The sequence below is a fragment of the Natator depressus genome, chromosome 7 (assembly GCF_965152275.1).
Source record: "Natator depressus isolate rNatDep1 chromosome 7, rNatDep2.hap1, whole genome shotgun sequence".
NCBI lineage: Eukaryota > Metazoa > Chordata > Testudines > Cheloniidae > Natator > Natator depressus.
In genome coordinates this window covers 73743515-73887693 of record NC_134240.1, presented here as the reverse complement: position 1 = coordinate 73887693, position 144179 = coordinate 73743515, and the positions used below count along the sequence as shown (strand labels likewise).

At 41.4% G+C, this 144179-nt stretch overlaps 1 long non-coding RNA gene across 1 annotated transcript; it reads right to left on the bottom strand.

The window, feature by feature from the left end:
• Window positions 1-56959: 56959 nt before the first annotated feature.
• Window positions 56960-118001, bottom strand: LOC141991622 (uncharacterized). The gene is made up of 9 exons (XR_012640407.1): window positions 117834-118001; window positions 82016-82254; window positions 76087-76246; window positions 75652-75875; window positions 74278-74352; window positions 73424-73541; window positions 61338-61449; window positions 59057-59128; window positions 56960-57696 (listed from the first exon to the last, which is right to left on the bottom strand). It is a non-coding gene; the product is annotated as an uncharacterized LOC141991622 (long non-coding RNA).
• Window positions 118002-144179: the final 26178 nt, after the last annotated feature.

The following is a 144179-nucleotide window of genomic DNA, read 5'->3' as shown; positions in this document are numbered from 1 at the left end:
TACTGTTCTGGATCCAGGGAAGTGTTGTTAGAGCTTTTTGCAGAGTAGCACAAGTGGAAGCAGAGTGCAAACGCTGTGTGCGGTATCTAACATGCTGACCAGTTGGATTTGCTTTCAAGGAAACTATATACCATCAAGTTGACTGTGCAAGGGAGCATAAGACCCAAATCTTTATATGTTTTTGTGGGGTTAATTCAAGCCATAATGACCCCTCCTTCCTTCTACTTCAAATCCTGTGAGGGAACACAAGTATAGAATTTATATTTCAGCTCTGTGCAAATGTCGTTTATAAGGTCTGGTCAAGGAAAATGTTTTGCTTCTTGGAACACTGCCAGTATTTTGTATCAATCCAGTAATGCTCTTAGTTCTGTAGCCTGAATCAGAGTGCTGAAATGCTGGGGTTTTTTCCACAATTTTCTGACATTTAAGTAACTGCAAGGGCAGCAACAAAAACAAAACTGTTGAATACATTGGTTGCATCGCTGAGCGTGCAATTCTGTTCTCTTTGACGTGCAGCTGACTCACAGCAGCTTAGGTTTTTTCCTTTCCTCCAAAAATGAATTTTCATGCTTGGGGATGTGTGTGTAATTGTGGCCTCATTCACTATTGCACAGAGCATACTTTCCCAAAACAATGAACTGTTTAGAAACCTTGCAGAATTAGGTTTTTTGGGGGCTTTGAGTATATTTGGGAAGCTGTTATATTTGAGGAGCTGCTATTCTCTGTAACAAATTCAGACTGAGTACCCAGCTTTGGGTGTTCTCGGCTGCTGGCTATCCAATTTACACAAAGTTATCTGTCCTTTTAAATGTTAGTGTTACAGTATTTGAGCCAAATTATGCCCTTGATTTAGTGCTGGCTTCACTCAATTGACTTCACTCAGGTTACTCCAGATTTACACCAGCATAACTGAGAGCAGAATTTGTCTCTTTTCTGCTCAGACAAAATTGCTTGTGTTATTTGGCTTGATGACTATAACCTCCTCCTCTCTGATTTCCTTGGTTCTCATGTCAGTCCCCTAAAATCTTTCCACTGTCCCACAGCCAAAACCATCTTCCTTGCTCACCGCTCCATCTATGTAACCCCCATCCGTGTACTGGCTTCAGATCTCTTTCTGCTCCTTCAAAGTTCTGTACAGCTTTGCTCCTGTTTATCTCTCAGCTCTCATACCCTGTCGTCCCACACTAATACCTTAGTTTCTGCTAACTCAGCCACAGGGGAGAAGGAGGTGGGGTAGGGATGACCTAGCCCGTGTCTTTGCAGACCTCATCTCTTCTTCCCCCTCCATCCCCGCCCATGTGGCTGGAAGCAGTTTGTCTCTTCCTGCCCACAGAGTGTCGAAAGGCAGCTAACACCTCCAGGCTGCTGCTGGCCACCAACATAACCTAGCTGCCTCTGGCTACAGCACGGACAGGAAGGGGTTAAGCCCTAAGGATGCATTGTGCACCAGGGCCCAGGGAACTGGACTTTGCAGAGGGTTCAGCAAACCCAGCCAGAGAGGTGGCTCAGCAGGGTGGGTGCCTAGGGGATGGAGCAGCCCTGCGCTTCCTGGGGGCAGGACCCAGGGTGGGGTAGGGGGCAGATGAAGAGGGTGCTAAGCCCCTGCCCCAAGGGCTGCTGTGGAGCCTGCAGGTTTGGAGAATGAACAGGCTGGAAATCCCCCCGCCTGCCACTCCAAAGCTTAGCTGAGGGGCAGAGAGGTTTCCCCATGCCAGTACTCTGAGGGGCTTTGGCACATACAGGGCTCTGCTCCTTCTGGGCAGTGGTCCCAGGCCAGAGGGTCTTGGGTTTTCCCGGAGTGTCGGCCCAGCTAGAGGCAGTGCCAGTGGGGGAAGGAAGGACCCTGCCTGCCAGGCTGTTGGTGAGCTGAGCTCTCTGACCAGGGGCTGGTTCTCCGCACAGTGCTGGGAGTGCGACGCGCCCTGCCAGGGGGGATATGGAGGAGCAGCATGGCTGGGGAGTGAAGGAGCAAAGCAGGGAGAGGACGCCCAGAGAGGGGGTATGTAAAGGGCGGATGGGTGGGCAGCAGAGGCGACACATAACTGTCCGTCCTGGCACCTGACTGCACTTACCAACCACCTCAGCTCACAGCGCGCAGCCAGTGCTGGCTGGAAACGGGACGGGGCTCTGCCGGCTGAGAGCTGTCACGCAGCAGGGGCTGTGCTGATGGACCAGCAGGGGGCGCAGTGGGCCCCACGTGCTGCATCTTCACCCGACCACTAGCCTTACACACTCATACCTATCATTGGCCACTGGACTCCCCACTCACTGCTGGTGGGCGGGCGACTGGTAAGCAGGGATCCGGCCAGCAGCAGGACCCGCCAGTAATGATGAGAAGGAGACAGAAAATACAGGACAATTTGCCCGTTTTTAAGAAAAAGTTGGAACACCTGCAGGCAGGCTTAAATGCGGGACTGTCCCTTTAAAAATGGGACGTCTGGTCACCCTATGGGTCAGATTTCCATTGCTGGAAATTCTATGTAATTAAGTATGCAATCAGGTCCCCAAACAGGAAGAAACGAAATAAAGGAACTCATGTAATGAAGAGGCAACAAGAATTCGAGTTGGGCAAGCCTTTCCTAATGAAACTCCAGACAACATGAAATTCATTTGGTGTTTGGGTTTCTTTACCAGCCTAAACTGTCCAGGATTATAGAAGTTTGCAATAGGAAAGTGCTGATAAATCTGATAAATCTAATTTGCTGACAGAAAACAGGAGACAAAATGAAGTCCTGGAGCTTCTATTCTCCCCCAAGGTTGCTTTCTGCAGCTCTTACCTGCCTTAGCAGGCTGTTCTAAGCACTACTTGGCTGGAGTCATTTCTTACACCTGTTAAGTCTGCTCTCTTTCCATCCAAACCAATTCAAATAAAGTCTTATTAGCCCACAGTTACCCTCTTATCAAGTCCTTCCCCTGCCAGTCCTTTCCCAGCTATAGTCTTACTCCCAGAACTCTCTGTTAAAACCAACTCACTCATAGCAGCCTCAGCTTCTGCTACATACCCCTTCCCCCACTGCACCATCCTAAATAAATAACCAGTTGGTTACTGAGGATTTTTTCTTTAAATAACTGGTTTTGGACATCCTCTGTCTGCTCAGTTCTGAACAGACACAGAGTACTTTGTAACGGATACCAATGAATGATGCTGGAGGTGCATCATTAATAAAGGAACTCATGTAATGAAGAGGCAACAAGAATTTGAGTTGGGCAAGCCTTTCCTAATGAAACTCCAAACAACATGAAATTCATTTGGTGCTTGGGTTTCTTTACCAGCCTAAACTGTCCAGGATTATAGAAGTTTGCAATAGGAAAGTGCTGATAAATCTGATAAATCTAATTTGCTGACAGAAAACAGGAGACAAAATGAAGTCCTGGAGCTTCTATTCTCCCCCAAGGCTCCTTTCTGCAGCTCTTACCTGCCTTAGCAGGCTGTTCTAAGCAGTACTTGGCTGGAGTCAGTTTCAGATGAAACTGTCTCTGAGTTCAATCTCCTATCTCCGTGGAATCCCCCCTCCTCTAATGGGCCTGATGTATTCCTCCACATAACCTTTCCCTGGGAGTAAGGCTGTCATGAGGGAGTTGAAAATCCTCTCTCTAATGACTTCAGGGAGCAGCTAGCTAGTGTCTACCTACCTTCCCTCATATACTGTTGTGTCCATCACCACCCAAGGGGTGCCAAGAAAGTCCACTTCCTCAGTTTTGTATCTGTGGGGAGCTGCCCAATAGGCCTGTTCTATTCCACACCTAACACTTTATCAGCATTTCAAGAGAGCAGTTACCCCGCTCATCCACACTGCGCCACACCATGGGCTTTCCCAAGGTCACACAGGAAGTTTGTAATAGAGTAAAGAACTGAATCCTGCTCTCCCAAGTCTCAGCCTCAGGCCCTCAACATGGAGCTAGTCTTCTCCTGAAGAGAGCTATAGGTAAGATGAAGAGTTGTTCAGACACCATAGTAGTATAAAAACCTGAACAGAACACACTCAATCAAGCCTCCAGGTTATTATTACATCCTTTCTTTTCACTTTCTAATTCATGCTTTCACATTTTTCCTTGTTTACGTGATACTACAAGAAACTTCTTACGTTTGTAAATAAGGAGGAAAGGGGTGCTGGTGCTTTTTTGCTGAGAAAAATGCTCCATAGCCCAGCTGCTGTGAGCTCCTGCATGAGCCCGTCTCAGCTCAGGGCCAGGTGCCCAGGCTACTAGAAGTGTTTTTGCCAGATTGGTAAGCAAACCACTGACTGATTTTAAAGAGCCGTGTACACACATCACAGGCAGGGTAATTGGCTCTCTTCCTACTGTTGCTGCCCAGGACTGTTAGCAAGCAGTTGTGTGACACAAGTCCAGCCTACACTCCTGATGGATCTGTCCCTGTTCTGCAGTGTCAAATAAAACTAAAAAGCTGAGAACTATCATGTTCACTGAATGTACTCCTTTAACTTTAAAGGATTTCTTCAGCTTCCACTATGGTAACACTGTGATAGGATTGCTTCTCTTTAATAGAGTCTTTCCATATTCCCCATTGTATTTATTTATGCTGCTAGATGCTAGAAAATAGCCGCTCCTCCTCCCTGCTGATTTTGTACTGGCATTTGTCACACCCTGTTTCCTCTCCCTTCTCTTCCCCCACTCCTGGAGTGGAACAGAAGCCTAACTAGCTCCTTTTAGTTTACTTCCCTATTTGTGCACCTCCAGCATCATTCATTGGTGTCCGTTACAAAGTACTCTGTGTCTGTTCAGAACTGAGCAGACAGAGGATGTCCAAAACCAGTTATTTAAAGAAAAAATCCTCAGTAACCAACTGGTTATTTATTTAGGATGGTGCATTGGGGGAAGGGGTATGTAGCAGAAGCTGAGGCTGCTATGAGTGAGTTGGTTTTAACAGAGAGTTCTGGGAGTAAGACTATCGCTGGGAAAGGACTGGCAGGGAAAGGACTTGATAAGAGGGTAACTGTGGGCTAATAAGACTTTATTTGAATTGGTTTGGATGGAAAGAGAGCAGACTTAACAGGTGTAAGAAATGACTCCAGCCAAGTAGTGCTTAGAACAGCCTGCTAAGGCAGTAAGAGCTGCAGAAAGCAGCCTTGGGGGAGAATAGAAGCTCCAGGACTTCATTTTGTCTCCTGTTTTCTGTCAGCAAATTAGACACTGGGGGAAGAAGAGGCATTATTGGACAAAAAAGCCTGTGTGAAGTTAAGGTGTCCCTTGGAGGGGGAAAATGAGGTGAGGGGCTGCTTAGGAGTGGTGATTTGTTCTCAAGGCCCATAGTGATTTTAAAGGTCTTGTAGTCCAGGTATGGACTGAGAATTCTTGACTGTATCCCTAGAGTGGACATGTGCTTTCCGTAGCCCCAGAAACAGTCTCTAATCTATCTGAAAAATATCTTCTTTCATAAAAGAACTGGCTCATATAAGGAATATATATAAATGACCCCCCAAACAAAGCAGAATAGAAGACATTGTCTCGTGTCAGCCATTGCAGCATGGACCGTATATATGATTCCAGAGAATATACTACATTCCTTGGCTTTTCTTGGAGTTGAGGGCAGCACTGTGTACATGCCCTGCTGTTTCTCTTCTTCAGAGCTCTGGCTTGGCATATACACTTAATGAATACATGTGAATTCAGCTTCATGCGGCCTGATCAGTTTCCCTGGGACTGACTGGGTCACTGAAGGGAAAGTTTCAAGTGGTGTTTGCTCTAGTAACAGTTTAGGGATGATAACTTATGGTAAGGTACTTACTAGAGCTGCTAGAGATTCAGAGTAGTTCACTAGTGAGATCTCTCTAATGCAGTGGAGGGAGTGGAAAAACTGCCAGGAGTGTAGATCCATATATCATACCCCTAACCTGTGCAGTCAGTCTGGAGTATTTTGTACAACATGTATTAGGGTTTCTTGGTGAATAGCATGTGTGAGAAAACTGTGAGCAGAAACTGATTAGTTCTGGCACCCGTACAACGAATGCAGCATCATTTATGCCACAAGCTGTATCCCTCAGAGTGTGTACTTAGAATGCATTCTCTTAGGTTTCTTTTTCAGCCTCACAGCCCATGCTTTTCCTTCTCTGAGGAATGGAGGGGATCAAAATGGGGTAGAAAATAAGCATACACCTGAATCTATCAAAAAGGCTGAATGAAGCCAGTGCAGCATATTCCCCTCCCGTTCGCTGAAGCCCAACTACATCTGAAGTATTCTGCATTTGTCTGGAGCAGACATTGTGTAGCATTTTACACCTGCAACTCATTGGAAAACTGCCTGCTTGTTAATGCTGTTCTTGCTACATTAAATCCCATCTTTTTGCTTGCTTTGCATCTTTTCATTTAATGGACAAGAGGATTTTGTTCAGGCAAGGGCTGAGGATCCAATGGCATAATAGCTCTGGGCTGCATCATGTAGGGGCTAGGAAATTGCGCAAGGACCTCAGGGTCTGCAGAGTTTGCCCACACACCCTAAGGCTCTGTGGGGTTGAGACTGCATCCTCCTGTTTTCCCTTTAAGTGTTCAAATCCCTCCCCTTTAAAGAAGATAATTCAGCTGAAACTCCATAAGACTAAGGCCAAAATTTTCTAAATTGGCCACTAGTGTGGGGTACTTAATTTTAGAAACTTTACTCTTGCCTTTCAGAAGTAGAAAGAAAGCCAAAGCTTAAGCTCTCAGCATCCCTTAAAGTCAGTCTTTGTGTTTAAAGTTGGGCGCCCAACTATTGAGGCATCCAGAGTCAGTGGCTGTTTTTCAACATTTGTGGTCTAAAGCTGTTGGGCCACCATTAACCCAATAGCTATAGGGCCAGCTACTGGTAAATGGTGAGTTCTATTGACTTCAATGATGCTATGCCAGTTTACACCAGCTGAGGATCTGGTCCCTATTGTCTTGAGTCATTCCCTGTTGCATGTATTGTGTATTTGTGCAGTGGGGGACTACAGTTCCCCAGGTTAATAGTCTGTGAACAATTCTTTTGAATATACCCTAAATTTCTCTGGCATTGCATGGATGTAACAGAGAGCAGCGTTTGACTTATGCACAGACACCCCCCTACTTTCTTAGAGGAGTCCACTTCTGATTGACATTTTGGGGATTGCCCAGAAAGGGGTTTTGTCATTGCCGGTCTGGTAATCCTGGGGTGCACTAATGCTGTGCTGCTATAGCTCAGGTCCCTGACACCAGTAGCCTGCCCACAAGCACAAGGTCTCACCCTGGCTTCCACCAGCCTAGTTACTCCTTGCAGTGTGACACCAACAGCCCTTCCAGTCCTGAGTCTCCCCAAATCAATATTCCCTGAGTTACTAACTACCAGACACTCTGCTTCCCCTCCCCTCACCTCTGGGTTTGTCACTCCTGAAGGTATGAAACCAGCCCCTCTGCCCAGCTACCAGCTTACTTTGATGCACACACTTCACATAGTTTGCACACCAGAGACTTGCTTGGGTCTTATTTAATAAAAATCACACATTCAAAGATGAAATAGTTAGGGTGAGAGCAAACATATACAAGTCACACAGAAAATAAACATAACAATGCACCCTCAAGATTTACACTTCCATATTAGACAAAATCCCTCTTCTAATACAAGTTACCTATTGCCTTTGAGAGGTTTCCCAGCATACCCCCTAGCCATAGAAAGGACCCAGTGTTTCATGGACAGTTTTCTGTCTCAGTTTCTGGGTGCTCTTCAGTGTCTGAAGTTTTTTTTTTTCTGGAGTCACTATACATATTCAACACAGAGAAAATTCCCTTCTTTCTTTGTTTTCCAAGATTGGGGTTTTCTTTTCAGTTTCAACTTCTTTCAGTATTTTCCCATTAACTTTAATGGCCCGTCATTTGTCTTTTCCTGGGTTGTACAATGCCAGGTGCTTTGAGCAAGTCTGATTAGGTTGGAGAGGCAGTTCATCCCTGCCTGACTGTCCACCTCCCTGCTGTGAGGTGGAGCTGAATATTGCAGCACAAAATATGAGCACAGTTCATATATATATATATATATATATATATATACACACATACACATACACACACACACTCACACACATATTTACAGTCTGTATACAGATCTCATAGAGGCTATCAAATTCAGAACATAAGCTTTCATAAAAGACCTTACTTGTCATTTTTATACTACAATAACACAGTTTTCAGTCTGATTCAAGTGATCATTTGGGGTTCAACCCCCCTTTTCTTCCCTGGGGGTGTCTAGACCCTGACTGTCACAATTTCCCCTCTGGATCACTTCCAGAGGTTCCACTTACATTGAAAGAGACTCCTCAGCAGCAGTCATTCCCAGCACTGTGGGTCTAATTCAAGATTCTGAGAGTCATCCTACTGACTAAACTGGGGTTGGATCAGGTCCTTGGAGAGCTGCATGAGATCAGCCAAACACAAGTGCTTTAGAATGTTGGGAAACACCAGATGCTGGTTGGCTAATGATGAGGTAATGATCATATTTATTATTATGCACATTTTCTTCATGGTAGGAGAGTTCTCTTTGAAGGACTTATTAGCAAATCAGCCCTGTAGGAGACTTCATTGCTGCTACAAGTGCCATTTACTCACATTTCCACCAGCTGTTGAAACTGCTCTGCTTCCACTGTGTTTGAAACAGGTTTTTGCAGCATTGACACCGGCTCAGCAGTTGGTGCAAGTGGAAGGGAGCCACTCAGCAGCAGCTGGGAAGGGCACTCCAACAGCCCAGAACTAACATGTTATCAGATTCTGAGCTCAGTGATCCAGAAAAGCACTGTAATTTTGAGGATAAATGCGCACAGTCTGGAGACCTTGAGTAGAGGTGTAGTCCTTATGTCCTTTATGGAACGTACATCATATAGTTACTTTCCAGTGTTGTCTTAGACAACTTTGTCTCAGTAAATAATACTGCAAATATTGACGTATTGTTATTTCATGATAATACAATTGACAGATCCCAGACACCAGGCTTTTGAGCACAACTGCTCTGTATACTGATGGAAGGGGTGCCTGGTGTCACAGATTAGGTTAGCAAAGATGGAGATCTCATCCAATATCAGATACCACCACTTGCTTTTCTTTTATTGACTCCTTCAGCAGAATATCTGGCCACAGTATACAAACATAAAAAGCTATTTTCCAATCTTAAAATTAACCCACAAATAATAATGGATTCTTTTAACATGGAACTAAAACTCCTTTTCTGTCTGCCTTAGTATAGATGTACCACTGGATATATTGTTTTTCTGTCATGACAGGCAACACTGCTTGTTTACCATGACTCTAACAGGAAGTCATGCATATGATGAAGTTTTGAAAGTTTTGGTTTTTTCCCCCCCTACCACAGCATGGACCAGTTGTCATAAATAAATAAAGTGCATATCTGGAATTCTGAATGTGTTTTAGTCTTTCAGCATTGGGACAGCTGTCATGAATTGGTCAGTTTTAGGCCTGTCGATCTCTGTGAAAGACTGATTTTATAACAAACTCTCACCTCCAGCAAATCCATCAGAGAGCCAGACTTGTATGCATGGGAGAGAATATTTTTAAGTCTCACCAAGAAAGTTTCTCAGGACAGAAAGGTAAGTTTGAGCAGGCAGAAAGCTGTCATTTTGTCTCAAAAAGTATTTTTCATTGAAAATTTGGTGAAGGTTCTCTGCAGCAATGACAACTCATATGAGGCAGGGTAATTCACAGTTGACCGATTAGAGAGCATTTCACTGTGAACCATTAGTTGCTGGATGGAATGGCAAAACACTGCTCTTTACCAAATCTGCAAATGAAAAAAAAATCAATCTTCATGAGTGAATATTTTCAAAGCAAAAATGGCTCATCTGTTGCTTGGTGTCCCTGACATAAATGGTATCATGTTAGAAAATGGCCTTGGAGGACTGAATTAATATGTTGCTGACCATGATTCTAAGGTCAGTGTACATAAAGACAAGTTATATTTAGAATCATGTCAGCTAGTCTTTGTAAAACTTAAGTTGCAGTAAACTGAAATTTGATCAACAATTTCATAACTTTAGCCTTCCCTGACGAATAATCCTGGCATTAATAAGGATTCCTCGTACCCAAGCCAAGAGTTTAGCCTGTCTATACAGGGATAAAAGGCCTGCAGCACAGCCTTGGCTGGCCTGGGTCAGCTGACTCGGGCTGTGGGGCTAAAAATCACTCTGTAGATATTCAAGCTCAGACTCCATCCTGAGACCCTCGCCCCTCACAGGGTCTATGCAACCCAAGTGTCTACACAGAGATTTTTCAGCCTTGGAGCTGGAGAACCACAAGCCTGAGTAAGCTGACTGGGCCAGCCATGGGTTTTTTATCCCTGTGTAGACACACCCTGAGTCCTTAAATAAAGATGACTAGTCAATGAGTGAAACTTCAAGGATAGACTCTTATATACTGCTTTTCCTCAGTAGATCTCAAAGCACTTCATAATCTTTAATGTAATTATTCTCACAACAGCTTTCTGTGAGGTACAGAAGTGCTATTATTTCCATTTTACAGTGTGGGGGACTGAGGCACACAAAGGCTAAGTGGCTTGCCCAAGGTCACACAAAGTATGTGACAGTGCAGGGAACTGAATGCAGGTCTCCCAAGTCCTAGGTTAGTTCCCTAAGCACTGGACCATCCTTCCTCTAGAAGACTTTGTCCTTTAGGAGTCAGTATTTTATTAATACCCCAACACATGTTAGCAAGCCCAGCTGTTGCTGGAGGTGCCATCTTTTAAATAAGAAGTAAAATTGAGGTCCTGTTCACTTGTGATAATTAAACATACCTTGATACTTTTTGCAAGACCCAACATCTTGGTCAAAAGCCAGTATGGGTAGTTATGTTATATAGCCATAACAATTGCCATGAAATATGGTATTCATTTTCTGTCCTAAACTATTGCACCAAACGGTTGCCATATTTCTTCCTAGTAGGACTCCATTTTGACAGTGGATGAAGTGATCTGTGTGTGTGTGTGTGTGTGTGTGTGTGTGTGTGTGGATGAAGTGATCTGTGTGTGTGTGTGTGTGTGTGTGTGTGTGTGTGTGAGAGAGAGAATGCCCTGTCCCACTCAAAATTCAGCAATTTTGAAATTTGTTTTTGTCATACTTTCAGATAAAAAGTTGAAATTTTTTATGGAAAAGAAAGTAAAATAAAAAATTTCAGAAAGATCAAAACATTTTTTTCAACATCTCCAACCCCTCAGACAGAGACAAACACCTATAAGATCTCTATCAAGCATTCTTACAACTACAATACCCACCTGCGGAAGTGAAGAAACAGATTGATAGAGCCAGAAGAGTTCCCAGAAGTCACCTACTACAGGACAGGCCTAACAAAGAAAATAACAGAACACCACTAGCCGTCACCTTCAGCCCCCAACTAAAACCCCTCCAATGCATTATTAAGGATCTACAACCTATCCTGAAGGATGACCCAACACTCTCACAAATCTTGGGAGACAGGCCAGTCCTTGCCTACAGACAGCCCCCCAACCTGAAGCAAATACTCACCAGCAACCACATACCACACAGCAGAACCACTAACCCAGGAACCTATCCTTGCAACAAAGCCCGTTGCCAACTGTGCCCACATATCTATTCAGGGGACACAATCACAGGGCCTAATAACATCAGCCACACTATCAGAGGCTCATTCACCTGCACATCCACCAATGTGATATATGCCATCATGTGCCAGCAATGCCCCTCTGCCATGTACATTGGTCAAACTGGACAGTCTCTACGTAAAACAATAAATGGACACAAATCAGATGTCAAGAATTATAACATTCATAACCCAGTCGGAGAACACTTCAATCTCTCTGGTCACGCGATTACAGACATGGAAGTTGCAATATTACAACAAAAAAACTTCAAAACCAGACTCCAGCGAGAGACTGTTGAATTGGAATTCATTTGCAAATTGGATACAATTAACTTAGGCTTGAATAGAGACTGGGAGTGGCTAAGTCATTATGCAAGGTAACCTATTTCCCCTTGTTTTTTCCTAACCACCCCCCCCCCAGACGTTCTTGTTAAACCCTGGATTTGTGCTGGAAATGGCCCACCTTGATTATCATACACATTGTAAGGAAAGTGATCACTTTAGATAAGCTATTACCAGCAGGAGAGTGGGTTTGTGTGTGTGGGGGGGGAGAAAACCTGGATTTGTGCTGGAAATGGCCCAACTCAATTATCATACACATTGTAAGGAGAGTGATCACTTTAGATAAGCTATTACCAGCAGGAGAGTGGGGTGGGGGAGAGAAAACCTTTTGTAGTAGTAAACACCCATTTTTTCATGCTTTGTGTGTATAAAAAGATCTTCTACACTTTCCACAGTATGCATCCGATGAAGTGAGCTGTAGCTCACGAAAGCTTATGCTCAAATAAATTGGTTAGTCTCCAAGATGCCACAAGTACTCCTTTTCTTTTTGCAAATACAGACTAACACGGCTGTTACTCTGAAAAAAAGTTTCAGCATTTCTGAATCACCACATTTCTTTTTTATTTCTCAAAACATTTCATTTCAGCTTGGTTCAATAGTAATCTGTGTCTTCCTGAGCTGCTGTAGTGCTTCATGAGAGTTGTAGTCCCTATACCTTATGACCCCACTCTTGTAATGGGTCAGGCTCCTCATCTGAACTACGTCTATAAATCCTGATTTAAACTTAATGCAGAAAATATTTCATTACAAAAAAAAAAAGAAAAAAAAAGGGCAGATATTGATGACTTGCTCAAGAAAATTTCCTATTTGCCATGAGCAAGGAGATTTTTTCAAGTCTTATATTGTAGAATCATATGAACTCAAACTGGAATTATTTATCCAAAACCAACTCAGCCCAAGCTTTCTGTTTGTGTTGAAGGACAAGGGCATAGAAGTGGATCCTGATTTGAAACATCCGTATTTTGATTTTACAAAATAAAAACCACTGTAGATTTGGACCTTCTCTAAAATAGATAGGCTATGCGAGGCTTTCAGATCCTTCAGGGTGAAATCTTCTTTATGAATGTAAGAGAGAGTTGAAAAAAATTCAACCCATTGACATGATTTTGTGTGGGCCTTGTTGATTAAAACACAAAAGCTTTTGAGACAGTCAGAAATGTTTTATTTCCTCTTCTCCCCCCCCACCCCCAGTAGCCAAACATTTGTGTTCTACTCCCAGTGAAACTGAGGTCCAGCAAAGAGCATTACAATGAGCAGTCCTTGAAATGACCGCAGCATAACTCAGACATCATATATATGAGTATTAAACACTTGCCATGATGTTGGCAATGGTAGCAAAGGATAGAAAAAAAAAGACCAAATAAAGCCTTAACAGTATTTCCAATATGAGCTTGTAAGGAAAAGTCAAAGGAACTAATCACAAACTAACTGATAAATATGGCTGTGATGCAAGTTTCTGATCTACACCAAATGCAGAGTGGAAGTTGATAGTTCTGCTAAGCCAAGAAACAGACATGATGCTTCAAATTCTCACTGTGCCCCAGCATTCCTCTTTATTTTATTTATCTGAGAAGTGAGTGTGTGTATTTATGACATTAGAAGCGTTCAACCTAAGAAAGAGTCCTTGGAGATTGCTGAGCGAATCCTGGGGTATGGCGTCTTGCACACACTGCAACAATAATTCAAAGAACAGTAAGACTTAAAATAGCAAGAGATTAACTGCACTACATCAAAGTATCCCCTTCTGTTATGACTCTTGTCGCTGATGTTTAAAATCCAGTTTATTGGAGACTGTGACGGGACAGTAGGTTAGCAGCACACACTAGCTTCTGACTCATGCTGGAAGAGCTTGGAAAACCCAGCAGGCTTGAGTATTTAAAAAAGAAAGAATTCACAGTGCTTGAACAAAATTAACTGAATTTAATAAATTATTAGAAAATGAGCAATATAATGAAGGTAGCCAGAAAAACAAAGTAGCATGCTATTTATATTCTAAACCTTAACTTTTACACATCCTGATATTTTACAACTTAATCTGCGCGATCTGGAAGCCTGATCAAGTATTCCTTATACATTCATGAACCTAAGTTCAAATTTCAAATACAGTTCAATTTAACCATGTTTGTTGTTTATGAACATTCATGTGAGCAGATTTTTATTTGCATCAATAGTGGGGGAATGGCTGTTCATATTAATCCCTCTAGTAACAGGTGAAGAAAGTTTATTTGTGCCTGAACAAGTCTTTTAGTTATGTTACTCATGACTCAGTCAATCAGTCTCTCATTTAGAAAGTTGCAGTTGTACAGTCAGAGGGCACAAACAATGCTCTGTGATCTAGAGGACCAATCACATGACATGAATAAAGAATGGTTAGGCAAAATGAACAGCTTCTGAATAATCCGCAGGTTTAAAATTGTTTGTCTGCACTATCTGTCAAATGGTTATGAACAGTGATAACGTCTGTAGGACTCAGTCAGTTGGGAAGTGATTCTTGAACAGTAGAAAGGGTTAACCTCCCTATTTGAAGTGAAGAATTCTACCAGGTCTCTTGTACATCTTTCCATGCCCCAGTTTCCTCAGCTGAATTGCTTTTATTAAAACTTTAACTGGGGACATATATACTCCTAAAGGACTCTGTAAAAGAGGAAATGTTAACAAGGAGGTGGTGAGGGGACACAAAAGGTGGTAAGGCATAAGTAGCTCAACAGAAGTAAAGCAGCATTGATAATTAATGGCTATATAATCTGAGAATAAACTAAGCAATATCTTTGTCTCCCTGATCCTCCTCTAGGCAAGGTATTTCTGCTCCCTTTCTAAAATGAATTGCCCCTTTCAGACAGATACATGACATACATATGAAGAGACATCTCGGCCTATGCTAGCCCCAAACTACATTGGTCTTTTTTTTTTTTTCCGCTGCCATATCAAATTGCAAACTGATATCTAGTTTACTGCCTTCTATCACCTCTTCATCTCTTTCAGTATTATTGCTTCCCAGGTTTCTTCCCCATTCAGATTATTTTCCCCTAGAAGTGCCAGCTGGCATGCTTCCAAGTTAAGTCTCATTTTGAGATTTCCTGACAGCCACAAAAAACAATGAAGTTCGGGGCCACCTAATGAGAACACTCTCACACAGGGGAAGGTAGAAGTGCCCTGGAATATTACATTCAGCTGCTACCAGAAAGATATTAACAAACTAGAGGGAGAAGACAAAATATGATCAAGGGACTTGAAGGACTGACTGATGAGGGAAGATTAGAAGAGTTTAGTATATATATAACTTGATTTAAAAATTGACTTAAGTTCTCTCCTACAAGGCACTAAGCATTCTGGCACTGATGCAGAAAATCACTTCAGTGGTTGCCTAAATTTAAGCATGTGAGAAATTCCATTGAATTTTATGCCACCTTCGCACCAATCAATGGGATTAGCCATATGTGCTTAAATGCCTTGCCAGAGTGTTAAGAAACTTTCTGGATCAGGCCCTAAAGAGGGGAAGTAATACGAGATTACAAATAGTTAAAAGGCTGTAAAAGAAAGAGAGGAATATGTAAGTGTGGTACCTGGCAGTGTAACCAGAATTAACAGTAAGAATTTATGTCTGGGAAAAATGATGGTGAATGTCTCGAACAGGATCCCGGGAGCTGAAATTTTCTAGGGTATGGGATAGCCCCCCAAATATCCCTAGTACATCTTAAAGTTGATTTAATCTAGCAGCACTTGGAGTGGGATCCAGCTGTTAAGGAGTTAAGCAAGGACAAAACCAGTTCAATACATTGTAGCACTCTCAGCCAGACCAACCCAATTTCTAAATCATTTAAGCACAATGTGATCCAATTTGTGTTCAAGGCAGAGATCAAATCTAGCATTAGGCAAGTCATTTAAAAATCTTAGGTAGTACAGTCTCTATGCTGTTAAGAACTCTAAAGCCAGTTTGTGACTCCTTACGGAGATTGCAGTTAAATACTTACATGCTATAAGTGAGACAAATGCTGCTGCTCCTTCAAGTATTGGAGTTAGTCATGGCCGATGAAATGGGCCTAAAATTGCTTCTGATGACTGGATCCAATAATGTTGGGCTTTTTTCTTCGCTAGTAAAAATAGTCATTTTCAAAATCAAAACTTGCTGTTAAGGAAAAAGTGACAATTCTGACCTAAACATGAGTAATTTGGAGAATACACTATTTTTAGTAATTCAGTGGGAAATGGATTAAGTTTGCTAGTTCTGGACTTTAGTGAAAGTGCTCTGTGCAGCACTAACTTGTTAGGGGCATAAATCCACACATCAATATTGCAAAACTGAATTGTTTCAGTGGATGTCTAAGCAGAGCAGTCGCCTGTATCTTGTACTACACAGGTCTTGGAGTAATTGGTTGCACGTTTCCATATTCCATTTCCCCCTCACTAATGGTGCTGCTATGTATACAGTAGTGCTGAGCACCACCTCTTCCCCAGCGCAACATCTCATTTCTTCAATGGGTTTTTTCTAGCCATCTTCATTGTCACTTATGACTCACATTTTGCTTATGGCTGGATGGCGATATATGTGTTACACTGAACAGCTCATTGTGGGTCAGATTTTACTCCACTGCTCTACCAACGGGGGCAGGAGGAGGAAAAGAAGGCATAAGAAAGTCCTTTCCCATCTCACTGGTGGGGACGAAGGAGGGGGAAGGTTTGACTGGAGGATGGCCAATTCTTGGGAGGAGAGTAGAGAGCTTGTGCTCAGACTTACTAGAACCCAGCCCCTCCTAGTGCCTCAAAGGGCATGTGGGAGTGTGCCCGAGGGGACAGCTTCTCTGTCTGCCACTGAACAGCCAAAGGGGAAATAGGGCAGCTGATTGGCTCCCATGGCCTCCGTCATCTCAGGTTAAAGCCTCCCCAGGCACCTGGCAGCTATCTTGCTACTATTGTTGCCCCATCCTCCCTCCATCTAGTTGATGTGCATCAATCTGTGTTTTCAGGATGCCGTAGGTCTGACCAATTTTTGGGATCATGAAGCAAGTTTTTACCAGTGGGCGAAATTGCCAGGGCTCTGGAGGGTTTTTCACCTTCCTTGCAGCATTGTGGAGCACAGCTTAGGTTAAAAGGAGCAGGAATAGGAATTGAAGTGTTAGGAAGTAATACAGGAAGGTTTAGAGTCATTGCAACTTGCAGTTTGTGTTCAGAATGTATAAAACCTAAAAGGTCCTGCTCCCAGAGACTTGGGGTATGATGGGTGGATCTTTTCCCATAAGGAGCAGTGGGGGCCTGAAATCTTTGCAGACTGAGGTCTGTGGATTCTGAAGACTCAGATATGAGCTGAGGTCCTAGGGGTAAGCTGAAGAAGTTCTACCCTGAGATTTTGGTTATACAATGGGAGCCCTGTAACACCACACTTGACTCAATTAAATATCTGCTATGTGAGGGGATGGGAAGATAGTGCCCTTCCCCATTGGTAAGTTAATAAAGTCACACCTTGCTGCTTAAATACATCCCTGCATTTGTCTTTCATCCGCTTGTGTGTTCTAATCAAGCCTCCCTTGCCACTGTTCAGCAGCTGGCTCAGGTTCAGTCCCTGTGCTTCCTGTAGTGCAGTAACTGTGCCCTCTGAGCACTCGCAAAAGGCAGGAGAGAGAAGGCAACGCCATGCCCCACCTTCCCTCTCCTCTGCGCACAGTAGAGATAGCTAGACACACAGGGAATAAGCTTCAGTCCTTGAAGGGGTAGAAAAGGGGACACACCCACCTTGGCAGGATTCTGCCTCCCTTGGCTCTCCACTCTGCTCCAATGCAAGCCCAGACTTCTAAGACATGGTTAAGTCCTTTGGAAGTGGGCTTATGTGGGTCATACTCCTACCCATACACTTTTATTACAAAGGGGAACATATTGGCCTAAGTCAATTTTAATGATAGTGAAAGGAACTTGAATGACAGCTCTTGACGCTGCAGTCATGTATTCATCTACACCACAGGCATTCCTCAGGCAGAAGTTGTGTGAGCTTCCCCCAGTCACATTTTACCACCCTCACTTTGAAAATGGAAAGCTTCATTTCCTGACACTCGCTCAGAAGACCAGTGACACTACAGAAGGAGCTCCCTCAACCACACTTTGTTAAGCAAAGGCTCAATAGGACAGACGATGCTCTAGTGAGACCATGTGACTCGATATTTCTACAAAATGCACCTTGGTACATTTGCCAATATATCATGATTATGAATCATTAAAACTACACATCAGTTTCAAAAGCTATGAACAAAGTACATTTGGGGATCAATTAGCCTTTAAAAAATAATGATTGTATATCTTCACTTACTTGCTAATTTGCAGAATTCAGTAATTCACAATGTGTTCCAGTCATTAGTGCAAACTATGTTTGAGATACAATTTGAATATATTCCTTCTTCCAAAATCCTTTTGAGGATGGTAAAAAAATGATTGAACTTCCTGTTACATGATTTGTTCATTAATCTGTTACAGCAACCCTCTTATGCTTTAAATTAGTGCTTTGGGTTTGTGATTTCTGCTGTATGTTGTGCTCATCGAGGTGTAATTGTATCTTCATTAAATAAAGAAAATGTGTTATTTTAAAATGTTACAACATTAAAGGAGATGTTTTCCCAGATTGTTTTCCCTTCTAACAAAGGATTTGCCATCACCACTCATTTTGGCCAGGAAAAAAAAATATGGATAGATAGATAGATAGATATAAACCCAAATTCCTATTTTTGTGGGACCCACCAAATGGTTTGTAGTCTCTGAAGATTCTCCAACTGTAAGCTATGGTAACAAAATGCTTAGAGCATTGCTGCCAGCATCAGTTATTCTTGTGCACAAATTAACAGGTCTTGGCATGAGAAGATACTACATATAAAGTGAACCTGTTGTTAGACCAAAGTAGCAAGGTTAATTTCAGTTCCATTGGAAAACAAAGAAGAGGGTGTGGGGGAAGAAATCAATGTTTGCCAAATAGATACAATCAAAACAAAATAAAATAAAATGCCTCCGCTTCTAATAGAAGCTTGCAAATAATGAAGAGAAAAGAAACTAAAGGAACAAAATAAGTTAGTGTCCTGTTAACAAGGAAAATAAAATATCAGAAATCCTCAGCATGTTCCTGGACATCAATATTGCAGGAGCCAGGCATAATGGAACAAAAGTACTTGTTTAGCTTGTGTTACAGGGCTTTGCTTTTGTGTAACTGCTGTGTAAACCACAAGACAGGGTTTTAAACAAGAATAATGTTAATAAAGTGAGAGTCTATCGGTTTAATTCAAGACATAAACTTTAGAAATACTCTGGAAAGTCAGCAGCAAGGGAAAGAAAACCAATTCAGGCTGCTGCTGTTCCTGAATTTGTTGTATTGTAAGTGTTGTTGGCAGCTTGAGATCTGAGTCCCAGCACAGTGGGAGAGGCTACAAATTAAACCTGCAGGGTTTAGGATGCAAAATTTCTGTTCCGTGCTCAGCAGAGTAACTGAATACTTCAACTAAGCAATGGAACTGACACAATGCTGCCAATTCCCGCGTTTTGCCGTGTCCTTCTTATTTTATTTATCTACTAAATTAATGGCTGTATTTACAACATCTGAAGTGCTCAGCTAAGAGATTGCTGAGTGATTCCTGAGGAATGGCAGCTCACACACATCTCAACTTTAATTCACAGGAAATAAGGCATAAAATAACAGCAGATTAACTGCATAACATTAAAGTATCTGCTTCTGTTATGTCGGTTCTCACTGATGTCTGATATCTGGCATATTTGGCACTAGTGCAATCAGCTAATACGCTAGCTCCTCATTCTTGTTGGATGAGCTTGGGAACAGCTCAAGTAGTTGCGTAAACTTTTAAATTTGCCAGGCTTGTGAACCTATAGGGCAAATGTAATTAAATGCAGTAACAGCGTGGAAGTGGAAGAAAATGAGGATAACAAGAAAATACATAAAAATATATATCCTTTATATGCATAAGAATGGCTCTACTGGGTCCAACCAAAGGTCCATCTAGCCCAGTACCTTGTATTCCAGTACCAAATGCTTCAGAGGAAATGAACAGAACAGGGCAATTACCTAGTAATCCATCCCGTCATCCGGTCCCAGCTTCTGGCAGTCAGAGGTTTAGGGATATACAGAGCATGGAGTTGAATCCCTGACCATCTTGGCTAATAGCCACTCATGGATCTATCTTTCATGAATGTATCTAATTCTTTCTTAATCCCAGTTATAGTTTTGGCCTCACAAGATCCCATGGCAATGAGTTCCACAGGTTGACTGTGCGTTATGTGAAAAAGTACTTCCTTATGTTTGTTTCAAATCTGCAGCCTGTTAATTTCATTGGGTGAGCCCTAATTCTTACATTATGTGAAGGGATAAATAACACTTCCTTATTCACTTTCTCCACATCATTAGTGATTTTATAGCCCTGTATTATATCCACCCCATGAACTTGTTCACTGAAGTCCATATCCTTCAAAGACTTACACAGATGTTTACCTTTACTCAAACAAGTAATACCATTGACCTCAGTAGGCCTACTCATGTTAGTGAAGTTATGTATGTGTGTAAGGCCTTGTCTACTCTATGGGTGTTACAGTGGCACACCTTTGGCTCCATAGCTGTGCTGCGGTAGCTCTGCTAGAACATTACCAGTGATAATGGTTGGAATTAGACTGTTCTGTCTGATACCACCTGCTGCAAGTTCTGCACATTCTGTTGACTCTTCCCCTATGCCCTCAGTCTTATTCATTTAACACAGTGGTTTGGCCAGTAAAATTAAGACAAGGAACATTGGCCATTTCTTTAATGGTGTTTGAAATGTATGGCACCCATGAGTATAATGCTGCTAGACAGCATCTGAGAGTGGTTATGTCAGAGTTCTCACCATGTCATTACAAGTAGCCTTAGACAAAAAAGAAACTCTAATGCATCAGACATCGATTTTTTGACTGTTTGTATTATCATATGCCAATAATCTCAGATGTTTTGAAACTCTATTGCCAGGGATTATGGATATAAACCAGAGGTGGACAAACTATGGCCCGTGGGTCATATCCGGCCTGCGGGACCCGCCTCCCTGAGCTCCTGGCCCGGGAGGCTCGCCCTGGCCCTTCCCCACTGTCCCTCCTCCCTCGCAGCCTCAGCGCACCGTGCCGCTGGCACAACGCACTGGGGGGCCAGGCAGTGCAGTTGCAGAGCCGTGGCCTGACCTGATGCTCTGGCCCACGCGGCTGTAGCACTGCCAGTCACCGGTGCTCCAGGCAGCGTGGTCAGGGAGCGGGGGGAGATGGGGGTTGATAGAGGGCAGGGGAGTTGGGGGTGGTGGTCAGGGTGCGGGGGTGTGGATAGGGGTTGGGGCGGTCAGAGGGCAGGGAACGGGGGTTGGATGGGGCAGGAGTTCTGGGGGGGCAATCAGGAAGGAGGGGGGGTTGGATGGGGTGGTGGGGGGCAGTCAGGGGCAGAGGTTCTAGGGGCGGTCAGGGGACAGGGAGAAGGGGTGGTTGGATGGGGCAGGGGTCCCAGGTGGCAAGTCAAGAATGAGAGGGGGGGCTTGGATGGGGTGGCAGGGAGAAGTCAGGGGTGGGGGGTCCAGGGGTGGTCAGGGGACAGGGAGCAGGGGGTGGTGGATGGGGTAGGAGTCCTGGGGGAGCTGTCAGGGGACGGGCGGGGGGGTTGGAGGGGCAGGAGTGCCAGGGGAGCTGTCAGGAGGCAAGAAGTGGGTGGAGGGGGTTATCAGATAGGAGGCAGAGGCCAGGCCATGCCTGGCTGTTTCGGGAGACACAGACTCCCCTAACCAGCCCTCCATACAATTTTGGAACCCCTATGTGGCCCTCAGGCCAAAAAGTTTGCCTGCCCCTGATATAGACCCACTCATCCAAAGCTTCAGGTCCATCCTCTTTCTCAGTGGATCTTTGTCTCTCTGACTCTTCCCCAATTTTCCTTCCAAATAAACAGCCTAGTCAGGCTCTGTTTACTTGCAAGCCTTCCTGTGGTCCTGTGAGTCAGGCCAGGGAGAATGGAGGCTTGGGGTCTCACAGGACGTGGGACCATACCACCTGGTACTGGAATCCATCTTAAACCTGATGCTTTTCCATTTAGAAGGAGGGGTGGGGACCCAGAGAGATACAACATTCCCGCCTTGTGACAAAGCTATAAAAGGGGGTCGAACAGAACAAAGGGGGCTGCCAGTCATGAGAAATCCCTGAGTTACCACCTGAGCTGGAACTAACAAGGACTGTACCAGGGGAAAGGATGGGCCCAAACTAGGAAGGAGTCTAGTCTGTGAAAGAAGCTTATTGGAACATCTCTGAGGGTGAGATATTACCTGAATCAGTTTCTTAATGTATTAGGCTTAGCCTTGCGTGTTTTGTTTTATTTTGCTTGGTAACTTACTTTGTTCTCTCTGTTATTACTTGAAACCACTTAAATCCTTCTTTATATACTTAATCAAATCTTAATGAACCTAGAGTAAGTGATCAATACCTGGGGGAGCAAACAGCTATGCATATCTCTCTATCGGTGTTATAGAGGGTGGACAATTTATACAGCTTTATACAGAGTAAAACGGATTTATTTGGGGTTTGGATCCCATTGGAAACTGTGTATCTCGGTGCTGGAGACAGGAATACTTGCTGAGCTGTTTTCAGTTAAGTCTGCAGCTTTGGGGGTGTGGTTCAGACTCTGGGTCTGTCTTGCAGCAGGGTCAATAAGACAGGTCTGGCTCAACAAGACAGGGTTTTGGAGTCCCAGGCTGGCAGGGAAAACGGACTCAGAGGTAGTTTCAGCACATCAGGTGACAGTCCCAGGGGGGTCTCTGTGACACACCCCAACAGTTTTCTTCTGTGCACTTTCTCTGTTTTCAGATATAATAAAAAGAAATAAAAAATTCCACTGAGAACAGGAATTTCAAATCACTTATTTTACTGCTGTGTTAGGTTTATAGAACTCTAATCACTGACTCATATAAAGATTGGCATAAGGAAACACAATTTAAAGGGATAAAAACTCTCAGGATTTCAGACACTTAGGAGAAAAATCTTACAAAAGACCCTTGGGATATGTAAGCTGTTGAGGCATTGGTGGCCTACCTATGAGTGGAGTGGGACCTTGCCTGGTGGTTGTGGTGACAATTCAGGTAATGACAAGCACAGATCCGGGGATCAGGCACCAGTCCAAGGGAGAAGCCAAAGTCAGAATCAACAGGGCCATGCCAAAGGTCAGAATCAGAGTCAGAAATCAAAGTCTAAGCTGAAGGATAAGCTGGAGTCAGGGAAGTAGCCAAGAGTCAGAGCAAGGAGTCAGAAACCAGAATGGAGGGGAAGGCTGGGGCTGGAGCAGGGCTTGGAGCAAGAAGTGGAAGGGAGAAAAGGATAAGTGCAGCTGCAGGCATAGTAAGCATTTAGCAGCCACTGTGTCTGGAAACTTGAGAAACATTCAGTGAAACAAGCCAATGGCAATTCTCTTCTCTCTCCAGTGACAGTTATTAACTCTGATTTTGAGCAACTTTTATTCAGGTCCCATTGGGGAAGTGCTTCCTTGTCCTTAGAATTAACCAAAGATTGCTTCATTACAATTCCTTAGACTCACGGGTTTTCTGACTTACAGTAGTTATTCTCCCATTAGCTACTACAGGTGGCTTGACTTTTAACTCTTTCTCTCCTTGCCTGTACTCACAAGAAAAATGGGCATATTAAGACCTGTGATGAAGAATGAGAGAAGAACAATCTGCCCATGAACTTTGAAATATTTGTTCATTAGAAGGCCTAATTCTGCCACCATTCATGCATGGGAGAAAGTACCACTCAACAAGAGATGGCAGATTTGGGCCATAAAGGAGTGTTCAGTTTACTTTAGTTTTGCTTTTCATTGAGGTCTCGAGGACAATGGTTTCAGGTCTTACATCCTCTTTTTTCCCCTGAGCTCTATATTGTACCCATGAACAAACAAAACAAAACAAAAAGAGAAGGAAAGTAATAAATGGATAGGCAAGATGTTGAGATTTACAGGGGCACAGGATGCTAGCCATAAAGGGAGACTGAAGCACAAGTATACTGTGAATCTGCATTAGAACAGCTAACGCTCTTCTGACAGTACCATTTTAGAGCTGTTCCAGCGCACTGGTTACCTTTAAGGAACTCTCCTCCTCTCTGCTGAACTTTCTTACAAACTATTAGACCTACAAAACAGAAGGTAATGGATGGGAACTAATTTAATGTGAGGTGTAGAGAGTGTTGAGTGAAGCTGTTCTGACTGCATCACCACTTTCCTGGTTGTCCCAAGATACCAAGTTTTGTTTGAACTTCATACCTATTATCAATTCAAATTGCTGTGACAACATATCAAGTCAATCTGGGATATACTGAATGTTGAGTTCTGTTACCTTAAGTATCCCCAAAGAGTTGCATAGGAATCTCAAATTTTATTATTCCGTTCTGGGTCACCCAATTTAGCTGGATGGCAGCAATGTATTGCCAATGCCATGTGGGATTTCTAAACATGATTAGTGCTTTTTCCTCACTCCTCTTCAAATTATCACTTCTACTAAAATGAAGAATTCTTCCATAATATTGGGCTGGTTTCTGTTCTCACACTTCACCAGTATTACACCCAAAGCAAGTGAGAAAAGAATCAGGCCATTATTTGTAGTGAATAAGCCATTAAACACCTCTAGTCTTTGCTCATAACTCAACCAGAACTTGTTTTTCCTGTGTCTCCATTTCCTCAGTCTCTTACAACAAGAAAATCATAGACTCATAGGACTGGAAGGGACGTCAAGAGGTCACCTATTCCAGTGCCCTGCACTCATGGCAGGAATAAGTATTATCTAGACCAAATGCTGAAATACAGCATGAGATGCTTATTTTGTTGCATTTCTGGTCCATCAGGAAGCAGAAAATATTGAAAACTCTGCAAATTTCTATAGCTACGTAATGTATCAATTGATTAACCAAGGTTCACTGTGTGATTCTGCAAATGGAAAGTGGGAGGGCAAAGGAAGAGAGAGTCTTTTATAATTTTAATCAGTTTATTTTTTAATGATAAGATTATGCTGTTAGGAGGGTAAAGGTGGGTTTAGAGAACCCTGATCCTAGGACTAGTTTGTGAGTGGTTTTCCAAAGTATTACAGTTATTTTATAGCTATTGGTTAATCTTTTAACTAATGAAGAGGTGAGATGAAAGTTGAACTTGTTAGCACAATGCCGCCCTTTCTAGGATGTATGTTTTGCAGTTATTTATCGCAGTGGGTGAGCATTTAGGAAAGTGTGCGTCTTAATTGTAATACTAGTTTGTTTGGATCCAGTGATACAAAATAAACCAGTCATACAATGAAAATTGTAAGCACAAACCCTTCTCTGGATAACTTCATGCAGTACATAGCAGTAATGCTGGCAGTACAACACTTTTTAGAAGGAATGAGCTGTATGCTGATATTCAATATACAATCATCTCCAGCAAACTGCAGAGACTGTAGTCCTTATCCAGCAAGACACTTATGGATGTGCATAACTTAAATCGCCTGAGTAATCCCATTGACTTTAGTGGGACTACTCATGTGCTTAAAGTTAAGCACAGGTGTAAAGGCTATACTGGACTGGGTCTCATGTGAAAAGCAAAACAGTCTCCCTGACCTGTTCCCAGTTCACACCATTCCCCTATACAGATTCCATTCTCTGCAAAAGGCCTGCCTTTGGATATAGGAACAGGGGGATATGGAGGAAGCTGAATGCCTTCCAATTGGAAAGTGGAGATCCCGACACAAAGGGATATCCTCCATGCTCAGCTCCAATGTGATGTGATCCTCCCTTCAGTTAAGGCCACCATGCTCTCCTGCAGCTTCCTCTTCCCTTTAGAGCTCCAGTAGGTTGATGTGCTCTCCCACAGGACTCCTCCTTGTCCAGGATTCCCAATTCTCTCCTTTGTCTCCTGGGTCCTCATCATATTCCTAGACATCAGATTTGCAACACATTCCATTTTATATGTACTCTTAGGATTACTTTTCATTCATTTTCTCTTAGAGTGTATTGCGTAGTGCATTGCTTCTGTAAGGTAGTGTTCTCACCTCCTATAACACCTCCTTGTGTCAGGGTACAATGCTGCAAGAGGTTCTTGTCTACACCACCTCCTGCTGGCCACCTCTGCAGATGTGGAGATGTGGGGGCTTGGAGAGGCCTGCCAGAGGTCACAGAGAGAAGCAAAGATGAAATAGAACATGCAGAGATGAGCGGCTCAGATACACATCTCAACTTTGGGTGCTTAGCCATACAAAAAAATCCAAATGTTTTCAATTCCATCCATTAACTATGTTTGAACTCAGTTCTCCATGGATGAACAGCTAACTGTTTTGTGTAAATAAATACCCTTTAATATATATATTTGAAAGTCCTCATTTTTCAAAGGGAGAATATTGCCTGCATTGACTCAAACAGGAAAGTGGGGTTGAAGGAACTAAAAATAACAAGCATTCTTGTTTTCTGAAGTTTTGGAAGGAACAGACAAGGAGACGTTATTTGGCTTTCACGAACAGCAGGTGCTGGTTCTGATTGTAGCTTGTAGGGAGAGGAAAAGAAAGGAAGGGAAAGGTCATTTATATTTTTAACCACAGACAGGGGAAAGTTTTTGGCAGTAATCAGAGGTACTAGGGCTGCTGAAATAGAGCTGGCTTTTGTTTTATTATTTTTCTGATGGAGAAGTTTAGAAAGATCATGGAGAAGAACATGAAATATGCACCAGGCTTTGCTTTTTACTAGCTCTGCATGTATCACCCAGATTCTCCAAACCTGAGGTCTGAATGATATTTTCAGTGCAGCGAATGCAGCCCTGAGGGGTGTATAGTCTGGGAAACGTCACTTAGAGACCAATATTTGTTCAGTTTGCATACCAAAGCAAGCTATTTCTTGACAGCCCCCTGTGACTCTGAGGCAAACAGGTATTAATGTAAATGAAGATAATTTATTTGTTGTTCTCCAACCCTTATATCCCTCCAACACTTACATTGGTACATACCACTGAAGGAATGAAGGTAGCTTGCTGGTTATCTCTTTAAAACATCACTCTAAGCAATCTAAAATATGGGAGGGGGGGTATTAATTTGTGGCTAGAATGCAGCCATACTACGTTAACTGATTCTTAACTTCAGTACAGAACTTTTTTCAATCATACTGACAATAAGAAGAAACCTGTTTTAAAAAGATAAATGGAAAGATAAACATAATGTAATTTATTGTGTAAGCTCCACAGGACAAACACTTTGTCTTCTTATATGGTTTTAAAGCATCATAAACACCAATGGGGCAATAAGAGTAATATTCAGAGTATTACTGCTAATTAATGCATGCAACAGGTTAAAAGCTTTAGGATTATGTATGGTGTCCTATTGGTTACATCACATTATTGGAAAACAGGAAGGTCCTGGCTTTTAATTCAGTCTGAGCCACTCCTTTATTGTGGGGACTTGGGGAAATCTCTTGGTCCTATTTTGCCTTTTCATGCCAAGAGTTACTTGGAGATAGAATTCTGGACTCGGTAATTGTGATAAATGAAGTGTGGGAGTGGGGGGCGGGAGGGAGGGAAAGGTAGCTCCCTTTGATGGACACTCAGCCAGCCAGTTAGCTGTAAAATCCCTCCTGGTAGCTGTTCTCTACTTGCTTTACCTGTAAAGGTTTAACAAGCCCACAGGTAAAAGAAAAGGAGTGGGCATCTGACCAAAAGATCCAATGGGAAGGCTAGAACTTTTTAAAATGGGAAAGAAACTTTCCCTTTGTCTGTTGTTCTCTGGAGAAGGAGAAGTAATGCTATAAGCAGGAATGCTGTGTAAGGCTTGAACCAGGTATAAAAATTCATTTTCCACACCTAGACAAAATTACTGGATAGGGCATGTTTAAATAGATGCGATTAGGTTTTTTTTTTATTTTTATTTTGGCTTGTGGATCTCCTCTGTGCTAACCCCAGATGCTTTTTTTTTTGCTTGTAACCTTTAAGCTGAACGTTAAGAAAACTATCTTAAGGCTTAATATTTGTAATTGTTTTTTTTAAGATCTAGCAAAAAGCCTAAGTTCCAAATGTATTTCATTTCTTTTTGCTTTTAATAAATTTTACCTTTTGCAAGAACAGGATTGGATTTTTGTGTCCCTAAGAGGTTTGTGCATATGTTGTTTAATTAGCTGGTGGCAACAGCTAATTTCCTTTATTTTCTTTTCTCAGCTCTTCCCTGGAGGGGGGTGAAAGGGCTTGAGGGTACCGCACAGGGAGGAATTCCCAAGTGCTCCTTCCTGGGTTCAAAGGGGTTTTTTTGCATTTGGGTGCTGGCAGCGTTTACCAAGCCAAGGTCAGAGAAAAGCTGTAACCTTGGGAGCGTAATACAAGCCTTGAGTGGCAAGTATTAAATTTTAAAATCCTTGCGGCCTCCACCTTCTGCACTCGAAGTGCCAGAGTGGGGATTCAGCCTTGACAGTAATGGACTAGTACTTTTTGGTCTGAAGAAGGCAGAAACAGTAACCAGCAGGTCAGAACCAATATCATTGTCAACTAGGTGTGCTTGAGAGCATCACTTCCAGTCTGTAGTACAAAGGGAACATAGTAATGTGCTGACCCCCTAAACATGTCTCTGCCAAGAGTCATTGCTTCCACTCAGTAAGGAAACTTTGATGTGATGGCAGAAGTGCTCAGCATACAGGAAATAACTAAAAGGTTTATTAGGGCAGGATGCTGGATTGCAGCTTGTCCATTATGCAGATCTTGCCTTACTTCCCAGCAGAACTTGGCAATTGCAAATCAGGGAACTGAGCACATAACTTTTGAACATCAGATTTATGAAGTCCTCCAGGCTTGCATCTGTTTATTATCTTGTTTCTCCAAATGTCATTTAGAAATTATTGGATCTGGAACTTCTTGTAATTATACACCATGGGGGCTGGTGAGGGGAAACAATAAATCTATTGTGGTCTTTTTGTTTCAAGAAATATTTGCTTGCTGCTTATTTTATTTAGCATTTAAAACTGTAAAGTGTTCTGAGACTATAGTGGGAGATATTGCATACAAGCATAACAGATAAATACATAATGTATTGCCTTGTATTATATATAAAATCCTGGAAATGCTCTGCCTTGGTTCAGCTTTTTGTTTTGTTTTTAACCTTATAATTATTTACATCTTGATTCTTAACTTCATTGATACTCTCCTCCTTTTAGAACAGAACTTGAGTTCATTGCACATTGGATTTAGTTACCATGGTTACTGAATGCAGTTAGGAGAGTGCTATTTCTTATCTGTGCAGCTTTGGGGAAGTTAAATTGGACATATTATAACCTGAAAGAAATATATTAAAAGATAGACAGTTGAGGCTATGGTGTGTTGGTTTGCAGCGCTGTGTCTTGAATCACAACTATCTTCTGAGAGATTATAATAACTACCTACCTACATTCATGCATCAGACCTGGTCTTGAAAACAAGGCATTAATAGTTAACATTCTTTCTAAATAGCAGACCTGGAAGTGGGTAGGTTCATTGGAATAAGATAATCTCTACATGGATTTATGCTTCTAGACCCACACTATTATGAGACAACATACAAAATGCACCTTCTTTATCTAGCCCCTGTGAAACTGAAATGTTCTTATCCAAAACATACTGGAGTTCACTTCAGTGGGACTTCCAGTTTATGTCAGGGCTGAAGTCATACCACACCAAGACACTAAAAGAAAAATGATCCACCCCAGCAGCAGGTGAAGCAGTCAGGACAGTAGAAGAAGCAAGCCTAGCTCCCAAGATGTCCAGATATGCCATCAAATTCAGGATGCATAGTGATCTCTTGCTGCTGCTGACACAAAATCTTCTAGCCCTCCTCCAGAATCTGCAAGAAGCTCCCCTTCTCCCCCTCCTTCCTGCCGTTCCTCCTGCAGCTCTTCCCAATTCTTTCCCATCAGATCCTTGCTCTCTGCAGCCCAGTGTGCAACCCCACTTGGCAACAGCAGCTCCCAACTGTGTATAGCATCTTCCATTTGGCAATCAAGTGCAGCAAGGACCTTTCTACCACCTGTTCTTGTGACACTCCGTTCCTCACTCATTGGTGCTTTCCACCTGTCTAAGTACCAGTTGCTCGAAGGGCTAATTATTCGCAGCCTTTCCACATGAACACACACACAAAAAGCAACCATCTGGCCATAGGGTCATGTGATCCTGTGCAGCAGAAAGACAGGGAGTGTGTCTCTGGGCAATAATTGCTGCAACCTATTATCTGGGCCCAATGCAGTCACCTTGCTCCATGCCCTTTGGACACACCAGAACATCTCTGAGCAAGAGAACTTTCTGCTAGTGATGCAGAACCCTGGCCTCCTCTCCTCCTCGATGCTGCTCCCAATCAAACAATTTTATCTTTGATTTTGTTTTTCTCTTTTGGAAAATCACTTCCTTTTCTTCCCTCACTCTCTCCCTACCTGCTGCCATCCTTCCTCCCAAGCCCCTAGTGAGAAGCTGGGATAGCCACACAAGCAGGCAAAGTCCCTGCTCACACAGATGCTCAGAAAAATGAATACAAACGTTTGCCATCATGGTGAGCTGAGTTTGCCTTAAAATTGGACTGCATGTTCAGGAACATTTCTTTTCACTGTTTGTACTCTTCAGCCTGCTCTAAGATCACTCTTCGCATAAGACCAGACCCAATGCCCACAGCTAGGATGTTTCCATTAACTTCAATCAGCACAGGCTCAAGCCCCTAGTCTATGAGAGAAAAAAATATGCACAAAACAAGGGCCTAATCATAGTTGCCGATCTCCAGCTGATTTGAAGAATTTCAATAGGACCATCAGCAGGACTATGGTGATTTCAATTTGGCCCCCTATGAAAAAAGAAAACTGTTGCCATTTTGCTTAATTCACTTACAGTTTTAACTGGATGTAAAATATGGGCCTGTACTTAAGATACCAAAGTCTTTTTTTGGTAACACCCTCCACAAATAGTTTAGTGCTTCCTCCTGCTTTAGGGTCAAGTTTTTCGTTTTGTTTTTTTTAGTAGGTACAAATAGTGAAACCTGTATGAGGCCATATTTACAGGCAACCTGATGTTGTATGATACTTGCCCAATATATCCCCATATGTACACTAATGAGTACAGTTCTGCTCCACCTTTATTAGACAATCATCTCCATCGGTCTCCTGAATAATAATTTAATCCCCCTGTACTGTATAAATGTCATTTTACATATATATCACAAAATCTTTTGGGAATTATTTTCTTCTGAAATTGTTGTGTATTTTTTTGCCATTTTAACTGGGATACAAAAGCTAATATTTTTACAAGCAAACTCTTTTAAAGCTAATTTAGGTTTTTCTGGAGAATAAAGAATGATGCAAGCTCCAGTTGCTCTGATGTTGAAATTAATAGTTCAAAAAAACAATAGCCAAGGGCCAGATTACCGTATGTGCTGAACACCTTCTATGAAGTGCTGAGTGACCTTAACTTCTGTTGACTTCGTTGCTGTAGTGAGTTTAGAGCTGGTCAAAGAAAATTCTGTAATATTTTTTCAACTACAAATTACGTTTTTGTCAAAATCAAAATTTCCATAAAACTGTATTGGAGTCGGGGGCTTGACCCCCTCTCCCCATCTGAAACTGTTATTGTTTTGTTTTTTCAGTTGGCAAAACCCCAAAAAACTTTAAACCAAAAAATTCTAGTATTTTTTATTTTGTTTTCTTTTCAACCTGAATACTTTTGAAGAAAAATGTTGATGAAAACAAAATTTCCCATTTTCATCACATTTTTTTTGAGAAGGGAACAAAAATACATTTCCCATACAGCTTCCATTGTCTTTGTTTTCTCTTTACTGAATCGTTACCTTTTCCAGAACTCTTCTCATGTGTAAATACAGCCACCATTTTGTTCTCAGAATTGCTGCAGCTTGTACAGAGGAAATAATACATTTTGTTCTCCTAGAGACTTTGGACCTGCATTGTACCTTGTGTAGTCATTTGCACCTCTGGATATAAAACTCTTTTGAATAAAAAATGATAGCATTTTACGCCTACTTTACGCAAGTGTAAATGTGTACACTGCAGGGCAGTGGAAAATCAGACCCAATATTTGTTCTTTCCTGTTGTTTTCTTTCACCTAGTAATAACAGGCATTTAGATTGAAAGTACATTACATGGCTGTTCTTTGTATATGGGAACACATAGGAAAAGCGGGTTCTAAGCATCATACAAGGATCAGGCCCTGATTTTGCGGTAGTGCAAGCAAATGTTCTCAAGCCAGGCAAGAGGGTATTTAAGTCTGCAGCTTGGGCAAACCATCTGTCACCTTGATAATGGCATGTAGGGCCATGTCTTCAATGTAACAGAAACAACATGATTCTGTACTTTGATTTTGATGCTTTGGGGAGTGACGGTATTTGTGGTGAAGCTGATTCTCTCTATCTTTTCTTGCTCTTCTTTTTCTTTGGCATAAACAAGCAACTTGTTTGTTTTCCAGGTTGTCTCTGAGACTTGGCAAAATATGAGAAATTTGGACATGTGCAAAACTAATTCCACTTCCCCCTAAAACCCGAGCAATTATATACCTTTCACTTTATTGCCCATTGTTTCAGGTTTATTGCCATGTACAGTTGAGAGACAGCTCCTAAACCATTGAAACATTCATGCTATAATATCCTCACTGCAGTTTGGCGTTGGAAGAAAAACATGGTATTGCAGCAGCTTCTTCTTTAGCACATAATGACTTAGCTTTGGGCATGGACCACAAGTTTTTCACTGATGCAGCTCATACTGATCTGTCAAGGGCTTGGGATCCATCCCTGTGCCTTAATTATATCAGTTTGACAGGGGTTAATGAGAATGCATAGTGTTAGTTAACTGGTTTTCAGCAATATTTAGCATGAAATATCTAAATGGTTTATAACACTAGTTTCTGTGTTTTACAGGTTTCAGAGTAGCAGCCGTGTTAGTCTGTATTCGCAAAAAGAAAAGGAGTACTTGTGGCACCTTAGAGACTAACACATTTATTTGAGCATAAGCTTCATCGCATCCGATGAAGTGAGCTGTAGCTCACGAAAGCTCATGCTCAAATACATTGGTTAGTCTCTATGGTGCCACAAGTACTCCTTTTCTTTTTGTGTTTTACAGAGCACCTTAGTGAAAGGAATACCTCCGAGCTCAAAAGCAAGCCCTGGTCAGTTCCCTTATAAAACAGATACTAGGGTATCTTACAACAATAATCTGTAACACTGCAGTATAAGTCTCCCTCAGCTGACATTTCTGGGACCATGACAGTAGAATACTCTCACATTTTTGTAAGGATTTTCTAGGTGAATTAATGATGTAGGAAAAATACATAGGAGTGAAGAGGGAAGCTCAGTAGTGGGGTTGGTTAGTATAAAAACTGGGAGAATGCAGTAGAAAATGTCTTGTATAAGCATTTTAGTGGTTATCCACAAGACACTTTCACTAGCTTTGTATCCCCTTTTCTCATATTTTCTGTGAATATTCTGGCAAATATCTTCCTGTTTGTTTCTGTATCCAGTTCATACTCCATGCCCTCCCTTTCAAGGGTCTGTGCAGGGCCACCTTTGTCTACATCTTAGTGCGCATTTCCTCCAATACCTTCCCTCATGCACAGAAAACTCTTCAGAAGGTAATGCAGCATTCAGTGGGGAAGGGTGAAGATTGGGTTCAGCTGGAACCAGTCATTCCAACCTGTGCCCCTTGGACCCAGAACTGTGCAGATGGTGCCCCACTCATGGGGTAAGAGAAATGTTCCCCCATGGCTTGGGAGAAAGAGGCCTGCCTGCCAAGCCAGAGAAACTCTCAAGCCAGCAGACCAGTCACAGAAACAACCTCAGCAGGAAGTCATCAGACTGCTAACCATAGTTTTCACACTGGGAGTTCTCTCCCCAGTGCTGATTGGCTATTTGCTCCAACCCCCTCATTCACATTGTCTTCAGCACATCCTCACTCGATTTGCCCTTCATACCCTTCTCCTTCCTACCTTGCCTTGTCCTCCTTCCCCTCCTCCCTTCTCTATCCTCTCCTATCCTTGATCTTTCCATTTAGTTAGTCCTCTCCCAACAGAATCTCACCCAAAATATTAAACACAAAGCAAGCCAACAAATCTAATTTAAAAATGGCTTTAGGATGACATTTGGCACCATCACTCTGCATGTGTGTTCTGTGCCTTACCCCTGCTCTTTGTTTCTTTTGTCTATTTAGATTGTAAGTTCATCAGGGCAGGCTCTGTCTCTTACTCCTTGTTTTTTAGTGCCTAGCACATTGGGGTTCCATATTCAGCTGATCCCTAGGCACTATAAACATTCTAAATAATAATAATAATTATTAATAATTAACAACTTGACTCTGCCATCTCTTCTCACCTGACTGAATCTTCTGTCTCGTTCTCCACATTTCATAGAAGCAGCCGTGTTAGTCTGTATTTGCAGAAAGAAAAGGAGTACTTGTGGCACCTTAGAGACTAAGCAATTTATTTGAGCATAAGCTTTCATGAGCTACAGCTTACTTCATCGGATGCATCCGATGAAGCGAGCTGTAGCTCACGAAAGCTTATGCTCAAATAAATTGCTTAGTCTCTAAGGTGCCACAAGTACTCCTTTTCGTTCTCCACATTGTTCTTCCTCTTCTGATTCATCCAGATAGTGCTCAATGAAGAATGTGCTCATTGCGAAGCTTAAATTTTTAATGAAATAAGCTGAGTGGGATATTTCAAATATATGTAATGAACATTGCTCAGGATAGGCTTTGTCTACACAACTTCAAATCAGATACAGTTTGGTCTTTAACCCAGTGCTGTACATTGGCTCCTACTACACCTTTTTGTGCATGTACCCAGTGATAAATATGGCCTGGGTGGCTGGGTAATTGTGGCTACCCACTTTCATGTGTCAGTCAACAAGTTATATATAGTGTCATAAATTTGCATGCTTTCCAGAATGTAGATAACACAAGTTCCTTGCTCCAAAGAACGGCATTTATCTGTATATAGGATCTATCACTAGCACAGTTAGGGCCTTCTGGAAGCAACAAGGAACTTTTAAGTATGTGTGAACGTTATGGGTGGGATTTAAAAAGCATTTTACATTGGCCTAACTCTGCTCTGGTTAAAATATTGACTGCTATAGGAGTAGACTTAGGTTAACACTGAGCACTTTTGAAAATCCCACTCTTGATCTCACATTCCAAGGGTCTTTTATTCGATTATGCACTCATAACCATTATTCGAATAACCACATGAGCCAATGTATTTTGTGGAAAGCATGATCACGCAGACATTTTACAGATCAAGAGCCAGATTTTTCTCTTGGTGAAAACTGGTGTGGGTCTGCGGAGGTCAGTAGAGCAGTGCAGCGACTCTGCCCCATTTGCTTACCTTAAGGCATCATTTCAGCATCACAGATAGTATTCCAGATAGTTAAACGTTTGATGTGGATAAGTTAACATTGCTGTGGGAACTTAAATTTTTATTTTTTCCTCGTTTCTGAGTATTTAAGGATGAGAATTATTTAATGTTTCTTTATTGGGGCTTTGGGGGTGCATGTATTTCTGCTCTCCTCCATTCTGCATGAAAAACATGGGCAGTACAAGTGTGTTAAATGTCATTGTAGATTGCATATTAGAAAAAAGGCATCGGTACAACAATACAGTATTTCTGGTCTAAAGTCTATATACCTGTCATTAGAAAACAGCAGCCTTTGAAATGTATTGTCATGGAAATATCCCAAGAACACTATTTTTTGTTTGTGTGTCTTCAGTCGGTCAACAGCGCTGGACACAATTATTGACAAATCTTGGGGAAAGCAGCTGTTGGCAATGAAGACAATAATGGGACTGATGCAGTTCTTTAGCTATTTCCCAGGATCTGCAAACAGAAATCCTGCTAATACTCTGAATTTCCCATGATAAATTTGGAGGGCAACAGGGGTATTGCAAAACATATGTTCATAGAGCATGGCCTACAAAAATCCATTCTACCTTCCCGTGGGCAAGACTCCCTCTACATCTTTTATAATGGTTTAAACAACAAATGATCCGTTTTAAGGACTCTACACTGTCTTAGATCCTCTTAGTTTGAGGATCATAGATAGCTTCAGACACCCTTTTTTATTTGGTTTGTTTTTTTGTTATTGAGGAATTGAATGGAACCAAGAATGCTTCAGCCTGTTCGTTCGAACGCAGAATAAACGAGTTCTCACATTTGCTAAATATTCATATTTATTTTTTGTGTTAAATGCCATGTGAAACCGTGCTTAGATTAAGTGCATAGCATGTGGCAAGTGTTAACACAAATGTAACCCACATTACCGCCATGTGAGTCTTTGTTCCCCCCTATGGGCTGGTCTATATAATAGGTTAAGCCCAAATTCAAAAATGCTATTAAGCGTATGCTTAACTTTCAGTACTTTCTTAACCTATCCTTAACTGCTGAATTGGGGCCTTCGTGAGTCTGCTACATGACCTTAATGCCATCTAATGAACTTAATAAAGATCAAAGAGTCGATGCTCATGTTTTTAGTGTGAGATGTCCTGTTGATGATGTCTGGCTGGCAATGGTGACACAAACAACCACTAGGAAGCAAATTAAGCAACTGAATGAAAGGAGGTATTTGAGAAACAACTTGTTTGTCATTACATATTGAGCTCTCTATTTCTCTATTGTAATTGACCTCCATAGCTGATAGCCAATAAATCTGGTCAACATTTTCTGAAATTTCTGTTATCTTTGTTTTTTTGTGTTTTGACCAGCTTTAGAACTAGTTGAATTTTTTGATGATTAAATATCCACATTTATCCACAGAAATTTCTACCTTTATATATAGAATATATATACTGATTTTTCATCTAGATCTAATGAGACTATTTATAAAATAAATGCCACTGTCTTCATTGCTATCACAGTTCCAAGGTACTTCTGACCTCTCTCTCAGTCCCTCCGTGGGCAGCCATCCAAATGATAGGCCCGTCTCCTTTATGTTTCCCTGTTTCAGAAACCCGCTTACCAACCATGTTACCTCAGCAGATTCAGCTGGGTTTGGTTCTGCTATGGACTTCCCTCTGGGAGCTGTGAATAGAAGGAACAGTGAACAGCTGTGAACAGTGACACAGAACAGTCTCTTCAAAACAAAATATCATCTATCTATCCATAGGAACAAAGAAATCTGAGAGAAAAGGGTATAAACAAAAAAAGGTATATCTAGACAGCTGGTGGCAGAAAGCCTCCAAACCCAAGGTAAACTTAGATAAAATTAGCTATGTAGATATTGTGGCTTGGACTGGAGCTCAGGCTCTGAAGCCTACTCCCCTTCCTGGGCTTCAGAGCCCAAACTCCAGTCCGAATAGTAACTTAAAAGCACCGTCTACACGCTAATTTTAGCTTGTTGCCAGTGGCTGTGTAGAGATACCCATTAGGTCTACACACATTGTCTTAGCAAAGAATTTTCTTCAAGATTTAGATAAACCCAATTTAGCTCTGGTATCCCTAACTCTCTGAGGACCAAGTTATAGTCTGCTTCTCTGCAGACCCTATCTCTGTGTCTAAGGGCTGCCCTTCCAACAGTTCTCAAGTCCTTTGTTCTCAGTTCCTGTCTATAGCACCCCTAGGGTTACATGCTGTGATCTCCCCCCTCTCTGAGACTCCTGATCCCTCCCTGGTGGAGGTAAACTTCAAAGGAATTAACACCTGCATTGTCCATTTGAGTACAGGTGAGGTACTGTTCTTGATTATGAATGTGTGGAGAGCTCCAGCAGAAATTAACCCTTAGTATTCCATAGAGCCAGCCACATGACAATAATCAACTAAGCAGAGGTATACATCATTGTTATAAAAATAATACAGATATTTCCCACATTTTTCACAGGTGGTTTTTTCTTTTTTCTAGTAAGGAATGAAGACACGTGTGAATTGCAGAAATACACGAAATTGCTAGTGTAATAAACTCTCTTCTATCTTTCTTTGCCTTTCAGAACTGAGATGGTAAAGTCCAGGTTGACTTCTGCAGCTGCTAAGTGAGATTTCAGTGCTTACTGGCTTATCTGTGTGATCTATCCCTAATCTGTTGCATGATTTGGTTTTGATATTGTCCATCAGACTAAATCCACACATGCAATCAGCACTTAAAACTTAATTGGTGCCAAATACATTACAGATTTACAGGTAGTGTTGATTCATGTTAATTCTGTTAATGTGAATTCATGTTAATATTAGGGAAGTGGTTATTAAGAGTGGAAAATTAATAATGCCTGGTAGCAGGGCTACACTAAATAAACAGTCAGCTGAGCTGCCTCTCCAGTAGAGAGCTAAATCTGGTATGGGTTACTGAAACTTAATTCCTGAGGTCTGAGAAAATGAAATCACTTGGTTTAGTAATATAGACAAGCTGTGTATTTTATAGGCATGGTGCATAGAGAAGCAGACTGTATTTGCTTACATGAATTTAGTGCTGTAAAAAGGTCCATAACTGACAACATTGGTAAGTAAAGACTTATATCTACTATTTGAAGACTAAAGCACTTTTCACCGTGAGTTATGATAGGACAAACTAGCTCTTAAGGGGAAAGATAAAATGTGCAAGTATTACATTATGGACAAGCTTTTTTACTCTAAGCCCCCACTTCCAGTGTCCAAATGTAGTTATTGAATATTTAATCTCTACATTAAGTGGTGTATTCAATAAAAGTGCAATGATAGCAAAAACCCTGAGTGAATCCGATTGAACATGCAGATAATAGCACCTTGTCTTCTTTTATTGTCAAGTACCCCACCTGCACTGCAACACAACAGACACACACTAGATTTAGGATTGCAGACACACTGGGAAGTAGTGCTCCTGCCCTGACTTGGACAGCACTGCCTCCTCTTGGGTCCCTTTCAGAGAATTCTTTGTAACTTTTGAGTACATATCTGACATACCTGACAGTAAGTATTTCCACTGGGGAATGACCTTTCCTTGTTGTCAGGCGGGAGTGATTTGGTGCCTTTATGCTCTAGAGACTCCAGTGGGAAAAGTACATTTCAGAAAAGAGAAAGTAGGATGCTTTTCTGTAGTTATGGCTGCCATTCATGGTAGAGGGGACTCGTTTGGTAGTTTAGGTGGGGGTGGAGACAGCTTGTTGGCATAATTCTGAATACAGTGGTCTCTAGAATACATCTAAACTTTTAATGAAATATAAACATTCAAGACCTGAATCTTATTTATAATAAGGGCATATATTTACACCCATGTTAAGGCTCCTTTATACTGCCAGACTGGTGAATGGGGATCTTAGTGTAAATGAGAATCTGGCCGCACAAAGCATTTTACTGTATATATACAGAAGTACGTTACTAAACATGATTATAGGTGTGGTTGGCACCTCTAGTTAAAGTTGCCAGACACTTCCCACTATGAGACTCTTTTTTTCAGTTGCTTATAATTTTTCTAAACTTTACCTGTTTGGGATGAAATCTTCCATGTTGGGTTTCTGCCTGAACTGGAAGTTTTTATTTGAAAATATCAGCCGAAAATGCTTAGCTGTTTCTGAGAATTAGGGAAGGGGAAAATATGTTGTTTTGTTTTAAAAAAAAAACCTCTGGAGCTCTTTTCTTTTAAATGCTTTGGTGATCCCATGTTACATAGTAACTTAATACACAGTGATCCCAATCTGTAAACACATCTTGCGAAACTCCCATGAAACTCAATGGCACCAACCATAGTCAATGGACTTCCTGATCTTTTCACCTGAACTTTATCATTCTTTTTCCCAACCCAAAGGACTTCTTTCTTAACATTTCTTAACATTGTTCTGAGCTATTTTTCAGTTACCCAAGCCTACAATTCTTTCCATCCTTTTGGAAAATCTTCAGGGACTATATATTGCACTCGGATAACTCAGAAATAGATTCTTTTAAAACTTCAAACTCACCATGAACTTGGTCCTCAAAGAGGACAAGTAGCTTTGATATATTTGAAGAACTTTGTCTCCGAAACAGCAAAGTTTGTGTTTGAGAACCTCACACTGTGCATATGCCGTGGCTGGCTTTCCAAAATATTATTAACAACATATTCATGCAGAGCTCTGGTATTCATGTATATAGATATGTGTATCCACCTGTGTGAAATAAACACATGGGGCATTTCTTTGAATTGCATGTTGCTGACTCAAAAAATAATGCCTGAATCTTTGGTCATTATATCCTGGTGCTGGGTTTTTGTTTTGTTTTGTTTTGTTTTTCAGTCCAGGAAGCAGCAGATGACGCTGTTCTAGATCTGATGCCAAATCTTCATCTGATCCACTAATGTCAATGAAGCTACAGTGATTTACCAAATAAGGAGCTGACTCTTTGTCTTTCCATGAAGTACAGTAAGTTAGAGAGAGAGAGAGATTGGTGATTAACAAAAGGGGGAAAACAGAGCACTTTTCAAAATGTTTTCAATTTACATCTGGATTTCAAGAAACTTACGAACAGCTCATTCTTGGTTGATGGGAAATAATATCAGTCAATCTTTTTACAGTGAACTTTACTTCATTTTGATACTGTTCTTTTAGCAATCCCACTACTTAAAATGTAGAAGCTACTTTGGTATTTTTCTCACAGGTTGAGAGAGTTATATTGATACATTTGAATTGCAATAAGTGATAAGAAGATTCAAGGGAAGTTTACAGTGATGGAAAAGAATCACCCCAAATAAATGAAAGTTAAAAAGGAACAGAACTGCCTACAGATGTACAGAAGTGCAAATGAAGGTTAGAAACAGAAACTTTCGTGCCTGCAAACACATCATCACCTAATCACAGACCATTCTCCTCTGCCAGGGGAACTAGTGATCAGATAAGAGAACCTAATCACAGGTTTCAGAGTAGCAGCTGTGTTAGTCTGTATTCGCAAAAAGAAAAGGAGGACTTGTGGCACCTTAGAGACTAACACATTTATTTGAGCATAAGCTTTTGTGAGCTAGAGCTCACTTCATCGGATGCCAATGGCTGCAAAAAAGTGGGGCATGCACCCCTAGTGGGGTGAAGTGCCAGCCCTGCAGGGAGGGGTAGGGGAAAGAGCAGAACTCCAGTGAGCAGCAATGCCAGCCACACGGGCGGCAGGCAGCGTATGGGTGAGCAGCGACGCCAGCCGCAAGGGGTGCAGGCAGGATTTGGGTGAGCAGCAACCCCAGCCCTGCGCAGGGCTCAGACAAGAGGCAGGGCTCAGGCCAGTGGCTTGGGACAGCCCCCCACATAGGGAGGGGAGAGGGGGCAGGGCATGGGCCAGCCCCATGCGCAGAGAGATGGGGGGACAGGACTGAGGCGAGCTGTTCAGGCCAGGCCCCGGGGTGGTAGGTGGAGCGCCTGGCTCTGCCCCTTCTGCCCGGGCCCTCCCCACAGCCGGAGTCCCAAGACCCCCTGCCCCCCCCCCCCGTCCGGAGAGCCCTCTTGGCTGCAGGAGCCCTGGCTGGCCCAAGGCCCTAGCCCCCCATCCCCCTACACACACACACGTGCCCGGAGGATCCACGGGCCAGCTGCAGCCTGGAGCACCCCCCACCTCGGCTGGAGGAGCCTCAAGCTGGCTGAAACCCTGAGGAGGCCAAAGCTGAGCCACGCCTCCCCCTCCTTGGACCCAACCCGCCCAGGGGAAAAGTGTCTGTTAAAAGACGCTTTTGATATGCCCCATGCAGGTTCCAGGGCAGCTGAGAAGGCCTTATGTCCCTCCTCAGCTGCCCTGGAACCTGCATAATAAAGCAAAACCTTCACTGCCAAACCCTGCAACCCAGGGTCTGGCGGCCATGGCCATGGCAGCGCCGGGGGAGACAGAGCCTCCCCCAACCTATTATACCTGCCGCCCATGCCAGCCCCGTTCAGGGTCCCATTTTCCCTTTGGGTAATATGGTCACCCTACCTATGCAGTTTAAGAAGTTTTGTATTTCAGGAAACCCAGTTTTCCCACTGTTGAACCCTGTTATGAGCCTATAGTTAAAGTTCAGGTTTGATGGATTCAGCCCCATTAGGACAGGTTCAAGCTGATTTGTCAAAACAGGACTAGGACTCAAAATCTGACGCAGTACCTGTCTCCTCATTCTTGCTGAGGAACACTACATGAAAATGTGTGGCAAAAATGTGACTAATCATGTATCCATTGAAAAAAACTACTGTGTCAATTGAATTCATATTTACCCATCTAAATAGTCATATTTTGAAAGTGCTGAGATTACAGAAGCTCCCAATGACCATAATGGGAGCTGTTGGGTGCCACACACTTTCACAAATGTCTTATTTAGGTGCTGAAATATGGATTTAAGAGCCTAACTGAAATGTTCTAGTATGCAGTTTCCTCAGCCTGGAGATACAGTCCATAAAGAGCACAAGTTCTGTTGGGATGTGCATTGGGATATGTAGCTTCGATGTGCCATACCTTCCTATTAAAAACAGGAGTGACCACAATAATCTATGCTGCATGCAAACTTGGGGCAGACCTCTGATACCTGACCAGTTAGTGTACCAATGTGTCCCATGTGTAGATGAACACTGTGTGTCTTTGTGCTATACTGAGGACTGTAGGATGTAGTGCTCTCTGGTCCTTAATTTATCTGCAAAACCAGAATGTTAATACATTTGGAAGGGAACAAGAAAATGTTTCATCTGTAATTTACACACTATAGGGGGAGATTCTCATAGGTTCCTGTTGCTTAGGCACTCACAAGAATGCTCATTTATTGCACAGAGTAAGGTGCTTATGTCAGGAAAAACCTTTTCAAATGCTATAAGATGAAAAAAATCAAATGAGCATCCATACGAAATTCACACAGCGTAGACATCCATCACTTTACTCAGACACCCAAATTGGGTCTCTTTTCCTGTGTATTTAGGGAAAATATTACTTAAGCAAGTTTCTGAGTGAGGAGCCATTTTTCTCACTGCAGACATCTTTGTGTCTGTATTTCAATGGGTTCTTTCTTTCTCTCTTTTTTAATGTTCAACAAATAAAATAATGAAGATAGTTCTCATGATGAAATGTGTCCTTTTACAATCTTTATATTTGTAGGATATTTTTCTGTTTATAAAGGATGGCAGAATCAAATGTCACATGCTAACCATTTGAATAAGAAATACTTAAAAGTACATCCTTCCTTTGGAAGATTTTTTTAGGTCAGAGATTGACATGTATAACCAAACAGAAAACCCATGCAAGCCCAATTTTATGGGGTAATAGCCTTTGGACTGGAAAGCCTTTGGGCTCAAGCAATTCTTTGACAGCACAAACCATTCTGGCAGGAATTCTAGCATGATTTACCTGTTACAGATAGGACACTTGTTCAGGGGGCAGAAAGATCAGCTTGAGATTGATTAGTCTGGGTTTTAGTGAACAAGTGACAATGACCATATGAAGAGAGCAGGGACCATCATACACGAACAGTAAGTAAAAACCCCAAACAGTTTAATGGAGCAGGTCATTGCCTGCTATGTTGGTGAGCCTCTAATGCTTGTACCCAGCAATAGAGGCTTGTTTATTCCTACTTTGAAGTGGCCTGAGGAAGTGAAGGATGGTCTTGTGACTAAGGCATGGGCATGTGACTCAGAATGGGTTCAGTATCTGATTCTGTTACAAACTTCCCATGTGACTTTGGACAGCCATTTAGGCCGGGATTTTCAAAAGAGCCTGTGGGAATCAGGTGCCACAGCTGACTGAAATAGAATGGGCGATGCATGCATAACTCCCTTAGATGACTTTAAAAATCCTAGCCTTATGCTTCAATTCACCAGCTGTAACACAGGCATAATACTCCTTCCTTCTCTCCCTTCTTTTCTCCATGAAGATTGTAAACTCTTTGGGGCAGGGCATGTATTCGTACAGTGCTTGGTACAATGGGGCCCTGATCTCAGTGCCATTGTAATATAAATAAGAACAAAACATGCATCATGAGTGGTTCCTTCTAATACATATGATTCTATAACTGCTTGCACACAGTTTGTTGCCTTCTCAAAGACTTCTTTCCAGCAGGGGATAAAAGTCCAGTTGGCTGCAGTCAGAGAAGACAAAAGGTACTTAGAGACCTGAGTTATAATGACAATGATAGGCAGAAGGAATGCTCCAAGCCTGAGCCACTCATGTGAGCAGAATGATCCATTTTCACAGAAGAGATGCAATCAATGCATTTTAATGGAAATGAAATTCCATGCCAGCTGGTGATCCAAAATTCTGACAAAAAAAATGAACTATAATGAACCGTGCAATCCTCTTAATTTAGTTAGTTTACATAATTACATTTCTACCTCCTACTCAGTGCAATAATTGCATGGATGCCCCGTCTTGAAAAAACATCTTTATGTCTTAATGGAGAGGTTTAAATTATGTTGACCCACCATGGAATGAAATGTTAATAACAGTGATCAATAATGCCCCTTCGGTTCATGTTTGTTTTTATTTAAAGAACAACCTTTGTTGCAGTGTTTGCCACAGTAATTTGGATCTACAGTAATTGATGCTTTCTTGTGCAGCTAAGAAGGAATGTTTCTGATTTGGCAGGTTAGGGCAACCCAGGACTTCCTTTTCTTTTTCATCTCTGTTTGTAGAAACAACAAGCAACCCCCTGGTGCTTTACAAATACTTCACTGGTAGCAAGTTAGATTTGCAAAATAATAGCTTGAGGCCAGCAATCTGATAAAAGGGCCAGATCCTGTGTTGCTGTAAATCAGTGTAGATCCAATGAAGTCAATTTTCTATATGTGTGCCTATCTGTTCATCCATTTATCTAGGTACTTATGCAGCCTCCATCACCTGTAGGGATGCCAGAACGCCAACAACAGCCTCTGAGGAGCTCAAGGTCATAAGGTCACCCCCCACACACACACACACTACAAGCAAAATCTTGTTCTACTGTTGTATGTGTGTTTATTTCAGGCTATCTCAGAGAGGTGATTAAAATCTAAATGTTAAAAGGCTCTTATGCACCACCAGACATAATGTGCTCTGTAGGAAATGTAATTGTACGTCTTCTTGAACCACTCTGTATATTCCATTGGTACTGTTTCCTTTAAAAACAATAAAACCCACTCTACCCTAGCAAAAGAAGCCTGACACCGGGGTCCCACAGGCCTTGCATGCAGTAAATTAGTCTACTTGTATAATCTATAAATGGAAGAGTTTTTATTGTTTCAAGGTACTGAAAAACTAACCACTAATAATGGAATTACAAAAATAAGATCTTGAGTTCAGTTCCCAGGAGGGTTCTTCTGTGACATTGTTTTTCTTTATTATCTCAACATCCTGTGAAGTTATTGGACTTATCGTTCTGACAGAAGTCTCAAGAAAATCTTGCTAACATTGAGCCAGCTTCAGGGATAAGGCCAGGCTGCCATAATTCCTGTCAAATCACCTTCATCTAAGTGCCGCTGACTTCAGTTCCACTAAAGCTTTTTCACTCCTTCGTTTCCTGAACAATAGGTTTCTCAGTTGTCCCCTTTGGCATTCAGAGGTCATTTTGACTCCATCTCTTTTGGCTTTCAGGACCAGATGAGAGCTGTGGTTTTGAGGCTTGTTGTAGTGATTAAAGGAATTACTTAAAGACATTCCCTGCTCGGTTTGTTCAATAGCTTCTTGAGTCATCTGTGCAGTTAGACAGACAGAGAAGCTCTGTCCAGGCTATCCACCTATGCCAGCTGATGGAAGCCCCTAAATTTAAGGTACTGCATTGTGGGATACAGTTAGGAAGCCTGGTTAAATTGTTGCACCTGCAGTGCAGTGCAGGTGGCTTTCTGTCTGCACTGGGGTGGCAGTGGGGCTGTGGATTAGATTTGCAGCTGTTGAGGAGGCTGTGGAGAAAGATTCATCACCTTTTTGGCTCAAGAGAGATATTCACCAGTGCATAGTCCGCTTTCAACTATTCACTAAATGAATATTTTGGAACTACAAGCTACTGCCTCTGGGACAAAGCTGCTTATCTCTTGGATGGTCCTTCTTTGATCTATTTGGTCTATTTGGCTTTAGTTATTGTCCAAGTTGTATGTATCAACAGTTTCATTCATTGTTCCACAAAGGATGGTAGTGATGCTGTATCTATATGTTTGTGGTTCCATCCAGAGACATTTTTAGTATGTTTTGAATGATGAAGCTGAAATACAAAAGCTGGATATGCTCATAGAGGCTTACTTGAAATTTTAGTTTCAGAAGACAGAAACACTTTTAGAAAGCAGTGGGTAAAGGCCGCTTTACATCACAAGAACAGTGCAAAGTGGGCAGTGCAAAACTGATTTTTATGGTATTTTGGAATTTCTCAGGATGAAAAACAATATTATGTGTGATCATTATTAGAAGATGTGACTTCAGGGTTGGAAAACAATTGCTTTGAGATTTTGAAAGAAAAACCACTTTTATGTAACACTTCAGTGGTATTGATGAGAGTTTGAGTGAAACTACAAGGGAATATTAGAGTAACACTATTGTGTGTGATTATCATAATGTCACTCTGAAATGTCAGTGGAATCATTTTAAAGGAATCATCTCTTCAAAACCCAAACTAAATCTCTAGGATACTAAAAAGATGGCAAAATATACAGATGGCTGAAAAATCAAAGGCATGCATCAGTCACTCCTATCTCTAGTTACATAGCATCACTTTTTTGAACTTCAGACCAGTATAAAACTTATTATAGACACTTGGAACCACATTCCCCAGTATACTCCAGCTGCACTGCACTGCTCCATAAACAAATCAGCCATAATCCTAATTTAATTGTTTAGCTGTGCCCGATTTAATAGCTGCTTTGTATCCTCTGAATCAAAAAAGCTGTAGTTTATTTATGAATCTGACTTTATCAGCAAAATTTATCCTGGCATTGGTAGGTACAATTCCATTTAAATTAATAGATTTGTATATGCCCTAGAGTAAGTGTCCTTGGTGCTAAACACAGTAGCAGGATTCTCAACAGAGTATAATTTTTGCAAGATTCATACCTATTTTAGACAAACAATCTCCTGATTATACCATATCCTTTTACTGCAGAAGTTGTTGATCTTTGCAGAAAATGACTGAAATTTAGAAACAGTAAGGGCTACTATTTTAGAAGTGACAGGGAAAGATGCACTAGCAGGCAGGTTTACTCTTATGTGGTACATAATTGCTCTGTAGCTATTTTTAATACAGTCAGGGTTGAAAGAAATCACAAGGACAACACAGAAAGGCTGTTATTTGAAAAGCCATCTAGAACTGCAGAGTTAGAGAAGGGAAAGGAAGAGGCTTTCTATACACCTGGGGTAGCTTTTTAGGCAGGAGAGCCAAAAATCCACTGGCAGGGACAGGGGTGCTGGGCAGAGTGCAGAGCTGTGCTGTGCTGCTAAAGATTCACATTGGGGATGATGGCGGGGGGGGGGGAAGCTAATCTGTTTGCACTCCAGCAAATGCAGCATCATGTGACTCTCAGTGGCTCTCTCTCATACACCAAGGAGGTCAATAGGAAGGGAGCCTGTGAGGCAATTATGCAACTACTTGGGGACAGGACCAGCTAAGTGGATGCTGTTGAGAACCACACTGGAATGTAAAGGACTGGGTGAGCAGGCTCTGACTGCCCCTTGCCAGGGTAGAAGAGAAATGAATGGAACCAACCTATAGCTACTCCACCAGCAGAAGAAGGCGGCAACTTGTGCTAGTGGATGATGGGTGTGCCAACCCTACTGGTTTCCAGCATGGCTCTTTAGCAGCCACCAGTTCTGTCTCTCGCAGTGCTCTCTGCATCATTGAAAGGGCCCTACCAAATTCACAGTCTGTTTTGGTAAATTTCACAGTCATAGGATTTAAAAAAAAAAAAATAATAAAATCATAAATTTCATGATTTCAGCTATTTAAATCTGTATAGCATAGGGTAAAAGCACGCAAAAGACCAGATTTCACAGAGGGAGACCAGGTTTCATGGCTTGTGATGTGCTTTTCATGGCCGTGATTTGGTAGTGCCCTCTCATTCACCTTCGACACTCAGCAGGTGGGGGAGCATAGGCCCTGTGCTATATTAGTGGGGTGGAGCGAGGTGAGGTTGGGACCATAACCCTACTCTTTGCTGCTGGGCTGGTTCAGCAAAAAGGGGCTTGCTGAGCCCCAAGAGGAATTCAAGCTGATGGAAAGAAATTTCCGCTGCTTCCCACTAATATAGCCAATGGCTTAATGTTAGTCTGGCCAGTAGTTTATCAACTCCAGGCCATGCACCAAACTGGACTCACTTTTGTTGCCTGCAAATCAGATAGTTGAAGGCCTAAATGAGCTAAGTGATATCATCTGTGTCTGCAATTATTTAGACCAGCAGGTTTTTGTGGGCCCAAAAGGGGAGATTTGGGACAAGGCCTTTTAAAACGTAGGCAGTGATATGTCCCTGCCTCCACTTACATTTTGGGCCTTTCAAATGAATGATCCTGTGCTATTGATATTCCAAATGGTGAATTGAATATAACCTCAAATAATGAAGAAATGGAATCTGAGAGAGGTGCTGTTGTAATATATTGACTTTTAATATATTGCCCTCCAGAGGAAAAAATATATCAGGCCCTGCATGTATGCTGGTTCCCTTTGCCGGATGAGCTAGTTTCACTTTTCTTAGCTCGCTGTGTTTCTAGAGTTAAGGTCAGGAGTTCTGCTGCTGATTATGCATGCAGTTAGCTGTTGCTCATGGTTTCCATGCTGTCATGGATCATTACACCAGCCCTTCAGTTAAATTCTATAGTTCTCAGATTTCATCTTGTCTATTATGACAAGTTTTCAGAGTAGTAAGGCATTCGCTTTATTTTACGCTTGAGAGAATTTTTTTTCAGTTTTTAGTGTTGGCCTGAATCAAGTGAAAATTATCGTTACTCACCATTTCATTGCTTCCATGGCAAGCAGTCTAGGCCCAGCTCTAGTTACATTGGATTCAAATACATCTATTTTGTTCTTTGTACACTGTGCATGGAGCATGGGGAGAAGTAGCTGATGCAAAAGAGCTTGGCGGTCTAAGAATCCATTCTTCCAGCCAGGGACAGACAAGGACAGAGTAGGGTAATTCAGGGCCCTACACACAGGTCTCCTAGGTCTCTGTCACCATGCTGTGGCCCTCTATGCATTTGGGCTGGTGGTGGCTGAGAAGGTTAGGAGCTGACCAGCACTCCCTTTGGGGAACGCTAGGGCCTCCTCCCACTACTGACCCTGGCTTCAGTGAGTGTGTCTGGAAGGGAGGGATGCAGGTGAGAAGGGGAGGACTTGGCCTCATCCATCTGAGTAGAGGACTCTATGGGTACATCTACAGTCAAACTGATGGTGTAATTTCCAGCTCAGGAAGACATATGCACACAAGCTTTGATAGAGAGCTAGTGTGCTAAAAATAGAAGGGTAGCTGTCATGGTGTGGGCAGTGGGAGGGCTTAGCCACCCGAGTAAGTACCTAGGGTCCCAGGCATGCTTGCACTCAGGCAGCTAGCCCATACCACCATGGCTGAAGTTCCATTTTTACTGTGCTAGCATGCATGCAGCTAACCAAACTGGAAATTACACCCCCAGCTCAAGCATAAACCTGCCCTTTGTGTGGGGGCCACTGCCATGACAGCAAGGTCCTCACATGCAGAGACCTTTTCTGGGATGGTGTCAGCAGGTTTGGAGCTCAGAATGGGACAGTTCACACATCTTAGAGCTATTGTTTCAGGCTGTGTGCAGACATCACTGCATCAGTAGTTATACTTCACTCACATTGTCAAGCTTTTCTTTGTAGCAATATGCATTAGAAACATTATTAAGATTTTAAATGAAATCTGCTATTCTGACATGATCACATGACTCCAGGAGCTGGAATCTAGGTCCAGGCTTATGGTGTTGATGCTTTAATAGAGCCCTGGAAATAGAAGTTTGGGTTAGACAAGCTATGTGAGTAACAGACAAATCACTCTGACTTCACCAAGACCTAATGGATAATTGATTCAACTGCATAATGATAACTGATGTCAAAATACGAACAGCATTTCATTATCCAGAAATGAAGCAAAGATGGTCGAGCACGTGAGCTGCATCCCTCTGATCTATCAGCCACAGTAAACTATTATTTTGGACTTCTTCTGACATCAGAGAAGCTGAACAAATATGTTTCTAAATGATGCACAAAAGCTTTACAATGCATCACATAAAAAAATTATTCCTGTTATATAGGTGCGCTAATTATTTTTTCTCACATAGGTTTATTTACCTTCCAAAGTAACTAAACAATAACAAGTAGCGAGAACACACTAGAAAAATTCTATGAGAAGGGAGTGTTTATGCTGAGCCAATGGATTCGATTTAAGGAACAGGCAACTAATCCCTGCAAGAATGTGGTTATAATTTTGGAAAATCACAAGTACATTTGAATTAAAATGCACATGTTATCTGAATTATTATCATCTATTATATGTATTATGGTAGCCTCTAGAGCCTCCTTTGCTCTATGCTCTGTACAAATAATAAGAGAGATCCCCTGCTCTGAATATCTCATTGATTACATAGACAAGACAGATAAAAGCTGGGAGCTAAGAAGTATTAGTGTGTCCATTTTCAGATGTGCAGCTTGTCCAAAGTCTCTAAGGAAATGTGAGGCGGAGCTGGGAATTGAATGCAGGTCTCCTGAGTAAGGCTGGTCAACATTTTTCCACTGAATGTTTTTCATTGGAAAGTTGAATTTCCTAGTTTAAAAACAAAACAACGCACAAAAAATTCTCCTTTCCATGTTAACTTTGATACGGTATCAAAACAAAACAAAATGAATGCCCAACCCCCCAGCATTTTCATAAGAAGTATTTCAGGTTTTGGACACACAATATTTTGGTTTCTGTTATTTCATCAAAAAAATCACCATTTTCATGGGAAAATAAAACATAACGTTGAATTTTTTTAACAAATGCCCCCCCCTTGCAATTTTCTGATTAGTTCTACTCCGAAGTCCCACTCCATTTCTTTAGCCACCAGCCCATCCGTACACTCTCTGAATGCAACCACAGCTGCTCCTACAAGTATGTGCATCCAAAGATTTTCATAATTCATTTCCTGACCAGTGTAATCTATGACATGATAATGATTCTCTGTGGATGCCTTGCACATACTGTCCAGACAATGACTTGCCTGTGATTTTTATTTTAAAAATCTAGATTGGCTTTTCTTGTGAGATGCATATTTCACTGAGGAAAATCTTTAAGTTCCAGTGGGTTTTAATAGCCATCTCTGTCACCTGACCTGGAATCATTTTCAGTTACAGTTACAGAATAATGGGTTTACTGTGTTGGGTGGAGGAAACACACTGGGCTCAATTCTTTCTTCCAGATTAGCTCCACATGGCATGTGATAGGGTGAGCTGGGAGCGGCAAGTGTGGTTTTATGCCATCTTTGTGCTTTCTGCATTCTGAGCCTAGCAGCCAGTCTGGTTCCCGTTACATGTTCAAGCTACTGGAGGGCTGCTCTAACTTCCATGTGGTTGCCCATGGCACCAAGAGACCATTCCAGCAGCTAGGACTAGACATGTGCAGGAGTGGCCTGGCTGAGCACTTTCCTTGCCCCATACCCATGTGAGAAGGTAGCAGTGGGCAACTATGCCAGCTTTACACCATTCAGAAGAATTGGAAGAATTCCTGGAGAGCCAGGTAAACTGACTTTATAGCCTGTGTGCACTGGTGAAGTGGCACAACAGGGGCCATATTACATCTGAGAAATGGGCCAACAGTGTCCTGGAACAGTTTAAGACACAAGCTGTCTGGATTTATGCTCAGATATAGCTGATTTCTGTAGCTTTGGGAGTTGTAAACTGTGCTCGGCTTTTGCTGTCAAATATCCCTGTTTAAAACCATATTCTTTAGGAACTGTACATGCTGTAAATAAAACCTGAGTAGGACAAATCGTTCAGTGTCGGGTCCATTCATTTCTCCCTCATCAAGGGAATAACTCACACCTGGAGAGGCTGGAGTCCAAAACTGCATGGCTCCTCAGAGGTTGTAACAAATAGGGGAATACATGACAAGTTCCAAGATAGAGGACTACACGCTCTCTCGCAAGTATTGCTCTGGTAGTATACATGAACTGTTCTCCGGGAACTAGAAGCTTCACTGCAACCTTGAAAGAGATGAGCAATGCTCTTATTCTTAAAAATGGCCTGCAAAGGGGAATGTTTGTTCTTTTATTATTAATTGTTATTATTATTTTATTTTATTGTGGTATATAAAATCACCTCGCAAGGGTTGTGTGTGTTTGTTTTTTAAATGAACTTGATTTTTATATTAGAAATGTAGGGCTTTTCTAGGCTGGAAGACACTATGGTCATTAGATAAACTTGTGCAAAGGTGGCATCCAAAGAGCTAAGAGGGTGAAACTTCTATTCTATTCTGTATCCTTTCTCATACTGCTGCTATCATCATAGCATTTGGCACCTTCCAGTAGTGCATTAAGCAATGTGACTAAAATCTGTGGAAAGTGAACAACTGAGTGGAGAAGGGATTTTTAGTGATACAGTTCAAAGTTCTTTGGGTTTTATTTGTTTGTTTTTTGTTAGTAGCTATTAAAATGTAAATGACCACTGAACTTTTTGGAGAAAGGAAACCTCTGTCAAAGATTCAACACCGCTGGAGTTAAGGGGTTTGGGCTCACGATAAACATCCCTGCAGCCTCCTAGGAGTTTTTCAGTTAAAGCAGAAATGATCAGACTTGACATTCCTGAGATTTCTAAGTTTAAAAAAAAAAGTAGAAAAATTTTTAAAACAAAATTCAGTCCTTTATATATCATTAAGAAGCAAAAAAAGGGCACAAGTCCAAATAGTTAGACTATCCTGTGCAAGTTAGCTTTAAATAGCTTAGAAGTTTATCTAACTGTGGGGATTATGCTTTCATTACCTCAATTAACACAGTGATTGGTTGCACAAAACACTACAGCTGGCACTGCTTATAAGAACATATGTTTAAGAGCACACCATTTCTCCAGGCATTGATTTTAGTCAGGGATTGTTTCGCTGCTTATAACAAAATGAAAACTGCAAATATCCATCTTTAGGCTATTTTTGGAGTATCATCCACAATGTTCTTTTGTTGTTTTGTGCAATATAGATTGAAACCTCTGACAAAGCCTGCGACAGAACAAACTCTCCTCCCATCTTAAAAAAAAAAAAAAAAAGAAAAAGTCAGCAGAATAAGGCATTTTAAAAAGCAGAAATGCAGTTGCTTTTTCTTCTTTTAAAGGATTCCAAAGTCAGGGCACAACTATGAGAAAAGGGTACTAGACCCGGATATGCTCAGTCTAAAGACAAGAAAATTGATGTGATAACATTATACTTATCTACAAACACAAAGGGATGTAGAGAGATCAGTTGTTCTTCTTTGTCAAGGAGAAAAGAACAGGAGGTGACAGAGTGAAGATACAATAGGGGAAATTTCAGTTAAATCTATTAGAGAGAGCATTATTACTTTTAACTGTTGCTAGGAAATGGAACCAGCTACCCAAGGAGACTGTGGAACTACCATTGTAACAGTTTGGCAGTATTTGCTTGCAATACCCCACAGCTTAACAGGTGTTGATCCTGGGGGTAAAGGTTAGATTCTGCTGACTCAGTGAGGCACTTGGCTCATTACCCCACTTCAGCATAAGGGAAATTGGAGTCTCCCTTTCTAGAGTGAATATCTAGGGTGTGGATGTTGTTTTAAATCCAGCTCTGAAGGGCACCTGCTCATAGCCAGCCACCTTTCTGTCACTGGAGATATTATAAGCTATATATATATCACCTATCAGGCCAGTTTAGGGGTAGTTCAATCAATGCTACAGAAACTATGAGGATGTAATAGGTATTTTACTGGTTCTTCCTTCTAGCCCACATGATTTTATGATTGCTAAACAATGTTGCAGTCTGTGCATAGAAGATCTAAGGATATTTATATCAGTTGTATTAACTATCAATTTATTTGTGTTACAATAGTGCCCAGGTACCCCGTTCATGATGAAGAACCTCTATACTGGATGCTGTATAAACATAAAATGATAGAGAGCCCCTGTCCCAGCTGAATTTTTAGCTGAGCATACATTGAGATACCTCTCATCTTGCTGCCATGGTGCAAAAAGTAAGCAGTTTTTGATTTAAAGAAATTACATTTCCTTGTCCTTTCAAGTATCTCAGTCTTTCAAATGAGGCTGTACTGCAGAGTAATTGAACATCTGCACTTGAAAATTCCTTCTTTGTGATCACCTGTGGAATGCAAGGGAGCAAACATTACATTTTAGTGTTTTGTCTAATTTCTGGAAGGAGTCTGATTGTTGGGAAGTATTTGCTGATCCTATCAGGGGTATTCAAAGGTAAATGGACAGTGACTGATTCAATTAAATGATAAAATCTATGACCACTATGCCAAACAATCTACTCAGGGTAAATAGCATGATGAACAAATAGTCAGATGTACATCGGTCATTTCCATATCAGACCTAGATTTATCTTTATATCAGATCTGAGTGAGTACCAGGAGCTGGTGACATAAGGTGGGAAAGGACCTTATTTTTGTAAATGCCAAAGGAGCCCACATTTCAAAAGCCATAAGCAATAATCTGTGAACTATTCCTCAATTTGATTCAAGAGCCTTGACCCTTCCTGCACCTTGCATTCCTCCCTTTGCGTCGGTTTTATAGAACAAAAGTGACACTTTAAAAGGGATAGTAGGTAAATTTACCACTGGGGTTTTATGTGAACACTAACATTTGGAGCTGTGAAGGCAAGCCTCTGTTGGGATTAGAAAGCACTAAGATTTCACTATGTCCTGCCCTGATTAGGAGATTTCTTAACAATTTGCTCTAAATTTGGAGAAAACTTAAACAAACAACCTGTCAAAATCTAGTACAAACTTGAATTTTGAAAGCTGTGGTTCAATGAGCCCATTTGTTTAAACAAAATAAAACACCAAGAAACAAATGGTTTAAAACTGCACACCCGAACAAACCCCAGTGTTGATAAATTTGAAAAGGACAGCATTCTTTAACCTGCAAGATGTTGAAATTCTGGCAATCTTGCTATCCTTCTAAAGTTCAGTCACTTTACTGATCTGAGGACATCCTTGCTCAGGCAGTGGGAGCTAAGTTGCCATGGTAACCCAAAAGCTGTGTACAGTTTCTCAGCATCTCGCACAGCTTGTCAATTAGATGAACATAAGAAGATTTTAATGAAAACAGACACTTGTCACTTTCTGGCAGCAGCCTAATATTATCCATTTAAAATATTTCTGTGGAAGGATAGCGCTGAAGTTAAGTTTAGCTGCTTTATTTTTAGTTACTTCTCCTACATGAATTTAGACATTGCCCCTCCCTGCCCACGCAAAAAAGAATAAAGAATAACTTTGTGGAAAGGAAAAGCAGAATTACTTCAATGAATGATATTAATGTTTAGGGGCATAGATTTTCAGCAGGATGTAGCAGCTAAGAGGCCCAAATCCCCTACCATTCACCACTTTAAGAACTTTCCTCTTAAAGTTTGTTGGTGGTGGATTTATTGTTAATATGGAAAGCTTAGAAATATGGAGTGTTCATTACAAATAGTTCTCTAAAGGTGCTTATGGATTTTACTTTGGCTAAAAGTGAAAGGCAAAGCAATTAATAAATGCGGCAAAACTATCAAAGATCTCAGATCAGGCAGGTTGAAAGTGGTGTCTTCGTTTCTCATTCTGTAAAATGGTAAAAAATATTACTATAAATTAACTTAAGTTTCAAAATAAAAGTTGTTTTGACCCAAACATTGAACGTCTTGCAGATGTCAAAACAGGACATTTAGACAAGTCCAAATCTCTTTTTCCAATTTTTTAAAATAGAAAATTGGCAAAACCGCTCCTTTCCTGTGAACATTTCCAGGTTTTACTAATTGGTATTTTCTGATAAAAGAAACCTTTTATTGAAAAATTCCTAGCAAGCTCTGCAGCAGATTTAGCAGTTCAATGATACATACTCAAAATCCATGCATAATGGGAGCACCCACCCACTCTCACCTCTACAACTGATTTGGATTCATTATTTCACTGTATAGTCCCCTTTGGAATGATGTGGTAGCTGCTGCATAGACTAGAAGAGTGGGTGTGGCCAGGATTTCTCACATAGTGTGAAGCTCTGTGGGAATACATGGGGAAAACATGATGGATCAAAATGCTATGTACAGAGTCCCATATTGCCATGTCACTGCCCTGTCCATGGCATCATGATTCTCACAAGTGCTATGACCAAATCCTCTCTACCATGTTTGAAACTAACAAAGGGGAAATTACCACTGAACAGAGAACTAGTGACATGATGAAATTTCCATCCGCATTTCTTTATATAGTTTATTTTTACAGGGATTCCTATACAGCTCACTGTCTGCATCATATTGCAGTGAATTTCCAGAGATTATGGTGCATTGATCAGCTTGTTCTGCATATTCCTCTTCATAAACATGCCTACTCAGCCACATGAAGCTGAGTTCCTGTAACAATGAATACTCCTGAGTTATACATCCTATGGCCTCTAACGGTATGTCTACACTGCCCACTCCTTACGGTGATGTGTAGAGTACATACACCACATGTTCTTCTAGCATGGGTATAAATAGCTGTGTAGACATGGGGGAATTGCCTAGGTGAGTAAAGACATACCTGAACCCTTAGGGTATGTACCATACTGCTATTTTTAGCAGTATAGTGTCTGCAGGGAAAGGCTCTGCTTTCAGGAAAAGGCTGTGGCAGGCAGCGGGGAAGGGCCCTGGCAACTCCCCACTGCCTTTCCCCTGAGCATGCCTCTACACATACCCTAAACAGCATCACCAGTGGTGTGCAGTGTAGAAACCTAATGATGTGGGACAGGTGGGCAGTGTTGTACATATAAACTCCAAGTAAAAGAGATGATCAAAATAAGGAAGTGCAGAAGAATCTGGCCCTTGATTTATTGTTGTTATTTCTATTAAACTAGTGCTTGGAGAAACCAACCAAGATTGGTGCCTCTTTGCGGTAGGCATAGTCACAGTAAGAAGTGGTCTCTTCCCTGAAGAGCTTCCAATATATATATATATATATATATATATATATATATATATATATATATATATATATATATATATATAACAAGCCTGGATCAGGCTCCAGGCATTACTTTCCCAACTGTTCCTTACCCAGCTGCCAAAATCTTCAGCTTCCCCTAACAACTTCTACAATGCAGTCATGCAATGGGAATGCAACAATACTGCATATGAAACACCAAAAATGTGGGGACAGCATACATTTAAATTTAATATAAAAACAATCTAAAACATAATAAGGAATACCATCCTGAGTGAATTTTCATATTTAATTAAATACCTCATTAATGAAGCTGTTACAAAATGTCCTGTCTTCCACACTAGTGCTGCAGAATTCAGTGACCCTGCTGTATAAATTAGGTCCCAGTTGACACAGAATAGGTACATAGGGCCATGTTTATACCATGAGAACCAAAGAATGATACTGCCTCTCTCTATTACAGTTTATCCACTCAGACTTTGAAGCTTCTATAGCTTGTGGCTCCCCATAATCTTCTGTGTGGCTTCTGCTGCCCGCATAAGGCTACATTGAGGCATATACTATGGAGGCACCTGATAGCAATCCCCTAATTAGAGTTGTGTTCTGAAATGGGGCATAAACACTTGTTTTTCTCTAAAAGTTCGTATCCTTAGAATGAAATTTCATAGTGTTAGTTTTATGCCTTTGAATTTCCTGTGTCATCTTCATTTTGGTTTCTCTTCATAATTTTTGTAATAGGAAGTCTTTGAAGTTGATTTGTGACTGAAATTTGTCCTTGTTCGTCCAACCTCTCATTGTTGACTGACCAAATTTGGGAGGGGTGTGTATCCTGAGTAGATCTGGTGTAACATGTAGGTCTTTTAAATAAAAAAAAATGAATTTAGTATAATTGTAGCCATCATTTGTCATAACTGAACATTTATACGTCAGCAGTACTACAGCCACCACACACCCCAGACTACGTACTACAGCTGGAATGCTGAACCCTGAGGGGTCCCAGCCTTCCATTGCCCCCTTTACCAAACTGTCGTCTTCCACTGCAACACAGCACTACGGCAAACAGCCACAGCTGTTCCTATTGAGAAAAGGTAGTTTTGGTAGAAGGATGTTTTGAGGGGGCAAAGGTAAGGCTGTGATGCATGGTCTGTGGCATACTAAGGTTGTGGTAATGGTAAGATGTGGGTTAAGGAGTAGAGGGTATGTACTATTAGACTTAATTTTTCATTTCCATGTTCTCTTGTGTTTGTGTCAGGTAGGTTATGTGTGTAGAAACCATACCTGCCTTGCAACAAAGTTTTTGTACATTAACATAGATGTAGCCCTTTGACAGCTGTACTCTTTCTGTACAGTAGCTTGACAGAGGTGGTTTTTTTGTTGTTGTTTATGAATCATCTTCACACACCTTCTGATTTCTTCAGATGTATTCACTATTGCAAATTATTTGCTGAATTCATCTATTAGGAGAAAATCGGTCTACTTTTTGTAGCCGCCATCATTTCAGATCTCCTGTTGAATTTCTTATACATACAGAAAATTGTAAGATGAATTTTAAATATTAGGACACTGTAAAACAGGTCTTCTGGGTTTTTTCATCTCCTTTTTTTCCCCACAGGAAAATTATACTCTTTTTTAATTTTAATTTAGGAATCTGTTTTCATAGAAATGTGGAGAATGGCTTCTTGCTCTGTTTTATTTTCACTCTGGTTTTAGTATTGTACCATTAATGGGAAGGTGATTGCATTATATCTGTTGCAGAATCTTTTATGCTGAGATGTTCAGTAGTTTCTATATAGTAGAGTATGCTTGATGTAATGCATTAAAATTTAATACAGTGTATAAAAAGGGCACAGCTATCCAATCCAATGGGAAATAAGACCATCCAAAAATCTTTTGAGTTAGCACACAAATTACATTCTGTATTAATTCTTTCTGAATAGATATTTCAGGGTGCTTTCTTGACTCACTTTTGCTTAGGGGTTTTTAGTTTGTGGTTACTTCTGTATTTTCAGAGGTCAAGATGCAGCCCAAATGGCCTATGCAAAATGTTGAATCTTCAATAGCATATTTGAAATAACAAAACATACAGGGGAAAATTTGCAAAGATACAAATGGGAATTAGGCACCCAGTGACTTTCCATAGTGGATGGGTGCCTAACTACCCCTTCCATGCCTTTGAAAATATCCCACACAAGGCTTAATTGTGCAACCCATACTCACAGTGGTCAGGACTTGTTCATGCAAGCAGTCCCATTACTTTCAGTGTGTCTGCTTGGATAAGTGCTCTCCTTCCTGAAAAAAGAAAAGGAGGACTTGTGGCACCTTAGAGACCAACAAATTTATTTGAGCATAAGCTTTCGTGAGCGAGTGTTACCCAAATGACTCCAAAATGTTGGACAAATTAAAAAAAAATTGTTTGTAATCTGGAAAAAACTCTAAGCAGATCTGTGATGGGGTGTATAGACCACACACTGATGAGGAATGTGCCAGAGGGGCCCTGAGGACAGGGCTAGCCCTGGACCTCTGGCCTTGCCAGTCATGAATGATAGGCAGGAAGTCTTTAAAAGAGAGGAAACTTCAGTCAAATCAGAGGTGGGAAGGAGCACGATTGCCAAGCAGGAGACTGCTGGTGTGACTCCTAGAGCCGCAGGAGGAGCTCCCATCCAGAAGATCTTCACCCTGACCATATGGGCACTGCAGTGAATTCCCAGGGAGAGACTTAAGAAGGTCTGCAAGGGATAAAGGTCCTGGGTAATAAGCAAGGAACTAGGCCCTGTGGAGGAACCTCCCAGTGCCAGTTACTGGGTGCAGTGGTGGATTAGATACTGAGCCAATGGGGTCCATGCCCTGGGGCCATGGCCAATTAGGGGGCCCTGGAAAAATAGGCACCCCCACGCTCCGACCCGCTCCACCCACCCAGGGCTCCTGCTAGGGAGCAGGGTCGGGGTGCGGGGCTTGCCCTGCTCCACCCACCCATCCAGTACTCCTGCTGGGGAGCAGGGGAAGCCGCCATGCCCTGACCCCACTCCACCCCTGGCAGAAGCACTTAGTGGGTGGGGGAAGCCTCCATGCCCCAACCCTTCTCCCCAGCAGTAGGACTGCGGGTTGGGGAGGGGGAACTGCAGGTGGAAGGGGTGGGGAGGAGCCCCCACTTGCTCTGGCCCAGGGCCCTATAAAATGGTAATCCACCTCTGACTGGGTGTGGCCAGGTTCTTCCACCATCTGGGAGACAAACCTCAGTGGACTCCTTTACAAGATCCCATTGAATTTGTTTTATCTCTTTCCCTGCCACTCATGAAACAGATGTCATGTGGAAAGAGGATAAAAGGAGTAAGATTGCAGGAGAAATCTTTTTGGATGGTCATCTAGCCTCAAAAGAAAAGACAGTACCAGTGCAGTCTTTCATTTCAAGTAATGCAGTTATGAACTACTTGAGCAAAGGCAAAGTTAGCTCACCAGACTGTTCTTTTTGGGTGTTCCTACTGATTGCGATTCCTGACTCAAACTTACTTTTTATAGAATATTATTTATAATAGCATTATCTGGTAGAAATGATTTTATTATCCTTAATCAAAGCAGAAAATAGATGGACACAACATAGAGCTTCAGTCTCAAGATCAGTCACTCTTGGCCTAAATTTTCAAAAGTGACTCGGTTGGCTCAGTTTCTAGGTGTTCAACTTGGGACACCTTATAAGGGGCCAGACATTCAGAAAATTTTCAACATCCAGATTTTGAAAACCAGGTCCATTTAAGGTGCCTGATATGGAAGCACCCAAAAAAGTCACTAGTAACTTCTGAAAATGTAAGCCTTTATTTCTACCACTTTTGAACTTCCTTTGAAATGCCAACCCTATTCTCGATCTTTGACTTGGTCAAGACAAAGACATGCCTGGCAGCTGAGTCAGGCCTGGAGACTTGTGTGTCAGCCTGCACTATTGCAAGAAAGCAAGCACGTGGAGCAGCTCTCATTTTGTCTCATGTGGTTAAAAAAAGACTCTTTCAAAATCAGTAGCTTATTCTCATCTCAAAAGACCTTAAGATGCAAGAACTATAGAAAATTACAATAAGATAACAGCCCAAACTGAGGAAACATATCCATCAGTTAGATCATTGTAGATCATGTACCATAGATCATGTACCACTCTTCCACTAATAAATTATTGATTGCAAAATATTCTTCCATAGAGGCTATTCAACACCTCCGTGAAGTTGTTCTTGAATCATAGTTCCAAAGCTTAAAAGAATAGAAAAACAATAAGGTTCATATCATTGCAGATATATAGATTGGTCACTAGGAAAACAGTTTGATCCATGTCAATAACCACACTTTAACTAATGTGAAAATTGCATATTATCACTCTGAGACAAGCTGCATCAATGAGAAAAGCTGCATCAATAAGCATGCTGCCGTTTTCACTAAAGACTTTGAAAGATATTGCATAAAAATGGGTGTACTGCACTGATGGAAATGCAGCACTGCTCTCTCCCAGGTCACTTACCGCTGGTTTTATTACATCAGAAAATGGCTTTAGTGCAGTGATAAAATTAAAGTGCTGCATACACTTATTTGGCTTTGATCTCAGTTTACACATGCATACAGTCACAGGTGTCCTGCATGATAAACAGAAAATATTAAACAAAAACCATAGCATGCCATGTCTGTTGCCATCTTAGTCAAGACTAGAAAAATCATAAGCAAGAAACTGAAGTGTTAATGGTTTCTCTTCTAGCTCAAAGGTAACTGAGAGAAGCAGTGCCTGAATGGTGTTACTGTCTTGATGGCTTTTCATTGCTCTCTATGAAATAGATATGTGATTTTAAAGAGACAAGGTGGGTGAGATAAAATCTTTTATTGAACCAACTTCTGTTGGTGGAAAGCACAAACTTTCAAGCTTCACGTACCTCTTCCTCAGATCTGGAGAAAGTAACCAGAGTGTCCGAGCTAAATACAAAGTGGGACAGGTTGTTAAGCAAAATACTTTCACACATGCTGTAGGTAGGAGACCACTTAAAATGCAGTTGGCAATTAAGGGCTAGTTAGTCCAGTTCCCAGTACATAAGGACTAACATCACAGAAGCTATAATCCCAGCTGGTACCTTTGCGAACCTTCTCCGCAGTGAAGCCAGACAGTGACTGAATATGGAAGTTGATGTCACCCATAAAGGTAGTCCCTCTCAGAAATGCTCCAGCACATAAATGGAACAGTGTGGTAGCTACACTTGTAGGAGCAGGATTTTATATTTGTACTATAAGAATTAATGTATGTCTTGATTTCATCCTGCTAGCTCTCCCCATTTGAATAGCAGAAAGGAATGACCCTCTGGGACTATGAGATTCTGTTTTCCCATATGCAATACAATTAGGACCTGTTATAAAGTTTAGTTAATAAGAGACAGGATTTTGTATTGTGTCTATGTTAATTAGATTAAAGGAATGTTGAAGGCCTGAGCACAATGTAAACTGTTTTTGACCACAAGTTTTAGTGAAGTTTAATTTCTGTCTTCTCTGTGAGAGTCTGTATGAATGAAGAATGCATGCATAAGAAAAAGATAAGGTGTGAAGGCCATTGTTATAGCCAGATGGTCAAGGAAGGAGGAGTGAAGAGACTTAAGGACACCAGAAAATCATCAATGCGCATCTATAATGAAGGAAGGGCAGATTGCCGACCCTGAGGGGAAAGCTGGCACCCCTAAAGACAATTGATTAAATCGAAACCAGGACAGGATGACCCTCCTAAAGGTGTTTTGAAATGTTAACACCAATCAAGGAGTAACCGGTCAAAAACTGACACAGCAAAATCCATAGACTTCAACAGAGAAAAAAGACTATAAGAACAGGGTGCTTGGCCATGAGACTTTGGGTTCATCTTGCCATACTCCAGGAGCATCGGATCATGACCGACAGAGCCCTGCTCCCCTCTGCGACCAATCTGGCTGGCCACTAGATTGATCAAGACTCTGGACTAGTAACAAGAAACATCAACCGGCAGGCCTGTGTACACTATTTATGTGTGTGTGAGAGAGACTGAAAAGCATATGCTAACTGTTGTAATTACAATAAATGAGGCATTTTGCCATATCCCTCTTATAAGATCCTATTGGTATTATTTTATTAGTGTAACACACTCCAGGTAACTATGAATGAAAAATTCATTTTCCAATAGCAATATGCTTGACTCAGAGAGCCTGGGTTCAGATCCAAACTGACCCAAACTGTGGGGGATGTTTATATCCAGGATTTTCTTTTAGCCCATAATAGAGATAGTCTATTCTATTTAGTTTACACCACACCAGTCACCGAGGTATCTGATCAAGTACATTAATGAGGCCAGCTGTGTAGTACAGATTCAATTTGAACGTCACTAAAAGTTGGGTGGTGTTCAGATCTGGGGATTTGATCTAGCTCATTTTTAATTTCCAAATTTTTGTAGCTAGAACTTTTCACAAGCACTGAATTCATCTGTTAAATTAAGAACAAAAAAATCTTCAGAGAACTGTATTTTACAGATTTCTTTAGGACTGAAATACAGTACTAATCTGTGATATGTTCCTTTCTGGCCAGCAGATGGTATTCCCATAGGAAATGCCAGTACCTTGAAATCTGAATATATATGGGGAGAAATCATCTGAAACATTGATATTCAATGGGAGAGACAAGCCTGGAAGTCAGTAACGCTGGAGGAGAATGACAGTAGTCAGACCTGAATCTGTAAAATGAGATGACAGGAAAAAAGGCCAATGGACTGTTCTGCTTCATATGCAGACGTCTTTCAATATATAGCAGGTATGTAATAACTCCTTTCTTTAGAGCCCTGAAATGACTGTATATGGAATATTTCATTCAGTTCCAGGTATGTTATTACCACAAAAATAAATAAAATTGCAGGGAGTTCAGAGAAGAGCAACAAAAAATGATTATGTGGTTGGAGAGAGCCTTATAAGGAAAGATTAAAAGATCTGTGTGCAGTAGCAGGGGTAATTGATTACGAAGGGGTGATGGTGTGATAGTGTACACATATCTGGAGAGTGTAAACACCAAGGAGAGAGAGGATTTATCTAGCAAGGTACAAGCATGTCTAGAAAGAAAGGAGTGGAATTAAGAAAGAGAATATATTGAATAGTAGGGAAAACTCCTAGAGTGAGATGTATTCATCAGTCTTTCTGATGTTTGGAAAGCCCCGTAACATGAATTTTATCATATGCCCATAAAGCAGAACAGTATCCAAGGCCAGTAGGAAGAAAGGAGTGAGAACTGGTGTCTCTTTCTTTCCAGCAGCAGAAGCAAAAAGCTTCAAATACAGACTTTGCCCTTAAAAGAATATTCTAGATAAGTGGCATCCCATGATATAGTGCAGCAGATAGGATGCCTCTGGCTCAGTTCATCCAGCCTATGTCTGAATCCTGCAACTTGTAAGTAAACTGTAGCTAGTTTTCAACTAAACTGACAATCACAGCTTTTGTGATGTGATATAACTAGCTAGTTATTAAGTCCCACAAGGACTTTGCTCCAAGATCTGGCATTAAAACCAGGAGCCCTAAGAAGGTCATCTGAGAATCACACTGCCTCAGCTTGCCATATTTGTAAACAGCCCTTAAACACGACATACATATGTGGTGCATAGATCTTGTGCTGGCCTTCTGCACATGGATGAATTTCACTTTGTGAGAGTGGTAATTGAAACTTCCAGTTTAAGAAGAAAAGGAGTACCTGTGGCACGTTAGAGACTAACACATTTATTTGAGCATAAGCTTTCGTTAGCTACAGCTCACTTCATCGGATGCATTCAGTGGAAACTACAGTGGGGAGATTTATATACACAGAGAACATGAAACAATGGGTGTTACCATACACACTGTAAGGAGAGTGATCAGGTAAGGTGAGCTATTACCAGCAGGAGAGCGGGAGTGGCGGGGGGCAAAACTTCTGTAGTGATAATCAAGGTGGGCCATTTCCAGCAGTTGACAAGAACAGTGTGTGTGTGTGGGGGGGGAGAATAAACAAGGGGAAATAGTTTTACTTTGTGTAATGAAACATCCACTCCCAGTCTTTATTCAAGCCTAAGTTAATTGTATCCAGTTTGCAAATTAATTCCAATTCAGCAGTCTCTTGTTGGAGTACATTTTTGAAGTTTTTTTGTTGAAGAATTGCCACTTTTAGGTCTGTAATCAAGTGACCAAAGAGATTGAAGTGTTCTCCAACTGGTTTTTAATGTTATAATTCTTGATGTCTGATTTGTGTCCATTTATTCTTAGACTTTCCAGTTTGGCCAATGTACATGGCAGAGGGGCATTGCTGGCACATGATGGCATATATCACATTGGTAGATGCACAGGTGAATGAGCCTCTGATAGTGTGGCTGATGTGATTAGGCCCTATGATGGTGTCCCCTGAATAGATATGTGGACACAGTTGGCAACGGGCTTTGTTGCAAGGAGAGGTTCCTGGGTTAGTGTTTTTGTTGTGTGGTGTGTGGTTGCTGGTGAGTATTTGCTTCAGGTTGGGGGGCTGTCTGTAAGCAAGGACTGGCCTGTCTCCCAAGATCTGTGAGAGTGATGGGTCGTCCTTCAGGATAGGTTGTAGATCCTTGATGATGCACTGGAGAGATTTTAGTTGGGGGCTGAAGGTGATGGCTAGTGGCGTTCTGTTATTTTCTTTGTTGGGCCTGTCCTCTAGCAGGTAACTTCTGGGTACTCTTCTGGCTCTGTCAATCTGTTTCTTCACTTCAGCAGGTGGATATTGTAGTTGTAAGAACACTTGATAGTGATCTTGTAGGTGTTTGTCTCTGTCTGAGGGGTTGGAGCAAATGCAGTTGTATCGTAGAGCTTGGCTGTAGACAATGGATCGTGTAGTGTGGTCTGGATGAAAGCTGGAGGCATGTAGGTAAGTATAGCGGTCAGTAGGTTTCCAGTATAGGGTTGTGTTTATGTGACCATCGCTTATTAGCACTGTAGTGTCCAGGAAGTGGATCTCTTGTGTGGACTGATCCAGGCTGAGGTTGATGGTGGGATGGAAGTTGTTGAAATCATGGTGGAATTCCTCAAGGGCTTCTTTTCCATGGGTCCAGATGATGAAGATGTCATCAATGTAGCGCAAGTAGAGTAGGGGCGTTAGGGGACGAGAGCTGAGGAAGTGTTGTTCTAAGTCAGCCATAAAAATTTTGGCATACTGTGGGGCCATGCGGGTACCCATAGCAGTGCCGCTGATTTGAAGGTATACATTGACCCCGAATGTGAAATAGTTATGGGTGAGGACAAATTCACAACGTTCAGCCACCAGGTTTGCCATGACATTATCGGGGATACTGTTCCTGACATCTTGCAGTCCATCTTTGTGTGGAATGTTGGTGTAGGGGGCTTCTACATCCATAGTGGCTAGGATGGTGTTTTCAGGGAGATCACCGATGGATTGTAGTTTCCTCAGGAAGTCAGTGGTGTCTCAAAGATAGTTGGGAGTGCTGGTAGCATAGGGCCTGAGGAGGGAGTCTACATAGCCAGACAATCCTGCTATTAGGGTGCCAATGCCTGAGATGATGGGGCGTCCAGGATTTCCAGGTTTATGGATCTTGGGTAGCAGATAGAATACCCCGGTCGGTGTTCTAGGGGTGTGTCTGTGCGGATTTGTTTTTGTGCTTTTTTAGGGAGTTTCTTGAGCAGATGGTGTAGTTTCTTTTGGTAACCCTCAGTGGGATCAGAGGGTAATGGCTGGTAGAAAGTGGTGTTGGAGAGCCACCTAGCAGCCTCTTGTTCATATTCCGACCTATTCATGATGACGACAGCACCTCCTTTATCAGCCTTTTTGATTATGATGTCAGAGTTGTTTCTGAGGCTGTGGATGGCATTGTGTTCTGCATGGCTGAGGTTATGGGGCAAGTGATGCTGCTTTTCTACAATTTCAGCCCGTGCACGTAGGCGGAAGCACTCTATGTAGAAGTCCAGTCTGTTGTTTCGACCTTCAGGAGGAGTCCACCCAGAATCCTTCTTTTTGTAGTCTTGGTAGGAAGGTCTCTATGGGATAGTATGTTGTTCAGAGGTGTGTTGGAAATATTTCTTGAGTCGGAGACGTCAAAAATAGGATTCTAGGTTACCTCTGAACAACATACTAACCCACAGAGACCTTCCTACCAACACTACAAAATAAATTTTTGCTCAAATAAATTTGTTAGTCTCTAAGGTGCCACAAGTACTCCTTTTCTTTTTGCGGATACAGACTAACACAGCTGCTACTCTGAAACCAGTTTAAGAAGGATGAGATATAATTTTCTATAACTGAGACTCTACAAATGACCATATCATAATATTTACAGATACTTGAGAATAAAACCTCCTTTCTTGAAAACAGAGCTGAGGGAGTCAAAAACAAGCAACATACTCAGAAATTCAGGTCAACTTGTCTAGCTGAGAATATCGAGAAACCTGATCCTACTAAGACCTTGCCTCCTGGACCCATGACTTGTTTCATCTTCAGTGGAAGAAAAACTTGAATACCATCCTTGTCATGAGTTCCTGGGTTACTGAGCTGAGGGTGGAGATAACATGTAATTCACCAATTCCAGCCTGTAGCTGGGTTAACTGTGCTCCACTAATAAGTCCCGTGGCTTTCTCCAACTGCCCTAGTTTTTCCTCATGTTGTTGGCCCTTGTAAATATTCCAAATTGCCACTGAGCTATTGGCACCATCCCATAGGCATTTTCCAAGTCCCTTTTCCTTCTAGAGAAGACCCATGCCCTTTGCTCTGATCAACAAATGGCAGCCCCCTTGGAGCAATTTGCGTATAAAGGTCCCTGCAAGTCCCTCCCTGCCAATGTACAATACTCCATTTCCTCCACCAGGGCAAATTCTTAATGTCTTTTGTAGTCAGGAATCCCTGGCCTTTGGTGGTTTCGGCAGAGCGAGAGTTCCTTCTTCTTTCTTGGAGTAGTTGTGGTGGAGGATCATGCAGGGGAGAGGTTACCAGCACGTCACCCTGTAGTGGTTTGGTTCCTTTAACAGATGCTGGATATATGGTGGTTCCGTTAGTGGACGAGGGAGAGGTTACTAGCCCTTCAACTTGTCTTTGTTTCCTGCTGCCCAGCAGGAGGGAAAGAAGTACCAGAAGGAGAGAGAGGCTAACCAGCAGTCGGAGTAGAATCATTTCAAGGAGGTTGGGCCCTTTTTCAGTGAGAAGCATGGGTCCAGTCAGTCCTTGGCACTTCACGGTGGTGTTGGTAGTCAACAGAACTTGATAAGGGCCTTTCCAGTGTGGGGTTAGAGCGGTCCTTCATTGATGGACCTTTATGTAGACCCAGTCTCCTGGTTCCAACGAATGACAGGGTTGCTCAGGATCCTTAGGTAATGCTGCTTTCACCTCTGAATAAAGAGACCTAACACATTTCATTAATGCCTGGCAGTAACTAAGCATTGTATCATCCATCAAATGAATGAAAAAACATCAACTAATACTAGCACATACTTATAATTACATCATTTAGACATTTGAATAAAATCAATCTGAATATTTACAAAAGGTCCCCAGGGAGGGGGATGTGCTGCCTTTCTAGCTTTGACTGCTTTTCCAACATTATGGTGCTGGCAGATTGAACACTGTTGACAGTAATGTTGGGCTACAGGAGAAAAATTTGGTGCATACCAGTCTTATTTAACTGCAGCAATCATCCCCCCTTTGCTCATGTGTGCCATCCCGTGGTGCACAGGAGCAAAGTAGGGCAAAAGCACCTTAGGCGCAACCAGGCGGCCGTCCGGGGAGTGCCATAGGTGATCAGGATGCAAAGTGCACCCAGCAACACTCCAAGAACATTTTTCGGCTTTCGGTGCCGCGTCCTGGATCTTGGCAAGGTTCTCAAGGGAGGTCAGCAGAGGTTGCTCAATCATGGCAAGAGTGTACACAGTCTGAGGGGCAGAAGGTGCCGTGGTTTTGGCTGCTGAATCAGCCAAAACATTTCCATGTGTAACTTCAACATGAGGGGTTTGATGAGCAATACATTTTACAACAGCTACAGCTTTGGGCAACAGAAGGGCATCCAAAAGAGCAGCCACATACGTGCCATTTTTAATAGGCGAACCAGAGGATTTAAGGAAGCCTCTGTGTTCCCACAGTTGACCATAGTCATGTTCTACTCCAAAAGTGTAGCGGGAATCAGTATAAATAGTAACAGCTTGATCCTGTACCAAAATACAGGCTCGGTTCCAGGCAATGAGTTTGGCAACCTGGGCTGAAAATACAGAGGGAAGGAGGGCACTTTCAACGACAGAATACAAAGAGCATACAGCATAGCCAGCAACCAGATTTCCCTTAGAATTTCGCAAACATGAGCCATCTACAAAATAAATGAGGTCAGGGATCTGTAAAGGCACATCCATGAGGTCTTCCCTTGGACGGGTAAGAATAGAAGTCACAGACGCACAATCATGGGGCTCTCCGTCCTCTGGCCCAGGCAATAAGGAAGCAGGATTTAAAATGGGACAGGGAGTCAGGGTACTATGAGACAAAGATAGCAGCACAAGTTCATATTTGGTGAGGCGAGAAGTAGATAGATGTTGAGTCTTGTATTTTAACAGAAGAGCCGCCACAGTAAGAGGTACTGCAACACTCAAGGGTGACCCTAGGACTATGGATTCAGACAACTGCACAGGCAGAGCAGCTGCAGCTGTAGTCTGCACACAAGGAGGAAAGCCAGCTGCCACAGTGTCCAGGGCAGTGCTATAATAAGCAAGTGGGCGGTGTTTATCTCCTTGTTTTGCGTTAACACAGCTAAGGCAAACCCGTTGCGCTCATGGCAGAAAAGAACAAATGGTTTAGTGTAATCAGGAAGTCCAAGTGCCGGGGCACTAGAAAGGGCTTGTTTAATGTCCACAAAAGCTTGTTCAGCCTCCTGGGACCATGGAAATGGCTCAGGAGTGTCTGTCTTAGTCAGATTTTGTAATGGCTTAATTATTGTTGCATAACCCAAAATCCACTGTCTGCAGTACCCAGTCATGACAAGGAAGGTTCGCATTTGAGAGATAGTGACAGGCCTGGGCATTTTTAAGATGGTTGTAATGCAGGAATCTGACAAATGACGGGTGCCGGATGAAATATCATGACCAAGGTAATGGACTCTCAGTCGGCAAAACTGGAGCTTTTCCTGAGATGCCTTGTGCCCCTTGGCAGCAAGAGCAGTAAAAAGAACTAAAGTAACAGTTTTACAGGATTCAAAGGAAGGGGATGCCAACAAAAGATCATCCACGTATTGTATGAGTATGGATTTTCCTGGGAAAACCACATCATCCAGATCCTTCTTTAGGATCTGGGAAAACAGGGATGGAGATTCGGGGTATCCTTGGGGTAAGCAGGTCCAGGTATATTGGAGACCTCTATAGGTGAAGGCAAACAAATATTAGCTATCAGGATGAATAGGAATCAAAAAGAAGGCTGAACAAAGGTCTACAACAGTAAAATAAGTGGCTGTAGGGGGCATACAAGGAAGTATGGTAGCTGTGTTTGGGACCACTGGAAAAGATGGCAAGACAACAGCATTAACTGAGCGGAGATCCTGAATGAAGTGATAGGTCTTCTTTCCCTGTTTCTTTATAGGGAGAATAGGTGTGTTACAAAAACTGGTAGTAGGGATGATAATACCTTTCTGTAACAAAGAATCTATCCCTGGAGCTATTCCTTCTTCCACTTCAGGACGTAGTGGATATTGTGGTACCCTTGGAAGTGGTTTGAAAGGGTCAACAAGAATTTTAACTGGTTCAGCTGTTTGAATCTCTCCAACTTCATTTGCATGCTGAGACCAAAGATAAGAGGGTACTTGTGACAACAGCTTAACAAGATCATTACTGAGAGCTGCATTTGATTGGGCTGGCTCCTTTGTTTGAAGGATGGCCAGCACTAGGTTGGTATTCTCATCAGGGACTTCTAAGAACACGCCGTCTGGCGTGCAATAGATAGCGCAGCCCAATTTGCACAAAAGATCTCATCTCAGCATGTTAACAGGAGAGGACGGGCTGAGTAAAAAGGCATGTTGATCTGAAATGGGTCCCAAGGAAACAGAAAGGGGTTTAGTAATAGGATGGGGTACAGGCTGGTTTGAAATACCGATGGCATTAGTGTACGAGGATGACAAGGGAACGGATGGAAACTCAAAGGACCTTAAAGCTGATCTGCTAGCACCAGTATCTACAAGACAAGCTAAAGGTTGTCCTTTGATTTCACATTTTACATATGGGCCTTTTTGATCAAGAGGAGTTAAAGGATGCATGATACAGTTACGTTCCCTCAGGCTGTCCTAATAAGAATTATTTTGTGGAGAAAAAGCAGCCGCATCAGGGTTTGGGAATGGGGATGGAGGGTTTTGATGAGGTTGGTTTGGGCATTCATTTTTCCAATGCCCTTCCTGGCCACAGTAGTGGCACGTATTGTTCCCTGTCAAGTCAAGGCATGAGGGACCTCTCTCTCTTCCCCACCTTCGTCCTCTCCCACCCCTCAGTACCCTACGGCCTCTATGTTGATAAGTCTGCAACTGCAAGGCCAGTAGTTTTGTTTCAGAACTTTCTTTCTTCTGCTCTATGCAAGCTATACAATGGTTGGCAACTGTCACCAATTCAGAAAGGGGCTTAGTTTGCCAGCCGATGCAGATCACCTTTAACTGCTGTTGAACCTTTGGCAAGAGTCCTTGAATGAAAGCAGCCCTCACTGCCTCTCTGGCATTGTTAGCTGGCTGGGCAATCCCTGAATATTGTTCAAACACTTTTGTCAATTTATCTAAATAATCGGCAGGGGACTCGCCTTTGTTCTGTTTACAGTTGTTGATCTTTGTCCAATCCATTTTTCTAGGGCAAATTTCCAGAATGGCGATCATGGGGTGATTCCTAGCCTGAGCCAGGGCATCTTCAATTCCGGGGTCAGCATTGGGCCACTGGGCTTGAGTGAGTAGCCGTTGTTGAACTTTGGATGGCAGAACTACTCGCAAGAGTTTGTTAACGTCTGCTCATGATGGATTGTAACACTGAATCACTGTCTGGAGTTCCTCTCTAAATTTTTCTGGTTCCTCTCTAATAGTAGGAAATTCCTTAACTAAATTTCTAAGGTCCCCTGGTGTCCAGGGGTCATGTACTGTAACCAAGTGATCTCCTTCACCAGGCAATTGCCTTAAGGGGGCCTGGATCACTACTGCCTGGTCTTGTTGGCTCCTAGTGTGTTTGGAGACTGGAGTGCAAGTATCAGAGCTAAGCAAGATGTTGGATAGATCAGGAACAGCCCTCAGCTGCTGATGTGGGTGAGGCGGTGGAGGGAGAGGTTCCTCTCTGGAATGAACGGCCTGTGTAGTCGATACATGTGGTGGTGATGATGGCGCTACCATTTGGAAGCCCTCAGAAGGCATAGTCTGTGCGGCCCCAAGGGGCTGGTGGGAAGATGGCAGCGGCCACTGCCCATGTCCTGCCAGAGGCACAGCCTGCTGAGAAGCACTGTTGAAAAAATCCACAATGTCCTCAGCTGTCTCCTCCTCACTCTCAGTCTTTACTAATTGGGGATATAAAGGAGCCGAGGGGGTCGATGAGGTAGTTTGGGTAGGGGGACATCCGAATGCCTTGCATTTAGTTTTTAAATCCTGCACTTGGGTTTTTAACTTTTCCTGGGAGTCCTTTAGACTCCACACTCGAGACTCATGGAGTCTTTGTGGCTTCCTCCCACGAATAGACAAATTGTTCCCACTTTAGGTCAGGGATTTTTGGTGATTCAAGAGCTCCTCTGAGATGTATGATCTTATGTAAATCGAAGGTACCATCTAGCGGAAACTGTTTAGATGGATTATCACGCGTGTAAAAATTCCAGTTATTTAGATACTTACAAGTCCTAGGACTATAATGCATGTACATGTAGTATTCAGGGGTGCCTTTTGGTGTGCAGGAATGTTCTTAGATTGATCATTACCCATTTTTCAGACACTCAGGGAAAGTTCACTGGGCCACGAGGTTTGGCTGACTCCCCTTGCTTTCAGAACTCCTGCATGGGGTAGTCCTGGGGCGGATGAAGTCAGCTTAAGTCCCAGACCTGGTCAGCAAATAAGTAAGGGAAGACTTTTGTTCTCTCGCACTCCGGGGAAAGGGTCTACTGGGTCACGGGGTTCCACCATTCAGCGGCTTAAGTCCCAGACATGGTCAGCAGACTTGGCAAGGGAAATCTTTCACTGGGTCAGAAGGTTTGGCTGACTCCCCTTGCTTTCAGAACTCCCACATGGGGTAGTCCTGGGGCGGCTGGAGTCAGCGTAAGTCTTCAGACCTGGTCAGTGGCATTCACTCCTCAGTCATTCACTCAGTCTTATTCATTCCCCGCATACCTGGATGCATCTCGCTTAACCATAATCTTAATTCCTTACTTCCAGATTTATCACAACCTTTTCCTTATGTGAAGCAGCAGTCTCCTCAGCACCGATATGCAGCTGCAACCTGTCCCTTATTTGAGGCGGCAATCTCCTCAGCACTGCTTTGCATCTGACCTTGTTGCAAAATCAATAAGTTCGCATGGCATGAGCCCAAGAGGGACAGAAGGCCCCTCGGGCAGTCCTCCTCCGAACCCCATTAGAGATTTCAAAAGGTCTCTTACCTCTTGTCTGGCACCTTGGGGTTCAAAGGGGAATGATCCATAGTGATTGCCGCTGTCTTATCCGGGTGTTGCCATCCGAGTCACGGCACCAAATTGTGGAAGAAAACAAATCCTCACTCTGTGTTTGTTAGCAACAAGTCAGAGACAGTTTATTATGAGCAATTGCAAGGGAAGACTGAGGTCGGACAGGGGGTTCCCTGACCTTAGGCAGATCTTCCCCCTACAAGCAGTGTAAGACAAGTATCTATACTTTCCCCTTACATACATCAACAGCTAACAGTTAGCCTTTGTTTATTCAAATTCCCTCCAGACGCTACCTTATCTCAAGGTTTCTGCTTAAGTCAGCATTCCATCTTAAAAAACTAAAAGCAAGGCGAAAACAGCATCTCTTACAACTCTCGCGTTATTAGGGTAAGGGTTAGGATTAGGGTTTCCTTTCACTCTATCCTTAAATTGACTAAGACATCTACCCCCAGATCCTCTGTCAAGGTTCCTTCCCCACTCTGAACCCTAGGGTACAGATGTGGGGACCCACATGAAAGACCCCCTAAGCTTATTCTTACCAGCTTAGGTTAAAAACTTCCCCAAGGTACAAACTTTGCCTTGTCCTTGAACCATATGCTGCCACCACCAAGCGTTTTAAACAAAGAACAGGGAAAGATCCCACTTGGAGATGTCTTCCCCCAAAATATCCCCCCAAGCCCTACACCCCCTTTCCTGGGGAAGGCTTGATAAAAATCCTCACCAATTTGCATAGGTGAACACAGAGCCAACCCTTGGATCTTAAGAACAATGAAAAATCAATCGGGTTCTTAAAGGAAGAATTTTAATTAAAGAAAAGGTAAAAGAATCACCTCTGTAAAATCAGGATGGTAAATACCTTACAGGGTAATCAGATTCAAAACACAGAGAATCCCTCTAGGCAAAACCTTAAGTTACAAAAAGACACAGCTTATTTTACCAGCCATTAAACAAAAGAAAATTTAATGCACGTTCTAGCTAGATTACTTACTAACTTTACAGGAGTTGTAAGGCTGAATTCCTGATCTGTTCCCGGCAAAAGCATCACACAGGCAGACCCTTTGTTCTCCCCCCTCCAGATTTGAAAGTATCTTGTCCCCTCATTGGTCATTTTGGGTCAGGTGCCAGCTAAGTTACCTTAGCTTCTTAACCCTTTACAGGTGACAGGGTTTTGCCTCTGGCTAGGAAGGATTTTATAGCACCTTATACAGAAAAGTGGTTACCCTTCCCTTTATATTTATGACATCCTCCTTTTTCACTTTTTCTGCTTCCACACCATCGTTACAAAAGCCAATGTGAGAGAAGTCTTCAGTGTACTACACAGTATCCTAACAGCCTATAGGGCAGTGGTTCTCAAACTTTTGTACTGGTGACTCCTTTCACATAGTAAGCCTCTGAGTGTGACCCTCCATATAAATTATAAACACTTTTTAATATATTTAACACCATTATAAATGCTGAAGGCAAAGCAGGGTTTGGGGTGGAGGCTGACAGCTCGCAACCCCCCATGTAATAACCTTGCAACCTCCTGAGGGGTCCTGACCCCCAGTTTGAAAACCCCTGCTATAGAGGTCACCAAATCTTTGTCTTCAAGAATCTGAGGACTTATTAGTTTTCTCAAAGCATCTAATCCAGCTCCAGTGGCCCCGACTAAGACTCTGCTCTAGCTATAGTGCTCCAAGCCTCCTTTCTCTTTTCCTATCTCTTTTTATTTTTGTTTTGTTATGTGTGTTCTCTTCTCAATCACTTTCTCCTTCCTTGATCTCCTTTTTCCTTCACTCATTTTTCACTGCTTCCTTTTCTTGTCTTCATCCCCCATTTTCCCCTCCCTTTTTAAAGGTTTATAATATTGTGGCCTCTAGCAATCTCTGATATGAAGCTACCATGCTATTGTGTTCTATTTAATTCTCCTGGACATTTCCCTGAAGCAATGGTGTGTAAAATTCTGTTCGGCTAAGGGAGATTTATGTCATCTAATGGAGAAGAGAACAGGGAAATCTTATTTAAGGTAGAAGGCCGTGAGCTAAATATATCATAAGTAGCATTCTGTAACTCATTTTACTTATCCTAGCTTCTCCTGTATTTTCTATGACTATTTCCCCATCTATTCTTACTTTAATACTAATAAATCCTCAGAATCCTGAGTCACCGGAGTGAAGGGGGAGGTTTAGAAACAAAGCCACGTGATCATTTTCAACCAAACCTACCATGCTGCTTTCTTCTCTTGCAGTGGTAAGCTACAGAATGATCCACAGCAGGAAAAGAATCTGGATAATCTCCCAAACATAGAAACTCCCTCCATGAAAACAGCAAAAGTCTCAACAGCAAAGGCAATGAGAATGTTTTCTATGTTCTCAGCTGACATGAGCTTCATTCACATAAGTGATGCTTTCAGTAATTATCGGAAGAAGGGAATTTGCTGTTAATGAATCTGTAGGGGAAGTGGAAGGAGCTTTAGTTTGAGGTTATGGCAAGTTTCTACAAAAAGTGTTCTCTTGTCCAGATTTCCAGCATTGTGTCCCATCATGCACATTCATTCAGTTAAAGAAAAGTAACCGTAATGGATTCACTGGTTTCTGGTTCGTGGCTACCCAAATAGTTCCTTGAAGATTTCACTGTTAGAAAATTAGTGGTCAGAGTACCTGTCAGATTTTGCACCTGAATTCTGCTGCCTCCAGATTCCTTCTTCTCCCCAGATAACTGGGTTAGAAATAGCAGGTTAAAGGGCTTTCTGAAATTCTGTTTTTTTAATTTTCTGATTTGCATCATGAGTAAGAACATGGTGTCCTGTCAGACGTCATGCTGTAAAACATCAGTACTTATTAATGATTCACCATCGTGTTTAATAGTGTTACAAATAAGATTCAGCAAACCAGTCTGCACAAGAGCTTGGAAATAAAATTAAGGAATTTATATCATAGCACATTTGATAGATGGGCATTTGAATGTGTTCTTGACAAAATAAGAACTTTTGTGAAGATATCATGCAGTGGTATAGATATAGCACAGTCTATGCTTGCAGTATTAGCCAACACAAACTCTATAAGGGCCAGAGTTATTTCTAATCCAGATAGATTTCAAATTGATATTTATCTTGCATCCTGACAAATATGAAAAACAGGATGTTTAAGTCTTTTTCTTGCTGACCAAAAAATATTTCCAGGCTTGGAAACATACCCTAAGACAGTGGTTCTCAACTGGGAGTATGCAGAGGTCTTCCAGGGGTACATCAACTTATCTAGATATGTTTCTAGTTTTACAACAGGCTACATAAAAAGCACTAGCAAAGTCAGTACAAACTAAAATTTCATACAGACAAGGACTTGTTTATACTGCTCTATATACTATACACAGAAATATAAGTACAATATTTAGATTCCAATTGATTTTAGTTTATAATTATATGGTAAAAGTAAGCAATTTATCCATCATAGTGTGCTGTGACACTTTTGTATTTTTATGTCTGATTTTGTAAACAAGTAGGTTTTAAGTGAGGTGAAACTTGGGGATACGCAAGACAAATCAGCCTCCTGAAAGTGGTACAGTAGTCTGGAAAGGTTGAGAGCCACTGCCCTAAGACAGTAGATGATGCAGTTGTCCCTTAACCTCAACACCCATCACAAAGAGTCTCAGCAGTAAAACAGAGAATGTATAAGGTAATGCCAACTTGTAAATGAATTCCGCATATGAAACAGGGAAAATGTGGATGCAAATACAGGAGCTCAGAAAGGTGCAATGAATAGTCCACTGTTCCAGTCTATAGGTGATAATAGGCTAGTCTAAACTAAAGTGCTACATCAGTACCGATGCAGCTGTGCTGCTGTAGCATGTCTGGTGAAGACACTCTATGCTGATGGGAGAGAACTCTCTCATCTGCATAATTACTCCACTACGTCAATTCAAGTTTTTCTCCACTATGTCAGTGGGACACCATCTCCTGATGACATAGCACACGTGGGGGAAGCCCTTAAGTTGCTCTAATTTGCATCACTCAAGGGGTGGCAACTTTTGCACACCCTTGAGTGACATATGTTATATCGACATAAGCAGTCGTGTAGACCTGCCCAGGGTTTCAATCATCATACAGGGCATGATTAAGGGATAAGCACTCTACAACCATGTTGATGGCCCAAGATTCTGGAATGATGTGATTTATAACAGAGTATCAGCTTTCATTTAAAGGAAAAAGTGAGTTTCTAGCCTTCAAGCTTGTGAAGAAAAGCTTGAAAATGTGACCTGAGTGTAATTAATGGAGAGATGCCTCCCTGAGTCTGCAGCCAGCCTGAAACAAATAGCTTTGCAGTGTGAACTGCTCTACTAACCTCAATAGGTTGTCAGCTCCAAGACCCACTGCTGTGGGAGAGAGGGACCTTGGTAAAACCACCTCAGTTCTCATTAGTGGCTCTGAGTAGCTGCGTGCACAAAGCAGTGCCGAATCCCAGAACCTTGCCTTGTTGGGCATGTTAAACCTTGTGAAGGTAGCTAGCAGAGGCAACTTCTGGTGAAGGGTTGCCAGGTGCCTGCCAAAGAGGAGGAGTTAAATGCTTTGCGAATATTAGACCATAGAAACTGAACGAAGAATGGAAAATGCTTCATTCAGTCTCATTGTTTTTAGGTGACAAATCTGAGGAACTGTCCCAGATTGAGGTGTCATTAGAGGAGGTTTTGGAACAAATTGATAAACTAAACAGTAATAAGTCACCAGGATCAGATGGGTATTCACCCAAGATTTCTGAAAAAAAATGTGAAATTGCAGAACTACCAACTGTAGTCTGTAACCCATCATTTAAATCAGCTTCTGTACCAAATGACTGGAGGATAGCTAATGTGATGCCAATTGTTAAAAAGGGCTCCAGAGATGATCCTGGCAATTACAGGCTGGTAAGCCTGACTTCAGTTCCGGGCAAGTTGGTTGAAACTACAGTAAAGAACAAAATTGTCAGACACATAGATGAATATAATATATTGGGGAAAAGCAACATGTTTTTTGTAAAGTGAAATCATTCCTCATCAACCTACTAGAATTCTTTGAGGGGGTCAAAAAGCACTTGGACAAGGGAGATCCAGTGTACTTAGATTTTTAGAAAGCCTTTGACAAGGTCCGTCACAAAAGACTCTTAAACAAAGTAAGATGTCATGGGATAAGACGGAAGGTCCTCTCATGGATGGGTAACTGGTTAAAAGATAGGAAACAAAGGGTAAGGATAAATGGTCAGATTCCAGAATGAGTAACTGGGCAACAAAATGGCAGTTGAAATTCAATGTTGATAAATGCAAAGTAATGCACATTGAAAAACATAATCCCAATCCCATAAACATAATCCCAACTATACATATAAAATGATGGGGTCTAAATTAGCTGTTACTCAAGAAAGAGAACTTGGAGTCATTGTGGACAGGTCTCCAAAAGCATCGACCCAATGTGCAGTGGCAGCCAAAAAAACCAAACAGAATACTGGGAATCATTCAAAAAGAGAGAGATAATAAAACAGATAATATTATATTACCTCTATATAAATCCATGGTATGCCCACATCTTGAATTCTGTGTGCAGCTGTGGGTCATCCCATCTCAAAAAAGATATATTGGAATTGGAAAAGGTTCAGAAAAGGGCAACAAAAATGATTAGGGGTATGGAATGGCTTCTGTATGAGGAGAGATTAATAAGACTAGGATTTTTCAGACTAGAAAAGAAATTACTAAGGGGGGATATGATAGAGGTCTATAAAATCATGACTGGTGTGGAGAAAGTAAATAAGGAAGTGCTCTTCACTCCTTCTCATAACAAAAGAACTAGGGGTCACCAAATGAAATTAATAGGCAGCAGGTTTAAAACAAACAAAAGGAAGTATTTCTTCACACAACACACAGTCAACCTGTGGAACTCTTTACCAGAGGATGCTGTGAAGGCCAACAGGATTCAAAAAATAATTAGATAAATTCATGGAGGATTGGTCCATCAATTGCTATTAGCCAGGATGGGCAGGGATAGTGTCCCTAGCCTCTGTTTGGGAATGAGCAACAGGGGATGGATCACTTGGTGATTACCTGTTCTATTCATTCCCTCTGGGGCACCTGGCAGTGGCCACTGTTGGAAGTCAGGATACTGGGCTGGATGGACCTTTGATCTGACCCAGTATGGCCGTTCTTATGTTCTTATTGTTAATCTAACAGATCGGAATCAAGGAAGAAGAGAGCTGAGTAAATTATTTTCAGTAATTTATTTGATTAATTTAGCCTCTTTATCTGCTTGTGGAATGGAGTGTCCATCAGCAGATCATGATTTCTTTACAATTGATGAATCTATAGATCTCTCTGTGTATCTATCCAGGTTATAATATTGTTACCCATCACTGTATCCATACATCTGATTTGCTCATTATTAATTTGTTGGCATTTTTTCATATTTTTCCACGCTCTATAGTCTCATTCCAACGGGGCATCACACTCCGACTCATAAGTACTTGAAATATAAGCTTATTCCTTACTTTTGAGTGGCCAAATAATGAGTAACATGATATCATTTGGATACACATTACTCTGATAACAAAAACATCCTGAAGAAGCCACAGAAGCTTTGATTCAAAGAGAAATAAGCAGCATAAGGGAATTTTAGAAAATGTTGAACTTTTCCTTTTCTGGGTCTTAACAAATAGACTTCTGTAAATGTACTGACATACACACAAAGTAACTGTACATATAAGTGACTGGTACGGTTAGATTTTTTGGGGGGGTGGGGGGGTGCTCATTTAATGGCCTTTCTGAGAAACTGACACAAATTCATGAAATGGTTGAGTTGACCTGAATCTGCATTTTTTGTATAAAAAAAAAAATCAGATGAAAAATGTTACCTAGCTTTACTCCGATGGTCCTAACAATTTCACCTTGCCACACTAAGCCCCACATACACCTCAGGAACGAGGCTCCTAAAACTGATCTCCAAGCATCCTTTGTTGCAGCACAGCATGTAGTAGACCTGACAGAAGGCCTCATTTTCGGCCAGTTCCTCGGCTTTGCTCCAGCTCTGCTTGGCCCAGCTGACAGGGTGGGTGAAAGGTGGCATCAAGGATCCTAGGCCTGATTGAGAGTTGCCTCACAGGGCTGTTACACAGAGGTGCTCCAGCCATGTCCCAGCCATGCCGTTTATATCAGCTCTGTACCACATCGAGATGCTGTTAAACCAGAAGAGTCCCAAATCAGTAGATCAAGCTGGCTTTCCACCATGAAGCAAGCAGGATAGGGAAGGTCATGCCTGACTAATCTAATCGCCTTTTATGATGAGATTACTGGTTCTGTGGATGAAGGGAAAGCAGTGGATGTATTGTTTCTTGACTTTAGCAAAGCTTTTGACACGGTCTCCCACAGTATTCTTGTCAGCAAGTTAAGGAAGTATGGGCTGGATGAATGCACTATAAGGTGGGTAGAAAGCTGGCTAGATTGTCGGGCTCAACGGGTAGTGGTCAATGGCTCCATGTCTAGTTGGCAGCCGGTGTCAAGTGGAGTGCCCCAGGGGTCGGTCCTGGGGCCGGTTTTGTTCAATATCTTCATAAATGATCTGGAGGATGGTGTGGATTGCACTCTCAGCAAATTTGCAGATGATACTAAACTGGGAGGAGTGGTAGATACGCTGGAGGGGAGGGATAGGATACAGAAGGACCTAGACAAATTGGAGGATTGGGCCAAAAGAAATCTGATGAGGTTCAATAAGGATAAGTGCAGGGTCCTGCACTTAGGATGGAAGAATCCAATGCACCGCTACAGACTAGGGACCGAATGGCTAGGCAGCAGTTCTGCGGAAAAGGACCTAGGGGTGACAGTGGACGAGAAGCTGGATATGAGTCAACAGTGTGCCCTTGTTGCCAAGAAGGCCAATGGCATTTTGGGATGTATAAGTAGGGGCATAGCGAGCAGATCGAGGGACGTGATCGTTCCCCTCTATTCGACACTGGTGAGGCCTCATCTGGAGTACTGTGTCCAGTTTTGGGCCCCACACTACAAGAAGGATGTGGATAAATTGGAGAGAGTCCAGCGAAGGGCAACAAAAATGATTAGGGGTCTAGAGCACATGACTTATGAGGAGAGGCTGAGGGAGCTGGGATTGTTTAGTCTGCAGAAGAGAAGAATGAGGGGGGATTTGATAGCTGCTTTCAACTACCTGAAAGGGGGTTCCAAAGAGGATGGCTCTAGACTGTTCTCAATGGTAGCAGATGACAGAACGAGGAGTAATGGTCTCAAGTTGCAATGGGGGAGGTTTAGATTGGATATTAGGAAAAACTTTTTCACTAAGAGGGTGGTGAAACACTGGAATGCGTTACCTAGGGAGGTGGTAGAATCTCCTTCCTTAGAGGTTTTTAAGGTCAGGCTTGACAAAGCCCTGGCTGGGATGATTTAACTGGGAATTGGTCCTGCTTCAAGCAGGGGGTTGGACTAGATGACCTTCTGGGGTCCCTTCCAACCCTGATATTCTATGATTCTATTCTATGAATCAGAATCTGGCCTTGTTTGTACGTGCAAAAATTAAAGTATGAGAATACAAACCTTAAGGAAGTTTAGTTATTTCACAATAAATACCTGCTTGCTTGGCCTTCTCACCGACGATAACACATCAGCTGGTTTTGTTACCACAGACCATATCAAATCATCATAATGGCTGAGTTTAAAAATGAATTTAAAAGATTAAAATTGCTAAAATTCTCCTGTTTAAAGTGTTGCCATATTTATCTTATCCTTTCTGTGGTGCAACTGAAACAGCGTTGCAGGATTCCATGACCTCCGTCAGCTGACATGTGCATCTGTCCCAAGCATATGTTCTGTATGCAAAGGCAAAAAAGAACTGTCACAGCATGATCCCCACACTTCTCAAGCATTTAATCTATTGTTACCAGTATCTCAGTACATTGAACTAGATCAATAATGTATTGTCAGTCTCAGAATCTCCAGCAAGCTCAATATGGGGAGTGTTCAGTATGCAAAAGTGCAACAAAAGGGGCATCGGTCTCCTACAGACTGACTGCTGATTGATGCATGGCTCTTGCAAGTTCATGTCCTACCTCTCATCTTCCCATTTGCATCTGAAGCAAGTGATAATAGCTACATGTGACATCTGGAAGGCACCAGTTTTATTTTTGAGCACTAACTCTCTTAAGTCAACGTGCACTTGGACAAAAGGTGTTTGACAAATTGTTTTTTTAATCTTTCTTGTAATAAGTGGTATAATCACCCTGTACATTTTTACAGATCATATGTTTCTTACAGTGTCTCTCTTCTGTAATGAAATATCTGTTATCCACCCCATGTTCCTCTGCTGTTTTCAGGCTCTGAGAGACTGTGAGCTGCTGATCTTTTTGTTAACTCACTGGTGGTGTATTGTTCTTGGCAGGAAGCTGGCACAAACTGTATTGGAAAATGAAGCCAGAGCAAAAGCTATAGATTCCAGGAATAAGTTTTTAGTTTGTATTAGTTACAAAGCTAGTCCAGATCCTGTAAAATAATGCACATGGCTGGATCCCTGTGCCCACGTAGAGGAGCTTACAGGTGGGGGACATAAATTATTAGGTTGCCCTACTATTATGTTGGGTGTTATTCCCCTTTGCTTTTTATGGGCTTTCTCAGTTAAAACTGGAGAGTGCAATCTCATAAATAATGTAATATTTGAACAATCTGAATTATGAATGGTCAGAAATGGACCATTAGGCTACTGGACTTGTAAGGTTGTATCACTAGAAAGTTAGCTTCTCTATGAATTGTAATCAGAGTTTGAATTAGATCTGCTATGGGCCCAGTCCTGAAAGATGCTAAGCACCTTCTAGGATTCAAATCCACAGGAGTTCAGTGGCATATGATAGTAATGTCCTTCACAGTATAGGGAAACACACAATATAGGGAAACATACAAACAATTATTTAATACATTTACTAGAAATTCATTAATTTAGAAACACGTACCCTATAGTGAAGAATGTATTCATTTCTAAATGAATTTATACCTACTGCATATGACCACTCCTTAGCTTGGGGGGTAAGCTGAAACTTTCCCTGTGGGTAGGTTATTCCATAAGTTCCTACTGCTGGCTTTCTTTTGAAGCAGCTGGACTGACCATTGAACTACATGAACCATTGATCTGAATCAATATGGCAATTTCTATGTTTCTACATTTGGTAGCTCCACTGGTAATCACATGTTTGTAAACAACAGCAGATCTATCACAGTCTTATTTCCACCAGGCAGATAAAAATGCTTTATAAGTCTGCTAGTATATTCTGCTCTTTGTGTTATTGTTAGTACTTTGCAACTATTTCTAGGATATTCAAAGAACTCATTCTTAAATGGAAGTAAATCTATTTACTATGGATATTTATATGATGAGATTAACAGCTTTAAGGCATATGAATTCAATATTTTTATGATTAAAATGTGACCTATAATAAAGTCTTTTTTCTTCCTCTACTCAGCAGACCTACTGGAAATAACATACTAAAACATACTAACATACTGTAGCTAAAAAATGCTAACTTTTTAGGCATACTCTGCATCCTTGGGTTGGCTCATACTCCTCATATAATATAAGAACTGACCCAAATTTTCATGCTGAGCTCAAACCACAGCTGAAATTAACTTTTGTTTGAGGTAAGTAAATGGCTGGATAATTGGTTTATTCATTTTTTAAACAAGTTTTCATTTCTGCAATTCAGCACTTCCTTGTCTCTGACTGGGCCTGGAAGCAGAAGTACTAAAATATACTGAGAAACCTTAAATCTTTCAGTTTCAGGGTGTAACTGCTCATGATGGAATGTATGAACTGCACAGTGGGACAGGGCAGGAAGGGGTTAATAGTCTAGCCTGCTCTCAGGTTCAGCAGTCAGCTCAACCCTGTAAAACCAGAAACTAGGAAGGAGGCCCTTCCACTGGAATGAATAGTGAGGAGGGCAATAGTTAGTGAAGCAGGATTCAAAGGGCTAGCTGCTGCTCAGAAGCAGGAGAAAAGGAGTACTTGTGGCACCTTAGAGACTAACACATTTATTTGATCATAAGCTTTCGTGAGCTACGGCCCACTTCATCGGAAGTGAGCTGTAGCTCACAAAAGCTTATGCGCAAATAAATTGGTTAGTCTCTAAGGTGCCACAAGTACTCCTTTTCCTTTTGCGAATACAGACTAACACGGCTGCTACTCTGAAACCTGTCAGAAGCAGGAGCACTCTTTTAGGCTTGGAATGAAGTGGATTACAGAAGGCTGAGTACTACATGTGGGAAAGAAAGGAGGAACACTTTGACCTTTTTGAGTGAAAGGGAAATTCAATAGAGCAGGTCAGGATTCCCACCCTTCCGCCCCATGTAGAATTACAACAAAAACACATTGTTTGGGGTTATTTTCCAAATTTTTCGTTGAAAATTTGTATTTTTTTTAAATTTTTATTATTGGCAACCTAGAGCTGAAAACTTTCAGGTTCTGATGAATATTGATGGCTCGATCTAAAATGTAGGCTACAAACTGTTCAGCCGAGGGGTAACTGACCATGTTTCCCTGAGGTAAGGAAAAGACTGGGCACCCACTCCTTGCATTTTGCCCCCTCTAAGTTAAGGTTGCAAGATATTTGAAAGCCCAGGGAATGGGAGAGGAGAGGCCTGATAGTGGCCTAGAGAGGGCTGGGTGTTATGACCTTGGGAACTTAGCCTGGGAGTGTTGACCTTTTTCTGAGTCTTTGGCTTTTTATTTTACTTGTAGAAAGGTTGTTTTTTTGTACCTTCACTGAAGAATGGCATATTTCTGGCTCTTGCACTGCCCAACTGATGGACTCTCTACATTACTCCTACATACCATCATTCTTTGAGAAGATTCCACAGTCTCTGTATAGATAGGGTGACCAGATGTCCTGTTTTTAAAGGGACAGTCCTGTATTTAAGCCTCCTGCAGATGTCCTGACTTTTTCTTAAAAATGGGCAAATTGTCCTGTATTTTCTGTCCCCCCCATCAGTATTGGTGAGTCCTGCTGCTGGCCAGATCCCTGCTCGCCAGTCACCTGCCCACCAGCAGTGAGTGGGGGTAGGTATGCAAGGCTGGAGGCAGGGCAAAGATGCAGCATGCAGGGCGGACAGCTCCCCCACTGGTCTGTCAGCACAGATCCTGCTGCATGCCAGGTATCGGCCAGCAGGGCCCCGCCCCCTCTGTCCCGTTTCCAGCCGGCACTGGCTGCACACTGTGAGCTGCAATGGTTGGTAAGTGTGGGTAGTGGCTGGTTACGTGTTGCTTCTGCTGGCCACCCACTGGCCCTCTACGTGCACCCCCTCTCGCTGTCCTCTCCCTGCTTTGCCCCTCCCCTCCACCCCCAATCCTGCTTCTCCTCCATATTCCCCCGCCACCCTCTGGTGGGCTGTCTCAGCGTTGTGTGAAGAACCTGCCCCTGGTCGGAGCGCTCAGCTTATCAACAGCCTGGCAGGCAGGCTCCTTCCTTCCCCTACTGCCTCTGGCTGGGCCGACACCCCAGGAAAGCCCAAGACCTTCCAGCCTGGGGCACTGGCCAGCAGATGCCGAGCCCTGCGTGTGCCAAAGCCCTGCACAGCACTGGTATGGGGAAGCCTCTCCACCCCTCAGCTAAGCTCTGGAATGGTGTTGGGGAAGTGATTTCCAGCTTGTTCACGCCCCAAACCTGCAGGCTTCACAGCAACTTCCCAGGCACTTTCTTCACCTGCCCCCCCCCACTCTGGGTCCTGCCCCCAGATATAGCGGGACTGCTACGTCCCCTAGGCACCCTCCCCTGCTGAGCCACGCTAAAGCCCTGCAGTCAGGTCTCCTGGGCCCTGGTGCACAATGCATTCTTAGGGCTTAACCCTTTCCTGCCTGGGTTATGTCAGTGGCCAGCAGCAGCCTGGAGGTGTTAGCTGCCTGTCCACATTCTGTGGGCAGGAAGAGACAAGCTGCTTCCAGCCACGGGGTCAGTGGGGGAGGGGAGGGTGGAAGAGATGAGCTCTGCAAACACATGGGCCAGGTCATCCCTTCACCCTGTCCTCCTCCCCTGCGGCTGGAAGCAGCTCCCGTCCCTTCCCTCCTGCACAGTCCCAAAAGGCTGCTGCTGGCCACATTCTGATGTGAATCCTGGCAGGAATATGGGGGAGGGTCATGTGACCCTGCATGCCCCCACCCCATGTGTTGCCTCAGGAAGATGCCAGGTACCAGGAGAGGTGGGTCCATCCCAGGGGCCCAACCAGGCTTGGAGGGTGGAGAGCTCAGGGCAGGGAGGGTCAGGTTGGTTGGTCACCCCTCCTCCCCCCCATGTGAGAGAGGTGTACAGGACTATGCGTGTGTGTGTGTGACCTCTCCCTGTGTGTGTGTAGGAGGTGGGGGGGTGTCACCCCTCCCCTTGTGAACCCTAAAGCCTTAAAGATAAGAAGGTAAATAAAAAGAATCCAACTACGTGGTATTTCTTTTTAACGGGGCTCAATAAACTTGATGTTAATTTGAAAGTTTGCACAGCATAGTTTTGATTGATTGCCGTTGAACTCATTTGAATATGAGTAATTTTAACAGGTGTCCCGTATTCAGCATAAGGAAATATGGTCATCCTATGCATAGAGACTACTGAAAATACTACAAACAAGAGTCAAAGCAGTAAAAGTTACATTTTTAATCATGTCCACTACAGTCCAAGAAAATCTGCTCTTGTGGTATTTCCAGCTGAGCTAGAAGCAGGAAATACCAGGATCTTATGGAAAGCTCCATAATGCAGACAATAAGCTTTGGATAGTCAGAAAACTTTGAATTAAGCATCTGATCCCTTGGGCATATATGCTAACCCAGCCTCTGAATCATATGAGATTTCTCCATTCTCCACCATACGGTCCTTTTCCTATCATTATAAGTGATAATGCGCTGCAGAGGTGCTACTAACATTGCAGTCAAGACAATGCTCCAATGTGTATTCTGCCATAACCGAATACCTAAACCTTGCATAGGATGACGAGCTTCTGTCAGAGCTACCTCTAATTATAGCCGCAACTTTATTTTGCTTTGTCTCTCATCTAATTGAAAGTTTATGTAGACTGAAGATGGTTTTAGATGAAGCTTGTAATGGTTCAGGGGAGGAAGTCCCTGTGTGGATTCTAATGGGATTCTTAGACAATTTCTTGCTGTGTTTAGAATCCCAACATAATGTGTCTGAGGGCATGGAGTGAATTCAATTGGTATGCCTGTAGTCTCCTGAGAATACAGCACAGTGCCAGCCTTATCTCTGCCTTGTTATTAACAAATGCCGTCACTTACTCAAACTCTCCTTTGTTGCTCTCTAGTCTATCAGATCTCACATAGAGGAGCTCCCTTTAGGTAAATTATTATATTAAATGACCAGCCACTTACTGATAACTTTGTTTCAGAACCAATTATTTATCTACCCCAGACTCCTTGAGCTAGGTTTAGATGAGGACTGTAAGGCTGCACAAGCCCCATAATATAAATTGCCATGTTATAATTACAATCCAATTAAATGTGGTGTTGCCTTGTTGGTTAATTTCCATTTCAAGCCTTACAAATATTTCCGGAGGAGTCTCTTTTCTGTGGACCGTGGAGCCATACTTCCCATGGTTGGACTTTAAGAAAACAGCTGCCATATTTTCATATACAAATAGAAGTTGCAGTAAGAAGGAAACACATTTTCTTACACCTGACACCTAAATTCCAGTTCTGTTATTCAGGCACACCCAAAACACCCAATGATTTCAAACAAAGTTTTGTTGACAAGGAATTCAACATCAAGCACCAAAGGGAGACCCAGGGAACTACGAACACACACTAAGGGCCTGACCTTGCAAACACTACCACTCATGAGCTTATTGCCATGACTAGTCCCATTGGAGACAATCTTATACTTGGTCTTAAATGATTGGGATCTATTTGTATTTTGCAGGAAATGGCAGTATTCACTGTACTAATCTCTAATGTGGTAGCAAGTGTTTGCTGGATCAAACAGATTTATTATCACAAGAAAGGGTGAAATTATTGACAGGAAAACAGAAATGCCAAACTTCATGCTGCAGTATTTCCAACCTAAAAGACACAGTGGGTGTTCTCAAACTTTGGACACTTTAAGACTTAGTAAAAAGAAAAGGAGGACTTGTGGCAACTTAGAGACTAACAGATTTATTTGAGCATAAGCTTTCATGAGCTACAGCTCACTTCATCGGATGCATTCAGTGGAAAATACAGTGGGGAGATTTATGTACACAGACAACATGAAACAATGGGTGTTACCATACACACTGTAAGGAGAGTGATCAGGTAAGGAGAGCTATTACCAGCACGAGAGTGGGGGGGTGGGTGGCGAACCTTCTGTAGTGATAATCAATGTAGACCATTTCCAGCAGTTGACAAGAACTTCTGAGGAATAGTGGGGGTGGGGAGGGGAATAAACATGGGGAAATAGTTTTACTTTGTATAATGGCCCATCCAGTAAATTGTATCCAAGTTTGCATCCAGTTTGCAAATTAATTCCAATTCAGCAGTCTCTCATTGGAGTCTGTTTTTGAAGTTTTTTTGTTGAAGAATTGCCACTTTTAGGTCTGTAATCGAGTGACCAAAGAGATTGAAGTGTTCTCCGACTGGTTTTTGAATGTTATAATTCTTGATGTCTGATTTGTGTCCATTTATTCTTTTACGTAGAGATTGTCCAGTTTGACCAATGTACATGGCGGAGAGGCATTGCTGGCACATGATGGCATATATCACATTGGTAGATGTGCAAGTGAACGAGCCTCTGATAGTATGGCTGATGTAATTAGGCCCTATGATGGTGTCCCCTGAATAGATATGTGGACACAGTTGGCAACGGGCTTTATTGCAAGGATAGGTTTCTGGGTTAGTGGTTCTGCTGTGTGGTGTGTGGTTGCTGGTGAGTATTTGCTTCAGGTTGGGGGGCTGTCTGTAAGCAAGGACTGGCCCGTCTCCCAAGATCTGTGAGAGTGATGGGTCGTCCTTCAGGATAGGTTGTAGATCCTTGATGATGCGTTGGAGAGGTGTTAGTTGGGGGCTGAAGGTGATGGCTAGTAGCGTTCTGTTATTTCCCTTGTTGGGCCTGCCCTGTAGTAGGTAACTTCTGGGTACTCTTCTGGCTCTGTCAATCTGTTTCTTCACTTCAGCAGGTGGGTATTGTAGTTGTAAGAATGCTTGATAGAGATCTTGTAGGTGTTTGTCTCTGTCTGAGGGGTTGGAGCAAATGCGGTTGTATCGTAGAGCTTGGCTGTAGACAATGGATCGTGTAGTGTGGTCTGGATGAAAGCTGGAGGCATGTAGGTAAGTATAGCGGTCAGTAGGTTTCCAGTATAGGGTTGTGTTTATGTGACCATCGCTTATTAGCACTGTAGTGTCCAGGAAGTGGATCTCTTGTGTGGACTGATCCAGGCTGAGGTTGATGGTGGGATGGAAATTGTTGAAATCATGGTGGAATTCCTCAAGGGCTTCTTTTCCATGAGTCCAGATGATAAAGATGTCATCAGTGTAGCACAAGTAGAGTAGGGGCATTAGGGGATGAGAGCTGAGGAAGTGTTATTCTAAGTCAGCCATAAAAATGTTGGCATACTGTGGGGCCATGCGGGTACCCATAGCAGTGCCGCTGATTTGAAGGTATACATTGACCCCAAATATGAAATAGTGATGGGTGAGGACAAAGTCACAACGTTCAGCCACCAGGTTTGCCCTGACATTATCGGGGATACTGTTCCTGACATCTTGTAGTCCATCTTTGTGTGGAATGTTGGTGTAGGGGGCTTCTACATCCATAGTGGCCAGGATGGTGTTTTCAGGAAGATCACCGATGGACTGTAGTTTCCTCAGGAAGTCAGTGGTGTCTCAAAGATAGTTGGGAGTGCTGGTAGCGTAGGGCCTGAGGAGGGAGTCTACATAGCCAGACAATCCTGCTATCAGGGTGCCAATGCCTGAGATGATGGGGCATCCAGGATTTCCAGGTTTATGGATTTTGGGTAGCAGATAGAATACCCCGGTCGGTGTTCTAGGGGTGTGTCTGTGAGGATTTGTTTTTGTGCTTTTTCAGGGAGTTTCTTGAGCAGATGGTGTAGTTTCTTTTGGTAACCCTCAGTGGGATCAGAGGGTAATGGCTGGTAGAAAGTGGTGTTGGAGAGCCGCCTAGCAGCCTCTTGTTCATATTCCGACCTATTCATGATGATGACAACACCTCCTTTGTCAGCCTTTTTGATTAAGATGTCAGAGTTGTTTCTGACATCTTTTGTGTTTTGCACATTGTGTTCTGCACGGCTGAGGTTGTGGGGCAAGTGATGCTGCTTTTCCACAATTTCAGCCCGTGCACGTAGGCGGAAGCACTCTATGTAGAAGTCCAGTCTGTTGTTTCGACCTTCAGGAGAAGTCCACCCAGAATCCTTCTTTTTGTAGTCTTGGAAGGAAGGTCTCTGTGGGTTAGTATGTTGTTCAGAGGTGTTTTGGAAATATTCCTTGAGTCGGAGACGTCGAAAATAGGATTCTTTGTTACCACAGAACTGTATCATGTTCGTGGGGGTGGAGGGGCAGAAGGAGAGGCCCCAAGATGGGACAGATTCTTCTGCTGGGCTAAGAGTATAGTTGGATAGATTAACAATATTGCTGGGTGAGTTAAGGGAACCACTCTTGTGGCCCTTTGTGACATGTAGTAGTTTATATAGTTTAGTGTCCTTTTTCTTTTGTAGAGAAGCAAAGTGTGTGTTGTAAATGGCTTGTCTAGTTTTTGTAAAGTCCAGCCACGAGGAAGCTTGTGTGGAAGGTTGTTTTTTTATGAGAGTATCCAGTTTTGAGAGCTCATTCTTAATCTTTCCCAGTTTGCTACAGAAGATGTTGATCAGGTGGTTCCTCAGTTTCTTTGAGAGTGTGTGGCACATCAGCCACACTATCAGAGGCTCGTTCACCTGCACATCTACCAATGTGATATATGCCATCATGTGCCAGCAATGCCCCTCTGCCATGTACATTGGCCAAATTGTACAGTCTTTATGTAAAAGAATAAATGGACACAAATCAGAAGTCAAGAATTATAACGTTCAAAAACCAGTTGGAGAACACTTCAGTCTCTTTGGTCACTCGATTACAGACTTAAAAGTGGCAATTCTTCAACAAAAAAACTTCAAAAACAGACTTCAACGAGAGACTGCTGAATTGGAATTAATTTGCAAACTGGATACAATTAACTGAGGCTTGAATAAAGACTGGGAGTGGATGGGTCATTACACAAAGTAAAACTATTTCCCCACATTTATTCCTCCCCTTGCCCCCGCTGTTCCCCAGACGTTATTGTCAACTGCTGGAAATGGCCCACCTTGATTATCACTACAGAAGGTTCCCCCCCACCTCCCCGCTCTCCTGCTGGTAATAGCTCACCTTACCTGATCACTCTCCTTACAGTGTGTATGGTAACACCCATTGTTTCATGTTCTCTGTGTATATAAATCTCCCCACTGTATTTTCCACTAAATGCATCCGATGAAGTGAGCTGTAGCTCACGAAAGCTTATGCTCAAATAAATTTGTTAGTCTCTAAGGTGCCACAAGTACTCCTTTTCTTTTTGCGGATACAGACTAACACGGCTGCTACTCTGAAACCTTTAAGACTTAGTGTACATTTAAAACACCAAAGGAAGCAATCAGCATTAGAAGGGAATCCATGAACAATAATAGGAGGACAATGTGGTGTAAAAAGGGCTATAATAAAGGACTTAATGCACAAAAAATTTGGTATAAGTAATTTAAAAGGAGAGATACCAAAAAACTTCAACACTCTAATTAGCTCTTAAATAGTGATTTACAAACAATAGCTAATCCTCAAAGCATCATGCACTAGCTGAACTGGGTGGTTGACTACCAACAACAAAATGGGCTGGAGTGCTCTCTAAATCCAACCACCAGTGATGGGTTTGTGTATACTCTTTCAACCTACAATGCTTCTTCCAGACAATCTGTTTTTCACTGGGTGAGACTGGCTCTATTAGAGGGAGCAGGGCCAGTGCATCTGTGACTGGTCAGCTGACCTCAGTTTAGCTTTAAAATAGGGTACCTGAGCTTAGAGAGGGAGACAGCTGGTGAGGAGGACCCTGGCTGAGTCAGGAAGAGTCAGAGAAAGTGGACTGTGAGACTTTGCTGTGACTAGGGAGCTCTGGAGAGCTAGAATTGCCTGTCTCCCGTGGGAGGGGAGGCAGAAAGGACCTGAGAAATAATTGGGGAAAAACTCTGGGAGCTGCAGCTTGAGGTGAGTTGAGAAAATGTTCTTTTTGTTGATTTGACCTGAATTTGAACCTAAATATAACTTTATAAAAGAGAGTGGGTGTGGACCCTTTGGAAGCTGGGGAGAATCCCTGTCTTGTTACACCATTGTCCTGTCTGTTATCCTCCTTTATTTCCATTTTCAACTGTTTAAAATATTTCAAAAATCATTTCCCATAATTCTTTGCCTCCAAAAAAAACCTGTTCATAGTTTTTAACTAAACTTTTTTTTCTTTGCATTTAAAAAGAAATAATTTCTAATTTCTCTTTCTGGCTTCAGCCTACCCTTCATAAATGAGTTAAGCTTGTTGGTTGTGGCAGGTATGGAGGATGGTGCAGCCTCTTATTGCTCACTAGTAGGACTTGAAATAAAACTATATGGCTCACTTGCAAATCTTGGGGAAGGTATAGCTCTAGCCCAAGCTTGAGGCTAGTATGAAAGTTGAGCCATCTCTGAGTTATGGTAGAAAGCTTACTAGGTTGCAGCAAGTATACCACAACACATCTGGGGTGCACAAGAGATAGTGTGGTTTTTAAGGAATCTGTAAAGTTGGGGGCATACCCTATGACTGGGGAATTGCTAATATAGTTCCTATTTTTAAGAAAAAGACAAGTGATACGGGTATGATGCCTTCCCCCTGGGATGCAAACAGGAACTGAGGTACCACTGAGCCCTCTGTCTCACCAGCCTGGGCTCCATCTCACACTGTGCTGCTGTGACAAGCTGTGGACTGCTCCTGGTCTTGCACTCACACAAACATTTATGTGGGTAGGGACACACCCAGCTGCAGTTACATGAAGGCTTCTCCACAGCCTAGGATCCCAGAACTGTACTGTCTTGCCCTGGTGAAAAGGCTGACCAGTATAAGTCTATTACCAGCCCACCCCGCCCTCAAAGTAGAGTGGACAGTGCACCAGTTTTTGTTCCTGTGCAGATTCCCTAGGCAATTCTAGAAAAACACACTGTTTTAGGTAAAAAAACTATAAAACAAATGTCTTAACTACAGAAAGGTTAGTTATAATCACTTAAAATCTATAGCATAGATCAAAGTAGATTACCTAATAAAACAAAAATACAATTTAAGTTCTCTAAACTGGATAGGATTTGAATCAAGCAGTGTCTCACCCTGTCAGAGAACAAACAGTCCACCAAGCTTTCATACACAGGCAGGCTTTCTTCTTTCCTGCCTGGGACATCCCTTCCCTCTTCAGTCTTTGTTCCTAAGGAGTTTCCAGTTGATGTATTGTAGGGGAAGTGAGGCCGGTTGATTGTCACTTCCCCCTTTATATCTTTTTCCAGCTTGCTGGAAAGATCTTGTGCTGTGACATGAGTCACAGTCTCCAATGGGTATGTGCTACCTCTGAGAGGTTTCCATTGTACACAGTTCCTGGGTAATCCTCCTGAGTATTTTGTATTCTCCTCAATGGGCCATCAACATTGTTTGGCCTTTTTATTGTTGTACCTGAAAGGCTGCTTCTGGGTGTTCGCAACATGTTTCAGTGGCACATACATAACAAAACTTCATAACTTCTTATACAATGATAGCCCATGCAACTTAACAGGATATTAATGGTCAACAGATTAAGACTTTTAAAATGATACCTCACAAGGCGTACTTTGTACAAAACATATCATCATTTTATCACCATGGTGAACATGGGGTGCAGTGTCACACTGGGAAACTATAGGCCTCTTTGGTCAATCTCAATTGCGTACAAGGTCTTGAAACAAATTTTGAAAGAGAAAGTAGTTAGGGACATAGAGGTGAATGGTAATTGGGATAAAATACAATGTAATTTTACACAAGATAGATCATGCCAGACCAACCAGACCTCCTTCTTTGAGAAGGTAACTGATTTTATTTTTTAGACACAGGAAATGCAGTAGATCTAATCTACCTGGATTTAAATAAGGCATCTGATACAGTTCCACATGGGGGAAATAATTAGCTAAATTGGAGAAGGAATTAATATGAGATCTCAAAAGTGGATAAGGAACTGGTTAAAGAGGAGACTACGATGGGTCATACTGAAAGACTAACTGTCAGGCTGGAAAAAGTTTACTAGTGGAGTTGCCCAGGGATTGGTCTTGGGAGCTATCTTAATTGCCATTTTTATTTCAATGGCACAAAAAGTGGGAAAGTGCTAATAAAATTTGCAGATGACCCAAAGTTGGGAGGTATTGCCAATATGCAGGAGGAGGTCTGGAATATCATAGAAAATCTGGACAACCTTGTAAACTGGAGTAATAGAAAAAGGGGATGAAATTTAATCGTGCATACACTTAGGACTAATTTAGGGACTAAATTAGGCTATAAGATGGGGATATATCAGTGGGAAGTGACAGAGAGGGAGAAAGACCTGGATGTATTGGTTGATCACATTGATGGCTCATAGTCATCCTGTGACGCAGCTGTGAAAAAGGCTAATGCAGTCCTAGGATGCATCAGGCAAGGTATTTCCAATAGGGACAGGGAAGTGTTAGTACCATTATACCAGGCACCGGTGAGACCCCATTTGGAATACTGTGTGCAATTCTGATCTCCCACGTTTAAGAAGGATGAATTCAAACTGGAACAGGTACAGAGAAGGGCTACTAGGATGATCTGAGGAATGGAAAACCTACCTTATCAGAGGAGACTCAAAGAGCTTGGCTTGGTTAACCTAATCAAAAGAAGGCTGAGGGGAGATATGATTGCTCTATATAAAAACATCAGAGGGATAAATACCAGGGAGGGAGAGGACTTATTTAAGTTAAGCACCAATGTGAACACAAGAACAAATGGATATAAACTGTCCAAGTTTAGGCTTGAAATTAGATGAACGTTTCTAACCATCAGAGGAGTGAAGTTCTGGGACTGCCTCCCAAGGGGAGTAGTAGGGGCCAAAAACTTAACTGGCTTCAAGACTGAGCTTGATAAATGTATGGAGTGGATGGTCTGAGTCAGGCTACATGCCATTGTAGGCAATCAGCAACTGCTAGCAGCAAATATCTGCAATGGCTGGTGGTGGGACACTCGATGGGAAGGGCTCTGAGTTACTTCAGGGAATTCTTTCCCAGGTGCCTGGCTGCTGGGTCTTGCCCACATGTTCAGGCTAACTGATCACCATATTTGGGGTTGGGAAAGCAATTTTCCCTGGGGTCAAATTGGCAGACTCTGGGGGTTTTCGCCTTCCTCTGCAGCATGGGGCATGAGTCACTTGCAGGTTTAAAGTACTGTAAATGGTGGATTCTCTAACTTGAAGTTTTTTAAATCATGATTTGAGGACTTCAGTAACTCAACCAGAGGTTAGGGGTCTATTGCAGGACTGGGTGAGTAAAATTCTGTGCTCTGCAATATGCAAGAGGTCAGACTAGATGATCATGATGGTCCTTTCTGACCTTAAAGTCTGAGTTTAAACCTCATTGTCCTCCTTAAAACTCCGGGTTTTTTCATGAAGCCTACAAAAACTTAACAATGGTTAGGTACGCTGGTATGCTGTGATGACTGTCTATCGTACTGAACATTGTCTCACTGTTTCCTTGTGCTCCTTGTCTGTCTTCCTGCATCCACCTGTATTCTTTTGTCCTGGACTGTAAGATCTTTGGGGCAAGGAACATCTTTTAATTCTGTGTTTGTACAGTGATTAGCACAAGGCAGTCCCTGTCTGTGACTGGGACTCCTAGACACTACTATAATAATAATAAATCAATGAAGCTGCTTTACGCTAGCCATAATCAAACTGAAATTCCCATCAGTAAACTGAGGAGAACAGTACTTTCTCACAACAGCCCTCTGAAGTAGGGATAAATACACTTATTGTGAAGTTCCTTTACAAAAGTGATAGGGGCCATATAAATAGCCAGCTGTACATGAATGGTGCCTGACTCCACAACAGGAACTGTCAAAGGAAAAAAAGCTGATATATACTAGAACTGATCAGACAACTGGTATTTTTCCCATGAGGAATTTCAAATGAAAATTCTTCAGTTGAAATTTTTCAGTTGAAAAATTTTGGTTTTCCCATGGGGAATTTTCTTGCTTTTGTTTCAAACCAACTTACAATGTCACTTTGTTTTGAAATTATTTTTTTTCAGTTTTAAAAAACTGAAACACCACAACATTAAGTCCCAAAACATTGGTTTGAAACACAAATGTTCACTTCAAAATTCCCTGTAGGGGGAAACTGATATTTTCCTGCTTAAAAATACATTCTCATCTCAATGGAATTTTTTTCGATCAGAAAACTTTCCACAGAAACTTCAACCAGATCTATTATACAGCAGGATGCAAGTGCCTTTCATATAGCTACCCATTCTGAGCCCTTACATTTTTGTGAGACAGGAGAGAATAATTTTCATTGCACAAGTGGAGTAACTGAAGGTGAGCACTTTAACATGCCAAAGGCCCAGGGTCAGACATGTTCTTAAGATCTGAGGTGTTAATTATCTTTACACTTTGTGAGAGATGCAGGGATTCCAGTCCACCCCTCATATTAGCTACTATCACTAGGAGAATGTTCTCCTTCAGAATCTCATAAAAACTCAGGGATGGGGCTGTGCAGCTAGAGCATGAACAGATTTACTTTATTCCTTTGTTGTGCCTCCTGACTTTATGTGCCCACTTTTAAATCTGTTCACCATTTATCAAAGTAATAATAGCTATTCTGAATTAAACATGATTCCCAGAGACTGGCAGTCGTTTCTTTTGAGCTTTGTTTTTTGTTAGATACATTTTGGAGAAGAAAAATCAGGGCTAATTAGGCAAAACAGTACTGCATATATTGACAGAGACCCATCAGGTAGAATGTAAAGTGAGATCCCAAGCCATCAAAGCACAACTTTCCAGTCACAAACTGTTTTAATTTGCTCTTCTGTGGCACAGAAGCAGCAGGCTTTGGAAACTTGCTGGTTTTTAACTTTGCACTGGTTGTATTTTCTGGCTACGTAAAGAATGAGAAAAATGTAAAATCAATGTTAGGCCAATCAATGTCATCTGCATGCCTACTGAAACAAGAGGTGGTTTTCTTTATCTCCTCAGAGGGGTTCTGAAGTTTAATTAAATATTTACAACTAACTGAGACCCCTGCATGAAAGGTGCTATCTTAATGAAAATTATTTATGTGGGTAAAATTTTTAAAAACACACAAGTCACTTAAGCTCCTAAAACCCAGGCAGAACCTGACCATAAATGGAAAATTAGGGTGGGCAAATATTTCAAAGATTGGCAAACAACTGATTCACATAATATATGGATATGCCTATAAAAATAAAACAGGCAAGTGACCATTGAGTGTAATTTGCCTAATATGGAAATTTAGATGTTCCCAAGAAAATTTGGTGCTCAAATCTTACACTCCTTCTTGTCAACTAAATGGGCCATCTTGATTATCATTAAAGTTTTTTTTTCTCCTGCTGATAATAACTCATCTTAATTACTTAGCCTCTTACCATTTGTATGGCAACTTCCACTGTGTGTTTGTGTGTGTGTGTGTGTGTATAATAATCTTCTTACTATATGTTCCATTCTATGCATCCGATGAAGTGGGCTGTAGCCCACGACAGATTATGCTCAGATAAATGTTAGCCTCTAAGGTGCCACAAGTCCTCCTGTTCTTTTTGTGGATACAGACTAACACGGCTGCTACTCTGAAACTTCTCCTAACTTTTGAAAATACAGCCCTGGTCCACTGGACAGAGAAAGGTGGAAGTGATATTTCTTTTGTTCTTCACTTGATGTTCACTCTATCCTCCAAATGTGTTTTGATCCTTTCCCGATGCTTTTATTTTCTTTGGCAACGTGATCTGACAGAATGAGCATATGGTCAGGCGAGCCCTAAATTCTAATCCCAGCTCTGCCACTTCATCCCAGTATTGTCTTGAGCACAGGTCACTTTTTATATCAGTTTTCCCAGCTGTAATATGGAGGAAATACTTATCCCACTACCACATGTGTGTTGCAAGGATCAATTAATTATTGTTTGTACATAGCACATATAAAGTGCTATATAGATGCTACTGTGTATTGTTTAAGACTGGCCATTTTTCATGTCATTTTCAAAGGAACCCAATCTTGCCTGTATGATGTAAAAGTCAGAAACAGCTGTTTTGAGGGGTTAACATTTCTATGAAAACTTGGGAAGATAATGAGTGAGCCCTTTCTTAAAAATAAAAACCTCAAAACTATTCCTTGTGCTGGAGTTTTGTTTCAAAAAGGAAACTGCTCATTATGGAAGAGAAGAGTCTTCCCCTCTCCCCTCCGGCACAGATTTATGATTAGAATAGACTATAGATGTCCTGTGTGTTTTACTTCTCTGTATTTACAACAACAAAATTTTGAATGCTCTTATTTTACCATAGAGGGCTTAAGGAATTCCAAGTGCATGAATATCCCATTTCCAGAGAGGCCCTTTTTTTATTCATAGCATTGTCTGTGGCCTGGAAACTAAAAAAGGATAAGCAATTCTACTGTTCATATAAATTGTTCCTGCATTGTTTCTTTTATATTGTGCAGTGGCATATAAGTCACTGAAATTAGTAAGAATTCCTCATTTCATTTCTTCAATATGGCAGTTGGTAACAACTCAATTTGCAGTTGCCAGTCATGTTTAACCAACCATACAAGGAAGCAAGCAAGCAATCCAACAAAGTAAAGCAGTGCTTGCATGCACTGATTAAAATATACAGCAAGAGGGGACAATTCATGACCAGAAAAGAGATTTTCTTTACCAAGCCATTTTATGTGACCTGGGAAAAGTGTCTGCTTGTGTTCTTATTAATAAAATACTATATTTATAAATTACTATTACTATTGAAACAAGTATTTGTCAGCCATCCATCCATGTGATATCTTAGGTGCATTCAGTGTCTTGAACAGACCTGAGACAGCAGATAAATATTAGGGAAAGCCAATGCCTGCCATTCCTGTAAAGCCTGGATGAAGAGAGAAATCTGCATCTTTGTGAATGTGGCCAAGTTGAGGCTTAGACAATTTTTCGTAGGATTGAATTCCAGAGATGAGAGCCTGCACTAGGGATATCTAGCTAAAGTATTGTTTCAGAGCATATATGTGGTAGTGGAACATAGAGATCAAATTGCCCTCTGAAAGAACTGGGCTCCAACTATTTAGGGGTTTGTAGATTATTATGACTAGTACCTTAAATTTCACCTGAATGTCATATGGCAGCCAATAGAGAGTACAGAAGTCAATGGAAGCTGGTCTACACTACTTGTAATGTGAGCCATATTTGTATGATGGTGTATTTCTGCTGTCCATCCCTGAGGTGACAATTGCGTGGATTATTATGTTGAGGCAAAATGCAAAAGGAATATCCAAGGTATTATCAATGATCCAAAATGTTTTTGTCTGCAGATGGAGTACGATCTGGTCTTATAAAGGAGCTTTGAATAGTAGAATCCAGGTTCACTGATTAGGATGATGATCTTTTGCCCCATCAGGGGAAACACAGAATAGGAAAATCAAGCATCGTTCAGAGTTTGATAATAGACTGCCAAGGGAATTTTTAGCTAAGGAAATTGATAATGTGGCACAAAGCCTTTAAGTGCTACACTAGCCTTATAAAAATACGACAATATTGCAAGGTAATAGCCCTAAAATTGCAACCTCATTACTACAAACCATAGTGTCTTGCACTATTACTGCAGAACACTATACTATTTTTTTTTAAATGTCAGTTCACTGGTTTGAATTTGGTCTTGGTACGTAGTAAATAAACAGGACCAAATTCAAATTAGTGAATTACTATTTAAAAGTACTTGCACTGGTGGTTTTAGTCTATTTCTTACTGTACAGTTCTCCCTGTTTTTGAAATTCAAAATTTGGATGAAGCATTGCACATAAATATTGACCAGCTGTATGAATATCACACACTCTTACCAAGGAACACATTGTTATATAATGAAGGCACTGCCTAGATTTGATTGTAGGACTTAAACAAACATCTTGTGTTGCCAGAGGTGAAAGAGAATAATAGTGCATTGGTAACTAAATGGTGTAACACCTGTAGAGCACAGCCAGATGAAATTCAGTATGTGATATTGTGACCAGGGTCCTAGTGGGGAGCCAGCTGTGGTCACTCAATTAGGGTGAACTGCAAAGAATAGGGCAGACAATCTCCAACAAGCTGGTGGATATTCCAATACTTATATTTACCAAGCCAGCATGAAACAGCTTCTTTATTACCTTACTGGTAACTCAGAAGTCCAAACCACACAGTTCCCTTAAAGTGATCCAGCCCTAGGCCTCCATCTCAGTACCTAAATCAAATATGATGAAGATTACTGAAAATCTTATTTCATCATATAAAAGAAAAGGTTCTACCAATCGCAAAGGATCAGAGACATTACCTCCCAGGTTATTGAATATTCCAGATCTTATCCAGATGCATGTTACTTCCAATTCTTAGTAACTAAACTGTATTAAACAAAAGAGTATGGTTAAAAGATCAATGTACATACAGTCGTGAGTTCCATTCATTTAGGTGCAGATTCATAGCAGAGATGGTGAGCTTTGTAGTTGGAAAGAATTATTTTAGAATTGTTCATAGGTTATAGTCCAATGTCCAAATATCTTATTCAGGGCATACCAGCATAACTGGGACCTCAGTCTTGTGACTCAGCCTTCCCCTGATGAAGCCTAAGCAGATGTGAGATGATCAGGACCCAAAGGTCTTTTTATACATTGTTCTAGCATCCACTTGACCACACAGTCCTGGTAAATAGGCTTTTGATGTAACCTTTTGCTTTCTAAACTCCACAAGTCATTAGTTACCCAAATTAACATAGGGCAATTTATCCATTAGGCAGTCTAGTACAAACTTCAAAGACATATAGACAATGTCATTATTTTACCCAAGATTCATCCAAATGTTAATATTCCCTTTTGATCTCTGAATCAATAGTTATAGTGACAGACAGGAACTGTCTGTTATGGGTAGCATCTAAGATGCACACAATTAGTATTACTTCCAGCAATATAGGTTTGCATTTCAAAGTTCTAGCCTATTTAGCAAGAATGGCCCTAATTATCATTTGCATACCTTACTAACATAACTTTAAAGGTGGACTTTGCATCATTCAGCCTGCAAGCTGTTTAACCTTTTCTAGCCATGCGTCACAGATATAAATGTTCCTTGGACTTGGTCTAAACAAAAAGTTGTGACAGATTAACTAAAGCTATGCTTCAAAACTAATTTAGTTAAACTGTCCACACAGGGCTTTGTGCCAATCTCATTGGTTTAGCTTGCATTGCAAGCTAAACTGTTGTACCAGTTTTAAAGCAATATAAATGTATCGGCACAGGGGCTTGCAATGGCTAACTAAATTGGCCTTTAAACCAGTTGTAGTTAGAGGGATGCATCTTCTGCATCTGTAATCTGTTTTCCCAGGCACTGTATGCAATAGTACAGCTTAGTCACTTTTCTCTACATTACTCAAGATGAGCTTGATCTCTCATGATTTAATGTTCTTGGAAGTTCATCTTAACAAGCCAAATTTTGGGGGTAAGCAATGTGGTGAGATATACAGTACATTGTAATTAATAATTAGTGATGGTCTTATGAACACAGACACAATGTACAATACATTCTGCATATGTCAGACCTTCTTATAGCTGAAACCACTTCAGGATTACAACTTTGTCCTGAAATGTGAGACAGGGAATAAAACTGTGGGGAAAGCAATGTGCATCCTACAGCTCACAAAGCAACCTAGCCCATTTAATAATCTTAAATCTTTCTGCTAATAAATGGAGGGAAACTCCATGAAGCTTCTTTCTTAATACATTTCACTGTGACTGGTCAGAAATAGGATGTGCATTATCTATTTGCTTTGAAATGCAGAGAGAGAAAAACCATAACTCTACAAAAAGCAAGTCAAACCTCCTTCCATCCCCCTTTCCCCCACCCTCTTCTCCTCCCCCCTACCCCCCCAAACAACTTCTCAGAAGAGATGCCTATGTAAACTGGAAAGTGAAACAATCAAACTCCACTTATTTACTTATTCCAAAGAAGTGATTCAATCTTTGGTGACAGCTTTCATCCTGAAATACAATGAAGCAAGTACCCTGAAAATATATATGAAAGAGCAATCAAGCTTTGAAATTTTCAGAGCTCTGATTTCAACAGTTGAACACTTGGATTTCTCTTTTACAGCATTCATTAACCCTTTGGTAGGGGATAAAAAAGACTTCACTGTCTAGGGCAGTGGTTCTCAACCAGGGGTCTGAGGCTCCCTGAGAGGGGAGGGGTTCAGGACAGCCATCAAGCAGGGCCAGTACTAGACTCGCTGGACCCAGGGCAGAAAGCCGAAGCCCTGCCACATGGGTTCAAAGCCCAGGCCCTGAGCTCCGCCACCTGAGGTTAAAGCCGAAGCCTGAGCAATGTAGCTTTGCGGGGGCTCCCGTGACATCAGGCCCCAGGCAATTGCCCCAGGATTGCTACCTGTTAGGGGCTTATTCCTTCACCCACTTACTTCCCTGGTCCTTCTCACCTAAACAGAGAGCAACAATACCCGAAGTCCAAAGATGCAAACAATTTGATGTTTATTGTGGTGAACTTCCAACAAGCATGATTCCAGTTTCCTTCCTTAGTGTCCCCCTTCCCAACTCTGACACCACAGAGCCTTACCTGTATCCCTGTTCCCATTTCCCCCCCTTAGCAAAACATGATTCCAATTTCCCCACCTCCATTCCCTGTTCCCATTCCCCCCCTTACTTCCTGATTGACTGCAGACTATATAGTAAAACCTGAGTTCTGCTTATGTATACCTTAACCAATCGTTTTCCTGAAATTTAACTAACCAATCCTAACATATTGTAACATGATTATTTAACTAATTATATCCCACCACCTTAATTAGTTTCCACCCCGCAAAATTAATTATACAGCAGACAGAAACAATCACAGAACCAGACAGAGATTATACAGACAAACAATAGGGAAATGGGGACTACAATGATAGAACAACACAGAAATGAGGATTTCACAACTACATCTATAAAGACATAAGGGTTTCCCAGCTGTGTCTATTGATAAGCGAATTCTTGCCAGACAGGATGCTATCAAACTAATTTTCCTTTTACATTTTCTAGGCACTTCCCTTTCTCTGGAGGCGAGAGGCATTATCAGGACAGGAATGTATTCCTAACAGCCCAATAGCACCTTATTTCAATGTGACTAGTTTGGTATGTAAGGATATGACAGTTGGCTTCCCAGCTCATGGCTGCCTCTGCTGCTTAGCCAAAGGCCTTAGCCTAAGAACAGGGCCTCAGTCTGTCAGTGAGAAAAGGCCTTATATAGTCAGTGATTTTGATTCTCTTTTGTACCTCTATAACTAGCTAAGTGATAAAAATACACCTAAATTCTTAGAGTATAGGCCTTTACAGACAGGCCTGAATATCTATATCCTAACACACCCCCTAATGCTAGCTCTTGCTTTTACATGCAAAAAACCAGTTATTATGACACAGGTGGCCATGGAATTTTTATAGCATGTTGGGATGGGCCTCAGAAAGAAAAAGGGTTGAGAACCCCTGGTCTAGGGTCTTCTTGATACCTGTGATTTGTTTCCCCACCCCCCAGAGAAAAGTGGAAAGAAAGAGGGAGAGATAGAAAAGGTAGAAAATGAAACCATTTATATAGACTACAAATTATCTCTTTGCTCTCCAGTTTGTATTCTGGAGTCTCCAGCATTCTAGAACACTTTTTACTTATTTATATTGTATTGTGTAGTAATCCCAAATCAAGGATCAGAGCCCCATTGTGCTAGACACTGTACAGACATGTAATGGAGAATCCCCCTGTCAATCAGGATGCACCAAGTAGATAAAGACAAATGGGGTGATGTTGGGGTGGAGTGGTGAACTAGTAACTAAACGAACAGTGTTCGGTAGAAAGGCAGAAATCACAGGTCACCACTTGCTTAACAAGTACCAAATAGGCACTATTTGAAGTCATAATGCCTATGTTTGATCATGTGAGGTGCCATGAATCCTAGGCTCCATTAGAAGGATGGGAGCTAAGGGTGATCCCTGATATGCACGTTTGGGCTATTATTTTGCAACTGAGAAAGCTGATTGTCTAAAGAAGATGTAGTGGCTCCTGCTTAAATATTCAGTCATGTACCCAAGCCTTAGCTCTTTGAGGACACACTGTCAATACAAAGTATTTAACTTCAGTATGTTTAGTGTAAAGTCTGTGGGCGAAATCCTGGTCCTTCTGGGGTCAGGATTTAATCCTTTAGATCATTTTTTCATATTTAATAATAGTAGTACATACTTCACATGATGGTACTGTGTTGTGGGGAGCTGTGTTCCCACAACTCACTGTAATAACAATACCTCACAGAATTGGGCCCTATGTAAGATGGTTGTATGTATGCATGTATAACACACATGTACAAAAGGAAATACTCAGATACTTGATTCCCATTTCACTCAAGTGGGGGAAAAACTCCATCAGGCAATTCCTCTCTAATACTTGAAGCCTTGGCTATTGAAACAGACTGAGGGGCAGCCAGTTTTATTCTTGGTGGTCGCTTCCCAGACTAAAGCAGAAACATCACAGGATCCAAGATCCCCAATGCAAAATCATGCTAACCTTGATTACTTTGCCCCAAACAGGATTGTGAGTTTAGGTAGCGAAAAAGCAACCAGATCAGATGGACTGCAAAGGAGTAATACAAAACAAATAAATAAAAATGTAAGCAGATATATTTCCCAGTTTCCTTACTATCAAGCTTAAAACCCAATACTGCTATTCTGCATGGATACAGCATTTGCAAGGCCTTTGTATAAAGGAACTCATGTGGCATGACATAGAAAATTCATTTATCTTTTTTTCTTAAGTGCATTTTGTTCTTTATATCTTCATTGAAAATCTTTCAGTTTGCTTTTATTTTTTCCATTTAGAATGAAAAGTTCAGCAATTGTAAACCAGTAAACATATTTTTTACGCCTGTCTTAAGCTACTTTTTATATCCATACCAGAAAGCTTTCATTTGTTTCTTTGGTAGGAATGAAGAATTGTTTATTAAATATTATAGTAATAAAATGGAGGTAGGCTTTCTTAGCTGGCATTACTTCAGATTCCAATTTAATCTTTCCCCAGTCTCACTTCATTATAACTCTATTTGATAGCATATTTCATAACCAGCATGTGTCATACTGAAAAAAGGCAGGCTTCAGAATAACATGGCAGTAAGATGATTGCTCTTGGAACACAGGGTGCCCTTACTCTATAATTAAATACAAAAACTAAGTTGAAGAAATGATGTTAAAACTCAAGTTTAAATACACAAGAGAATGGAGCTGCAGTGATGAAAGTTATCCTTCTAACCTTGATTGTCTCTGGGCCTAGGAGTTGTAAAATTCTGATGTCATACGCTTTCTGTGTTGAAGTTACTAAAATCCATGGAAGAAAGTGTGTGTGCCCATATATGCATTGTGTTTTGTGTTGTAGCTGCTCAGAACATTTCAAAATGAAATGAAAATTTCATTTTATTTTTCAACCAATGACAGGGTGGGTTTAAAAAAAATACAATATTAAACCAAGAGAAATGGGATGAATTTTTCCTCAGAATTATAGTGGAAAAGTCATAATATTGTTCAGTCAGCTCTAATAGACAGTAAATCTGTGCAACTGAACAGATAAGGCCCCAATCCTTCAAATCACATAGCTAACTTCAAGCACATTAGTACTCTTGTTTGTCTTCTCATCTTTCCTATTCAGACAAGTGAAGTCACTACGATTCAGCATAGAACACAAGTGAAAATGAATTTGGTAACCTTATTAAGACTAATGTGCAATTTGGCATGAATGGCATTCTGGGCTCAAAAGAGGCCCCAGAATAACAGTGGATGTTGTGGACCCAGTTAAGGTGCACTAGGAAAAGTTGTGTGTGGGCTCATGTCTTGACTAGTAGTGGGTACTGCAAAACAGAAAGAAAATGCACTGAGAGCTCTATTGAGTTCCAAGACTAGAATAAAAGAGGGTGGTGAACATCAGGATGGAAGTGCACATATAGGAGGGCGGATGGGTGTGTGGGGCCTGCAAAATCCATGAAGTTCTTGTCCTCTGCATGGCTCTCAGTGCTGTCAGCCTCTTTATTTCATAAGCACTGAATACACCCACAAATTATATATAATGCTATCCAGCTGCAAGCTGAGTACTGCATTTAAGTTATTTTCTTCAGTTCTTTTGTTTTTGTTTTTTGTCGTTACAGTTTATTCTTCCTTTCGCATTTCTTCACCTTTCTTTTTGCAGTGGCAAAATGGGAAAAGGAGAAGAAAGATATAAAGGGTTGAAGGTAATGGAGAGACCGGAAGGAAAAAGAATAACCACAAAGCCAAAATTTTCTAAGCCTCAAATTTTCAAGTTTTGTGGGGGGGGGGGAGTTCAAATAAATAAAAGACTTAGAATTTTTCACAATTTTTTTCAAATTTTGGTTTTCTATTTTTACCTGCCTCTAGCCAGAAATATGGCCTTCCTGCCAGCTAGGGTCCCCATTCTGTTTATACAAATGGCTCCCTTCCCAGGATTGCTTACACCTCTAGAGTCGCTTGCCAGAAGTTTCCCACTTGAGTTCCTTCTAACCATTAACTTGTCTGTTTTAGAGTTACCTTCTTCCCTACAAGTCTTTCCCTGTTACTCAAGTCTCACAAGATTTCAGGAGTACAAGTGAAATCACATAAGACAGTTGATAGGATCTGCTTGTCTGATATGCTACATATCCTCTTGCACTTGAACTTCAGTCTCCAGAAAGACCACCTCAAACACCTTCCATTTGGGGGATTGTGACCAAATGCAGTCCTGTGTTCACATCCTACACACCATTGTAATAATCTTTGTACAAAATATGCCTTGTGAGGTATCAGATGAAAACTATTAACTTGCTGGTTAATAATATGGTAGAATGTATGTAACAACAGTATATGTAAAGCTATGAATGCCCCCTGAATGATGTTGGTGTCACATGTTCAAACCCACATGGTCCTGACTAGGCAGAACTGGGCAAGGTCTTAAACAAAGGAATGTGTGTTTACTGCAATCTACATATAATTAGTAAATTAGGTCCCTGAAATAGCAAAAGGGAGACAAGGCAAATCTGCATTTTAGCAAACAGCATGAAACCTCTTTCACAACAAGACCCAATGTCTCCATACTCACAGCTGGAAGGAATTTTATCTAGGGGTAACCCAGGAAAATGCATTTCAAAGAGTGACTGAACTATAAAAGTGAGGAGCAAAAACACCCAAGTTATCACTCTCTCCTTTTCACCTAAGAAGACAAAAGAAACTATCATTGGACTTTGGGAGCAGATCTTGGCCTGAGAGTTGGTCATCAATGATAACAGAAACACATAAGGGGTCTTTGCTTTGAACCAAGTCTAGTTTAAGTTTAGTACTAGGAAGCTTTTTATCTGTTTCTCTTGGAACCATTTCTGACTGTAATGCCTTACGTTTGCACTCACTTAAAACCTATCTCCTTGTAGCTAAATACACTTGTTTTATTCTTTAATCAAAACTAATCCAGTGTTGTGAACAGTGTGGGTAACTCCAATTAAGTAGCACAGTTATATATAGATCTACTTAAAGGGGCATCAGACCTAATATATCTAGACTGTCCAGGAGAGGGCTCAACAGGCAGAATATGGGTTTTTGGGGGGCGGAAATACTGGACTGCGAGTGTGTATGGCTCATCCTGCAAGTAGTAATGAAAACTTCTGAAAGACAGTGTGGCTGGTGTTTGCTGACAGGCTGCTAGGGTCAGTTACTGGACCAGGGCTGTGGCCGTCCTCAGATACTCTTAGTGTAGCCTGTGTGCTGTTTGTCAGGAGCACAGGTTCAGAGCTGCAACAGCAAAGCATTGTGAGGCACTCAGGTTGTAGGGTGGAGGTGACACAGCCCCACACTGGTCTGGATTGCACCACAGAATGTCTGAGGGATATAGCCACATTATCTCCACCTTTTTGCATCTTTAGTGAAAGAATCACAGAGCAATAGAACCAAAGAAGCAAAAGCCGTATCTGTGGTTGCTACTTCAATCAAGACTAGACTTTGTGCTTCTCAGTGAGGGTTTTCCTTCCAGTAACATTTAAGCATTGTAACTGTGTGTGTGCGCGCACGCACCAATTCAAGGAAGATTTTTCCCTTTGCAGACTAGCTTTGCACTGAGCTTTGTTTCGAAGACAAAGATGTTTACTGCTGAGATATAGATACCAGTGTGAAGTGTGTTGCACTCCAGTTATACTTTCAGTAACAGTGGAACTGACCAAAGGGAAAAAAGACAGTGTTCTGGTTTAGCTTTGCTGATGTTAGTGTTCATTTTGGTTGATGTATGAAAATAGTTTGTGCCATTACAATGTTCACCTGGGCCCCAAGTAAAAATCTAAAGAGGGGTCCCTCTGCCCAGCATTCCTTCCCCATTCTGTCAGGAATCTGCAGTAACATAGATGCATAACTAGGCTGCTAGTAGCAGCCTTCTGAGAAGAATAGCTAAGTATTCCTTAAGGGTCCGATTTTGTCTGTTGTTCAGGTGTGGGGGAAGAGGAGAGCACCAAGGGCTTTTTGTGACTCATGAAAACCTCATCTGAACTCGGGGTTCCCAGAGTCAAAGTCTTTCATGTTACTTCCTCTGAGCTATTGGGATGTAACTTGCTTTTAATAAGGCACATTTTACAAAGGTGAGTGGTAGATTTTTGCCCTTCCTCCCCCAAGCAATTAGCGCACACTTTTTAAAAATGGACATCTCCTCCAATACCTTCCCCCACAAAATAAATAAACAAATTCATTTGTTGCTAGGTTTGGAAAAGTTTTGACAGAATTCTTCTCCCTGCAGTCTTCCAATGACATCTCATTTTTCAGTCATGTATACTGTGGAAATAGCTATGCAAAAATAGTTTAACTAATAGAAATGTAGGACTGGAAGGAACCTCAAGAGGACATCGAGGACATCCCCATGCACTATAGGCTTAAGTATACCTATACCATCCCTGACAGGTGTTTTTAATGTGTTCTTAAATTCCAAGGATGTAGATTCCAGAACCTCCCTGGATAAAATATTCCAAGTTCCAGTACTTAAACTGTATGTCACACAGCTCCCCCTTGTCCACAATGCTCCCAGAACTTAATATTTGTTTTCTTTGCCGAGTGGATTGGGTGTTTGTTTTTTATCTCCTTATCTCCTTTGTGTCAGAGTGGACTTTTTAGATTTTCCACATCACACGTTGCTTTTCACATATTGCTCTACCTCTGAGGATGGCAGTTTGTGACAGTCTGTACCCTTATGTCCACCCCCTTTAAATAGTCTGATTTTTCACAAAGTATGCATTGTGAGGGATCATTTGAAAACTCATAATTTGCTGATCATTATTGTCTTGGTAAAATATGTGTGGCAACATTGCATGTAAAGTTATAAGAGTCCTCTGTATGGTATTAAGACATGTTCCAAGTCTGGGTCATCAGCCACAAACCAGTTCCACAGAAACAAAAGGCTTGCCAATGCCTCAGCCAAGTGTCAAAAAATCAAATGCACCATCACCTGATTAAGTGGGTATTCCTTGTAGATTTTAACTCTTATCCTCTTTCCTGACATCTTGACAAAGAAACAGCTGGGGGTTCCCATCTAAACAGACTTTGTATCTCCTGAACCTCAGCTAGAGATGATTCTCAAGAGAACTATAAGAAGAAAGAAGAGATGCCCCAAATTATTCCTCCCTTTTGCTCTACTCATGGCATCCACAACACTTGATGAGCAAAAGAAACCGCTTTGGACTTGGGGAGGGATCCTGACAGAAAAGAATGCAGCTAGTAAGATTGCTGAAGCATGTGGTGAAAGAGACATTCATTTTGAATTACTTTAGCTTGTTAAGTTAGGCATTAGTTGTGTTTTATTATTTTCATGTAATCAATTCTGAATTTTTTTTATGCCTCTTACTTGTAGTCACCTTTATTAACTACAGAAAGATAGTTTTTAACTTTGTTACTGATTTATCTAAACCAATGTGGATGGATTAAAGTGTTTGGGAAACTCCATTTGGGATAACTGGATTTGTGCATATCATTTCTATTAACAAAATGACAGACTTTATATGAGCTTATTTTCTCCAGAAGAGAGCTGGGCAGAACAAAACATTTCTGGGGGAAGTCTGGGACTGGGAAATTGCAGGTGTTGCTGTGCAGTGTAATTCAAGAGTGACTGGCTATAGCACTCGTACTATAACTGGGGTAACTTACATGCCAGAGGCTGTGTGTGAACAGACCAGGAGTGGTAGCTGACACAGCAAATGAGTGTAAAAGGCACCCTAGGGTGGAGAACTGAGGGGATGCAGCTGTTCATCAGTCCAGAATCAGATTGTACTTTGGGTAATGTCAGAGTTATCTGGGGTTATGCAAAGAACAAATGTAAGGGGCATACATTCCACTGTATTTTCAGAACCTTGTGCACTAGAACACATGCATAAAACCCTCCTGAGACACATGCCTGCACACAACCAAATTCTTTCAGAGATGATAGAATGTTAGTAGCAATTTGCTTCCTGGACTTCATAGAAGCACAATTTAAGATAAACATAAGGTAAGGAGACTAGTCTGAATCTCTGTGAAGAAAAAAATGATCCGTCAAAGGCAGAATTTAACTGAAAAGGTGCAATTTGCATGAGCTCTAACATTTATACAACAGGCTTCTCCCACTCATGAATAATTTAGAAATGTTATAATGGGCTGCAGATGACAGAGAATTATCAGATAAATTATACACTCACTCCTGGGGAGCTGGGATTAGAAACCTGATAAATTTGCTACAGAAAGGCAAGCCTTTCCCACTTCTCTTAGTTGGTGATGGTAGTAATTAAATTCTAATCTATATATGTTCCCTCATTATTCCAGTAGCTGAGCAACTTCCACTAGTTTGGTCATTATTTTGAAGTATTTCAAAAACAGGAAATTAACTTTAGGCTCCTAATTCCTGATTTAGGTTTCATAGTAAATTGTAAAGCTTAACTCCCACTGAAATCAACTGGTTGTTGCAAAATCTTTGCCTTAGCATATGTATGTGCCAGTCAGTAGAGCATAACACACACACACACACACACACACACACACACACACACACACACACACACACACACACACACACACACACACACACACACACACTAAGCCAATACAGTACTCTACACTATTCTAAGGAGAACTAGCCTATAATTGCTTTTCTTTAGCTATATAGCTGACACACTAAGGAACAGCTGAAGGATTTTAAGCATCGTTAACTTTTTATTGGTTCTAGAAGCTATAGATTTTACTTTATATGCAGAAGATATCTAGCCAAACCTCAACATAATTAAAATCATGTGATCACTTAAATCAAGTATTTTTATTCATTAAGCAAAATAATATGGAGTAAATATCAAGAATTGGATATACATAAGTGACAAAATTCCTAGTCACTTAAAGACAAATGTTTACAAATCCCTTGTAAGATATTACAATATTTATGTATAGAGAGTGTATATCTAATATAGCTAGTATGATTAACATTATCACTGATTAAAACACACTGCCTATATTGTAAACATTGATATTACTTTTAATAGAAGTAATGTTGAATTGTGTTTAACATAATTGTGGAATATTTAATTAAGAAGTGATTCTATCTACTGAGCATACAATAAAACTCATTATAGAACAGCCTTATTTATTGCATTTAAGCTAATTAAAAATGCAAGTAAACACAAAGAGAATGCCCAGTCTCTGAAAACTGCAACATGAAAGAGAACAATGGATTTTTCTGTTGTGAATGAGCACAAGTAGGCAAATTTTGTTCTTTAAAACCCACCATATGGTTATTATAATACATGTTTTCCCCATATTATATTACTCCATAGGCCTTCAACAGCTGGCCCCCACCTCTCCCATAGCCCAGATCCACTCTCCCTATTAATCATTTCAGAATCAACCAGCCCTTTTGTGTCCAGGAGTTCAACCCCAAGGGTAATATTATAAAGGTCATCATACAAAAGTCACTACCTTGAGGGCATTTCCTTCCCAGGAAACACAGTAGAAAACAATTAAGGCCCCTATCCTGCAATGAACTCTACACCAATGAACTCCTCTGGTTCCAGAGAGCTCTTTGCAGGATTGGCACTAAAAGCAGGCTTCCTACCTGCACATTTTAAAATCTGGAACTGGCTTCTCCTCATTCATTGTTTCATTGAGCAACCATCTTTGTATCTCTAGCTTCACAGGCTTTGCCAGGAATTGGCATGGGGAAAAAGAAAGATATAAACTACAAGTCGTAGAAAAAATTGGTTACACAAGAGCTGCTTCCCCTCTAGGTCCCTTGATCATGCTTGTCAGCAAAATTTCCCTCAGGCCTTTGGATACTTCAACAAACAGTGAGGAGCCTTTGGAGGAGTGGGGGGAAGACATTTGTAAAGTTTTTACATGACTGGCTTTGCTGGTACATGAATCGGAAGGAAGGTCATGTGGAGACTTGTACAAGCTTTCTGGGTGAGCTCAGCAGCAGGATTTGCTGCAAGGGATGAAAGGTAACCTTTCTGGTACGCAGAGATGGCGGCAAATGTGATCATGAAGGGCTATGAAACCCAGCACAAAGACATGTTTGCTGCATTAAGCCATGCACTAAAACTCATTGCTCCCATTTGTGAAAGGGGGAATTCTCCAGAAGCACTCAATCAATTTTTTTTTCTAAATTATTTTTCTGCTTTGAAAGTTTAGAATGCTTGTTTTTTTGGTGTGAACTGGGCACCTATTAATGTGATTGAGTTAGAGACAAAGGCTCTGATCCTGCTCCCACTGAAATCCATAGTAATGCTCCAATTAACTTCAATACTACAGGACCAGTTGCTTTTAGCAGAATCAGAGGCCGGTGTTTCTCAAGTCCTGCCTGCCTCTCTGTAACCACTGTGCTCCCAACGAACCTAAATCATGCCCTTCCATGCTACCTGCTCTTTCAGCTCTGGGTGTCTCTGGAGTCAAAACTGCCAATTGCACTGTGATATGTGTGATAAGTGACCTGCAGATTCCCAGAGCAGAGTGGAATTTGTGCATGATGAGACTAAAAATTAAAAGGATTTGTGCTCGTTCATACTGTAAAAAGAATTAAAGGCACATACATTGATCTATTTCTTCTCTTTTGCCACTAAGTTAGAGATGGGTCTGAACTGAAACTTCCGATCTGAACAATCCAACTGGGGATTTCAAAATTTAACCCCTAATTCAGGTCTGATTTTTGAATGTTTTTTCTCTCTATAATGGTTCAAATGAAGAAAACCTCAGATCTCAATGCCCAACTTTAAGGGCATGTCTACACTAGAAAGGTAAATCGACCTATGTAAGGTCGACTTACAACCACTGCAGTAATCATTGAGGTGGTTCATGTCCACACTACCCTCCTTCTACTCACCAGGAGTGCTTCCACCAACTTAAGAGTGGTAGTGAGGGGGGGAGGCGGAGCACCCAGGTGCTCAGCCCACACACAGTTCTCTGCCAGGAGCCTGGCTGCCACCCCAGCTCTCAGCTCCCACAGGAAGGTGAGCCGGGAGACTCTGGGCATCCGCCAAGCTGTGCCCAGCCTGCTACCTGGTCCCAGCCAGGCTGAGTCCTGGGCTCCCTGCTCCCCATGGGGAGCCTAGAGGCTGCCCAGAGGCTCCCAGCTCCCCCAAGGAGCCCTGAGGGGCAGCCAGTCTCCTGGCAGTTGAGAGCCAAAAGCCTTGGGGGAGGGCAGCTGGACTCTCTCCAGGGAGCCAGCAGCCTCTGGGCAGCAATTCAGCTGGCAGCAGAGTGGGGAGCTGGGTGGGCACAGCCCAGCTGAGATGGGGAGCCAGGCAGGCGCAGCTCAGCTCAGAGCGGGGAGCCCAGGCAGCAACTGGGTTGAGAGTGGGAAGCTGGAGGGCAGCTCTGATCTGAGCAGGGCAAATGCAGCCTGGCCGGGAGTGGGGAGCCTGGAAAAACCAGGCTCTAGCTGGAGTCCCCCACTGATCTAGTAACTTTCTTGTCAATTTCATGGTTCCAGCATGGAGCCAGGATATTGACAAGAATGACAACAGACAGCTGATGTAAGTAACTCAGTGTCTACATGGACCCTGCATTGCTCTAACTACACCAACATATGCCCTACACCTCTCATGGAGGTGGAATTATTATGTGGGTGTAGTAGGGCACTTATATTGGCAGAAGCAAGGCTGTAGCATGTACATTGACCATACGTGTAAGCTGCCTTACATCAACCTCACTCTGTAGTGTAGAACAAGCCTAAGATCTGAATTTTGGGGCTCAAACCCATCTCTGTCCGTAACACAAGATCAAAGATATACTTAATTAAATGAAGGGCAATAAAATCAGATGTATTACACCGAAAAAACCTCTTTAACACATTGTATATTCATACTGTAATTCACCGCCACAGGAGAGCATAGAAACAAATCCTGTGACTGGATTTTAAAAAGGTCTTGATAATGTTATGTCTATTAATAACATTGTCAGCTATACAAACTAAGATAATGAGGGCAATAAAATCTCATGCTTCAGCTGATTGCCTGTAGGGTCAAGATTTAAATGATTCCCCCTCCATCCCAACCATGTATATTGCACAATTGAAGCATTAAGTGCCAGTCACTGCTGGAGGCAAGATATGGGGTCCAGATGGACCAAGAGTCTGTTTGATCCAGTGTGGAAATTCCTTTGTTCCTATAGACCTGTTAAGTTAGCCAACAGCCAGAGATTAAGCTGGTCACCTGGATGTAAGATCTCAATGGAAGCCTTTGAAGAAGAAAGGAGGGACACAAGGCAAAAAAAATACAAAGAAAATATGTACCTAACAAAAAAAAATAACTTTGCCCAACCTAATTTCTGTTTCCATGGAAATATTTTCATGACTTCAGTGAGATGGAGTTTTCATACATTTAACACTGGCTCAAAAACAGCCTTCAATTTAAAGCTTGCAGTGCAAGACAATGCCCCCTACCTTTTTGGAGTACCAGGTGTCAAATTCTACATGCTCCTCCATAGAGCGGTACAAATAACTGTTTTTTTTTGTTTTTGTTTTGGTTTTGTTTTGGTTTTGGTTTTGGTTTGCTGGCTGAAATGAATAGTCAATGAAACATTTTCCTTTAATCCAAAACAAAAGATTTCATTTTGGTTCTGACTTTTTTTTTAATGGAATTGAAGTAAATTTCTAAACAAAGTTGTTTGAAATAAAAAAAAAGAATTGTTTCATTTAGACAAAGCCAAAATGAAATGTTTCAGTTTTTCAGATTTTTTTGACTGAAACAATTCTATGAATTCAACACAAATTTGCAAAATGTTTCAGTCAAGACCAAATTTGCATATTTTGGCAAAACAAAATTTAACCCCAAAAGATATTCCAGTTCTATTCATGGTGCACAAGCTTGCTCTCGGTGGAAAATGACTTTCCCTCTTTATACAGGTAGGCTATGAATTCCAAAGCCTCACATGGGAGGCACAATTCCAGCCTAAATTAATGAACATTTTCCTTTTGAATCCTCACAGGTGGCTTTGAAAATCTCCGCTATAAAAATCCTTCATTTATTCACACAGAGGAGTGCACACTTTCTAGCTGCCCTCAGGTTGGCAGCCCTCATCCAATATTCTCTCACTCCTGGCAATCTACATCTCATCCAAGGATAAAGAAATATCTCCCTCAGCCTGCTTCTTTATTATTCAGGCTTTTCTTTTTTAGACATGAGACCTTATTAAAATTTAATCCAGCAAGACACTGATGGATACAATGACCAGAGAACTAAATCTAGACTATAGGGCTTCATTATTACACTGTATAACTATGACTGGGTAACATGGTAACTTATAGATAGATCACTGTATTTATCGGGCTGACTATCCATTAACAGTATCTCCCTTTCTTATTAATTCTGTCTTTCTTTTAACCTTTGGATTGTTTTCTTAAAATCCCATTTGCTAAAGGTAGATTCCTGTTTATTTTCTCAGCAACCAGATGCTTGTTCGTGGAGGGAGAGCAATAGTCTACATTGCCGTTTTCCACTTGACACCCACTGTCAACAGGAAAGATGGCTGGATTATCTGTCTCCCACATTTAGCACCAGCACTTTCAAGGGGATGGATGTGGAGGAGCTCTATATTCAGAGTTTGGAGCCTGCAGTTTGTCCCCCTCCCTAAAGTCTCTTCCTGGAGCTACCCTTTCCCTAAGGTTGCTCCTTCCAATAGGGAAAGGAGGAAACTGGGGAGAAGTATCCCTAATATTTAATTAGACAATTCTGTAATATTAGTAAAAAGAAAATAGTCTTTGGTAAAAAAAATAAAATCATTTAGTTTTGTACCTTCCTCAGTCACTTTTAGGCAACATACTACTGTCTCAGGAACTATATTTTTCTCCCAGGAATATTTTTTTTCTGCTCTTGGAGCCAATCAAACTCCCCCCCCCTCTGTTTTCTAGGCAAAATGTTTTCTGAGTCACCCATGGTGGATTTCCTAATAATATGAGCACCTAAACATGAAAGATTTTTAAAGAGAATAAAAAATGAATTCCCTTCTGTAGAAAGAAATCAAGAACAGAGGGGAGGTAGGTTTAAAAAAAAAACAAAAAAAATCCACCTTCAGCAATGGAGAAACCAAAATTGATCAGGAGTGGCTGGACACAAAGAACCAAACTCTGACAAATGCTCCTGCTTTCACAGTGACTACAAATTTAGCACTGGAGAAAATCATGAAAGGAAACTTCTTCATGTGAAGCCCTAGCCACTACAATACCATGAAAGAGACCATACTATCTTCTGTGATTGCTCACCTATGCCCTTCAATGCCACTGCAACCTTTTTCACACAACTTTCTGACTCTCATGCTTCTGTTTTCCTCACAGGTTGTTGCTCACTCAATTTCCCCATCTTGGCCTTCTCTTCCTTCCCTTACTGCTATTTACATTCTGATTAGATGGCTAATTCAAGCTCAGTACAGGAGTAACTGGATGAAATTCAGTGGCCTGTGTTATAAAGGAGGTCAGATTAGATGATCAGATGGTTCCGTCTGGCCTTAAACTCTATGAATCCACTGGGAGAAGACAGATGAGTCAAACTGCCACTCACGTTCCTCCTTTCCAGGGAGCGTCACTCTATAGAAAACAAATCTAAACTTGCCATGTAGTTTGAATCCACAGAGACCAAGTAGGGCTGAAAATGTAGATTGGAGTTCTTCAGTGTTGCCATGAAAAGGTATCCAGGTTACCCAGCCCTAGGAAAATCCTAGTTCCTCCAGTTTTCCAGACCTTTCTTTTATCATAGAGCCTTCTTTCCTCTCAAGGCATTTACATTATCTCTCACTGAAAAAATGATGCAGGGCAGTTGTATAATACGCGTTAATTATTACTAGAGCTGGTTGAAAAGTGGGATGAATTTTTCACGAAACTATTTATGAAAAACCTGGACCCTGAGAGTCAATGGGAAGAGGGAGGATAAAGGTCACAGGGCTACATTCACCCTGCTGCTGTCAGGAGATGCAAATTGCACCTCTCTGTACTAAGGTTGGCCACTGTGCACAGGAGGCAGGATACAGCACAGAGTTTACAGAGGGAGTGGGAGCATTTATCTTTGTTGGGGTCTCCATCAAAGTCCAGTCATCAGAGGTTGTCTAGGGCGTGCACTGAAACTCTGCATCCCACCACTGCTCGGGCCACATCCATGCTGTGACCAACACTGCCAGATTTTTGGCTGTTCTCCCTAACTGCGAGCCCTCTCCCAAAAGGAGATCAACACCATCTCGTGCTGCCACAAACTCACTCTGGAAGGATTTGCCACTGGGGGTCTTGATCAGGCTTTTGAATTTGGCTCACAGGCTTATAAACCCTTATTTAAAAAAATTAAACAGTTGAATTAATCAAATATATTGAGAGAGAGGGAGACAATTGCATTGGTGACACCTACCTGAATTAAAATCCTTACCCTTATATACACTGATAATTACCTGCATATGCCTATGGCTGATATAGTCACTCACTAGTAAGGGCTTGTAACCCATTGTAACCCAATCTACATTAACAATTCCATTTTCTTTCTCTCTCCACCATGGTAGCCCACTAAGACCATACACTCTCATTTTACTTTGTACTTCTAGTTTCTGCTCTTTATCTCTCTTGAAACCACTGGGCTTAATAGTCATTGCTGTCTGAGCTGCATCTTGTGTATCTGTGAACCTTGCAGACCGCAAACAGCGTACTGATCACATAGCCCTGTCTGTATTCTCTCACTTGCTCGGTCCTCTAGGCAGGGGTTTCTGACCTTGTACATCATTATTTCCAACCTGCCAGAGTGATTCCACACAGTCATCTCAGGGCCTCCATACAAAAAATAAGAGGAAGAGAAATAAGATTGTTAGTGTAGTTTTGAAAGCTTGGTATATTCACATGGGTTTAATTTCTTAGCACTGCTATATCACAAGACACTAGGATAGCAAAATCCTGTGGACTAATGGAGCTGATTTACATCAGCTGACAATCGGGGCCATATAATTAATATACTTAATAGGTCTTTGTGTATGTGTGTGAATAATATACACATACAAAATTTTAAAAAAATTCAATAACAAAAAAATAGGACTATTCAGTGAATAATATAACCCTTATACAAAAATAAATTAAAAACAACTCTAGGCATTAAAATGTATGGAAGTGACTAGCTAAAGTAATTTGCATATTCATTCTATTACATTTGCAGTTCATATATAAACTTACCATCAATATAGATATTTCACCTTCTTTATTCCCTCAACAACCTTAACTCTGACCCAGAAGAGATATTCAAAGTCACAAGCTGTTTATACACACACACACACACAGAGCTATAGATATATATTTTCTATCTTCTACTCTTTAAAGATATATAATTAGAAGTACAGCGGTTGAATTTGTAATTCTCATCTTCTGACCACCTCTTCATATTCATTCTGCCCCACTAATATTTCTTTTGTTGGGTACTGCTGTCAGAGTAAACCACCAGAAAGCGCAAACTCCATTAAATAAATAAATAAAATACAACCAATAAAAAAACTTTTAAGGTCCACATGGTTGTTTGAATCTACAGAATGTGGGCATATGTATGAGCATACAGTTTTGCGTACGCACAAGTACAGACTGTCTTCAGTGGATGCAAGAGCAGGTCCTAATATTTCATCTGCTCATACTCATTCCTCACCTGAAATAAAAATCTTGTCATTGCCACCACAGTTGATTTCACAATCAAAATTATTATGGTGTCAGAGAGGATTCTGATTTCAATGTCTTCCTAAGAATCAAAAGATAGTACTTTGGTTTTGTTCATGTAATTAGAACTCTGCATATAAGGAAGATAGATAGCAAAAATATGACATACTGTTCAAACTTTTCCTGGATGCAAAAAGAAATCATATTGTACATCAGATATCTTGTTTATATAGGAGTACACTGTGTTTGTACAGAGCAACTCTATAGAGTAATCTTATGGATAATCTCTGTGTTAAAGTACATTTTACTTGTTATCAAGTGATATAAGCAGTTACTGGGGCAATATAAATATTACAAAATAATATTTTTATGACTATATTGGAAGAACAGTTTTGGAAAGGTAAAAAAAATCCTCTACCTCTACCCTCTAACATTTGTGGTAAAGTTATTAAAAATCAAAAATTACATTTTTGAATTTTTTGACATCTGCTTTTCCCACCAACCTAATATTTTAGGCCAGCTGATTTTGTCAGCAATATCTAAAATGAATGAAGAAGTAAATGTGTAGATAATATTTATGATTGCTAAAGCAAGGAGACTGAATAGACCAGGAAATCTGTGGGATAAAGAACCTTTTACCTCTATGTCAATGATAGGAATTTGGCCTACTCAGAGCAATCAAAAGTCATTTCCATCTGACAGCTGTTTAGTGACAACTCTGGAATGAATTGATGACACAAGTCCATCTCTTAGTGGGTAAGTAACCGCCTCATATAAACCACTACTCCACTCTACATCCTTGCTGGCAGTGTCATCACAGAAATTAAGTATTGAATGGATGTGAAGACAGAACTAATCTCTTACCCTTAGAACAGTTCCCTCCAGGTCAAGGCTGAAGTAAGTTAGTGAAATGATATAATGGAAAACATAAAGTCTCACTATCCAGGCACTTTCTCTACTATGGATAAATAGAGGATATCATTTGCTAGTGCTATCCATCTAGGATCTTTTGTAAGCATTGAATTCACCTTTAAAATAAAAGAAGTAACTGCTATAGTAAATTCTGCACTGCATATTGCACCCTGAGTGATCTATGAGCCTTATTAATAAATACAGACCTATCTAAGAGCACACAGTCCATGTGAGGAAAAATATCTCTTAAATTATCATGCTCTAGGAGTCCCTAGCCTCTGTTTGCCAGAAGCTGGGAGTGGATGACAGGGGATGGATCATTCAGTGACTGCCTCCTCTGTTCATTCTCTCTGAAGCACCTGGCATTGGCCACTGTCGGAAGACCGGATACTGGGCTAGGTGGACCATTGGTCTGATCCAGTATGGCTGTTCTTATGTTCTTCTTATATCTTACCTCTCTAACCTTTATTCTCATGCAAGGTCAAGCTAACTAGTTTGAAGTATTTTTCTTGCACACCCTTTCTTTAAAGATTAAGATATTTGAAGGTTGGATAGTGCTAAATTTGCTTCCCTGAGCTCTCAGTGCTGACGAAGTACCATGAGATGTTCAGAAGATCATGATTCCAACTTGACCTGAGAAACAAGTAAATTATTTTTTTGTTAATTGCTTAGACTTGAGGATTTGCCCTCCAGTGGCCTGACAGCTAGTGGAATTGGAAATGCATACTGTTATTTGTAGTAGGGTGAAGTTATTCAAAAACATGAAGCACTTTAGAAATGGAATATTAGCGCCTCATAGCACATACCTTTCATACAGTACTTGGAATTGGGGGAGGGGGATAAGGGTGTTTCCAAAAATTCATGTGCGCAAAGGTTTGTCCACATCAATGTTAATTGAGAACCACTTTCAGGCCATAAATATTTTCTTTTTCTGATTAAACCAATTGTTTTTATGGGAAACAGCCACTTCACAACTTCTGTGTAAGAGTTTTGTTTGTAAGATTTGTGTGAGTAGAGGAAGCAAGATAAGTGAGAGTGAAATAACTGGGGAGGCAGGAAGAGAAGGAAGAAGAGAGAAGGCAACTGGAAGATTCCAACCCTTGCCACAATTTATCTCCCGATGCTTTCCCTCCAACAACTTCAATGGTATAGTTGGGCATTTCAGTAAAAAATTCTGCAGAAAACTGAAAATTATCAATTATAGATTGTATAAAATAAGTTTAATGTTAAGTGACACAAGAATTACTGCCTGAAGCTGCCACAGAGAATCTGGTGTGCTGCTGTAGAGTGAAACAGAATTCAGACCCCTTGTCATGAGCTATTAATGAAATACATAGGACTCTTGCTTTGAATCCAAGGGGGCCTAAACCCATACGTTTCTGGCCCAGGATTGAATTATACCACAATATCAGAAGGTGCATGGCATGTGAATTTTCTGCTTCACAGTCTCTGCAATGAATAGAATGCCATTCTCTTTTGTCAGAGTCCTGCTGCTAGTGCCTAAAGTGGCCTAAAGGAGAGGCAATTATTGGCTTTGCCTGGACACGGAGGTGCCCATGTGGATGGGGGGCATCCCTACAAACAACAAATGACGGGACATTTTTTTTTCCTTTTATGAAAGTCAGGATGACAAACTCTTATGTCATCCTCAGTAATAAGGTAGAAATGGCACCATATGGAGGCATTTGTGAAAGTGACATCCTGTCCCCTTAAAATGGCATGGCTGCTTTCCTACACACAGTCAGTCCCCATTCCCTTTCTATTACTTCAGCACCAAAGCTAAAGGCAGTGGTTTTTATCTTCTTATCAACAGTGGCTCCATTCCTGCCCAAATCCCAAATGTGTGCCACAGTCCTTTATAATGTGCAACAAAGACACAGACTAAGGGATAAAACAAATGAAGTATGGTGACATTAAAAAGTCACCATTTACCAACATTCAAAGACTCCACAACTATTTCCTATTTCAAACATAGAGCAACCCTTAGTATCTCAGCCACAACTGTGTATTAACTATTAGCAAACTGACTTTTTAAGAATGATTACTATAGCAGGAGATGGAGTTGGTTTAAATGCAAGAGCTCATTTCATAAAGCATAAGATTTTCTGTTACTTTCCTTTAATGATTTGGCTTTCAAATGCCAGTTTGTAGAAAGATTTGAATGAAATGGAGGCAAATTTGAGTATAATCTGATTTTGACACACTGGGTAATCAGGTACTCCCTAAGAAACAGATACTGTTATATTATAATTATGGTGTCCCCAAATTATCAATAAAACAATACTCACAACTCCAGTGTAATGGATCATGAAAGATCCATGAACTGGGAGAAAAGAAAACTTTCTTGAGTTTCACACCCACTCCCCTATCACTAAATCTCATTTAGAAATATCACACACACACACACACACAATATATATATACATTAATGACTTTTCCTGGTTCAATTCAGTTATCTTCAGTTCCCAATAAGAATAAAAACTTATATTTTTCTCTCATCAGATACTTGGGATCCAGTTCTGCAAATGTAGTCTGAATCAAATTTGTATGTGCAAGGCATAGTATGATGGTTTCCAAGGAAACAAGTACATCGTGCATGGAGTAAAGAAGATCTTGTGAGTTTGAGACTGGGTAGACTAAATCCTTGAAAATAGTCCTCTTTTTATCAGTTTGCTCACTGATTAGGAATATAAATTAAGAGATTCATAGCTCTCTAATGACTCTAAAGCTGGCAGTCATTTACCAGAGGCACCAGTAGCTCAGGGCACGATCAATGCAAGAAACTGACAAACAGCCCTCTTACTCTGGAACATTTGTTTTTGATACAGCTGTACAGCCAAGCTCAACATAGCTTACAGGACAAGAAAAAGGGAAAATATTCACAGTGTAATGTAAACTATCAACAAATCATGGCCCCTCCCGACCTATTTTTATGAGAACGGACATACTGGGTCAGACCAAAGGTCCATCTAGCCCAGTATCCTGTCTTCCGACAGTGGCCAGTGCCAGGTGCCCCAGAGGGAATGAACAGAACAGGTAATCATCAAGTGATCCATCCCCTGTCACCCATTCCCAACTTCTGGCAAATGGAGGCTAGGGACACCTTCCCTGCCCATCCTATAAGAACAGTTATTAGAGAACATAATGTTATAAGAGATAACGTTAAAGCACTCTTGCTGTAGTTAAGACTGCATCAGTACTTCATTTGTAATGCATATTATTGAAGGCTTTATAAGTCAGAGGTTATCAAAGCGCACTAGGCTGAGGCCATGAGAAGAAATGGGATGGTTTTGTTTATATTTAATATTTTGTGGACCTATTCAGGTTGCGAAAGAGAGAGGACTGATGGCCCTCGTTAGAGGAAAGTAAAGTTCATCTACCTCAGCTTCTGATGCACATAGCTCTGCCAGTTATAATGAGTTCATTCTGTGTATGTATTACTTTAAGGGGGAGCTTTTGCCTCTTATTACATCTTTTTTTCTGTTTGTTCAGTGCCTAGCACAATGGGGTCCTCGGCCATGACTGGGGCTCTGTTGGGTGTAATTTAATGGATTCAGGTCAAGAAACTCAGGTTTATTAATTCAAACTTTTATTCGAACCAAACTATTTATATGATTAACAACTATTATTAAAGCAGTGACAGATATACAGAAAAAGATAATGACCAGTTACCTTCTCCCGGGGTATAGGTGGGTAATGATGGATTGCTCCTATGATCTCCAACTATCCCATTACACTCTAGTATATATATTCATATCTAAATTACATATTCAGTAGTTTACTTCCAATCAGCATGAGGAATTATACATCTTGCAATTAATATCAAACACATGCAATATTAGCCATTTCATTGATTAATTGTTATTAATCATACATAAACCATATATGGTGACCAGGCCATCTATTGGCTACTTAACCTCAGGGGTGTTTTCTTCAACTGTACTTTCCTATTTACCTCAACTTCCCTGTTCTTGTGGTCATTGGCCCGGGTGGGGACCAGTGGTGCAAGTAGGGCGGTATGATTTGGTATGCCGTACTAGTAAGATATTTGTAGCCGGTATGCCGTACTGGAAAGACACAAGGAGGAGCAGAACATGAGGACGCCATTTGTGTCCCTCCCATGAATGCAGCATACCAGTAAGAAATGAATTCTACTTGCACTACTGGTGGGGACATGCTATTATCAGTTCTTTAGCAAGCAACTTACACAGCATTTTACTTTGGGTACATTTTGCAGTTTTAGCAGAAATTTTCCATCCTCGAGCATCACAAAGTTAATTTAGCAATACCCATCAAATGTCAGATCACACTTTGACCTTCAGCAGGCTCAAGACTGACCATTACTACTTCTACATGATTCTAAATATTTTCACTCTCCAATAGCTCCTAGGCATTATTGTAATAATAAAATAATAATAAAAATAAATTACTAATAAATTAGCATAGTGAATCCTGCCTTCTACTGCTTTGTAAGGCAAGAATATCCAGAAGGGGTTAGGACTGAATGAAGCCTCCAGCAGGAAGATAGTTCTCTCTAAATAACATGGTGAAGTTCATTAATGTTTCCAGTGACTTTTGCAGACTGGATATATTAGTGAATTATTTAGCTGGCTTTTGATGGTTCATGTGGTGAGCTCTGATGAAAAACAAACTACCACTGACAAACTAAGAAATACAGATGAAACTTTGTTTCAATACACTTTTTTTGTTGGGATAAATAAAAAACTCAGCACATCCAGTGAAAATGCAGGGCCGAAAATCTCTTTCCTCAAATCCTCACACACTGAACCTCGATCCTAATGTGAAATATCCTGCTACTGCAGTCTTGACTGAGAGTCTCCTCAGAGAGTGACAACTGAGCTAAATTTCATGGGAGTAGTTTATGCTTTGAAGCCCAGCCCTAAGCATAGTCCACAGAGGTTTTGAGTTTTAGAGGCATAATTTCCACCTTGCTTCCTCACTGCTGCTTGTGCCAGCAGCAAATTATGCTACTCCCCATCTGACATAACTGAAATGGCGGGCATAGTAGGGGAAGCCAAAGCCCTGCCCATTTTCCTCTCTTCCCCTGCTCTCCATACTCGTCTGTTTTGTTGGAAGTGAATATGTTGCATGCTTATACATGTGCACCTGAATCCAAGTTCCAGGTAGTCTGTGTAGGGTTTAAGGGTTGTCAGGATTACCCCCTGCACAGGCATGCAATCCAAGTCACAATCTAGCCTCTGGCAATCTTATCGTATGTGAAGAATGGAACTTGGAGGGAGAAGCACACGTTACAGTAGGATGAGTTTGGAGGAGAAACCAAGAAGTTAGTTTGTGTGCACATGACTAGGTACTAACTGCAGTTAGTGAAATCTAATTACAGGACATACCACCGGTTTGAGGTGTTGGCCCTGTTTTTGATGGTTTGCCCTGAGGTAGGCACTCACAATCATGAACCACTCCAGACAGCATGACACTGGCATACACTGTGGACATTTGGAATTGGGATGAGTCCATGAAATATCTTTTTGTTCCGGCAAGTTCTAAAGCAAGGTCTCCAGGCAGTACACTAATACTCAGATTAAAAGAGGGCTATTTTTATTTGCATTTTATTTTTCAGGTTTGCAAAGGAACAGAAGGAAAAACAAGGGGTTGAATGACTCAAAGCCCCGGCTTATAAAAGGGAACTCTAAGATTTGTCTGTTCAGGATTGAATTTAATGAGACAATCTGGTATATTGCTATAAAAATATCAATTACTGTCATTTATTCTTTTCATATCACTGTACTGAGGTAGCCACTCTAACATCATATTAAAAAAATATTTAAATGAGTGACCTAGTTATGGAGAAATGTAGAATTAAATATAGGAAAAGTTGTCTTTGCACTTCTTTTACTGTTGAGAGAAAACTCTGAGAACCTGAGGCTATGTCTATACTACAGCCCATGTTTGCAAAACTTATGTCGCTCAGGGGTGTGAATATTCCACTGCTATGAGTGACATAAGTTACACTAACATAAGTGTTCATTTGCACAGAGCTGTCGACAGGCGAGCTTCTCCCATTGATATAGCTTATGCCTCCCGTGGAGGTGGGTTTTTTATGCTAACATGAGTGCTCTCTCCCATTGGCATAGAGCGTCTTCTCCAGATGCACTGTATTAGAACAGCTGTGACACTGCAGCACGGTACATATAGACATACCCTGATTCTGATTTCCTTACACTGGTGTACTCTGATTAAGTTAATGTAATTTCATCAGTGTGAGATCACAGTGGTGGCAGCTGTCATGATATTATCACCAATTTCTCAGTGTTTGCTGCTTCTCTTAAAACCCCCAAACCAGACGTCAGGTGATTTCATTAGAATCTCAGCTTTCATTCTTTCCCTCCAAGAGCAAGTTTCTAGCCTGTATGGCTGCAGAGAACAGTTTGAAAATATAAGTTCTAAATTTTCAACAACCAAAAGGCCAGTAAAAAGAACCTAACATTTATTATTTTTCAAAATCTTTGGCTTAAAAATCATATCTTATGATTTTGGGGAAACCTGACTCGTGATTTTTGAATGTTTGTGGCTGGCAATACTGCTAGTGTAAGATTGGAACTAGGTACCAGACTTGAAGCAAATGCCAGTAGAGTAAACTGGTCTGATTATTATGAAGTTTAGCATCCATGGCTGTCTTGGAATGAAATAGGAAGTGCTTTGAAGTATGGGCCTGATTTTGATCTCCTACTGATGTAACTCAGAAGCAACTACATTTAAGGCAATGGAGTCACAATGATATAAAACTGATGTGACATCTAAATCAGGATCTGTATTCTTAGTTTGTCTGCAATATGCAAAGTAGGTCTTCTCTTATTTTAATGAGTGAATTTGTTTTAATAGTTAACTCATAATGAATACATTAAGTATCAGAAAATACCATTCATAAAATGATTCAGCTCTATTCCCTCAGCTAAAGTATAACTCTCTTAGGAACACAAATCAAACAGAAATGAATGGACTACTATTACTGAATGGTAGCAATCATAATTCATATTATTTCTCAAAGTTAGAATCACCTGGGTTATACTGAGCAATTTTCAGCACACAAAATGTTATCTAAATTCAGGACTCATGAGAAAAGATTAAACTTGTTGTATATGATCTGAATTTTCAAACATAACATAAGAACATAGGAAACTGTGGCCATACTGAGTAAGACCAATGGTACATCTAGCCCAGTATGCTGTCTTTCAACAGTGGAACAGTGCCAGATCTTTCAAAGGGACTGAACAGAACAGAGCAATTATCAAGTGATCCATCCCTATCATCCAGTCCCAGCATCTGGGAGGCAGAGGTTTAGGGTCACCTAGAGCATGGGGTTGTATCCCTTATCATCTTGGCTAATAACCGTTGATAGACTTATCTTCCATGAGTTAATCTAATTCTTTTTTGAACCCACTTGTATTCTTAGACTTCACAACATCCCCTGGCAATGAGTTCCAAAGGTTGACTGAGCATTATGTGATGAAGTACTTCCTTCTGTTTCAGAGTAGCAGCCGTGTTAGTCTGTACCCGCAAAAAAGAAAAGGAGTACTTGTGGCACCTTAGAGACTAACACATTTATTTGAGCATAAGCTTTTGTGAGCTACAGCTCACTTCATTGGATGCATTCAGTGGAAAATACAGTGGGGAGATTTATATACACAGAGAACATGAAACAATGGGTGTTACCACACACACTGTAAGGAGAGTGATCAGGTAAGGTGAGCTGTTACCAGCAGGAGAACGGGAGGTGGGGGGGAACCTTTTGTAGTGATAATCAAGGTGGGCCATTTCCAGCAGTTGATAAAAACGTCTGAGGAACAGTGGGGGGTGGGGGGGAATAAACATGGGGAAATAGTTTTACTTTGTGTAATGACCCATCCACTCCCAGTCTTTATTCAAGCCTCAGTTAATTGTATCCAGTTTGCAAATTAATTCCAATTCAGCAGTCTCTCGTTGGAGTCTGTTTTGAAGTTTTTTTTGTTGAAGAATTGCCACTTTTAGGTCTGTAATCGAGTGACCAAACAGATTGAAGTGTTCTCCAACTGGTTTTTGAATGTTATAATTCTTGACGTCTGATTTGTGTCCGTTTATTCTTTTACGTAGAGATTGTCCAGTTTGGCCAATGTACATGGCAGAGGGGCATTGCTGGCACATGATGGCATATATCACATTGGTAGATGTGCAGGTGAACGAGCCTCTGATAGTGCGGCTGCATCATCAAGGATCTACAACCTATCCTGAAGGACGACCCATCACTCTCACAGATCTTGGGAGACAGGCCAGTCCTTGCTTACAGACAGCCCCCCAACCTGAAGCAAATACTCACCAGCAACCACACACCACACAACAGAACCACTAACCCAGGAACCTATCCTTGCAACAAAGCCCATTGCCAACTGTGTTCACATATCTATTCAGGGGACACCATCATAGGGCCTAATCACATCAGCCACATTAGTCATATTTTCCAAGATGAACAGTCCCCATCATTTTAATCTCTCTTCATATGGAAGTTGTTCTATGCCCCTAATAATTTTTGTTGCCCTTCTCTGTATCTTTTCCATTTCCAATATATCTTTTTTGAGACCACAACTTCACTCAGTATTGAAGGTGTGGGTATATGATGGATTTATATAGTGGCATTATGATATATGCTATCTTATTATCTCTCCCTTTCCTAATGGTGCCTAACAGTCTGTTCGCTTTTTTGACTGCTGCTGCACATTGAGTGGATGTTTTCAGAGAACTATCCACAATGACTCCAAGATCTTTTTCTTGAGTGGTAACAGCTAATTTAGACCCCATCATTTTGTATGTATAGTTGGGATTGTTTTCCAATATGTATTACTTTGCATTTATCAACATTGAATTTCATCAGCCATTTTGCTTCTCATTCACCCAGTTCTGTGAAATCCCTTTGTAACTCTTCCCAGTCTCCTTTGGATTTAACTATCTTGAGAAATTTTGTATTGTCTGCAACATTTGCCACCTCACTGTTTACCTCTTTTTCCAGATCATTTATGAATGATTTCAGTGTAGATCCTTGTGGGGTACCGCTATTTACATCTCTCCCACTGAGAAAACTGAGTGTTTATTCCTTCCCTTTGTTTCCTATCTTTTACGCAGTTACTGATCCATGAAAGGATCTTCCCACTTATCCCATGACTCCTTACTTTGCTTAAGAGACTTTGGTGAGGGAGCTTGTCAAAGGTTTTCTGAAAGTCCAAGTACACTATATCCACTGGATCACCGTTGTCCACATCTTGTTAACCTCAAAGAATTTGAATAGATTGGTGAGGCATGATTTCGCCTTACAAAAGACATGTTGACTCTTCCCCAATATATCACGTTCATCTATGTGTCTGATAATTCTGTTCTTTATTATAGTTTCAACCAATTTGCCTTGTACAGAAGTTACACATACCTGACTGTAATTGTCAGGATTGCCTCTGGAACTTTTTTTAAAAATTGGCATCACATTAGCTATCCATCAATCATCAAATACAGAGGCTGATTTAAGTGATAGGTTACACACCACAGTTAGGAGGTCTGCAATTTCATATCTGAATTCCTTCAGAACTTGTGGGTGAATACCATTTGGTTCTGGTGTTTTATGACTGTTTAATTTACCAATTTGTTCCAAAATATCCTCTATTGACACCTCAGTCTTAGACAGTTCCTGAGATTTGTCACCCAAAAAGAATGACTCAAGTGTGGGAATCTCCCTCCCATCATCTGCAGTGACGACTGATGCAAAGAATTCATTTAGCTTTCCTGCAATGGCTTTGTCTTCCTTGAGTGCTCCTTTAGCCCTTTGATTATCCAGTGGCCCCACTGGTTGTTTGGTGACTTCCTGCTTCTAATGTACTAAAAAAAAACTTTTGCTGATGGTTTTTGAGTCTGTTGCTAGTTGCTCTTCACATTCTTTTTTGGCTTCCCTTATTATACTTTTAGACTTGACTTGCTCCTTTCTATTTTCCTCAGCTGGATTTGATATCCAGTTTTTAGAGGCTGCCACTCTGTTGTTTCACCATCATGGCATTTTTTGGTCCTCTTTCTAATTTTTTTTTAAATTTGAGGTATATATTTAATTTGAGCCTCCATCATAGGATTTTTAAAAAGTTACCATGCAGCTTGGAGGCATTTCACTCTTGTGACTGTTATTTTAAAAGTAACTAGTGCCTCCATTTTGGGGTACCTCCATCTGTGGGCACCCAACCTGATAAATCTTCATGGGTCCAGAGTTTCAGAATGCAGATACTGAACACTTTTGAAAAATCAAGCACCTGTAAGATGCTTCAATTTGGGTACTCAAAATTTGATGCAACCCAACTCACTAGTTACTTTTGAAAATTCAAATTGATCTATCTACACACACACACAGACAAAGACTGTGGGTGTGATTTTTAAAAAAAATCCACGCAGGCAATTGCACACCTAATTTGTGCACTAATTTACCATGATTCCATGTCAAAATTGTGCACTGCATGCTCAAATGTCTAAGATAATATTTGCTCACACAGCTTCACATGACAGTAATTGTGTATGAAAATTAAGTATGCAACTGTGAGCCCCAAGAGTTTAAAAATCAGGCCCTGGGCCTTATTAACCATACAGGGAGCCATAAAATGTCATCTTGGTACTTTTTACAGAAAATGGGTATTAAAGAGTCAGAGAGTGATGCACATCAAAAGGATCAGCAGCCTAGTAGTGTATATAAAAGGCATGGCAATTTAGGAGTGTTAGCCCTACCTAAAAAAGGGCTCAAGCAACTTCAACATTTTGGGTTATTTCTTCCTTTGTTTTCTATTAATTATTTTTTCTTGCTCCTCCTGGTACTTCTGTGTGTAACATGTACACTTCTTTCCTAGTTTATTATAGTTCTTCTCAGGCTTATCTACTCAGGCTATCTATCTTATTAATCTATCAATTAATAAAGAACCCAACCATATCTTTTAAAAAAATGCCTTCCATTATATGTGATTTGTGAAAACCCTAAAGCTACACTTTATAGGGATCAGTGCCTTTCCAATGCCAGCTGTTAACACACTTTGTGATCTTGCTATGGCTCTATTAACAAGTCATAAAGGCTTGCGATGATTTGGAAACACTGGATGAATATCTGAAGTCCGTTAGTATTTAATAAAATTTCCTTTTAATTTCCTCCCCACATCCCCTGGCTCCTTTTTTTTTTGCTTCTAGGATTTTACAGCATCTGAAATGACGGTGTCTTGGAACATCACACAAAACAGCATCACGCAGGATGTTACCACCAAAGGAAAAGATGACTGAGGCAAACACAAGCTGACTGAACTTCTACAGGAATACTATCATGTCACATTCCATGATCAAAGCTGAAGGACCAATGACTTTTCTTAGCACGGTGACTTATTTTTTGAAGTAAGGCTCATTTGAATGATGATAATAATAAAAACCAAACAAATGAGGTGAGACATGTTGAACTAAGCCTGAACCAAATTCAGGTTTCTGACTTTTTTCTTCTGTTTGGTAATTCATACTCTTTAAACATTTTCTGGCTTCTGGGACATCGGTTTTATTTTTTCTGGATGGGGTCACTGTTTTGATTGATTGGCCCCCTTTAGCCATCTGAGCTTGGGGTCTTCCTCTCCACACTTCTGTACAATCCCATTGAGGTCAAACAATATGGGGTTCTTCTGAGCCTCACCCCTTCTTTGACAAGAACCATAATTCTAGTTCCTTTCTGTTGTAACATATTGTCTTTCTCTTACCTGGCAGCTATGCTTGTAGCATTGTCCCTTTTTACTGTAAGACATACCCTCTCTCGTCTATAGCAGCTATGGTGGTTGTTGTTCTCTTTCTTGGGCCTGAAGGAACAGGAACATAAAGACTCCTAAGGCAGAGGTCACTGCCTCTCCATGAATGTTATTAATAGGCATTTGTGCAAGGAGCAAATACCTGTCTATAAACTATATAGGAAGTGTGGGTCAGGTCACAGAGGTGAGAAAGTAGACTGAGGGAGGTAATAGAGTCCAGTAAAATTTGTTATAATAGGTGACTTCAGGTACTTTCAAATAAACAGGTCAAATATCAGAACTGCACAAGGCTTAGTGAAGTTAATTTCTCAACATCTTCATCTACCGCTTTTTGTAACAGCTGGTTCTATAGCACATAGAAGATGAAAGGCTGTTTTAATCTGAAATCTAAGTAACCCAGAAGTTAGTTCAAGAAGTAACTATAGTTGAAACATTAATAGTGGCCATGGTAAAATTAGGTTCAACATGCTGAGGAGCAGGGTTGCACCAGAAGTAGCAAGACGACACTAAATTTTAGAAAGCGAGATTTTAAAAGAGCAAGAGCGAGAAAGAAAGAGGCTTTCATTCAGATTATGGGCTTGATTCTCCTTTCACTGTAACAGATGAGCAACTCCAGCACAGGTGATTGTACTCATGCCAGGGAGATGAGAATCTATATTATACATATCCTTTCACTTCAACTATCACTGAAATGCAGCCCCTTTAAGGGAAAAATCTAACAGCCATTAGAGTGGTACCTGCAATTCTAAACACAGAAGTGAAGAAGACAACATAGAAACAGAGGAATTTAGGTAATGTAGTTACTGGATTCATATAGAATTTGTCCAGGATAGTGCAAGAGTAGCCCTGTTTTTGTTCTTTACTGGTCAGGACCCGAGCTTTATACCTCATCTGAAAGACAGGTTAATATATTGGCTCCTAACTGCCTAATTCTGTACAAGCATTTCTTCCTTCCTTTCTTTCTTCCTTCCTTCCAGTGAATTTTAGTTGATTAAAATTTCCATGTTTTCATTACTGGAGACCGAAGACCTCTATTTATATCCCCAGAACAGGATATTAGAGAGTGTTTTTACATTCCTGTGGAGCACTATTCAGTAGGAAATTCTATAAACATTTGAGAGGTATGTAGCAGGTTTAGGAGAAGTATATAATTGAAATACTCTTAAAAAACGTCAGCCTATGATCTTTCTGTCTGTTTAGTGTTTAGGAAAGGGACAAAAAGTGTACAGTATACAAAAATGTACATTTAAAGGGACAACATCAACTTGAAAATCACATGTCCAGGGGACTTCTTTAAAATGTATTTATCTACTATAGTTGAAAGTAACACCTAAGATGACTATAACTGAAAGAGAGTACATGGAAAAAAAACCTGTTTAGTTGATGTATTTGGGTATTTGACAGCTCTGGAGGTTATGTCTACATTGCAGTGTAAGTCCATGCTTTAGCCCAAACTCAAGAGCTAACCCCCATTGCACCTTCACTGCAATTCCGCTAACCCAGGGCTTGGTCCCAGGACCTTGCAGGGCTGAAGGGTCCAAGTTCAAGTCAAGCCTGGATTTAGGATCTGAGCCATATTGCTTTGCAGTGTAGCTGCAGCCCTGCTTGCTGAGGTCCTGGGAGTCATCCAGAAGTATCTCACAATTCCCTGGGACAACTTTTTTAGTCTTCTCTCCCAACAATCTGTAATCCACACTATTGAAAATGGAAGCCCACCCACCCCCACCTTGGAAAATGGCAGCAGCTCAGGGCAGTGTTAATCCATTCTCTTCTGATCACCGACCTGCAAGCACGCTATCAGAGAGCCTCCTGGGTTTGCCATGGAGACCGAACCAATCAAGCCTTTTGCAAAGTGAACTGCTTCCTGGTTACAGGCAGGGCGAACAGTAAAGTTTTCACACATTGCACCATGTTCCTTGGGCTAGAGTGGCCACATTTCGGGAGAGGAGCACTAGGGACTCTGGGAGATGGTTACTTTGATGTGGGTCTGTGCATTGCCGTGTGGATGCCAGAGACCTAGGTTTGAGCATGTGTCAGAAAATTCTTAAAATTCTGGGGTTAAAATATAATGTAGACACTCAAGCCCAGGGTTCCCTAACACAGATCAGCAGACTCGAGTCTCACTAACCCTGGGCTTACATTGCAATATAGACTTTCCTTTTGTGTCTAGTAATCCTCACTGTTTGGTTAATGGACAATTGCACTTCCTGACTCTTGCAATAAGATGGTGACTTCATTCTCAAGTCTGACTCTGGTGCTCTTGTGCCTGCATTGTCCCAGGTCAGAGAGTGTATCAGAGCTGTGTCTGCCTCTGAATTTCGGGGTAGAGTTTGTCTCTTTTTCTCAGGACCCCACATGGTGTTAGGATACAACAGGAGGAAGCCAGATTTTTTTTTTCAAGATAGATGCAAGGTGGGTCTGAAAAACCTGAGAGATGAAAAACCCTTCACTTGTTAGATCTCTACATGGGGCTGTCTGTCTTAGGGTTTTGTACTGCTTCCCATTACTATAGTATCTGACCACGGGATTCCTGAGTTACTGAGACTTATTTTTTTATCCCAGACTCCTGCATGAGTCCAGGGAGGCTTTAGGGACAGCCAAGGAATCGCCTTCAGCCCTCCCTTTACACCAGCATCGGACCAGTGAACAATGGATCCAGAGCAGAAGTTGGGAGCCCCATTCTTTCCTCCCCAGATGCCTGCATCAGGCCAAGAAGTAATGAAATCACAGTGAAAGACTGAAGTGGTGTAGAATTCCCCTGCCAAAAAATAAAACATAAGACTTAAAAAATAGAATTGCAAAATAAAAATCAGTAGGAAGGAGCCAGATAGGAAACTTAGAAATGAGTTTTTACAAAAATCATGTTGATGAAGACCTTTTTAAAAAAAAAAAAAAAAGGCCAGGCATTTTGGGAAGCTCCCATTATCCTCTTCTATGTGATACAAGTCAGCGATTCCTCTGTCAAAAAGATTAAACAGACTATCAGCAAGGTTGCTTTATTTTGTTCATTACATGTGCTTTAGTCTGGGACTAAAATAAAATATTTAAGGTGTCCCGCAAGGAAGTAGTACAGTGGATTGCTCTTCCAGACTACATACTTGTGCTGGTCAAATGAAGCAGTATATTTGCTGAGATAAAGGGAAGACTTGGAGCTGGAGGACAGTAAAACACATTGCTTCCTCCCAAGTGCCTGCTGGAGGACACACTCTTCACTTTACCATTCCTTTCCTTAAATAATAAATGTGCTTACTGTAGCTGTTTCCCTGTCTACATGGTTTAGGGTGTTGACTTTTCACCTGGGCATGAGATTGAGTAGATTGATGGGTCTCACTTCAGGGACAGCTGGTTGAGCATCTTGCTATATCCAGGGATGTAGTCAATAAATATTCCCTGGGCTCCTGAATGAATGAGTCGATCCTCAGATGAGGATCTGTCTTGAAAGGAAAAATGCTGTTTGGCTGGAAAAAGAAACAACAAACCTTACTGTTTGATTAACTTAGCCTCTTTTTTGTTTGCAGATGGTCTGTGTTGTTTGTAACAATCTCAGATGTATTAGTTATAGGGTTGCCCGGAAAACAATAATTCTGTTTTGAGGTTTCAAATTGGTTTCAAGCAACGAAGAAAAAAAATGAGACCTTTCAATTTTTTTTTTTTTTTTTTTTTTAAAAAAGATCCACTCTAGAATAGCTAATAGTCCAGTGGATAGCACTCACCTGGGATTTGTACACTCAGGTTCAAGCCCTGGCTCTTGACTTCAATATATATTCAATTAAACTCTCAACCATTTCAGAACAGTTGTGCTGTAAGCAGGGCTGGAACTGGGCTATTACCAGGGGGTGTGGCCAAGCCTTCTTCCAGCCTGCCCAACAGGTTTAACTGCGTCTCCGTTTTCATTGAGTGAAAGCCTTGAAAACATTAACTGAGTGCAAACTGTTTGGCCTAGATTTGCAGCCTGAAACAATGGCTCAGAGACACAAACTGCCCTGTCCAACTCAGTGGACGCTAACTCAGATGCCCAGTGATGATAGCAATATTGTGAACTATTCCACTGCATGGAAGAATGGGGAAGAACCATGTTATGAAGATTTACACGCTCTGCTCTGGATGCCATGACTGGATGTGCTTGGGAGATACCACCACTTTTTTTTCTTTTTCCCGTTCAAGAATGAGCTAAGGCTAAGCAGTGCAGCCTCATCAAGGTAAAGCCAAGTCTAAGGAGCCCAGTGGATCCCAGAAAACACACATGACAATATTCTGAACATTTGCACCATCGACTGTGAATGATGTCTCATTTTGGAGTCTCAGGATGACCTCATTTCACAGGTGGAGTTTGATAGAGTGCCATTTCCTTTTCTTTAAACTCCAATTCAACCCCTGTTTGTAACGTGTGGCAGAGAGAGATTACATGAAACTGTGATGTGCTATCAAGGATTTATCAGTCTTCTCTGGGATTATTATTTATTTCTATTACTATAGTTCTTAAGAGCCCTCTTCTGGACCAGGACTCCACTGTCCCAGGCTCTGTATAAATACAGAACACAAAACGGTCCGTGCTGCACAGGGTTTACAATCTAAATAAAGACCTGTCTGACTTGCATATGGCATTTGTCATTCATGCCATGACCATGCAGCCATACCAGACTCAAGTTGGTAAAACATTTATGCCACATCATACCATGTATGCTCCCTATATTTTTGGTTTTAAATAATATATATGAATACATAGTAGTCAGTGTCAGTTAAAGCCGTACCTGTTGCAATTCTAAAATGTATCCTAGAAGCTGATGCGGATTCTAGATTTGTTATGGTGTTGCTAGTGTAAACGGGTTTTTTGTGCACATTTTTTGCTAGTGTAAACAGGTTCATTGCTATGTCATACTGAAAAATTTCTGTCTACCAGATTGTATACTTAACTTTCATCCTTTTTTACCTGTAAAATATATATTCTTCTGGAATGTGTGGTTACCAAAACTCTTAAAAAAGTTTGTTAAACTTTATTATTATTATTATTTATTATTAATTATATTTATGACAGTAGCACTTAGAAGCCCCAGCTGAAAGTGAAGCTCCAGTGTGCTAGGTGCTGTACAAACACATTTTAGGAGACAGTCTCTACCCCAAAGAGCTTGCCATCTATGTAGATAAGACAAGGGTAGGAGAGGATAAAGAGAAATAGATGTATGAAATGGCAGCAAGTCATCAGCAGAACTGAGAATATAACTCAATTCTCCTGACTCCATGTTTAACATTCAAACAGCTAACTAGACCACACTGATAAAATAATCCTAACACACATTTTAGGCCCTGATTTAACTCCCACTGAAGTCAATGAAAAAATTCCATTGACTTCAATGGAAACTGAATCAGGTCATTTGTAGTAATCTCGAGGAAACAAGGAGTCTCAGGTTTCAATGAAGTGTTTTTATTTAACAGTTGTATCAGCAGTATAATGGATCAAACTGGATTCAGTATCTGATTCAGGGAACATTAAATTGTATCCATGTCTCACCCTAGCCCACTTTCTATTGCCTCTGTGCCTCTTGTTAGATACACGCAGTGTCAACAGGATGACATTATGCCACCCCCTCCTCAGCATTTTCAGAGATCTGTACAAAGACAGATCTTCTCAGAAAACTACGAATGGTTTGAAATGTCACTTAAAGCAATGGAACATATTCCCCACAACATTTTAAGGAGGATTTTATTTTCTGTATTTTTTTTAAAATGAGCTCTGTAACTAGTTGGAAATATTCAAGAATTCCAAATTGGGGGTGAAAAATGGGGAGAAAAAATGGCCATGAACTCCCCACCCCTTTTCTAGCAGCTTTATTATGAAAGATAAAGAGAGTGAAAGAAAAGCTATAAAAGAAATCCAACAGTTAGAGATCACTTGCTCTGATTTACTAAGGATTAACACTCAACAGAGATCACTCAAGACAATCTGTCATCCTAAGAAAAACTTCAGTGGACCCCCCCCCCCCCCCGCAACACACACACACACACACACACACAACTCCCAGAGCAGAGGTTCTTAGAGGGGGTGCCTGGACTTGTTTGGGATGGTGCAACATGCCTTCTGAGGATTTGATGGCTATGGTAGAAGGGAGAGGGCACGGTCAGGGTCACTCACTCCGATTTGACTGGCTGCCAGCTGGGCCAAATATTAGTGAGTAACATTGCAGCCTGAACATGGGCCACAGCAGCACTCAGGTTTGTCGCTCTAGGCAGAATTTGTAGCCCCAGGCAGCTGCCTCATTTGGCTATAGCTAAATGATCCCCTCTGCATCTGGGAGCAGATGAAAAGCAGCGGTTAGGGAGTAAAATAAGGAAGAGAAGAGGGCTGGCTCAGGGGTATGCACTTCCCTTCCATATGTGGATGTTTGTAAAGATCATTCTCCATAGTCCTGAGTTTTGTGAGTGGCAAGGAGAGAGAATGCATTTGCAATCTGAGTGCACAGCCAGGGGGATGGTCATTCTCTGGTGTGTCATTCTACCAGTCAACCACACATGGAAAACCTGAGTAAACTGATGCTGAGCTAGTTAGTAATAAATGGGTAACGAGCCCCCCCGAATGGGAGTTGAGGGCCTGCAGTCAGTGACAAGACCATGAAATCAGGTCTCCTGCAGTTTTTCCCTTCATTTTTTGCTCAGATCTCTCTAGATACTTTGATAGCCCTCACCATCATGATAGTTGGGAGCCTCACAATCACAAATGGATTTTATCTTCACAGCTCCCCTATGATTGTGGAACCCCCGTTTTTACAAGCAAGGAACTGAAAAACAAAATTAAGGGACTATCCAAGGTTGCAAAGGCAGTCTATGGCTGAACTGGGATATGGACCCAGTTTTCCTGCACTCCAGTCCTGTCGTCCTATCCCACTTTGGATCTCCTGCCATCCTAAGGAAAGTTAAGAGGGAATAGCTCTGGTAGCAGTAGAAGAGGATGAGTATGTGCCAAGTGAAGCCCATGGGATTCCAGACTAACTGTGAAATGACTTATTACTACTGACATGGATGGAGCAGGTTGAAGCCAAGTGTGATAGTTTTGAAGAGGAAACAGCTTTGTTTCATTTTGACTATTGCTCCCTGATAATCTGAAAAGCTGGATTGGAATTCAAAGAAGCATTGGCTTTGGCATTCATCAAGTACACAGGGCTGCTCTGTGGCTTGCTCTGATCTGCAACACCTGTAATCTTGGAACATATTTTCATTTGGTTTCTCTATATTGTACTAAGTCGCTAGGAGTGAGAAGAAAATGGAAGCTGCCATGGCCAGCTGAAGTAAAGGAAGGGAACTTGCTTGAGGTCTTTCTGAGGGCAAAAGGACCAATACCTAGGCTCTATTTTCTCTTGTGAATAATAAACCAATGATTTTAAACTGAGAAAATCAAGTGGCTGCAGAATCTACTGAAATGAATTGCCAAACAGGAAAACAATTTCTCTCTCCCATAAATTCCTGTACATGACACAGTCTAGACTTGTAGGATCACAGTGACAGCATAAAATTTCAGTCTATTTGTATATGGGTTGTACAGAATGAGATTATAGTAAATGTCAGAACCTCTGCACCAACTGAATCAGCAGTTCCTAGCTGATGTATTTGGATCCAAAACACATGATTCCATAGCTGGTCGGGACATCAGTCTTCAACTCTTCTACATACCAAAGCAACATGGATTTCACAGTTGTAAGCAGAAATACATCTCAGGACACCTGCTGCTCAGTGGCAGGTTAAAGCCTTTCTTTGCTCTGCTGCCCACACCTCCTTCAAACTCCTCCATGCTTATTTTGGGGCACCTTGTCTCACTGGGGAGGGGTATGGAGGAATCAGTCTTCCAAGTGCAAAGACTGCAACTGTATGTGGCTCTAGAATGAGGATGGAGAGGATAAAAGCTCCTTACAATCTCCCTTCCCATGCTCACCCATTTAAAGGCCAGGCACGATCTGGCTCCAAATATCCATGTAATTTACTAAGGGTCTGATTGTGGTTCTAAAGCCATAGGCCTGCCCATACTTCTATACCTCTTTCTCCTTTGCTGCCGCTTGTGTGGCAATGCGGCCAGCACTACCTAATCCTTCCAACTGCATGGAACCAATTGTTACATGGTTGCCCAGTCATGCTGGGGTGGGCCAATGTAGAGGGGTCAACATGGCCACAATCATCCTCTCCCCCTTTTCAATATCCTGGACAAGGCATGAGCAATTTCTGTACTGTTCAGAGTCCTAGAAGCTCAGGGACTGTTGTTATGAGTAGCTTCTGTGAAACTGATAATCCTGCTGCTGCCCATCCTTCTCCAAGTGGCCACAAAGCCAGGTGGCAAATTGTTCTCCCTGTGAAAATTTTCCCAAGATTTTGGAAAGTTTTCCTATGCCAAATCAGACTGAAAAGTTGAACTCACAAAAATGTTAATGAGTCCAATAATCCCCCCAAAATTGGATTGGGTCAATCAAAAGATTTTGTTTTGATTTTGACCTTTTAAAAAATGTTTTCCCTCTTAAAATATAAATGAACTAAAACATAATGAAAAGTTGTTTTGAAATGATAAAAACAACTTTTCATTGAAAAATGTCAAAATGGGATTTTTTTACAATTTTCAAAACTTCTTTTCATATTTTTTTTTGACATGTGGAGAGTCAGCGAAACTCACCATTGCCCCCTTCACATTTTGGTTTTGACAAATCAGCATATTCTGGTAGAAAAAAAAGCATATAGACAGAACATTTCTGATCAGCTCTTCTCACAGTCTGGGTCTAAACCTGTCCCATGTCTGTATATAGATTACGTTGGCAATAACACAACAGCTTGTTTTGATTATCATCCAGTGTCAGTGGTGTTGAAACAATTTGTACAGTTGAGGTGTTGAAAGCCATTGAACAAAACTGTCAATCCTGTATATGATGGAAACCGCTTCAAGACAGGGGTGCTGCTGCACCCCCAGCACCCCTAGTTCCAGCATCTCTGTCCAGTATTCACACACTTTGGCTGTGCTTGTAATCACATTGGCAAGATAATGAGCTGTGTTGCTTGACAGTATCACAATTTCTGTGGATAAACAAAAAGAAAAGGAGGACTTGTGGCACCTTAGAGACTAACACATTTATTTGAGCATAAGCTTTTGTGAGCTACAGCTCACTTCATCGGATGCATTCAGTGGAAAATACAGTGGGGAGATTTACATACATAGAGAACATGAAACAATGGGTGTTACCATACACACTGTAACCAGAGTGATCACTTAAGGTGAGCTATTACCAGCAGGAGAGCGGGTGGGAAGCCTTTTGTAGTGATAATCAAGGTGGGCCATTTCCAGCAGTTGACAAGAAAGTCTGAGGAACAGTGGAGGGTGTGGAGGGAAATAAACATGGGGAAATAGTTTTACTTTGTGTAATGACCCATCCACTCCCAGTCTCTGTCCAGTTTGACCAATGTACATGGCAGAGGGGCATTGCTGGCACATGATGGCATATATCACATTGGTAGATGTGCAGAGGCTCGTTCACCTGCACATCTACCAATGTGATATATGCCATCATGTGCCAGCAATGCCCCTCTGCCACTGGACAGTCTCTACGTAAAAGAATAAATGAACACAAATCAGGCGTCAAGAATTATAACATTCAAAAACCAGTTGGAGAACACTTCAATCTCCCTAGTCACTTGATTACAGACCTAAAAGTTGCAATTCTTCAACAAAAAAATTTCAAAAACAGACTCCAACGAGAGACTGCTGAATTGGAATTAATTTGCAAACTGGATACAATTAACTTAGGCTTGAATAGAGACTGGGAGTGGATGGTTCATTACACAAAGTAAAACTATTTCCCCATGTTTATTCCCCCCCCCTCCACACACACCCCCCCCCGCTGTTCCTCAGATGTTCTTGTCAACTGCTGGAAATGGCCCTTGATTATCACTACAAGACCCCCCCGCCCCCGGCTCAGCGATGAAGTGAGCTGTAGCTCACGAAAGCTTATGCTCAAATAAATTGGTTAGTCTCTAAGGTGCCACAAGTCCTCCTTTTCTTTTTGCGAATACAGACTAACTCTGAAACCTGTGGATAAACAGAGGACCTTAGTTTGCTGAGCTGTCTTTTGCCAGGGCTAATTTAACTGAAAGGCTTTAAGTAACTAAAAGAGTTCAGGAAAGAAACATCTAGCTTTGATTTTAAAGAAGCAAAGGATTGGGAAGAATACTGTAGAAACCGGTTGACGGGAAGAAGATAGGAAAAATAAAGCAGGGTTGGGCTGGCTGGCTTTTTTTGTTTGTTTTTGAAGTGCTTTGGATTGTTAATGTGCAGCTGTTGTATGTGTCTCTGTGTGTGCCTTGCTTTAAATTTTCATTGCATCCATTTCACCACTTAGTTGTGTCATGTCGTGTTTCCTTGTAGCACCATGAGTCAGGACTTAATAATGGAAACAACAACAGTCACTTTAAACTGTTGCTGCCCCCATTTCATTTTTCAATTGCATCTCATGTTATGTTGACAGAGAATATCTCAGAATGAAATTTAAAGGGATATTTACATCTGGGTGGGTTTTTTTTTAAGCTGCTCTCAGTGAAAGAGAAAATATTAATTTAAATCACCTGGGTTTTTCCACACATCCCCTTTATTTTATAAAAACTTTTTTGTGTGTGCCATGAATAGAAACAAGAGAGAGTGGCACAAGCCTTTATCCTTGTCCATCTTTAAACTTTACACCTTTTAAAGTATGTCTTTGTCATATCAGCCCAAAGAAGACTATTGCCTTCATTTTTTCCAGTAATTTGTGATAATCATGTACCTACACAAAATCAAAAAAGATAAAATAGTCCCCTTAGTGTCTTGTTGCTGAATGAGATAGAGATTGTGTTATTATTTAATATTTACATAATGCAATAAGTTTGCATGGTGCTTTAGAGAATAAAAGAGAGAAAGTCCTCAGGAAACCTTGCTAATTGGGAGACCCATTGTAAATGGCTGGATATTGCAAATTAGTAAGCACACAAACAAGCACAATAATAAAATTGAAAGATTAGCTGATCACAATATATAATCATGGCAAAGAGTCCTGTGGCACCTTATAGACTAGCAGACGTATTGGAGCATAAGCTTTTGTGGGTGAATGCCCACTTCGTCGGATGCATGTAGTGGAAATTTCCAGAGGCAGGTATAAATATGCAAGCAAGAATCAGGCTAGGGATAACGAGGTTAGCTCAATCAGGGAGGATGAGGCCATCTTCTAGCAGTTGAGGTGTGAACACCAAGGGAGGAGAAACTGCTTTTCTAGTTGGCTAGCCATTCACACCGGTGATGGTGTGGCTGATCTGGTTAGGTCCTCTGATGGTGTCGCTGGTGTAGATATGTGGGCAAATTTGGCATTGAGGTTTGTTGCATGGATTGGTTCCTGAGTTAGAGTTACTGAGGTGTGGTGTGTAGTTGCTGGTGAGAATATGCTTCAGGTTTGCGGGTTGTCTGTGGGCGGGTTGACACATACGTCTGTTAGTCTATAAGGTGCCACAGGACTCTTTGCCGCTTTTACAGATCCAGACTAACATGGCTACCCCTCTGATACTTGAATATATAATCATGCTGATCA